The following is a 114,864-nucleotide window of genomic DNA, read 5'->3' on the forward strand; positions in this document are numbered from 1 at the left end:
TTTTATTTTGATCTCTAGCCTTTTATTTTGAATTTTAGAATTTTGTCAACATGAATATAATTCAACTGGATCGTAAGTTTTAATGTTTCATTTAATTCTTTAAATATATATATATATATACTCTACTGTAGGAGTCGAGAGTTTAGTCAATTTTGATCATTAACTTTATTTAATAATTACATAACAGACATATAGGTCAATTTTAAAGACTAACACCTAGTTTTCTATACGCGTGATTTTAATTACACTCATGATCAAGTCAAAACTTATGTACTTAAAAGAAATTTCTATATTAAGCTGAAGAAAATTTGTACACAAGAGTCAATGTCAAACAATAGAGAGCTTATACTTCTAAGCTTTTTTGTAGGGATTTTGCAGATACTTTTTGCGATGAGTTTCTAAAAAAAAAATCAAAAAACAAAAAGGGATTTATAAGAAAGAAGGAAAGCAGGGAGCGATTTGGAAAATACTTACTCAAAGACAAATTTAAAAGATCGTTCTGTAGGACTGTTTCTAAAAAGTTGACTGACCTTTTCTCTCAAAATCATTGCTTTCTTTGTTTTTTTTTTCTTATTATAGTATTTATGTGATATCAAAATTTTAAAAACTTAAAAAGAAATGCTGTTAATCAAATATATATATATATATATATATATATATATATTTTCAGTATTCTAGCACCTCCTCCAAACAAGAAAACAACGAAATGAGAGAGAGAGAGATTGATTCATCATGGAGATACCGGTTTGTGTTTTTTAATTTTGATTCTTCTGTCTTTAGTTTTCAGTTTTTAAAAAATAAAAATCATATATTTTATAGCGGTTTTTGTTTTTTATTTGTAAAAGAAAAAAATAAATATGTTTTATAACATGTTTGGTTTTCTATTTCGAAAAATTTAGAAACTTATAAGATATATACGTTAAAGAGAGAAAAATCATGTCGAGTATATAAAGTATTTTTTTAAAACAAAAAATTGAATCTGTTGACAATATGTTAAAAAAAAAAAGAACAACAAAATAGTTATCAAATGAGCCCGTGTTGTGTTTTATTTTGTAGTTATTGTGTTTACTGTGACAGTATTCTATTTTCTATGTATAATTAAGATTAGACTATATATTCATTTTGAACTTGAAAATTTAGCTAATAGAGATTATAGATTATAATATTAAAAAGGAAAAAAAAAGCATAAAAGAGAGTAAAAACAAGTATAACTCAGCAATAATAGATACATTCAATCTCCCACCACCATGTGTTATACTTAGAAACGAAAAAACAAAAACATAGAGATCAGCTATTAAACGAGCTTTTCTTTTTGGACGAATTAAACAACATATAATTTTTAAGAAATAGGGAACAACTCAAAACATAGTAGCTATCAAATCGGCGTGTACAAACTAAATAGTTCGTTTTATTGTCCTCTATCTCGGTTTTCTTAAGCTATAAACTTCTATAAAAACAACATGAATCAAAATTAATATATTAAACCAAGCCTTCTCTCATGGATATTCTTCCTTATTATAAATAGTATTTTTTTAATGAACAAAAATAACCTAATGAGGTTCGATAACATTTTGATCGAGATGATAATATTTTAATTACGAATTGAGCTAATGCCAAATAGTTCACAGTAAAAGTCTGAAATTACTCTAAAATACATACATTTAATTCCTTGTTTGATCATATAGCTTCAAAATTATTAAAAATAGAGAGAGTAAAATTCGGTCTATTCAGAAAGATAACCAAATTAATTAATTAAATAATTAAGCAACTAATGACGCCAAAATGTCGTCTGGGTTTGATGATTCTGGTGCAGACCAAACAGTGAAGAAGAGTTCAAATTCGACATGTCGTTTATCTCATCCTGGAAGATGTGATCTGAGCTAGCCAATGCTCTCAGCCCCAAAAAATCCCTCGTCTCTCCGTCGCTGCCGCCGCCGCCACCGCCACCACCTTTACCGACGTCTCTATCCACCCCATTCATCAGTATCCCATTGAGAGCTTCTTCAAACGAAGCCTCCTCAAAACTCATCATATGATGCAAAAACGAAGAAGGTGGAAGAGGAAGAGGAGAAGAATTTTCAGCAAGAGACGTCGTCGACGATGACTCCCATGCAGGGCAAGACCCAACAAGTGGACCCAAACCCGAACCCACCAACCCGAACCCGATGGGAGTAGAAGTAGGGTTGGTGGGGTTAGGGTTAGGGTTTTGTTGGAGCAAGAGAGGGTGGTGTTGCCCATTTTCCAATGTAGAAAAATGAAGTGTAGGATTACTATTATCATTATTGGATGAGGGAATTATTTGATCATGAGAGATCAAAAAAGGGTGGCCTTTGCCTTCTTCTGTTTTGATGAGTGGGAATAAATTAGGGCGAAGAAATGAAGGGAATAAAGAATTGTTATTCATGATTGATGATGTAACTGTGCTACTTTCCTGAGCCAAAGCATCACAAAATGCTCTGTGGGTTATGAAACTGTCCCTCCTACAAAACAAAACAAACATAAAAGAACAAAAATTTATTACCACCCTCATAAATTTCTCTGCACAAAAAACAGTACTACGCATGACATTATGTTTATGAAGAATTTGAAGTTCATTTGATTAAGCAAATTTATTAGGTTACCTTGAGAAGAGGGTTCCACAATCGCATCTATACTCTCTAGTGCCACAAATCTTGGAGTGAGCTTTCCAATCTGATTTAACAGCATATCGCTTTGAACACTTCTCACATTTCCACTTCTTCTCGCCGTGCTTCCTGCAGAAGTGCTTCTTGATCCCGGTGAGGTCGCCGAGAGCCCTCGACGGGTGATGGTGCACGCACGTCACTTCCGGGCACACGTACACCTTCTTCCTCACTTCCTTGTTGTTGCCTCTTTGCTTCAACTTCCCTGGCAGGTTATGCCCTCTCTTGTGGAGTTGAAGGTTCTGATCTCTCTGAAATCCCTTGTTGCAGATCTCGCAAATGAATCTGTTCGTCGCCAAAAGCGCTTTTGGAGACAAGGCTATCACTTCCGCTCCCGGGTCTGATTCGTAATCAAATTCCACTAATATAATTCACCGCCAAATGACATTACAGTATAGCTCAAATATAAATATGGAATCAAGCTGATAAGTTAGAGTAAATTTTCGAAACCTGGGTTGCCAGGAAGATTCCGTTTCCTCTTCGGATGTTGATTTGTAGAAGCAGAGGAGTGATGAGAATACAGAGGGTCGGTGGCAGTTTCATTTCTTGTTATTTGATCAGCAGATGCACAAGTAGTCAACACAGACAAATTCTCATCCACCATTAAATTTCCTTCCATCATCATGATCTTCTTCACTTCATTAAATTAACTGCAAACCCCTTCATTAAATGACATCAGTGGAAAGAAAACAACAACCCTTCAGATAGATCTGAATATAAAAACCCCTAATTCAGAAAAATTAAAAAAAAAAAAAAAGAAGAAGAAAACTCAGATATAGATCACTATAAGAAGCTTTGGATTTTCCCAAGTTGTTCTAAGATTTAGATCTTCACAAAAAACGAACAAAGGGCAAAAAGGAAATAGAGAGAAGTTTCGTTTGCATGTGAGAAGAAAGTAAATAAAATGGAAATTCCACAGGTGGGAAATGGAATAATTATGAAAAAAGAAAAAAAGAAAAACCTTGTACCAGTGGCTGCCTTGAATGTTTTCAACAACCTTTCCTGCTGGCTGCTGCTAAAAGCCTAAAACCGAGAAGCTTTCAGTACAAAACCACAAAAAGAAAAGAACCCAATTTCCTTTCTCAAACAATAATTTAAAACAAAAAAACAAAAAAACATTACTTTGTAGAGAGAGGGAGAGAGGTTGCTGTGGAGAGATCTGCAGAAATCCAACAACAGTAGGGCAGGGCAGAGGTTTTGATGTCTTTTTCTATGTTATGTTTCTGTGTCGAAATTTTGATAAAAAGAAAAAGAAAAAGGGAAAAGAAATGAAAAAAAAACTTGTTCTGATCCTCAAATAATTGGAGCAACTTTAAGTAATTTAAAATTGAAGAGAACCCCACAAGAAAATTAAGCCTGTAATCCACGTTTGACACTGGCCAAAGTAGGAATTATTAAAAAACACAAAATAAAGTTGGATTATTAATTATATATATTATGGACTTTTTAATTTAACACGTTCACGGGCAAAAGTAGTGAAAAAAGATATATAAAAAATCTATAAAAGTAGGGAAATTAAGTCGTCTGTTTCTGTCTCTGCTAGCTGCCCCTCCTCTCTGGCATGCATGATTGGTTCAGTGATTGAATCTCACCGCACCATGCTCATTGCTCAGCATTTTATTTACTTTATCAAAATTCTAAACACTAAATTATATAAAATGTTTTGGGTTGGTTTCATTTCAACAGGTTCTCGTTACTCCCATGAATTAACATTTTTATTGGATTGCAGTCTCGCATGGATTAGGAAATAGAGTAATCTATATTTTTTTTCCTAGGAAATCAAAAGTAACGTCATTAAAATTATACTAAATGGTTTTTTATTCTAATTCTAAATTTTCTAATAAACAACGGTAAATAAACTGAGGCCAAGTTAAAACTTTCAAATTTTGTCCATTTTTTAATTTTTAAACAAAAAAAGGACAAATTTTATAAGTTTGTTAGTAACATCAACTTTAGCTTAGCTTTAAATGACATTTTCATATGGTAAAGAGACTATGAGTTTGAATTTTTCTATCTTCACTCGTAGTACTTGAACAAACAAATTTATAAGTTTGTTGCTATTACTTAACATTTTTCAAATTCTAAACTCTCCGCTCGGAAAAATCCCATTTTGGATTTTAGTCAGAAAGCTAACAAAAGGGTTTTTTTTACCCAAACTAAGAAACCAAAAACACTATAAAATGCTTTCATATATGTTTAGATTAGAGTATTTTATAGGTACAAATTAGACGAAAGTGAAACAGCTGTAATAATTTAAGGCCTATATATACTTTGAAGTTGAACCCCATCTCTGATTGATTTTGTATGTTTTGGAAAAACGAGAGGAGGGGATAGAAAAGCGTGGAGAAGTCATTTTCAAGGGGTCTTTTTTGAAATGGAAAAAACCAGAGCAGCAAGATAAAGTGAGAGATGGAAAGTGATGTATTAGAGAGAGCTAGGCCTGGCCGTGGCTGGCGGTACATGGCTAGCCGAGTTCGGTCCCCGGTGCGGCGCTGCTGCCCAACCCATAACCAGTACTCTCTGCGCTCTCCTACCCTCTGAAAAAGATTGATGTTTTGTTGTTTTTGCACACCCCCACTCCCCATCTTAAATTATTTCATCATCCCTAAAAAATGTATATGCTTCATTTCCCATTTGTAGGAGAGCAAATATCCCGCGTTGGAAAGGTACTGTGATTCGTGTGAATCAGGAAGGACCATCTTGTAAAACTAAATAGCTCCTAAGTGAGCGATGATGAAGTGATTCCTTTAGGGAAGGGTGAAAAGAAAAATAGGCTTTGAACCCGTGCATTTAATTATAAACTGAGGTTTTTATCTTTTCGATTTGAAATCCTTAACATGATAGTGCTCATTTTGAACTAAATGTATACACCAGATTCCATCTCAAAATCAATGACTAATAAGAGAATTTCTCATGTATTTATAGATTTTTGTTAAATCTTTTGGTTTTTTGGGTGTGAAATTATCCTTAGGACACTGGAAACTATGTGCAAACTTTTTTTCGTCGTAAATTACTTGGGTTGGGCAATGTTTTAAATCTCGATATTGATGTAAATGTCGAAGTTTCAATTGCATGAAAATATCAATAAAACGTCGATGTAGATTGATATTTTTTTCGTAGAAGTTAGAAAAATTAAGAAATCGTAAAAAATATTTAAATTAACAAATAAATATTTTAAGAAATAAATTAAAAATTACTAATATTAATATATGTATATATTAGTGAAATTTTATCGATATTTTTCATATTTTGTCTATCTTTTGTACTAATGATAAAATTTCAATATCGAATCCATAAATACATAAACATATCAATAGATATTTAATACCATAGCGTGGGTACGTGCATTTTGTAAATAGTGATGGTGAAAACGATGTATATTCTTCTCTCACTTTCATGGAACAAAAACTGATAACCCCCACATGGGATTGGGGGAGCTGTTTTGGGTGTGAGAGAGAGCAAAAATTGGAGTTCTCGAGCTTTTTATTTTGCTTTTATCTGCCCTCCTACGAACTTAGGCTTTAGCTACTCACTTTTTTGCTTACACATTTATGTATTAACCATTAACAAAAAGATGGAGACTTTCTATATTTGTGTTATTGCAATTACATTACACTATTGCTCTTTCCCCTTTTTCTTTTCCTTTCTAATTTTGGTGTAATTTGCTAAATTGCTAAAGACGATATAAAAGTAGGGAAGTTTCAACTCTTTTGAAGATGTGTTTGATTCTCCCGTTGAAATTTGATATAACAAATAATGTCGTTGTGGATTAACGCTTTAAACGTGTCGCTGATACAAAAGTTCTCGTCGCAATTATGAAAATGATGTCATTTTGATTTTCATTGGAGGAGCATTGCAAATTTTGATTTTTTAGACCTGTTGACCAAAATTAAATTTCTCTATTTTTATTAAAACCTTTGTTTTATCCCTCCTCCCATTAATTTATTTCCTTAATATTGCCAATTCAAAACTTGCAACTCCAAATTATTTTTATTATTATTTTCAAGAGTTAAAGGAGAAAAGGACAAGGGAACCAACTCCACCAAAACGGTGCCGTTTTGTCATTGTGTAAAGATGGATATAAAGGTAAATCCCAACCAAGCCCACCAGCATGGCATTGTCCATAATTTCGCAATATTCTTTACATTTTTATTATCATTATTCAGTTGCACGTAACTTTCACTTGTCCATTAAAAAATAAAAAAAATAAAAGACCATACTAATGGAGCTGCACCAATTATTGTTCTTTATCACAAGTCAAGCAAATAATTATATTTATTTTATTTTTTTCTTAAAACAATTCTTGATTTTTGAAAGATATTTTTTGTGTTGCACTTTTTTCACCTTCACCATTTTCGCAATCATGTCAAATTTACCTTACAATTTTAAAAATGGGCAGTTGCGTGTATTAAAAATAAGCTCTCTTTATTGTAAATATATCAACCATATTCTGAATCGGTAAATATAGGTAAAATAAAATAATGCTCGATCTAAAATTCACTCTGAAAAAATACAAAAATTCATTGAAACGTATGTCAATTTATTATTGAGAGACTATATCACTAACATATCATGTCATTCATAAATATTTAAAAGATTGCATTAGTAGTAATAATACGAAAGGATTATATCAATATTGAAAAGCGGACATATCTTGACTTTACACAACAATATAAATCCGGGTTTGATATATACATCAAAAACACATATAATGAGATTAAACATTTAATTAATTATTAATAATACAACCTACAAAAGATAATTGGCCAAAAAATCAGTTTTTAGGCGTCGGGTTGGTGTTACAGAGAAAGCGAGACCGACATTTGTTGTGAAAACCAATCCAAAGAGATTGATAGAATAATTTGTTGGTTTGGTCATTTTCCACGTTCAATTCGAGTGATGGTTTGAATGTCTAATAATTTCCATTTTAATTTTCTTCTCCCTCGTGCTCCATTATTATATCTTTCCAGCTCATCATTTCTCTCTCTGGATGGGGTGATCTGACACAATGAATTTGAGACAAGAGAAGAGATATTTTTTAGATCAATAATATAGTCAATTTTAATATAATTCAATTAGTTAAAATATATTATTATCGATTTAAATCGTGATTTCAAAACTCAACCTTCATCCTGGTGTTGCACTAAAAAAAACTTATAATAATTAACCTAACAATACAAATCTTTTTTACTTACACCATATCGATATTTTTATGAAATTCTATCATAAAGACTGAAATAAATGCATGATTTGAATTGCAACATTATAAAACAAATATTTACTTAATTTTTTTGAGTACATATTTACTTAAAGATAAACAAAAATTGAAAATATAACTTCAATCTAAACTATAAAGTGTACAAAAATCAAAATATAAAAAAGAACATTTAAACTTATTTTCTATACGTATAATTTGAATAAAACTTGGAATTTTTATAAAGACAAAAAGAAAGTTAACAAATAAGTAAAATTTATCACAGAGAGTCAAATCTTTCCACTTATGGTGAACTACCAACTTCTTCTAATTTTCAACTGCGTATTAGAAAAATCTGCAAGTTGAAGAAAGAGCTGCATAAAGATCAACGAGCAGGGGTCAGAGATGAAGTTAACGATTTGTCGGGTCGATCCTCCACGATTTCCGCCTTGCCCTAGCCGGAGAATACAGCAAATCAGCAGATCTTACTTGCCTCCGCCATTAAAACCAGAGAATGAAGAAACCCTTAATTTGGGTTGTTCCACTGTTCTTTTGGCTGGCTTATTATGGAGTTGAAGCAGCCTCTTATCAGCCCTACAGAACCGCCTTTCACTTCCAGCCTCCTAAAAATTGGATGAATGGTAAAAATTCTTATAAAAATTTTCTCATTCATTTGGCGGATTGTTTCTCTATTTGGAATCGACAATCTACCCTACTGATTCAATTTATTGACGTCTTTTGTTGGGCTTTTTTTGGCTGATGATGACCCGATAGATCCCAATGGTACACTTTCCCCTCAAATTTTATTCATGATTTCTCTCTTTTACCTGTAGACATGTTGTAATTAGTCATTAACTGCAGGACCGATGTATTATAAGGGGGTTTACCATCTGTTCTATCAGTATAATCCTTACAGTGCAATTTGGGGCAACATTACTTGGGCCCATTCAGTATCATATGATCTTGTTGATTGGGTTCATTTGGAGCATGCTCTGTATCCAACAGAACCGTATGAAGTCAATGGTTGCTGGTCTGGTTCTGCAACAATTATTCTTGGTGAAAAACCAGCTATCTTGTACACTGGAGCCAACTTCAAAAATCAGCAATTTCAAAATTTAGCTGTTCCTAAGAATCCGTCTGACCCTCTACTGAAGGAGTGGATTAAATCCCCTCATAATCCTCTGATTGTCCCTGTTGATGACATTGATCCTCAGAATTTTAGGGACCCAACGACTGCTTGGCTAGGCTCAGATGGGTTATGGAGGGTCATTGTTGGAGGGGAGATTGGTGGTCGTGGAATGGCGATTCTGTACCGCAGTAAGGATTTCGTTGATTGGACTCGGAGTAAGAGTCCGCTTCATACATCAACCGAAACCGGGATGTGGGAGTGCCCGGATTTTTATCCGGTGAGTATCAATGGTAGTAATGGACTTGACACTTCTGCTGAGGGTAAGTTAGTAAAGCATGTGCTCAAGGCAAGTTTTCATGACAATGACCACTATGTACTGGGAAGTTACGTGCGAGAAACGGACACATTTTCAGTTGAAACTGACTTCTTGAGCAATGGATCTGATATGCGATACGATTACGGGAAATTCTATGCTTCCAAATCATTTTATGATAGTGATAAGGAGAGAAGAATATTGTGGGGATGGATAAAGGAATCAGATAGCGAAGCAGATGATATTGGCAAAGGATGGTCTGGCCTTCAGGTAGTCTTCTGTCTCTGCGCAGTCATCCTTAGTTAATTTGATTGAGCTTGATCATAGTTCTGATCTTCTGATACAGTGTCTTGTTTATTTTAATAGCTCATTTTATGTTGCTATTTCATTTACATTTCACAGTCAATTCCTAGAAGTATTTTGCTTGATGAATCTGGGAAACAATTGGTGCAATGGCCGATTAAAGAAATCGAGAAACTACGGACAAAGCAAGTGAGTTTTGATGATATGGACCTCAAAAGTGGTTCAGTATTTGAAGTCCCGGGTATTACGGCCGCTCAGGTAACTATTCCACGATTCATTCCACAAACTATACTCTCAAAGAAATGCAGAACTATTGGTTGAATAGAAGTAAGATTTTCACATGTGCTTCCTGTATGCAAAGGCCGATATCGAAATTTTGTTCCGCTTATCTGGTCTCAAAGAATCAGAAGAGATGAACGTGAGTTGGATTGATCCACAATTGCTCTGTAAAGAAAATAAAGCATCAGTGAATGGCATGATTGGACCATTCGGATTGTTGGTCTTGGCTTCTAAAGAATTGACAGAACAAACTGCAGTCTACTTTCGAGTATTAAGGAAGCAATACGACAAATATGCTGTGCTCATGTGCAGTGATCAAAGCAGGTTTGTCGATTACTCAATCTTCAAATTTTCTTTTGAATTGCCTTGGTTGTTATATTGAGGCAGTAGTCACAATTTCAACAGGTCTTCTCTGAGGGAAGGGCTTGAGAAAACCACTTATGGAGCATTCGTCGACATAGACCCTCTTCATGAAACGCTCTCCTTAAGAAGCCTGGTATGTCGATTAACACTTGAGATCCATACACGCACAAAAAAAGTGAGAAAACGTTTTTATGTGCTCTTCACTTACTTCTGGATTTGCATTCCAAGGAGGCATTTAATTATGGCAATACGCTACTGCAAAAAGTCAGCATAAATGATCACATATATGGTATAACCGTCTTTTTTTATCCTCTTAATCTAGATTTGGAAGATCAACAAAATAGGAAGAGCATTTCTATCTTGTAAAATGCTCTCTTTTCTTAGGGTACAATGGTCTTTTATGCCTTACCTTTTCTTTAATTATCCTCTTAATCTAGATTTGGGAGATCAACAAAGTAGGAAGAGCATTTCTATCTTGTAGAATGCTCTCTTTTCTTAGGGTACAATGGTCTTTTATGCCTTACCTTTTCTTTAAATTAGTCAATAGAAACTTGCCCTCTAAGGTATTTGTTCAACGAAATTCACATTAGTTTTAAATAACAACTGAGTTCAAATCTTGGAAATATTCTTACCTGTTCAGTTGTTACACTAGTAGACCACGTATAAGTTCACACACGAGGGAGAGTGTCAAGAATATAGCTCTTTTACCTCTATGATATCGAAACCCGAAACACTCGGGTGTTGTATTTTGCAGATAGACCATTCCATAATCGAAAGTTTTGGTGGAAATGGGAAGGCCTGCATCACTGCAAGAGTGTATCCAAATTTGGCCATCAACCAAGATGCCCATCTTTATGCATTCAACAATGGAACTGTGGATGTAAGAATTTCAAAGCTTAGTGGTTGGAGCATGAAGAAAGCCCAGATTGTTCCCATCCAAAAGAGAAGAAAAAAGGCACCCACTTCTTGATATCAAAATTCCAAACCTTAGGTACCACTTTAAACATCAAAGCAATTTCCTTTACTGAAGAATTAGAATCATTATGGCCTTTATTGAACTGAAGTAGTGAACAATTTGGCATATGGTTGTGTTTCCAATTATGCATCCTAGTCAAAAAGTACAGAACACAACAAATTTCCAAAGCAAGTGAAGCATATGACAAGAGGCAGAGTAGAAGACAGAATATTTTATAAATTTAGCTCATTATTCCAACACACGTGACCAAAATTCTCAATGTTGGATGTTTTTTTTTCCACTCTTTCACTGGGCATGAAACAGTGGGCTTTTGACCCAACTTTTCCCCTCCCCTCCCCTCCCACCTATTCCAAATCTCCTACCATCGACACAAAAACAAAACAGTAACTAATTCCTTATTTTCCCCAAATAGAAGAACAGACACCTCTTTAACCAACCTGGTAAATTTTCTTCGAGACGGGACATAAATTGACTCGTAACGTGGTAGTACAGGGAAAAATAAAACAAAAGATTCATGACAGTGACATGATCTAAAGTGGGGAAAGAAAGTTTTATAAAGAGGGGCTTGGAATTTAATTAAAGGAGAAAAAAGTTGGGGAGAACCTAAAATCCTAGCATTAAGGAAGTGAAAGTGGGGGCATGGGATGGCATTATAGGTGGTTGTTGGTTCAACTCTCGCTGTCACGAGAATGAGTTTGATGACTAAGACTAAACACAACCTTCAAATTATTTTTTTATTTTTTTATATTATATGTTTTTTAATTTTACTTGTATATAATATAATTTATGTGAGGGGCTGCTGGTGGTGGGCAATAATATAAAAAAAGAAAAAGAAAAAAAAAACCCCAATAATTGCTTTAGGCTTCCTTCCAGTTCCATTCTCTTATATTCTGGCGGTATCTTCATTAGATTCTTCTTACGTTATGCTCCAAAGATTCCATTTACACCAATCACCATCCACTGCATGTTCGCCACGTGTATCTCACAATCTGACAGACACCCCAAAAATGAAAATGCACTATTTATGTTGTTTACTTGGTGGGTGATGCTGTTGTCTGTCATCACCCATGGGTGTGGTTTCCATTTCCAAGGGAGAGGGAAATAAAAGGAGAGTAGCAGTGCAGCAGATTTTTAATTTAGTTTTAATTATGTGGGGCCCTTTGATTTTGATTTTGATTTTGATTATATTTTTAAAATGTGATTGGATGAGAGATAGTGGAGGATTTGGGGCCCCTTTTGTCTTAATTACCCTTAATTATCATCTCCTAATGCTCCCATCTTTGTTTAGTCTTTTCCTTAATTGGGATACATATCGTCAAAACTCTCTAAAAGTGAATCTCTTCCCTCACCCACTCCTTTTTTATTATTCCACAACTTCTTTCTTTTCTTTTGACAATTTTACCCTTCGTTTCTACTTTTATAACTTTTAAAAATTTTTCTATTTGCCTTTTATATTTATTGCAGTGATTTCCAGACAAGTTGTTCGTTCGTTTTATTGATTATCAAATATTAATTGTAAGGACTACAATGGTTAAAGTTTAGAGAGGAAAAAAAACTGGTCTTAATGATACTATAATACTTATTCGTGGACAAATTTATCTGTCGAAGCAAAGTAGCTTATTTCTTTTACAAATTAAGTGACCTGCAAAGTTAGTACTCTTAATGCTAAAGTTAGTAAGTCGCGTATTTAGAAGGAATTTGAACATATCTGTGCAAAGTTTCCTAGCTCTCTAACGGACGATGTTCGATGTTCGATGCTAGATTGGTTTGGTAAGGAAGGCCAAGAGTACCTCCCTTAATTTCAACGAGGGTTAGTCTAATAGTGGGTACTGGCTCCGCTCAATCAATTTTGTCTTTGGTGTGTGCTAATGGAGATAGCAGCAAGACAATGCCAACTTGGCTCATCATTTTCGATTCGAGTCGACATCACTAGATTGGTGTGCCCCTTCAGATGTTCCCAATTTTCCTCCGCATGCCAATATTCACTCTATCTTTTATTTTTTTTAGTGCTTTTTAAAATATAATAATAACAACAATAACAATAATAATCACTGTTGTAAAAAATACTGGAAAAACGCCAGAAAATAAAACGGTGAAAGGTGAAAGATGGAACAGAAAAATTCATTCGAGATACCATACTTGTCTTCTGACAGGTTGATTTCAGACACCCCATTCAATCGCAACCGTCGATTTTCTGCTTTGTTCTTCTTCTTTTTGGGGTGGCTTCTAAACATAATATTATACATAAATGTGGTAACCCAAAAAAAAAAAAAAAAGAAAGGATGGGTTGTGGCCATGCATGCTTGGATTTGAGATATTTGTTCAATAATTGGAGAAATTGCTGTCAGAATATCTCAAGTACAGTAAGTACTATCTCACTATTACCTCGTCATTGTCAAAAATAAACAATAAATACAATAATTACTCATTACCTTTTAATCTAAACCATCCAAATCCATATTCCTTCACTTTATGACGTCCCACTTGCAAAACCAATATTCCATTTTAGTAAAAAACATATTGGTGTTACGATCGGAACTCCCAAAATAATTCACATACTTTTTTTTTTAATTTACTTTTTTTGAAATGTTCGTGTCCTATAATTCTGGATATTACATTAATTAATAATTACCCTATCAATATCAAGAAGGGTAAAAAGTACAAAGAGGAAATAATAGAGAGAATAGAATAGAGACGTCCCCTAAAATACAAAAGTCTACACATTCAACGGTGCTGATTACTTAATAATTGAGACGGGAGTGGGACCCTCCGTTTCTTCAATCTACTACTGACCACGTGTCATTGCTGTCCCCGCGAGTACCGCTAAAAAAGCGTACTCGCCGCCGCCGGACTTCCCTCCCTCCCTCCGCCGGCATTAATTATTGATCTCAATTTTCACCGACCAAACCCCAAAACGAACCATTAACCAGACACCATAAGATTCACTATTATTTCCTTTCCCCTTCACATCCCCACAATTAAAAATCCCATCTTTCCTGCAGGGGTTTGATTTTTTTCCTTTCGGGTGTCCCTTTTTTTTTCTTTTTTTTTTAAATTACAATTATGATAAACAACAAAATTAAAAGGTAGGTAAGAGAGATGCGTAGTGATGGTTATACCCAAAGAGCACCGACTTCGACGAGCTTGGGTACGAGGTGGCCGCTGAGGTGGAGCGCGACGAGGGATTCGAGGCCGCCGACGAGTGCGCCGCCGATGAAAACCGCCGGAGCAGAATTATTAGACGGCGGAGCGGAGGAGGAGGAGCAGGAGGCGAGCGCGTCGATCTCGTGGTCATCCAATTCGATGACGGTGGGGTGGACCCCTATGGTGGCGAGAAGCTTCTTCATGACGTGGCACATGCAGCACGAATTCCGGCTGAAGATTATCACGGGGTGCTCCGAAATCAGGCGCCGGATTCGCGTCTCGGCGGACTCGGCCACGTCGATGGAGAGGGACGCGGCGGAGGCCGCCGTGGGCGGCGGAGACAGGTCCAGATGGACGACGTCGACGGCGGAGCAGCGTCTCAGCCCTTGCATCGCTGCTACGGTGGTTGTTTCAATTTTTTGTTTATGTCAACGCAGAACGCAGCGGGAGAGTGGTGAAAGCGGGGACTAAGGGGAAGGGATTGGTTTTATAAATCAGACTGGACTGTGGGCTTGCTTACGTCATTCGTAAATCATGGGGGTACTCCACGCGGGGAGGAGGCGCGTGGGAAGAAGGATGGATGGATCACATGGGCAGTAAATGACCATGACGTCACATTGACTTCGACGTGGAACGGTAAGATTGCGCCTTGACGTAACCAAAAGATAAAACCCGCACGCACTGCCACTCTGGTAAAAAAATGTTTAATTTTAATTGAATTTAAAAGCTCGTCTGATGTGGAATTCATGCTGACCAGTGACGCTGGGACCCACTACTATGACATGATCATCGGAGAGAACCTTCGCTTTCCTCGTCACTATGACGATCCCTTCCTTACACGTGGCTTCCCCCATTTACTTTCCTCTCCTCATGGAGACGACGTCGTAAAGCTGAAAAATTAAAACCCCATCCCATGGTCCCACGTCTATGCGCCACGTGGCTTCCCAGCATGGTAAAACTAAAACCCTATCTTACGGATGGAGCGTGGGCCCTACCAATAAAGTCCACGTTATACATCCACCGTCCATGGTGGCAACTATGGTGTCTGCCATATTTGGAGAAGATGATCAAGCCATTACATCACACTCCCCATCCTTGGGCCCTCCCTCGAAAGTTCCTCAATCTTTTTCTTAGTCTAGGTGTTTGATTCTTTTATGCAGGTCTTTTTTTATCTAATAACATTTAAACTTGAATATATTTTGGTTAGATTCGACATTTATCGATTTTGTTGTACAAACATTCAATTCGCACCCTTTTTTTATTCTATCCAGTCCAATCGTGTTCATGCATTTTACTATATCACACTAAACCCCACAAGTTTAAACAATTCATCCATGGTCGTCCATTGTATTATGTGCCCATTAATTATTATGATTTTTATATACTCTTTGTGGGGTGGGGAGTAACTTCGCACAAAATCGAAGGCTCTAGCTTGTTTTTTCCTGTGTGATTTGATTTGTGTGTTGTGTTGTGTCGTCATGCATCCATAAAGGTGTCAAATAAATCCCACACGCATAAATAAATAAATAAAAAGAAAAAACCCATTACATATCCCCTCCTTCTCTTCGTCATCTTCTACATCATCGTATTTATTGCCAAAACTATATTCCCCCCTCCATTGTTCATTAATATGTCACACACAGAATCTCCAACCCCATTCCTCCCCTCTGTTTAGATGGCGCGTGGGCCCCACCTTCCAATAATTAAGTATGGACCATGGTTATGGTCGTGCTGTGCAAATTTAATGCAAGTGGATGATTGAGGAATGAGTTTCAAAATCATAATTTAAAGGAAAAATGTTGAGTAGGGGGAAAGTGACGTACTTTTTTTTTGGGTAGTGGAAAATATGAACGATGGAGATCTTTAATTGCAATTTACAAGTTGTCCCAAAAAAAAAAAAGGAACTAATGCCGACCAAGTACTACGTAGTATTACTTTATAGGATTCCCCTAGCTACCTATCTTTCTTCCATTTCTCAATCGTCTTCTTAATTATTTTCAAAGCTGAAGCGATGTCGTTTTCCACTCGTGGCCTCCATGTATTATTGTATGGTAATAATAATTTACAATTACAATACAATACAACACAACCCCCACGTGGATACACCACATGCCAACACTTACCAGAAGCCCATAAGTCAGGAGGAGGGAGCGGGTCACGGGTGGGATCCGGGTCGGGGGCCCAGCCCATAACATATTTGTGTGGAATACGCGTGGGTTTGGGTTTCGGCGTACGTTAGTGACGTGGGCGTTCACGAGTGGTTGCTTTCAAATTCCTCCTTAAATCTGTCGGCGCCGCTGGGCAGCCCCGATATAGAGCCCCAATTTTATCTTCTATTTTATCTTTCTTTTTTTTTATTTTTTTAATACAGTATTTTAAAATTTAAACTCGTTGACTGTGTTACCGTGACACATGGGTGACGCCAACTGACATGACAGTCACAGGTCACCGCCTGGCGCCGCTGACGCCATGATCTGAATCTGTGTCGGCCTTGCCTTCTCGCTCCCCACGTAGCCGGTAGCCCCCTCCTCCACCGATCTCCACCCTACACGTGTCATCCGAATCATCACCATGATTGACAAATCAAAGAATGACAGTGATAAAAATCAAATAGTGAAAATTTGAAGAAAGAAAAAGAGAAGATCGGGTAACGTGGGAGTGTGGCGAGCAGTGGAGATTTCTATTTTTTTTCCTCTTCTTTTGAATCTAAAGTCGGAACTTTACGCAAACAATTTTAATTTATTGGGATGGAGTTTTGTCGTATTCACACCAGTAATCTGGCATGGAAAACTGTGTACTATTTATTATTTACACCTCAAGAAATTGCTTCCTGTTTCCCCCAACTTCTTCTAATTATTATTATAATTAATACAATACTTAAAATCATATAATTAAATAATTAACGTAAAGGAGGAAAAAAAAAAGGAATAAGTGAGAATTAAAATTGGGTCCGAGGGGAAAACGACAAAGGAAGAAGGAAGAAGGAAGGACTCTTCATATTCGGAAAGGTTATTGAAATGCATGTGATGGGTGTAGGGTATTTTGTCTGTGTGTGTTTTGTAATTATTATTATTATTATTATTATTAATAAAGTAATACTCAGATTATTGCATTTGGATTTTATAACCAAGTGGGACATTGGGTTTCTGTGTCACATTTTCGCACCCACCCCCTTTTTTTTTCTTAACAAATCTAATATTACTTATAATATTTAAATCAGTATCCTTTTTCCCCACACTAACCAACAATTACCCACTATCGGTTTTATTAATCATATAGCGTAAATAATTTGCTTGACCAAATCATATATTTTGTCTTAATTTATTAGCTTCTCTGATTTTTTTTTTTTAAAGGATATTAGCTTCTCTGATTAAAAGCGTTTCAATGTACGACTTCTTTTTTACTTTTCGAAATACAATTTTATTATTATTTTTTTCAATTCCAAAAACGCCCTTGTGAAGCTGACGTTTCGGGAAAGCGGGCTATGGTACTGGTTTGGGCCGAATATTGAGCCCATCATATTTTGGGCGAAGGTCCAGGCCCATTTTCTCGTACTCTCTCCCTCCGAGGATAGGACATCTTCCATCCACAAGTTCTGTAGTCGTTGTTATCACCAGAAAAATGGAATGGGAAATTGGATTGGGCCCTTGGGCTAATAATGGCCACTCTCTGGAATTTTCCGGTCAGCCGCCGATCAGTGTCCGGTGGCTCCCGGAACTTCTGATGTCTCGGAAGTATTGCTTCTGCAAGTTTAAGAAATTGCATCGTCTCAATGTTCGCGCGAAAGAAGAGCAACTGCAATGTACGGCTGGCGATACTTCTTCAGTCGTCTTGTTCGACCAGCGGCTCGCTGACAGTTGAGGAGTAGATAAGGCGGATCCGCCTGCATTTCTCACGAAGATGTTTGAGATGGCGGAAGATCCGGTCACGGTCTCCATTGTTTCGTGGAGCAGAGCGCGCGAACGCGGTTCTGTTTCGGAATTCTTTCACGCTGTCGACGCTCGCTTCCTCGCAACTTGGAGCATAGTAAATTTCTCCAGCTTCATTAGTGAACTGAATGAATACTAACGTGATGTAAATAAATTATTGCAAATTTATCAGTTTGGTACTCTGATATCGTATTTTGAGGAAAATGTGAATTGTTGCATCTCCTTTGAGTCCTTTGCTTACCTGATATCTCAAGTGGATTTTCTTTCGTCTCGATGAATAGTTAAATTGTTGAGACTAAGGTAACGCGAATCTACAGTCTGTGGGTGATAAGAAAATCAAACACGTATAGTTTTTAATTTTTGGAATTGCACTTTTCTTATTGGGACTCAGCGCTCTTATTAGTGTGCTCAAGTTAATGCAGGGTTTCAGAAGAGTTTATCCGGATCGTCGGGAATTCGCGAACGATGGGTTTCTGGAAATGCAGAGACATGTACTGGACACCATTAGAGGAGAAGGCAAGTGTCCATTTTCTGAAATTGTGAATTTCAGACTGCAGCAGCATAATCACTGGCAACAGAGAGGAAGAAACAAAGTATAGATCATACCTTCCTTCAGAAACTGTTTCAGGGAGGCGCGTTCGGAAAAGAGAATTTCCGGACGATAAGATTTCGCTCAAGAGGAGACTACCTACAGGACCAAGTAGGGAGAATTTGCAAGATATAGCTGCATCAGAGGATTCTACTGCTGTACAAGCTCTTTATTTGACAAATCAAGATCAAGAATAATCTAAAGTTGAACAAAATGCTTACCTGACATTCGTCGAATATATATGGTTGGCTTCTCAATATTCTAAAAACTCGTATGTTTTGAATAACAATATTATTTTCAATCCTTATTTGGATTCTCTAACTGTGTGGTTATTTTGCAGGAGAATTCAAGTGAGGAAATCCAAGAGCCGAAGCATATCAAGTTAGTTTCCCTTCCATTAGTGACTCTTCACCGTTTCCACTCTTCTGCTTTAGGAATTTGTGTACGTAGTTTCTAGAGGAGATGAGATTCTTTTTTCGAAAAAGTGAAACACTTCCAACAAAAAGTAAAAAGCACCAAGTTCTTCCTTAGAATAAACACTACTTTTTAATGTTCTTTAGATCTCTAGAATTATATTTTGGTACGTAGCTAAACATAACGAAAATTTGAAAAAAGAAAAATGAATTACTCTGAAGGAAAAGAAAAAGAAAAACAATTTAATTGTCCAGGAATGCTTTTGATTGTGTTAATATTTCCTTTGAAAGTTAGAGAAGTAATATAATTCAAGCTTGGCCATGTATGTCTAAGTCAATCACCAAGAACCCTGTCAAGTGTCATTTTTCTTTTTCCTCAAGCTTTTACAAATCTAAAATAATATTTATATAAAGTATTAGAAAACAAAAAAGAGTCCCAAATCCAATGGCCAATCCCATTCCCAATCCCATCAAGTTATCAGACTACTCAAGTCTGGCTGGTCCAGTGCCACTCTGATTTTATCTGCATGACAAAGTGCGCGTGCGGGTCAAGACTGTGACAATCTGAATGCTTTCTCATTCCATCTTTGAAACTCACATTCCATCATTTCGAGTCAATAACTCTCTTATCCCCATTCCCCATATCTTTTGTTTTACACGCTCCTACCCTACCATTATCCCTACACTTTCTCAAAGTCACAAGCCACGCCCCATCCATCCGTCCATCCATCCGTAAATGCATTCATGCATCATGGAAATATTAAAAAGTATGGACTTTTGTGTAGGGGTATAAAGAAAAAGAACCAAATACTTGAGACAAGGACAAATCCTGCTGCATCGTATAAATATTGTGTCTGTTCCTCTCTCCTACCCATTTACGACAAAACTACCTCAAAGAGAATCTTAATCTTCCACGGTAGATCCAAGCCTATAAGAATATTCGTTATATTTTATGAAAATAACGATGTACACATTATTTTATTCTTTGCTTTCAAGTTTGGAATATTGCCATACGAATTTGCTGTCTCAAGTTCTTTTACATCATAAAGATAAGCTGTACCTTTCCCCATCGTGGGAGTGCATGATACACATTGTATTATATACCACACTCACACCAAATGTTGAGACTTTAGACCGCCTCTGATAAATTTATGTCTCTTCAGTTCTATCCTTCCTTTTTTAGGGGGTGTAGAAGAAAACTACCGGCACTAGATGAGATGGTATTGAGTTTTACTCCACTAAAGCCTTCTTTTTGCTGCTGAATTTGTCGAGTGTAATATTGAGTTGAATTCCTTTTTGGGATTTGTGTTGAAAATTATGGGAAAAAGCGAAATAGACTGCAGAATATGATGAATTCTTCACCATCCAAACATTTCAACGATACAGAATAACAATAGAATAAAAAGGAATTCGCTGGTCGTTTCATTATTTCCACCCATTTAATCATTCGTGTACCGACAAAAGAACCTAGCGTAGTGAAACTCCCACTGCCGCTTCCTTCCCAATTTCATTTCCCTCCCCAATTGCCTTATTTAAACACAAACGCAGCACTCCCAACGAAAACAAACTCAACAGTCAACGCGCTCTCTCTCTCTCTCTCCCCTTTTCCTCTTTTTGGATGTCGGAAAAAATGGACGGTTTTCTTCAAACAGTGATGGCGAGCATACCTTTGGGAGTGGGTGGAATACTATTCACGGCGTTGTGCGTCGTGGCGGGGGGTTTGGTTTATTTCTATGGACCGTACTGGGGAGTGAGAAGGGTGCCTGGTCCACCAGCTATTCCACTGGTCGGGCACCTCCCCTTGCTGGCTAAGTATGGCCCAGACGTTTTCTCAGTCCTCGCCTCTCAATATGGCCCTATCTTCAGGTCAGTTTCCTGTGTCTTGTGTCTTCATTCATCTGCTTCTGACTTCTCTATCTCAAAACTTCTTCCTTCTGAGATGATCACTAAACGACGTCGCTTGCCTTGCCTTACCTTGACTGTGCAATTAGGGGGATAGTCAATAGTGTAGGCATCGTCTGATTCTATTCACTCTGCACGCTCGAAAAAGCTTATCTGTACGTAAAATCATCAAATGTAACGGACCAAGTATTTATTTATTTATATTCCCTTTAATTTTCAAACTCGATTGATGGCTGCATGGTAGAAAAGGGGAATTGATATCTGTTGATGTGAAATGGAAAGATAAGTATACTGTGGCCATATTCAATGATTGTAATAATCTGCTCGTGGGCAATGGTTTGATGGTATGGCAACGCAATGTAATTCGTTTGCCGACATTAAAAGCTACTTGCAAAGACTGTGATGAGTGTCGTGGGAGAGAAAAGTTGCTTCTGTTTGTATTAATGAAATTTCAATGAATTTTAATCGAGCAGGTTTCATATGGGTAGGCAGCCACTAATCATTATTGCAGACCCTGAGCTTTGTAAAGAAGTTGGGATTAAGAAATTCAAGGACATCCCAAATAGAAGTGTCCCTTCTCCAATATCAGCTTCCCCTCTTCATCAGAAGGGTCTTTTCTTCACAAGGTACTTTTATAAATTCTTTTTCTTGAGGAAACAAAGGATGTATCGACGGCTTATTGCCTCTAGTTTCACGTTACAGGGATGCAAGATGGTCGACAATGCGAAACACGATATTATCGGTCTATCAGCCCTCTCATCTAGCGAGCCTAATACCTAATATGCAATCAATCATTGAAACTGCAACTCAAAATCTCCATTCCTCTGAAGAGAAAGACATCCCTTTCTCCAATCTCTCCCTCAAATTGACCACTGATGTGATTGGAACAGCAGCCTTTGGAGTTAACTTTGGGCTCTCGAATCCACAAGCAACCAAAACTGCTACCAGTGGTCAAGACAACAAAAGTGATGAGGTTTCAGACTTCATCAACCAACATATTTACTCCACAACGCAGCTGAAGATGGATTTATCAGGTTCCTTCTCAATCATACTGGGACTACTTGTCCCTATACTCCAAGAACCATTTAGACAAGTCCTAAAGAGAATACCATTCACCATGGACTGGAAAGTTGACCGGACAAATCAGAAGTTGAGTGGTCGGCTTAATGAGATTGTGGACAAGAGAATGAAGTGTAACGATCGAGGTTCAAAAGACTTCTTATCACTCATTTTGAGAGCAAGAGAGTCAGAGACAGTGTCAAGGAATGTCTTCACTCCAGACTACATCAGTGCAGTCACGTACGAACACCTACTTGCTGGATCAGCTACCACGGCGTTCACGTTATCTTCAGTTGTATATTTAGTTGCTGGACATCTAGAAGTTGAGAAGAAGTTGCTTGAAGAGATTGACAACTTTGGTCCGTCAGATAAGATACCAACAGCTAATGATCTTCAGCAGAAGTTTCCATATCTTGATCAGGTCAAGTAATTTGGGTATTGTTATCGTTTCTATCGTTTAAGACCTCTAACATGAAGGACTTTCGTTGTTATCGCGCAGGTGATTAAAGAGGCTATGAGGTTCTACACTGTTTCCCCTCTAGTAGCCAGAGAGACATCGAAAAACGTGGAGATCGGTGGATATCTCCTTCCAAAGGTACTGTTTTGGAACTCAAATGCAATGAAAAACCAACTGATGCATCTTCCTTGTCAAGAAATTTAGTTGATTAATCTAAATAATTGGAAGAAACTACTTTCTGATGATGACAGGGGACGTGGGTTTGGTTAGCACTTGGAGTTCTTGCCAAGGATCCAAAAAACTTTCCAGAACCAGATAAGTTCAAACCAGAGAGGTTTGATCCAAATGGGGAAGAAGAGAAACAAAGGCATCCATATGCTTTAATCCCATTTGGAATTGGTCCTCGAGCATGCATCGGTCAAAAATTTGCCCTCCAGGAGTTGAAGCTCTCGTTGATTCATTTATATAGGAAGTTCGTCTTTCGACATTCCCCCTCCATGGAACAACCTCTTGAACTCGAGTACGGTGTCATTCTCAACTTCAAGAACGGTGTCAATCTCAGAGTGTTAAACCGTATATAGAGGTACTACATGATCTATGGCCAAAACCTAGACCAGGAGTGAAACTTTAGCCCCCAGTTTGTACTCAAGTATGAAAGTAATCCATTATCAAAACTATGTAACAGAAGTTTATCTATGTAACATTACTTCCAAAAAGTACTCCAATTTCATCCATTGCTTCAATCAAATCAGGCCAAGATTAGATCATATTGACATTATTGCATTACACATCTATCCCATGGCCAAAACAAGGATTATCCAAAGAGTTCTAAACAAATTAAGCAGAAGTGGGAAAAACAAGGATGATAACAAAAGACCACCAAGAGCCTATAATACAAAGAACGAGCCATTCTCCATTGGACGCACATGCAGGTTTTTTAGCTTAGTTCCATTCTTATACACAATCTTGATGGCAGAAATTATGAAATAAGGCAGAGATAGAACTCTTAACTCTTGTAGAATGACCAGAAACAGGTTTTCATCTCACAGCTGAATGAAGCCTCAATCTAATTGTTCAATACCTTAGCTTAGTTCCATTCTTATCCAGTCGAGTTGGCAGCATCAATGGCTTAAAGGGATTGACTGAAGAATCAGAGCCTGCACTGCTCTTAGAATCCGCATTTGAGAAAGCTGCTGACTTCTGAAGGAATTGGTACTCATCCATGGACTGCCTTTGAACTCGGTGCGACAAGTGACTACTTGTTCTCTGCTTCGCCTTTGTCGACTCGGTAAGGTTCATGTAACTCGGCCTGCTGTTACTGCTGTTCTCTGTTCTTTCTGCAGCTGAGAAAGCGTGCCCTGAGGCTGGAGTTGTCGACGTGCAGATTGAAGATGAAGCAGAGCTCTCGTCGTACCAGAAGTCGGAACTCGGGCTGGAACAAGAACGAGCTTGTCCACTTGAGGCAGGTCTAGCAGAAATCCTGGTCGATACATTGTTCTTTCTAACTTTCACCAGACTTGGTTCAGAACCTTTGGAATGTTTAGAAACGACAGACTCCGTACAGCTCTTTGAAGGCGGAGTGGCCTCCAAGGAATCGGTGCGAGATTGTTCCATCAACCTCGTCTCCCATGGCTTCGCTGCCATCCACCTCTCCAACCAAGTCCATCCCCAATTGTTCTTGTCGAACTCGTAATTCTTGAGAGCATAAATCGAAGCATTTATTTGCGATGTCGAGCTAGGTGTTGACTTCAATTGCTGGAGAGCGAAAGATAAACAAACAAAAAAGAACCAAACTGAAACGTACTTTCTCGAAAGCAAATCCGATACAATCATCGACAAAGAAGAGTAATCTCGTAAATACCTTTTGAACAAGAGAGTATGCAATTGCTCTCTCCCTCTTAAATGCTCCATCTTGCCTCATTTGTAACTTAGCTTTGATATCTTGCAATGTCCCTTTGCTATCACACCAACCTTCCTGCAAATGAACCAAATTGTTACTTCATTTCTCAGCTCCATCTTTTTACTTACAAATCAGAATGACATCTCATCCTTGTAACAACCTCAGCTTGCTTCAAGAGATCAGCCTTGCTGTGACGCTCGTCGAGCATTTGCTGCACAGCCTGCCCCTCGACCGACATCCTCACACGCCGAGCCCTGACTCGAGCTTGGACTCGAACCAGAGCCTGCATGCACCTCAGCGTCACGGCCGCCTGCTTCCTCACCAAACGACCCCGAACCAGAGCTTGAAGCCTCACCACTCCCTTCAAGGCCCTAAGAGCCCTCCTAGACTGCAACAAAATTCACTACCAAATCAGCCATTTGAAGTGGAAGTGGAACTAACCAAGAACACCATTATTCTAGTTTTCATATCAAACAATTTGATCTTACAATTCGAAGGGAAGAAGAAGAATGAAGTAGTACCAAGAAACCACGAAATGCCGTTTGGATTCGGATTGCAGCCCATTCTTGGCGGACAGCCCTGAAGTTTTTGGGCGGAGCCCGGAGGACGGTGGCGACGGCGGCGGTAAAAGAATCAGCCGCCCGCGGCGAATTAGAGCCTTCAGAAGCTGCCTTATGAAGCCCTTTGTAGCCCTTCCAAGCAGAGCTCAAATCCCCTGATGGGCTCCTCCATAGCCTCCATTTCTTAGCTTTACTACCCAACTTCTCCTGCAAAAAACACAACCCAAAGATCAATAATACTGCGAACTTTGAAGGTGAAAACAGAATCCCAAATGTTGCTCCTCACATTGTCCTCTTTGTCGGACTTCCTGTGCCCCATAAGAGCCTTCATCCATTTCCCAGAACTCCCCATGAAAGCAGAGGAGAAACAGAGCACCAACAATAAATGAAGCTGAAAAAATGGTATCAATCGATAGTGAAAACTTTGGAGGAAACAAAAAATTCCGAGGCTTTTTGGGTAGGGGAAAATGTTAGTCTCAAATACAGAAATCCAAAGAATTGAAAAGAAGTTCGTGGGGTGGTGGAGAGAGAAGTTAGTGAAAGTGTTCAAACGAGAGCTTCGCATTTGAAATTCAAAAAGGGGAATGGAGGAGACTTAGTGGGGCTTCGTCCCGCTCGATTTCGTCGGACTTTGCTTTTTGGCCCTCCGTTTTTTATGATATTACGAAATTAGTCCCCTCGAAGAAATAAATAAATAGATAAAATTTAGTAATTTACTTCCATGAAAAGGCACGCAATCTGAATTCTGCAATCCGACAAATCTTCCTCTAAACTCAGTTGTTTAATGCCACTCCTCTAGTTTCATCAATGCCTGATTCGGCAATCTCCACCGTCCATCTCACCTCCGCTTCCGAATCCAAAGCTCTAATTCCCTTTTCTAACTTTAAATAAGTGTCGTAATATTTACTTTAAATTTAAATAATTATTACAATCTTAATCTTTTAATAAGTTTTTTGGTGTGAAAATTTGTATTATTATGGAATGATTTATAAAACATACTTTAAGTACAAAGTTAGTTTTATTTTAAAGAAAAATGACGTTTTTTTATTTGAATTAGTGAATTTTGATAGAGTTATTCCATGGTTAATTTTATGTATTAATTAAATTTAAATTTGTGCAATATTATATTTTTATTAAAATTAGTAAGTTATTTTTTAGTACAAACTTGAGTGAGTTTCGAAGATTTCTAGGTTATTTTTTTTAGTTATTGGATGAACTAGCAAACATGGAACAATAAATTAAAAATGGTATAACTTATCCAAGTCTTAAGATTCAGTTTAATAAAATTGAAAATTTATAGTAAAAGTATATATATTGCCCATTGTAGGAGTAAAAGTTTATTTTTCCCTTCTTATTTTACATATATTTTTAAAACTTATCTAAGTATTTCCTATATGAGAATTCAAAAAATATATATTCACGAGACTGTGACATTTTATTTTGACTCTGGTTCATTTTGTCACTGTACTTTCAAAGCGTCTATTTTGGTTATTGTACTTTTAAAAAGTTATCATTTTGGTTCAGTCATTCTTATTTTTATCTCATTTTATTTCGATCACGATTTTAGCATAATATTTCACTCACTAAATTTCTTTAGATGTAACTATAAATTTGTATTAAAACGAATAAAAACTAAAAGTAAAGAGACTTAGACGAATGTTTTGAAAATACAATGACTTAAAATAAACCAAAGTCAAAAGTATCAAGACCAAAAAAAAATATTTAAATCTAAAATAAACTTAATTGATAATGCAATTACTGTATATAAACCAAAAATGTAATTTAACAATAATTAGAAATGGTTTTCACTTTGTAGATGTAGAAGCCACGCTCTATAAATAATCTGAGTGTGATTTAACAATAATTTGCAATTGCCGGCCTCTCATAAATAATCTGTAAATATAATTAATTATTTCACAAAAAAATCTGTTCTCTTTCAAAAAATAAAAAGAGTAATCTCATTCCATAAATTTTTTTTTCTGTAATTCTAACTTTTAGAAACATTTTAAAAAGAAATTAGCCATAATTTCATAACCAAATTTTAAATATTTATGTTTTACTCTTTAAATTTAGTCGAGACTATTAAAGTATTTTAAAGAGTAGAATTTTAGAAAACAATACAAAACCAATTGTGAAGAAAAAAATCATATTTTTTTAATACATTAAAAAAAAACATAACTACATTAATTTCTGTCCTTTTACAAAATTCGGATCCACGTCAATCAAAAATCTGATTTAAAAAAAAAATCAAATAATTCAGCTGACTTACAGACTTCGTTTGTTGTCTGAAATGTCCATTTTTGTCGTTATCTATGCCCACCAGTGAAAGTAAAACCTTTTCTATTTCAAAATTCAAATATATTTTATACAACAGACCAAAATAATTAAATACCACTATTATTAAATTCAAATTTTAAAAGAGAGAGGGAGAGGGAAAAAAAAAAAACTAAGGATTAAAATATATATATATATAAGGTACACCCGGGTTGCTCAATTGGACAGTGACCTGGCAACATCCTCGACGACCAATCGTCAAAATAGCGCGAAATCCGACGGCGCCTGTTTTTCTCGTCTCCCAACATAATAATAAAGTTTAAATACTTTTTTCTGTATCATTTCCATGCTTCCTTTTAATTTCTATATTTTTAAAATATTTATTTTCATAATTATATTTATATTTTTTATTTATTTTACTTCATGTACTTTCAAAATATTTGTTTTAATCGTTATATTTTTTAAAAATGAATCATTTTATATAACATTTGATCATATTTTATTTTGATAAAAATTTTAACATAATACTTGATCATTTATTGAAAATTTTTAAATGTAGCTGTATATTTACATTAATGAGTTTCAATTGTACATAAAATTTGTATACAAATTTTACAAATAGGGATCAAAGGGTATTTTTACAAAAATATAGAGACTAAAATGAACAAAATATAATGACTAAAATAAATCAAAATTGAGATCAAAATATTATTTAAACCCTATAATAATAAATATTATCATATTGTATATGGTGAGAATTTGTCTAAACATGGAAGCCATAATAATTCAAACTTACGTTGAGAGAGAGGTTGAGAATGTCGTAATTAACGTGAGATAGGTTCGAAATTGCTATGTAAATTGGTCACTTTTTAACAATATTTCTATCACAATTATATAAAGTGGGAATTCAAAACCTACGATCTCTTAAAATAAATAGTGATTACTTTACCATTAAACTATGCATGAATTAACTATTTTAATTTCTTATTTAATATCTTAAAATCGTCACTTTATGATATAAATCGGAAAATGATCCTCTAGTGATTGGTAGTGCTCACTATTAGATTAAATTATTGAAAGTAAGAGAAATGCAGGGAGAAAAAACGTATCCATAAAATAAATAAATGTCAATTATTATTATTATTATTTTATTTTTTGTGTTGCTACGGTCGATAATGTATTGATTCATGGAATTTAGATTTATTTATAATTTTATAAACTTCTTTCTTTAAGAAATTGTCAATTGTTTTGCGGTGCAATATATAGGGTGAGAGATCAAACTTACCAACTCTCACAAATATATGTCAATAATTGACGATGAAATGTGTGTTAAAAAGTTTTTTTTGTTGTATTAATTTTAATTTATTGTAACTTTTATTTTAATTTATTTTTATTTTTGTCTGATTGGTAGCACTCTAGTTAAGTGGAATGAATGGCCCCTGGGGGAGGCTCGGGGGAACCTGTCCTCCGATCTCTTTCGGAAAACAAGGCGGCTCATCCCGCTCAACCGCTTACCGTTCGAGAGCGCGAGAGTGCTTCTTGCTCGAATTCTCAGGCTAGGGCCCGTCTGCAGCGGTATTACACCAACTACCACTTCTGGTTCCAGGTCCGCAACCAGAAATTTGCACAAACCATATTTGACTTTACAAAGAGCATGCGTCAAAAGATGCAAACGAAATTCTTCAAATCTTCGTTTGCTTTTTCTTTTTTTTTTCTTTTTATATCTATCTTTTTGCGGCACACAATTTTATCTATCAACAATGGATTAATGAATTATTTTTCACGTTTGACTTGAACTATAAAAAGATTGATCTTAATAATATTTTCGTTATAAAAAATTATAAAATATTTATTTATAATTTAAATAAGGAAAATCGTGAGATACGAGACATTCTAATTGAAATGTCCGTAGAACTAATGAAAGACGCCAGTTGTTGCTTCGTTAAGGTTAAAATTATATGACCATTTACTATTCATGTTTGAAGCCACGTTATTCTAATTGGTGAGAGACTAACCTCGAGAACTAAGCTATGTTTGTTTAATATTCATGGACAAAATTGCATAAATAAATATATATATATATATATATATTAATGGACAAAAATATAAAATTTAAAAATTCGAATAAATATGAAATTTTATAAAAAAAAAATAGTTTTAAATTTCAAAGACCTTGGCGTATAGGAGACTAAAATAGGGTTTGAATCTAATATTTGGAAAAAAGAATTGTTAGAAGCGTGGGTTTAAAAAACAAATAGAAGTAATATTAAATAAACATAATATGTTTTAAAATAAATTGTTAAAAGGAAGATGGGTGATTATTAATCAAATTTAAAATCTGATTAAATCCCAAAAATTTGCATTAAATACCAAAAAGTAACACGTTTCAAAAAATGCCCACAAAATTCGACAATTAAAGTCAGTCCTCCCTTGCACCGCACATTACATTTATTAGCAAAAGTCTCAAAACTAATTTGTACCAAAAAAGGGGAAAAAAAAACTATAACAACTTCAATTTTATAAAGTACACATTACATTTAATTTGGGGCATTTTAATGATAATTAGCAAGTCAACAGAAGTATGAGCCCTTATATATATATATATATATAATACTAATTTTAGTTTTGATTTAGTTTCTAAAAATTAAGTTGGCTTGTAATTTATTTTTATCTTATAATTTAATTTTTAAAAATATTTTTTACACCATAACTAAAAATTCTCCACCCGTTTGCCATCTCTATGCCACTTTAACCAGAGACTTATGGCCACATTATATATATATATATATATATATATATATATATATATATTTAAATCTATAACATGTCGTCTCTCGAAGATATAACATGTAGGTCCATGGATGGAGGTTGTCTCTTAAAAAAATGTTTATCTCCCGAGAGAGGGACAGAAAATTTAAATTAGCATTATTATTAAGGGGTTTAAAATATTTTAAAAAGTAATTTTATTTTTTAAACCTCCCTAAATTTATGCTAGGGAGTGAAATTTGCGGAGTTAACTAAATTCAAATTTACACGTGAACTATTTTTATGATTTTGAAGTTAAATATACTACTTATTTATTTTTATATTTTTTTATAAATTAATTTGATTATTGTCAAGTACTTGGATGGGCTTGGCTGTTGGTTGGCCCATCCCTCTCACTTCTTAGATTCAGATTCACCATATGCCCAATTTCAAAAGTCAACCAAACTAATTATAATTAAAATTGAAATATAAAAATAAATTATAATAATTAAAGAATATATTTCTCACTTAAGTGGTATAATAATATTTCATTGATGAGGAAGACAACCACTGTCATGTGACATTAAAAGTCAAATCTGTATAATTTTCCTATACCACACAAAAATACACATCATCTCCACCCATATGCCTTAATTCTTTCTAGTCAAATCATTTTATTTAAATATTGTATAAATATATTGGTTAAAATACTATATTCTTTGATTTTTGTTTGTCTTTGTCACTATATTTTTGAAATGTCTATTTTAGTCGATCTATTTTTTTTTTGTTTCAATACTTTTAAAAAGTTGTTTTGTTCAATTCATTTTATTTTCCATCTCATTTTTTTATCACTATTTCAACACAACACTATTTCAACACAACACTCGACTCAACATATTTTTTGAAATATAATCATGACTTTATATAAAGTGTTTTACTTGTGTATAAAATTTATGTTAAAATTTTGTAAATATAGTTTAAAATAGACCAGTTTTAAAATAACATAGACTAAAATGAATGTTTTGAACGTATAAGCTAGAATGAATCAAAATAAAAGGATAAGAACAAAATGACTATTTTAAAAGTATATAGACCAGAAGGGCGGTTGAAGATCAAAATAGTACTTTAACCTAAATATATCTCTTATGTAGATAACAACTTGAGTGTAGCTTCTAATAAAGATATATATCATTGACCAAAAGGTCGGAAGTTTGAACTTCCACCCATTGAACAAAAAAAAACATATATTTAAACGATACGTGATAAGAATGCATCAACCATTTCAATTAAATTAGAATAACTTTAGCATCCAACTCTCTTTTGAAGTTGTACTAAAATAGGAAAAAAAAAAAGAAACTCTCATCGACCTATAGCAAATTATTGTTCCTTTCGAGAATATAGCTTTATTTAAAGAATGTTTTGTTTACTTTTTGTTAATGTCTTAATTGTTGAACTATACCTAGAAAAATTCATGTTTATCTAAAAAATATATCATCATTTTGTTAATAACTATAAGTTTAGAGATTAAATCTATCATTAAACTTCTAGATTATCCGAGTATAAACTAAATCAAAGTCTTCACCCATTTTAAAATATTTTTTTTAATAAAAAGGGGAATATATATATATAAAAATTTTGCATCAACCAAGTTAGAACACACACAGATATATATATATATAGAGTACACAAATAATTTTGTTAAGAAAGTATAATGAAATGTGAGAGAAAAAAATAGTTTCTTAGAAGATTGATGTTTTTCTTTATTTAAAAAAGTGAATGATGTCACTCTCGACAAAATGACCTCTTCTATAAATTATTGCCCATATGATACAAAAATGATGGATCTTTAATATAAAAGAATAGTCCACAATTCCCTCTGTGAATCCATTACAAACAACGAGATAGAGACAATAATTTGGGTGCTTGGTAATTAATGATCAACAAGAACAAAAAAGAAAGAAAGAAAAGAAGGATGGAGAATCTCAATCTGCAAAAGAAAGCAAAAACCCAAATTAAATGTAAAGCAGAGGAGCCAATTAGAAATCATAGCGTGGCAATTTCAAAATCTTGAAGATGATGGTGTCGAAATTGGGTCCGATCAAATAGCGAAAAAGCAGCCAATTCTACTCGATGCTGAGTCAACTCTAACATCTGTCATCTCCCTTTCCTTTCGTCTGCGTTCAAAACTTTGCTTTTAGAAGGATTTTGGAGTGATTTGACTCGCGAAATTGAAGAGTAGTTTCCTTTTCTCCAAAAAAAAGCCCCCCTCTTGTTCTCTGCTTCGTTTATTTTAATTCTGAGCTTTAATTTCAGCAATGATTATGGAAGGCGACAAAATGGAGACGGGATTAGAAAGGGAATGGAGCCATGTGGGCTGCTCGCGCTTTCTTAAATAAGACCCATTTGATTTTCCAATTCTAATTGCCGTTTCTCTCCAATTTTGTTTCAGGATCATCAAACCCCTCGTTCGCTGTCTTTTTGAGTAATGGTCCTGAAATTCTCTTTTGTTTTGTTGCTCCTTTTTTGGGAAGAGTCTCAAATCGTCGCCATTTAAAGGATATAATCTGGCAGAGGATACTGCTACTGCTTTTACCCCCTTTTTTTTATCTCTCTCTTTCTTAGTTTTTGCCTTTTCCCAATTTTTCTTTTCGACTTATATTAAGAAAAACTGCGATTGTGAATGGAAGAAAGTAATTCAAAAAGCAAATTCAAGAGGGTTTGCGTCTTCTGCGGCAGCAACTCCGGCCATAGAAAAGTCTTCAGTGATGCTGCTCTTGATTTGGGAAATGAACTGGTTAGTTCTCTTTCTACCGTAAACTATCGGCTCTCAGAAATTACGTTTTGCATCCATTACACTGTGCTCGATGAAGTACTTCCGATTGGAGTTTTGTCATTGATTGCTTTAGGGGATGTTCCAATTTTTTCTTCCCCGATTATTCATTGGGTAAGGTTATTACGTTCTTATTTTCGTTCCCATTTACATAGTGGTGTGGATTACAGGTGGAGAGGAAGATTGATTTGGTATACGGTGGGGGAAGTGTTGGGTTAATGGGCTTGGTATCCAAGACTGTATATGATGGAGGCTGCCATGTTCTCGGGTAGGATTGGAGGAAGAAGGATCACAATTTGGGCAGTTTTCTTTTCTGTGCCTTTCATTGATAATGCAAGAATTCAATGTAATTGAAGTGGATTTTAATGAGAATTTTTCATTTCTCTTTACATGCAGGATCATTCCAAAAGCTCTGATGCCTCATGAGGTATATGCTTGTCTGTTTCTTCATTTAAGCTAAACTAGTATTCTTTTTTTAGTGTCTCTAGACTTAGAATATGTCTCTGTTACAAGTTCTGGAAGTATGGAAAAGGAAATGATTACATTTTCTTGGTGAATTGTCTTGGATGATTTTGGTAGATTTCTGGTCAATCTGTTGGGGAGGTAAGAACAGTTTTGGACATGCATGAGCGTAAAGCTGCAATGGCTCGAGAATCAGATGCTTTTATTGCTCTTCCTGGTAATTATTTGGAGAATTCATGCCTACAACTTCCTACTTAGTTCTACATTTTTGTTCAACTCTGTAATTGCAGCATTTTGTTCTGCATATTCATTAGCATGGAGGATTATGGTTTATTTGATGTATGATTACCATTTGCATCAGGAGGGTATGGGACAATGGAGGAGCTGTTGGAAATGATAACGTGGGCCCAACTTGGTATCCACAAGAAACCGGTAATCTACACGAATTCTGTGGTTAAGTTCCTATGCAAACCAACTTTCTGTTAAGCTTTTACTGTGGGCATTTCTCCGTGCAGGTTGGCCTACTGAATGTTGATGGTTACTACAACTCTTTGTTGGCACTATTTGATAATGGTGTTGTAGAAGGTTTCATCAAGCCTGGTGCTCGAGAAATAGTGATATCTGCTCCAACAGCACAGGAACTCATGAAAAAAATGGAGGTATATGACACCCTCCATCCCAGTTTTTTGCTGAAATCATCGTAGGATAACTAAATAAATATAGAATAAAGTGAAAGGAAAGGTTAGATTCTGACTTCTAGAATTAATAAGACTATGAGTTGTGCAAACAATCTTGATATGCTTCGTATATCTTAGAGATTCTATAACGAGTAGATACTTCCACTAGAGCATACTCAATATTTCGTAATGACCTCTAAAATTGAACTAGGAGTTCTGTTCATATGGAATGGCGATGATAGATCTGGTTGCTTGCCACAAAATTTTGTTTTACCAGTAAGAAATACATAAGACTATACTATAAAAGCTGTTCCAATTCTGATTCTATAATTTTCTTTTTTTAGATAAGATGATTCTATAATTTTCTGTCCTTATATCCAGGAACACACTCCTTTCGGTGAACATGTCGCTCCCTGTGAAAGCTGGGAAATAGAGCACCTCGGCGATTATCCGAGCCAAGAAAATAAGCCATGACGGTTAAGTGGTAATAGGCCTTCCCTTGAGATTCCTGATGTCATCCATCATCATTTTTAATCATGAATGGAGGGAACTGTTGTGATGGGGCCACAAGTGGTTCATCATTGTGTACTTGCGTTCTTTGTGATTGGAATTCTAATAAATACCTCTTTCTGTTTACATAGTGCTTGGTTTGTGGTCCAATCAAAACACTAATCATATATATTGGACTGGTCACTACTTCTTAAAAGGAAAAGCAAAACAGAGTAGATAAGCATTATTAGTGCACTTTGAAGGCCTTGTCCCACAAATTTAATGTTCTAAACAATTCAAAGTTGGTTTCATCATAAAATTTTGGAAGACTACTCTTAGAAAAAACATTTTATAATGACATCAACCACCTGAAAACACCCTTATTTTAAATATACAATAGGCGCTCTATACTTCCCTTTGAGTTGATATCAGGTACCATAGTTTTTTTATTTCATTTTTTTAAAAAGGAACTTTAGTCCTTTAATTTGGGCCCAAAATCCTAATACCCGTGCATTGGGGTGCCACTGCCAGGTTGTAGTTGCAGAATTTTGGCCTGGGCTGGTAGGAAGTTTAAACAAGGTACCTAACACTCCATAGAGGTCAATCTTGTAGTACATTGTAATTTACTTCATCCCCATATCAGTACTTTCTTCAGAAACAAGGATGACAACTTGGAAGTTTCACTTACTGAAACAAAACGATTACGGTTTGTGACAAATTAAGTAGATTCATAAACTATATAGTTTGGGAAATAGAGTGGGGAAACTTTTGATTTGTTGAGTTATTGACTGATTATAATAGTACCTTGTAGTTCAACTTGTTTAATGGTTCATAGCCTATATTGAACTTGGGATGACAAATTTGAACGGTTCAGATACTTGAGCTGTCGTTCAGTTTGAAAATGAATGGATATGATTTGATTTCTTGTGCTCTTTTAGGACGAAAGAGAATATATCTTTTCCTTATTGTGATGTACAACTCATGTGTAATAGACACCAATGCCAAAGCCACCTCATCAATCAGGTTCTCAGATAAGACAGGATGAAAGAAAAAGAAATCAAGTCTCCTATTCCTCTGACTTCTTTTTTTCCTCCTATTGCTTCATGAGCAAATCAAGTAAATATTGCAATTCCATTTCATCTGAAACATGAAAAATTCAAATTGCCTGCAAAAAGCCATCCTTAACTTCCCATTATAAGGGATACCCAGATGGCTATACAAAGGCAATGAAAAGTAGCTGGTCCCAAAATTATAGGAAACCCAATGCTCTGTCACCTCTGGAAATCCAGTTCATTATAAGTTAGCTTTATTTGACAAGTTTGGCCTCAAGTCAGTGTGCCAAAGTGTCACATGGGTTCCTCAGGTTATCATCCATTCCCGCTGCAGGTGTAGGGTTCTTATGTTGTGGGCATCTTTCTAGTAGTCCAACGACGAAATTTTGCCATCAATCACATTGGCTGGTTGCGGTTGGAAGAATCATAAACTAGGAATTTAGAGCAGAAAGCTTGGAAAAGAAGTGTTATTATTGAATGCTGCATTTGTTTGCATTCCGCAGTTGTTATTTTCTTCTCTCTTTTATAATTTTTAAGAGTTGTTGCCATTGCCAACGCAAAGTAGTCAGTCGAGGAAACGACATAAGGGGCCTGCATAGAGTGGGTGATTTGGGTGTTAATTCCTCCCTTTGTCAGGGACCCTTTATTTGTGCAATGAGTCCCCACAGCCTATAGAAATGCCTGCTGCTGTGGAAGACATGTTTTTATGCAATAATGGAGATGACAAACAGCTGAGGTCATCAGATTATGGATCCATCTCCCTCAACTTTGTCCTTGTAAAATACACATGTTTCTGTTTTTTTCCTTTTCTTTCTTTCATCTGTGTTCTTATGAAATACATGCTGAATGTTATTACTTCTTGGGTGTCTGAATTAATGTGATCCAAGTGGAAGAGAGAACTGGAAAGTTAATTGGTTGAGACTGTTCTCATTATGAAGTTGAAGAAATTGCAGGAACAGCAGAGGGAGAGGAGGAAATTTCCAAGAGGTTTTTGGTGTATTCCAATTGTCTATATTCTCTTGGTTAAGATTCCTCTCAAGGTGTGAGTTTGAAAAGTAAAAAACTCTAATTTTTCTATTCATTTTATTATTATTATTTTTTTATATTTTGGTGAGTAGTGCATTTTTTTCTTCAACGATGTTGACGCTCTTTTATATGTTGTGTCATTATTGGCTCAAGGATGTCTCCAAGTGCGGCCCCATAATTGCAGATTTATTCGTAGACACTCTTTGTTTATGAAATTTTATTACTTTTAAATTTGTTGGAAGGTCTTTAAATTGTTTTTTGTTTTGACTTTATTAAACTAAACTTGAAATAATAAAAATTAGATAAATTTTGGTCTGAATACTGTGTTTATATTTTCAATTTTGGTTCATTAAAGTTGTTGCATTTTAAAAAATTTTCATTTTGATTTTTGTATTTTTAACTTTTGTTTATTTTAGTTATTTTACATTCAAAAACGTCGGCCTTGGTTCCCATATTTTTAAAACGTGATCATTTTAATTCCTATTTGCAAAATTTTGATACAAATTTTATTCACAAGGAAGAAACTTTAATATAAATTTATAACTACATATCAAGAAATTTAGCGGGTGAAATGTCATATAAAAACTAAAGTTGAAAACCTATGAAAAAGATATTTTGAAGTAAAGAGATTAAAATGAACTAAAATCAAAAGAGTATTTATTTTGTTGTATTATTATTTCATGTAAAAGTTAAGATATTTGAAGGCTTTATTTTATTTTATTTTATTTATCATTATTAAACCGAGAAAACTATAAAAATCTTCCACTGCATACTTGTCGACCTTATTTTAACCAAAAAAAAAAAAGAAAATCGATAACAATAGGATCCTATTTAGATTGAAATTATGCTGTCTTAACCTTCGCAACATATTTCAAGTAATTAAGACTAGAGGGCAATAAAAAATTTTTATGGATCGCATGGTAAATACCTTATTTTAAATTTGGGGTGTTCAATAATTTTCATAAGATTTATTTTTCTAAAAAAAATTCATAAGATTTCATACATTACAATAACTTGTCTCCCCCATTACAATTGAAAACAGGTAACTAAATGATTAACAGACTAAAAATTTTACTCCTTTTTAATAATAAAACTGTGAGAAAATGACCTAAACAACCTGGATGTGTCGATGATTAAAAAATGTTTGCAAGTTAGATTAGGTCTATTATCTAATCATAGACATTTAAATTGGACAAATTTACGATGAAAAAGTCTTTTTAACTCGACACACGAACACCTCTAATTCGCACGATGGCAGAGTACGATGCCCTCATGCAAGAACATGTAGACTGCAAACATCTCAAACGGGTACATCCTCATGAATCAATTCAGATCATCATCATCATCATCAATCTTCCAAACTTATACATTGTTACAGTAATCGGGTATTAAGAAATGGTCTTAAACATTGAAACAATCAAAGGGGATTTCACAACATATGGCGCCCCAAGTAAGAAGGTATATTTCTAAAAAATTTCACACCAAAAATACACCCATGAGAAAGTGGAGTGCATTTCCAAATTCCAACCCAGATTAGAATATGTTCATACCTGGTTCTCATCTCCCACCTCAGTATCTATACATGAACCATCTTCATGCTTCAAGAGTCAGCCTTCTCTTTTGAAGATAGCATCAAATTTTGCAATGTGGTTGTTTGAATGATAGCACTAGGGCTTGAATCTCTAAGGCGGACAGATGATCCAGTTCTATGCCCAAAGCTCCTATCAGCACCACTTCGCTTAAAACGCCGAGACAGCCAAGTAAAACGTCGGATCAATCGTGAGGAACTCACAAGCAGAATCACACCTATGATGATAAGCAGCCTGTATGGAGAAAGTCCTAAATAAATAACATTAACCCACCTGGCAAAAAATCAGTAGTAAAAGCATCCAATCGGTCTTGTTCAAAAAAAAAAAAAAAGCATCCAATCGGTCAACCTTCAACTAGCTCTGCCTTTCCAACTACTTAATGCACCAGACTATAAAATAAGTCTGGTCAGTCATCTTAAACTTGGGAAGTAATTATAATTTTTCTTTATCGATTGAAGTCAAGTGACGTGGAATATATAGAACAGATATGTATTTCTAGTTTACCATCCAAGCAGAAGGAAGAGGCGAGCAGTTGGTGATGAGGGCAATTCTTCACCCAAAGCAAGCATACCAGCAACAACACCAGTGACAATGGATGCCACAGCAGCACATGTAGATACCACAATCGCCCTCCCATGTTTTAGTCCTCGAGTCTACTAAAGAAAAGACAACTTTATTATGAATTCGAAGAACAGAGGAAAAGGCTGTCATAAGAACAATTAACATTAAATGCAGACCAATAGCATAAAGAGATCAAATCACCAAGCATTTCGAACTACCTGATAGTAAAATCCAGTAGCACTGCAACAAATACTTATCAGGATGCATATAGGAACCAGTATCTCGTGGAAGCCCTGCTCCAAGAATAGAAATCCTATCTTTGATATCACAGATGCCATCCTGCAATGGGACATTTACTTGTTGACATTGCGTTGGCATGAATCTAAGTAGCTCATTGGACTGACAAAGGTGTAAAAGACTGACAATTGTATAGGGTGCTTATGCTCAAGTTCACAAACATAATGAACACTTGGACAGTATAAAGACAACCCTAACAATGACAGAACTACTCAAAATTCCTCTCTTCATTGTGGTATCCATCTCGAATACAAAAATAAAAGCTGGCTAAATTCAATATGGGACAAACTAGGATACCACCGCAACCAGGCCTGGAGCCCAAATTCATCACAATGAAGCAAAATTCTAATTCATATTAGTCATCCTCAACCTTAATAATTGCAGGTTATGTAATTCATCAAGTAAAAAAGTGCAACCAAGAGCAGTACCCGAACAAAATGCCAGATTCCAAGCCGTATATTATTTCTTCAACAACTTCAAATTCCATCTGCAACATGTATATACATATATAAGATACTATTATTTTAGGAGGACAAGAAGGCCAGTGAAAAATCAACATAAGAGCAGTGAGTTTACCAACTCTTGTTCTCTCCTTTGACGTTTGTAGAAATGAAGCCATCCATTAAGAAGAACCTGTTAAAATATTATATGCACATGTACCCAATCATTTCTAGATGTTAGCACATTCATCTTTTACAGCTCAATTTAAAAATTACTGGCATATTATATTTATTTCTGCAAGTAAGAACATAAAACGTCTAACATAAAATGTCCTATCTAGTTAACATGGCCAGAGATTTTTATAATACATCAGGTGATGATATTATAAGATACCTACAAACAAGATGGTAATGATGAATGCCAGCCATGGTAAATGGAAGATTGATATTGCAGAGGCCTTTTGCTCCTCGCCTCCAGCACCAACCCCTAAAATGGAAAACAACGATCCAGAAAAAGACTACTATATAAAGCTAAATTAATTACAAAAAGTAGGAAGGAATACGAAGGTTCATAAAAAATTAAGATCCAAGGCCAGAGCAAATGTGAGATGCATAAAATGCACATTTAAAAAAAAAAAGAAAGGAAAAATTAGATTAAAGACACAAAAATGAACTTACATTACCTATGGTGCCAATGCCAGCAAGCGTAATCCCCATCCAATCAACGGCATTCATTATTTCCTTCAGATAAAAATGTGAAAATACAGAGAGTATGGCAAGCCCACAACCAGAAACTGGTTGAATTATAGATACCTGAAAAACAGCAATTACAAAGGAATTGCATATAACGTGGAAGAAAATCAGCACAAGATATATTGACAGAACTGTATACAACTTTCTATGACGTATGGATTCTTGGGGAAAGAGTAATCGGTAAACTGGTTTTATAGCATCAAATTATTAGACGAAACAGTTAGATTGCATGTTATTTTCATAATGATGAGAAGATATTAGAAATATGACTGCAGGAGTCACCACTTAGCCATAAAGACATGAATTGACATTTCAATTATATGGAGGAAGTTAATAGGAGCGTCGAATTCATCTGGATCTCAGAAAAAACAAAACACGCATGCAATAACTTCGAGATCCGATCGTCCATTGCCGATCAAATAACCAAAAAGAAAATGGTGAAGTGGCTGAATAAGTACTTACAGGGGCGAGGGATAGCGCTCTCAGCATTAGAACAGCTCCAAATATATCCATTAGAAAACCTATGATCCAAGTTTTGTTAAAAGCGTAAGCCTTTATCACCTATATCCACGAACAACCAAAGAAAATTCATCAACTCATTCAAGAAATGGGACATTATAGCTTGACTGCCCAAATCCCCGATCAAATTCGAAAGTAAAGACAATTTGAAAATCAGATAACCGCAACATCAACGAAATACAGACCAGCCAGCGCAGTTCAAGAAAACAAAAAAACGAATCGCATGAAATCAAATGATCCAGAAAGAAACGTCGGAGAAATCACGAAATTGGAAAGAAAATAAAGAGCAAAAGCGAGGGAAGGCGGAGAGCATGCATACCTTGAGCTTGAAAGAGAGAGGAGGAAGAATGACGGTGCCCTTCTTCTGCAGTACTTTGCCGATGTTGTTGCCGGCGGCGGCCGCCAAAGTTAAACAAATCGGTTCCCACATCTCTTCCCTGGAAGCTCGAAATCCGAGAGACACAAAAACAAACGAAAGAAACAGGAAAAAGGAAGAAGAAATCAAGAAATCGGAGGGTACGGTTATGGTTTGAGGGTGAACTTTTCGATTTACGTTAGAAATTTTTGCGCCAACGCCAACGACGGAAATTTGTCCTCTTGGATTTCGCTCTCTTGCATTTCCAACTAAACCTGGTCTGGCCACGCCCCAAGAAAGCTCACCGATCTAATCACGTGCCGATCAGATGTTCCGCAGTTCCCTACTGGCTGCGTACGTGTCAGTTCCTTATTGGCTGCTGAAGTCTGTGGTCATTTTTCTTATGTCTATATTTAAGAGTTTAATTTTAAATTACAAATTTAATTTCTATGGTTTTTTTATAACATATGAGGCGTAGATTCAAATTTACTATCTTTGATCAGAGATAAGTGTATTTTAATAATCCTGACAGATATAATGTTTTTTATTTGTCAAAGATGATCAATTAAAATTGTCAAAGATAATCAATAAAAAAAGAAATAATTTTGACAATGACAAAAGCAAACACCTCTCAAATATTATTATTTTAAATGAAAGTGATTTTGTCGATAATAAAAATAACTTTTAATATGCCAAAATCATTCCTAAATATACCTCAACTAAATAGAATTTCTATTGTTCCCTTCTTTCTAATGAGTTTTGAACTTATAGTTAGGTAAATAGAAAATGTGTTATGTATTCAATATTGTAATGTTAATGGATAATTGGTAAGTGTGATTTGTGAATTTTGATCGAATTATATGAATCAAATTGAAATTAAACCAAAATCATAGGGATCAATTTATTAATTAACCTAAAATTTATCTACATTTTAAACCCTAATGAAAGATAACAAAAATAAATATATCAATTTATTAATATGATATCGATTATTCAATTTTTGTGACGATATATGAAATGTAATGATAACTAACATGAGTTTAGTCTAATAATTAAAATAACTAATTTCTTCTTTCCAAGTTAAAGGTTCAATCTCTCATCTCATAATTATTGTACTAAGAAGATGACGTGAAAAGTTTCTTAAAAAAAAAAAAAGAAGAAATTGATTGAAAAGTAAACTGAAATTGTACTTAATCATATTTGAAGGTCAACCATATGTAAAATTTATTATATTAGATATTTTATTTTACATTCCTAAATAATGGTTTATATGTCTTGTGAAGCTTTTACCAAACATAGAAATGGTAATTAATTAAAATAAATTAAGGTAATATTAAAATATAATTTAGATTTTCTCTGGTTATTTGTGGAAATAGAAACACTTATTTTAAAAAATAATTCTTTTGCATTTTGAAATTTCAATTTTAGAGGCTACCAATGGTTGAATTTTCATTTAAATTGCCACATGAAGTATGTTTTGGTAGGGCCCTTTTGTATAAAATTATAATTATGTGTTAGGATTATAATTAGGTACAAAATGGACAGGGAAAAATGAAAATGAAAAAAAAGAAAAAAGTCTTCAACTTTTTTACCCAACTTAAAGGAAAGTGAGGCTGGTTGTTGGCAACCTTGCTTGCTATATTGGAACTGTAATAAAGGGTATTTGAGACATTGACCCAATTCATGATGTTTTAGGAGCAACTACAAATTCAACATAATTTAAGCGAAAAAAAAAACACAGAAAAAAGAGAAAGAAAAATGCAATTACAAAATTACAATAAATCATTGATCTTTTCTTATATATGTTTTTGGTAGCTATATACTTTTCACCACGCTTACGCTTGATTCATGTACTTTCAATTTTTGTTCATTTTACTTTTAAAAATTACTATTTTAGTCCATTCATTTTTATTTGTATCTCATTTATTTTGAACAAAATTTGAATTTAAAAGTATATGAATAAAATAAATGTTCTGAAACTATAGGAACCAAAATGAATATCTTGAAAATACAGGATCAAAATAAATCAAAACAAAAATGAGAGGACAAAAGTAGTGCTTAAACTTTTTTTTCTTTTTTTAATTAAAACTTTGGTGGAGAAATTTAAAAATTCACCAATGGAGTTAACAAGTCATCTCTATTAACCAAAATCACTCCTCTAGCTGCAACGCTGTCTTCTCAAACTAAAAAGGAAAAAAAAAAATCTTCTCTTCTTATTCATAATCTAGAATTAAAAGAAAACAAGATTTTTCGTCCAAAATTTTGATTTGGGTTAAAAATTTCAGCTCCACGGCTATTGAAACCAATACTATTAGATTTAATATGCAAGATATCTATAGGTCTCAATTTACAAAGTTTACTCATATTAATTTAACTCGACCCGTTAAAGCATATATCTTGATTACGATTAAATGACAAAAACTTTTCAAATTTGCAAATTTCCACTTGTCTAATCCATTGGAAGCCAACCGTTTTTTCTTCTTCCAAACAGTAAATCACTCGTAAAGTAGACCATTATTGACAATTTTGAATTATTTTGAAATGCATCCAATAAAATAAATGAAAAAAAAGCAGTAAATTTCCCCAAACTCATTACAATTTACAAACACGCCACCAAGAATCAATCCTAAAAGTCAGCCAAGCACTACGAAACGCAAAGAAGAGGAAAATCCCAACGAAAAAAAACCACAATCTCATTCCTTCACCAATTCCGGGCCCAACAATTTTCCCTCATTCCCCATTCCCCAGTGTTGCCTTCTTCAAATTCCCCCTATGAAACCTCCCCTTTCCCTCTAGCTCGATTCATCAATCCCCCGAACCACATGGAAGATTACAGGTCATATGGAAATGGGTTCAGTGGAGACGCCAATACAGAGGGCAACTATGCCGCAAAGCCTCGGAACTCCTACGATTTGAGGTCGTATTCTGCTTCCTATGCACAAACCCAGATGGAAATCAAGGAATCGCAGTTCAAGAAAGCGAAAACCCCATCTGGGTCTGTCTCTAAATCATGGAGTTTCGCGGACCCTGAATTCCAGAGGAAGAAGAGGGTTGCTAACTATAAAATGTATTCTGTGGAAGGCAAGATGAAGGGTTCTTTCAGGAACAGTTTCAGATGGCTGAAGCGCAAATGCGAACAGGTCGTTTATGGCTGGTGGTGATTGGTTTCGGATTTGGCTAATCTTCTTCAAGTGCTTTCTTGTAAGTATGTGCAAAAAGTTTCTTCAGTTGTATTTACAAGAAACTCTGAAATCAATGGTATCATAGTTCTTGATGATGCTTTCTGTTTGAAGAAAGAGGAGGTTGAACAATTAGAATTTATTGGATTGGATTCTATGTATGGTTTTTTTTCCCCTTTTTTTGGTCAAGAATTGAATCTTCTTGGCGGCTGTAACTGTTGAAGTGTAGTAATGAAATGAATCTTCCATTTATATCTTTATCTACTTTTGCAATGTGTGGCTCTTTTGAAAATTTGAGATGCTGGGATTTCTTGTGGACAGAACAGAAGTGCCTTCATATCTATATCTATTGTAGCAGCCTGTTAACTGAGTTTTATAGCTTGGTGACTGGTTCACTGATTTGCATTTTAGATAAGATGCTTCTGTTTAGGATGTGAAGAGAAGGTTTTAAGAGTTTTGTTAAAAGTAAGGTCAATGTCTCAGTTATTTGGGTAGAATCCAAAACAATATTGTATATGAATATGGAGAGACTCGTTATCCTAATACTACGCATCTTGAATAAGAAATCTAAATCAGTTTCTCTCGTATCATTGTCATTGAAACATGAATGCTCGAGTTTGCTGCATTCTAGCATTCTTGAACCGATGAGCTGCAACACAGCATTATTTGAAGTTGCAGCAGATTGGCAGAGAGATCGGCCTTGCGGTTTATCAGTAACAGGTAGTATATCGTGTTCGCCGATGCAAATGAACCCCGAGCATCGGCATTTACCTAAACATGTAGCATTTTAGCCTTACATTTTGATTCAATTCATCTTTGGCATCTTGAGATTGTATGGTCACCGACTCACTGTGACTGAATCTATTCATTGGTAGTAGAAATCATTTGGGGCAGATTATTCTATTTTGGCTTGTAACTCTCTGGGCCTAGTGGTGCTGTTGTTCATCATACTGTTAACGAAGAGTATCAATATTCATGAATTTCATGTCAAAATTAATTGACAAGCAGAGAAGTAGGTCATGTATATATATATTATAAACCTTTGTAAGTCATTTTCTGTGAGATTTTCAACATGTCCTCTCAAGATCGTAGCTCTTTTGGCTTATCGATCTTGGTCGAATCTCATTTTTTGAATTGGATGCTCGTTTCAGTTTTTGAACTTTGATATATATTAATATTCATGAGGTTATATCTCAGAACAAATTGACAATGAAAAGAGTAGTCTACGTATATTATAAACTTTTGTGTCAAAGTATCATTTGCTGATAAGGAACGAAAATTCGGCCATTTTAGGGATTCAAGTTGGAAGATGATTGTGTTAAAGTTAGTATTGTTATATGTTTTAGAATAAGTATTTACAAACTCGCACTTCTAGAGAGAAGAACAATAATAGAAAATAGTTATTTAAACATGTTTTCGTATATTTTTTATTTTAAAACATAAAATTGTACTAAAACCAATTTCCAAAATAATTTTTTTCCATGGAGTGGTTGAATATTATTTTGGTTGGCATTTGGAGAATTTGTTTCAAAGTTGGTTGCTTGTTATCAAACCTAACCCCAATTCTTTCTTGCCACTAGTTGAGTCAGCCTCTACCGGCAGTTGAGCCTTGAGAGCATTATTTTGGGCTCAAATGGGCTTATTTATGGGCTGTTTTAGGCCCCATGTCCAATATGAAAGTGAAGCCCACTGCCATGTGCTCATCCTTTAGGAACGGAGAAAAAGGGATTATGAGAGAGCTTAGGACATCTTTACTTGAGGAGAGTGAAAACTAGAGATGAAAATTATTTTTCCTCATTTTTATTCTTATTGTTTACCAATTTTATTATAAGAATAAAAATAAGAATAACTCTCAATTTATGGTTGTATACGAAAAATTAATAATTATTATCATTAATTCATTTCTTCAGGAAACATCCATTTATAACCCTCTAAATATGGTACCACAATGACTTTCTCCTTTTTACTCTATGGTGTGTTTGATTAATTTAATATTGACTTTTTACAATATTGACGTTCAAACTTATTAAGACATATATCTCGACCAAGTTGAAAGTTCAAATCTTCATCTCCTATATATATATTGTTGAACTAAAAAAAGACTTTCATTCTCAAATTTACCCAACCCAATTATAAAAAAATTATTCCAATTCTACCAATAAAAAAAGGAAATTTGATTTCTCTCCACCCCATCAAGTATACGGCTTAAATCTTAGCGAGATAATGGTTGTCCACATGCATAGATGAGGTTGTGGAATTTTATATCTGTAAAAAGAAATATGGCCAAAAAGGAAAACTTTGATATATGTATATTAGAATATTACATTATTATCTATATACAATTAGATTCTATAAGCATGTCTCAATCACTAAACTATATTGGTTTAATATATTTTTATTCACCTTGTTTGGGGAAGAGAATACCCTGGACACGTGGAGGACCTCTATTGGTGCTCCAAGATGATTCATGAGTCATGCCCAGCTCGGACGGCCGAGATCATCACCACTAGCGTTGACAGATGCTAAGTATGAGGGCCGAGGTGAACCTGGCCGAGGTCCGACCTACAGGGAAGCTCGGTGGGGGCCAATGTGAGCTACTGTCAGCGGCGTGATTATCGGGTATAACCGTCGATCCCGAGATTACCGGGTGTAACCGACGGTCTCGAGATTACCGGGTGTAACCGTCGCGAGATTAGCAGGACTACCACCCATAAGTAGAGGACTTCACTCCACGATCAGGTACGATGATTTCTGACCTCGAACTAGACTGGGAATCCGACCTATACTGACTTGATCGTCGGAGTGCTCACCTTTTTGTGCAGGTCCGCCCAAGTATTCAGATCGGTCCGGAGGCCGAGTTCGAGCTGCAATCTGAAATACACTGTTGTGCATATCCTTGCATAAACACACCCTAAAAAAATTTCCAATAATACCATAGTATTTAACTCTCTTTATATCTTTCAAAAATAAAATAAATAATTAACTCTCTTTATATTAATGATAAGTTAGTTATTGGTTAAATTATGAATTTATAACATTTGAGCCTATTTTCAATTCTATTAATATGGTTTTAAAATTTTAATTTGACTACTAGGGCTTAGTTTCAATTTACTATACTTATGTTTTAAAAGTTCTAATTAATTTATTTTCCAATGGTTTAGTCAAATTTCACAAATGATTATCTTTGACACGTATTTTTTATTTACAGTGTGAGTCATGAGCTAGTATTTTTTTTATTTAGCTAACTAACATAGTTAGTTACATTAGGGTTCAAGACTAAGTAAAAAATAGGAAAAATGAGTAGGTTTTCGAATGACTAAAGAATAGTTTAATTGATGATTTATGTTGCGAGGATCAACCAAAAGACGAAATTGTATTGTAACTATAAACACTATAAAAACCAAGAGAGGCTCTTTGATAACCATTTCGTTTTTCGTTTGATTATGTTTTTCGCCTCTCTTCAAAACATATTTAAATTCTTAAAAATTTGGCCTATATTTTAAAATTTTTTATGAAAACTATATAACAAAACAAAAAAAACACATAAGTCATCACAACACTCCTAAGTTTAATTTTTAATACAGGAAATGAAAAATAAAATAGTTATTAAACATTAATGAAAATACTTGTAAACTATAGATACCAATTTAAACTTGCAATTTAACTTAATAAATGATCATTGATGATAAGTATAACATAAAAAAGAAATATATATAAAATTTATGAAGCCAGCCCGTTTGATGATACGATCAGCTATGCAGCCAATAAGTGGGCGAGAGAGCATGCAAAGGAATGCATGGTGGGCGCGGCGCGGCAGTGTCAGCGGCAGCGGCTGCCGCACCTGCCACCTCCATGGGCGCCCAGTTGCATGGCGTCAACTGTCAAAACAGGCCAGATTTTGCCTCCGCGCCGTTACTCACATCTTTGGCTTCTTCCCACCCTTTGTATTATATAATATGGAAAATATTTTGATTCGTTGATCACCCACCAATCTTAAAAAGACTAATTCACTGATCAGTGTCAATTTTTCAATGGTGATGAACATAAAAATATAATTATTAACTGTTTAACTTATAAAAGACTCCGGAATACATTCATTTTATATTAATATGTAGTAAAAAATTTATTTGTTCTCAAGAATTTGAAATCAATGTTTAAAAAAAATATAGTGACTAAAAAACACTGATTCAAACCCTTGGTAAATTTCAGCACCTAGATATTGTTCATATTATATTCTCTCTACTAAAAGACCTACACATCTCCAAAATACTCAAACTTCATCTTACTACTATCCCTCCTTAATCACCTACTTAAAAATTCTAAGTTATTCGATCTACTCTCTCTAATAATTAAGAGAGTATAGGTTCAAATCTCGTATAAATTCGTAAGAGGTGTCTATCTATCTCTATACATACCCTATATGATAATTCTTGGGACTTTCATTCAGGTGGTCCCAAAAGTTTTCAATAGGTATTTGAACTTTTGATGGGACTAAGAGCGTATACATATTCAACCAAATGACTAATCTTTTCCGTCCTCTTCTAGACGTGTTGATGTGAAAGATTGTTCGAATCCTAAATACGACGCAACCATGAGGGGATTTCAAAAACACATCTCATCTCATATCGTCTTCTAGAAAATGAAATTCGCATCTCTTTTTCCCTCTTTCTAATAGTCTAGCCTAGCTAGGCTAGAGTGTGAATTAACAAGAGAGAGAAGTTGGTTAAGTGAATTAAAGGAGAGGGAGAAGCACACCCCAACCACAGAATATGAAAAGTTTTGGACCACAAATAGAATGATTCTGCAGAAAGCAAGAGAGAACAACCCAACTCATGGCCTTCGTCATCATCAATATCATTTCATTGGTTAATGTGGTGGGGGTGGAGGCTCCCTCCAACCCAACCCAAAGCACAATCCTACTTTTTTTTTTCAAGGTTTAAATATTATTTTAATTAATTTTTATTCAATTTGGTTCGTATACGTTTAAAATGTCCATTTGGGTCCCTATACTTCCAAAAAAGTGACCATTTTGATATCTATTTGTCCACAATAGAAACCATATAATACAAATTTATGACTAAAATTTAGTGAATGAAGTATCATACTGAAGTTTGTATCAAAATGAATGAGATAAAGAAAAGAAAAAATTGAACCAAAAGTAGAAAGTAGAGGACCAGCGGAGTATTTAAAACCTTAATTTGGACTCTAAAAATGGCCCTTGTTTGGTCGCATCCCCCACGTTGTGCCCTCGCATGGGTTGTAGCCGAAAGTGCATGCGCTCAGTTCTCACAGGCAATATCAAAATCCCAATGCCAATGCAATTAGGGTTCCATAAAAGAAAATTTTTATAATTATAAAATTAAAAAGTCCCACAACCCTTCCACAACACAAGATGCCTTTCCCCTTTTGCCCTTTAATTAATTTGATTAATTACCTAATTAGCTACTCTAATATAATTAATTTGTTGACCCAAAGTGGGTATAATCTTTTTTGGAAGTTGGCTGTTGGGGAAGAATCATCATGTCCAAGCAAACCATATATTTCTCTCATTTCTTCCCACTATACCCCAAAAGGGAAACCCTACCATGAAAATTTGTCACTTTCCTATTTGGAAAAAATCCCTCCCTCTACTCTATATTCCATTAATTCTATTTTCCCTCTAAAACAAAAATCATCAAATTTTAGGAAAATAAACCCCTTCTTTGTTAGGGTATTACATCAAACACCGATGGATAATTCAAATCTACGATCTTTAAGAGGGTTTTGAGTTTGATTATTTGTATACATGGGGAATATAGTTGCATTGGTTAGGTATATTGTAAAGTAAAATAATAATAATGATAATAATGATAATGGTTGGGATCTAGAAAGAAAGCTATCTGATCAGTGATTACTAGAGCGAGACATTTTGGGTGAAACTAAAAGCAAAGTCGTGAGAACTATGTCCAAAGGTGTACTCAAGATACTTGAGTACTTGGGGTATAATCCGTTGTCCTTAACACAAGATGCAGACGGGGATCGGAGTATAATAATTAGGTTTTGTGGGGAGAAGGAATTGAAGATGCCTGTAAATTTATAATATAAAGTTATAAACCAATAATGTGGTGCAAAACATTAGGAAATATGTGTGTGTCATAATTATTATGGAAGTGAATTGATAAGGAAAAAGAGATTAAAAGAAAGAAAAGGGCATCTGAAGGTCGCAGTCGCATGGCATTAATTTGGTGCAAAATTAGTCAACTATTCTTTGCTTTATCAGATGATTGGATTAATAAATTATAAAGCATATATACTTTAAGCTGCTTTTTCCGCCGTTGCGTGGCCTTCTGTTCAAATCTTATTGGTTCATTCATTGCATCTTCCCCCTTTCAACCTTTTCTTTTTCTTAATTAAAGCTAAATCCCTCTCTTTTTCACTTAATTAATCTTCCATTTAATCTCAATTATTTCCGCATCAATCAAATTTTATATCTTCTAAAATAACTTTACCATCATTTTAAACCCATCAACCGCCGTAGTCTTACATTGGTTTGGTATATAAGTGAAGAACAACATCTCTATTATACTACGAAACTTTTTATTTATTATCATTTTTTTTTTTTGAGATCTCAAAGAAAGTCACGAAGATTTATAGTACTTAAAGTAGACAATATCATACGATTGTAGAAATATTGGAGGTTTGGGATGTCTGTAACAATAATTAATTGGTATATTTTGATAGTAATACATATTCACCGTCTTAGTGAATGTTAGTCAAGTACTTCTTCCTAATTAATTTTTGAAGGGTGGTTTTTGAAATCTTGAATTTTGCTTTTTTAATGTAATTAAAGCTTATAAAAGAAGGTTAAAATTAGTATTTTAATTGGCTAAAAGTACTTTTTAGGATATGGAGAAAAATACAGAGATATTATAATATAGTGTTATTGGGATACCCAACTTTTTTTTTTTCTCTTTTGGAGAGGGATACCCAACTTAACTGGCTAGGGTTTATCAGATTTTTGAAAATGTAGAACATCAACTAATTTGTTTGAGTATGCTAAAATTCCATAAGTTCTCTTTCTTACACGTTAAATTTCCTAATATTCTATTTTATTGAATATTGAAATTAAATGAACGAAATAAAAAAGATCAAAGTATATATTAATTAATGAGAGTGTGTCTTGGAAAACTTGTACATAAGTATATTTTGGATTGAAATATATTATTGCTTTCACTAGCTAGCTCAATTTCATCTTTAAAATAAGCTTTTCCAATTAAATCTCTACTAAAATATATAGTTGAATAATTGAATTAAAGAAGCGTGACATGACACACTCGATCAAATGACATTTTGAAAATCGTATAAACTTTCTCTTAATTTTTAAGTAATAGAGAGGTTGCGTAAGTTTCGACTTTCAAGTTGAGTCAATTAAGTTTTTAAGTTGAGCACGATCATTTCATGTAATATAAAATATTAGTTTTTATTTCTAAATCATGTCATGATTTTGGTATTCAATTTGGCAACATTGAGTAGGGACGGAATTGAACATATTTAAAACACTAAGGAATTAAATCTAAAAAAAAAAAGGAAGAAGAAGAAGCAAGCCATTGAGGAATAAATTGCTATAAATATTTTTTTAGTAACATCATTCAATTAAAAATACTACTCCTAAAATCTATCCCCAAACACATTCAAAATTGTTTCCTTTCAAAAACACTTGATATTAAGATAAAAGAGCAGCCAACATGAGCATAATTTAGCGGTAATTGACATGAACTCCTTCTCTCGAGATTGGAGGTTCAATCTCCCATGTCTTCAAATTGTTGTATTAAAAAATAATAATAATAATAAAAGAGCTAATATTAATGAAAATATGAGCTAAATAGGGTGAAGCTTCTTGGGTAATCATATAATAGTTTAATTAGAAAGCCAAATCACTTCATTTTTTTATCATAAGATCCCTTAACTCTATGTAATTAGTTATTTTATGAACGCATCATATATTGTCCCAAATATTACTTGTGCAAATTATACCTATCGTCAATCTGAGCGAGTGGTAAGGCATCTTTTCTTTTTTAAAAAAATATACCAACTATTTCATTAAAAAGTATGTGAGAAACATATACAATAAAGCGAAGGCCAAGTGAGAGTACTAAAAAAATGAAAAAGGAAGGCTCTAAGTGAGAGCACTTCGAAAAAGTGAAATGGAAGAGAGTTAACGAAAATACAAAAAGAAAGGCTAAGTGAAAACATTCCAGTTGAACGAAATGGTAGAGATATCGTAACTACTGCAAAAAATGTGGGACATAAAGGACCAATTTGACGCTATGATTTTAATTTTGATGTCCTCTCAAAGCGGTGTAAGGCACCTATTACCATTCTTTTAGATCTAGTGTGTTCCATCTCCATCCCATACTTATTATAAACTTATAAGACAACAAATATAGCCTTCAGGACTCATTTACAGTGACGAAACTTAGACGAAACTCTTTTCATCGTTGATAACCTTCAATGACGAAATTTGCTTTTGAACGACAAAATATATTTTCATCACGGAAAGCCCTTAATTTTGTAGTATTAAAAAAACATAATTTTCTAATTAAATACCCCGCGCAGAAAACCTAAATTCCTCTTTTCCTAAATACACCCAAGGAAGAGGGTCCCAAATTTTGATGTATAATTTTAGTAATCAATGGGGAAGTATGGTAACAAGGAAGAAATTGTGCTATATTTTCAAAATCTTCCAATCACAAAACTCAAAATACAAACTAAACTATTTTCAGCAACAACACAACAAATAGATTTTGCAGTGAATTCATCTAAATCAGTGCATCTAAAAACAAGAAAAACAAATCCTTGGTATAGGGAGAAAGCATGGGAGAGAGATCATGAGATTCACTGTAAAATGTAAGAGAGAGAATGGGATGGAGATTTAGAGTTACAAGAATAATGCATTGGTAACAGTAACAAAACAAACAAAAATATGGGACAGTACAGCAATAATCCTTGTTTAGATACAGACTCTTGAGATCGTTCAAGCCCAATCCTGGTCACAGTTTTGTGTTCGCAGTGTTGCTCAGCTCAAACAACAAACTTCGACCACATGGCATTGATTTCAAAAAAATCAAAAAATCCTTGTTTGGATACAGAAGAGAAGAGAGAAATCATAAAGAAAGATAAAATTTTGATACAACTCTCCCACTGTTTCTCCATACTTTTGCTGATATATCTCTGAAATTGGCATTATTAAAATAATACAGCCACATCCAATAGAAGATAAACACACATTTATTCCATACCCCATGCTGCAAAACCTCTCTTTTTTTTCCCCTTTTTTTTTGTTGTTGTTTCCCCTTTTTGAATTCTATATAAACCCCACAGTGCTTCTCCCTCTTCACACAACATCCCACATCCTCTCCCCCTCTACTTGTTCCAATTTGGTGGAACAGCTTTCTTTTGCGCTTTGGGGCCATTGGGGGGCTAATTCAATAACCCCTCAAAAAAAAAAGATGGGTTTTTTTCCTTTTTCTTTTTTCTTTTATGGGTTTGTAGAAAAATTAAATTTTTTTTATATGTTTGAAAAATTAGGGTATGGGAGGAGGTGACAGAAGAGAGTGAGCACATAAGGTACTTTCTTGCATGCTTAGGGTTCATGCTTGAAGCTTTCTGTGCTTACTCTCTATCTGTCACCCCATTTTTACCATCTCTCCCTCTATTTTTGTTTCTGCCTAAAGTTCTGATTTTTATTTACATAAGTTGTTAATTTTACTTAATTACTCTTATGGAGTTATTTTTAAAATTACCTTTGAAGAGGTTAGTTTGATATCTAAAAATTGCTCAGCAAGGGTTGCTTAGTCAGGTGGGAAATACGTTGAGGTAAATCAGAAAAGTTTGGGTACGAGGAGTCGTTAGACACCATTTCAGGATCTCGATCATTGTTTGGAAAAAACCCGCAACCCCTTGAGGTTATACTACTTTTTTTCCTTTGTTTGAGAGGTATATTATTTCTCGATTATCATAACCCTCTTCATCATGTTAATAATTTATTTCATATATTATTGTTAATTAGAGTTAGAATTAGAATTTTTTTTGGTTAATTACATGAGATCTAGTAACTTCAACTTTACAGATTTTTGCCCTAGCTAGGCACGTGGAAGAGAAGCTGAGCTGAGCTCTCACAGGTCTGAAAGATCCCATCTTTGTTTTTTTTTTTTTCTTTGTGGAAATTATCAAAATCCATCCGAGGATTTATCAATCACGTGGGTTTGTGTTTTGCAGCTGATTTTTGATGATATTAATGAAAATTTTCTGCATTTGCTTTTCTTTGATTTGTTCCATTATTTTTTTTTTCTATGGTTAATAACTTGGTTCTTATGTAAGCGTATTGGATGTAATAAAAGCACTTTAATTTCCTTCCCCCACCTCTCACAGAGCTAACTTTAAAGGACAAAGTGAACAATTTTTTAATTTGTACTATTGTTAATTAATTATTAATGGCCTAATGTGTTTGGGGTTCAAGCTGAATTATTCTAAACCGAAACGACCCGAATTGAATCGATGGATCGATCTGTGAACCGTAACTGAGAATCTCAATTCTTCGAGTTCAATCTCTGACGATGTCAATGTTTCTAAGCAGAAATATAAATGAAATGTTCCAAAATACCTGAATAAGATGGAATTTATAGTAAATAATGCTCTTAAATCTGTTCAATTAGAGAGTAAAAAAGTTGATATATATTGTTATTACAGCACTTATTCAAGAAATATTATATCCAATGCAGTGGAAACAAAAACCTGAAGTTAAAATTTGTATTGGGTTTTACATACAGCTTAAGTTCATCAACAAAATTAATTTCTTTTTCACATTTTTACTGTCATCTGCAACTTTAATATATAGTTAACAAATATAATGGTTTTTCAAAGGAAGTGATACTTGAAAATTTAGAGTTTTTTCTTTCTTTTTATAATAGATTATCTGGTTTAATTTACATATAAAAGAAGTTGCTTATTTCTCTTCACATGTAAGTATGCATTTAAATCTTATTGTTCTTTTATTATTATTAATTATTATTATGTTATTGACCCTAGAAACTTCTTCTCCAAGAGTTAAAATTTTCGCCATACAAAAATGTTTTTAATATTAAATATTTGAACTTTGTTTCAAAAAGTTGAATAATGAAATGGAAGAGAAAATAAACGAAGCCATTATTTTGAAAGAGATTCATATGTTTGATAGAGAAAGCTTAAGAAAGATACAAAAAAAGAACCCATAAGCTTCCAGAGAAAACTTGATCGGAAAAAGTATGGACTGATGCAAATAATTGATGTTTGATCCAATCTGATTTAGATTTTTGGTTCCATAAAAATATTGTTCTTCTTTGTTCTCTTCCTTTCTATAAATTTAATTTAATTTTCTCCATACAGTTTTTATTTTTTTCCAACAACATCCATGGATTAATTTTCTTTTCAGATACGATTGTCTTCTAAATTCTGAATGAAATGTTGTTTTAAGTTCAAAAATACCGATTTGCAATATGGTCATATCATTGCTCCTTTTTCCCCTTTTAGAAAAAAAAAAAAACCCTACCTTTGGTTTGGGTTATTTCTAATGAACAGTGGTAAAAAATAACTCATTCAAGGTGAACTAATTACGGGTTTCTTAATTGGATTTGTGATAATAATCTAATTCCATCCTAGCTTAATTAATAAGATAAGATGCCTAATATTGGTCAACATGAACTGGTTAAATATATATATCATCGACTCAAAAGGGGAATGTTAAATTTTCATTCTCAAAGATTGAGCTCAAAAAATAAAAATAAAAAAAATCTATAACTAAATATTTTAGAGATTGAACATCGAATCTTACACACAGTTAGAAAAAAAAAAAAAAAGAAGAAGGAAGGAAATGGTGAGATAAGAAACTCTAAGAAATTATGTTCTAATAAGGAAATGGAAATTCTTTTTTTTTTACCCATGTAATTTAGTTTTGGATGGAGTGCATAAAACTTTAAAGATTTTACTCCATTAAATGAAACCCTAATTTCAATAATTGATTAAACAAATGCAGAGTATTTTTCGTCTGATTTTGCAACTGTTTTAGTAAATGTGGATGCTAGCTTTGTCTTGGTCGGATTTGCCACATTTTGACCTAATCTGAGGAAAGTTGATTTCACCGTCATTTAATGTTGATTTTAAGATTAAAATTAACCAACTTTAGTTATGTGCAAAAGCATTCACTGTCCTGGTAAATTTGACAGTTTTCAGTTTTCACCGTACTGGTAAATTTCATTGATCAAATTAACCTGGGATGTAGAATCATCGTCTAGTACAGATACAATATCCACTGTTCGGAAAATAAAATATCGAAATCTTGCATATTTGATTGATGAAAATATGATGATCACTTATCTAGAAGGAAGTACATGATATTCAAAGCAGTACTGGGGATGTCCCAATCTCTATCAGCGAACCAAGAACTCACAATGCTTTGGGATGACTTGGATGAGACTCCTGCGGTCCAAGAATCAGCCAGCCTAAAACCGAATTGATACGCAGATGAAACTATTGTTGGTTCGTCAACCCGACGCAAGACATGGCAAAGAATCAATGCAGACTCTGAATCTGAATCCTTACTAGAGGCGATCAGCTCTTTTGCAGTACTAAACAGTGGCAAGATAGCTTCAGGAACGTACGTGACATCGGTGCCGACGATGACATCAAAACCTCCAGGGCTGATTTTCTTGATAGCTTCAATATGGATGCTATTTCCCCACTCCAGTATCTCTGTGTTTATAACTTTGGCGAGGAAACGTTGGTCGAGATTTGAAGTTACATTTTGAGCTAATAGGTTGAGAGCTTTCGGGTCTCCATCGGTGGCAACTACACGATCAGCAGATCGAACAGCAACCATAGAACAGATGCCCCCACAGCCACACCCCAGCTCTAACACCCTCTTCCCAGCATATATAGCTGGATTTTCTGCCAGGACAGAAGCCATCAAACGAGCAGACTCCCACAGCATCAAACCAGTCGATTTGCACGTATGTTGGAACTCTCTTGAGAGAACTTTGATTTTGAAATTCCATCCTCTAACATCCACCTCAACAATCTGGAAAAAGAAAATCAAATTATTTTATACAGCTCGAATTTAGAATTAGGGGGACCAAACAAAGCGAGAAAAATACTTTGGATTATCAAGCCTTGTTTGGTATTTGTACGGGCATGCATATAACAAAAAAGATAAATAGTTTTTTTTATCAGAGAGATTTGGGGGCAGGGCAATCTTAAAATTTACACCCTTAGAATAATATAAAATTTTTTATATTCTTAGAATCTTAGGAAATTGAAATTTTTGCTCTCACATTATTATGTACTGGTATAAAATCAAAGTGTAGCATTTAACTCTATTAGTATATGAATGCAACCATTTAAAGTACATAAACACACCTCATTATCCTCAGAAGGTGAAATTCCAAACATATCTATTGCAACACCCTCAGAGAAGTCAACTTCAAACTCGTTGACAGGCCCCTCTGAATGGTTCTCCTTGGGCCTTGGCTCGATTTCAACTTGACCGAGAAAGCCTTCCCTAAGTCCAGCTTCGAGAGTTGCAAACTCTGAAAGGCTGAATACAGCTTGGACCCATCGCCTTAAATCACAAACAGCAACAGTTGCAATAAAAAAATAATAAAATATTCCTTGCCCTAAAAACTAAATTTGTAGCATAAAAGGCAAATAATCAAGTAACCGAGTTTTCAGGTCTAATAAATTGAAAATCAAACGTCACATCCAGCATTCCTTTGCGTAGGACATCACATATGCAACCAAATTATAGACAACAAGGGTGGTTATGACAATGGTTTGTCACGGTATTGAGTTTGAATATTCAATATCGCAATTCTAAGAGGTAGGCCAAATGGCCCAAGATCTCAACTGAGATCTAAAAAGTAGTGGATTTGAACCTCCCCAGGGGCTGGACCACCAAACCTGAGCAAACCACATGCAATGGGAGGGGGGATTATGCATCCACATGCTTTAAAGAGATTTCAATTACAAATTTCCAGACGGAGGGAAGAAAGCAAATTGCTTTATTGGATTTACTTCCAATCACAAAAACAAAATAACTGATAAGCTTATAAAGTTTAAGTGTCACGCCACTCTTTAAACTAATTTGAAACTTGAATAACAAGCACATCCCGCAAGAATCTAAGTTTCCAGAAATCACTAGTATTACCAAGCAAAACAGGCCCATCACCTTATGCAGGGTGGGGGCAATGACCTGTTTACAGCACTTTGAACCTGGTAATTCGAATCCACTTAAATGACTATTTGACAATTAAAAACAATTATAATGACCTAAACTGTGCACAATGAGTCATTGTAATTTTAGCCATGTTGTGAATAAGCCCTTATCAATATGAGGAAACCAAGCAATAAATTAATTAATTTGTTCATGAAAAAAGAGAGTATATGTTTACCTATTCATAATCAAATCCCTCGATCGGTTCTCAACTTGTTTGCAGCACACGTCAAGTTCTTTTACATCAAATCCATTTTCTTTAAATGTACTTGTAAGAAACTCATTAGAGAAGTAGAAAGCACGCTGACCAAAGTATAGCCATATAGATTAAAGAGTGACTAAATAGAAGAGATATTATTGTAAGCATGAAAAGATTGTAACTTACAGTCCCATCTCCTCGAACATAAAAGTTCTCACTAATCTTTTGATCTTTGCAATCAAATCTTTCCTGTTAATGGAACACCAAGAGAAAGGGCATTTGCATTATAAGTACTTATGAATCGTAAGGATAAGGAAGATAAGAATTCTATATATAGACCAACAGAAAGAAAGGGAAATGAGAGATTTTTTTTCTAGTTAAAATTTTAAACTAATATTATAAATAAATAAATAAAATGGGTAATGAAAACATAAGAAAGGGTGCTCTGACTTCCAACATGGAAATTGTCGAATTATCTAATAATTAAAACATATTATCATACTATCATTTGATCTTTGAGCAGTTTGATCTAAAAGGAAAAGATCCTTCATATATCACATAATGAGATATGGAAATTGGCATGAAACAATTCAAGCAACTTCAGAAACATGCAGAGGTGCAACTGGAAACAACCATTCAGGATTTGAAAATCATATGAATGAAAGGACAATAGCAAACTCGAGAGATTAAAGAAACATAATGTAGAAACCTGAGCAAGGTCTCCAGTCGCATAGTCACGAAAAAGAACATTTCCAGTTGGCTAAAAAGAGAAAGAGATAATTAGCTTACATTGGATTATCAGCCGTTCTTAACAAAGACACGTGAAAAAATAGAATCTTAATGAGCACCAAATTAGTTCTTACTTTCAAAACTTTTTTTACATTTTGCAACACCTGGGACATCTTCTCTGGGGAAACTGCAGACAAAACAAAAATCTGCTTAATCAGTTAGCTAACTTGAAAAAATCTTAAAAGTGAGACTAAAGCGAAAAATTAAATGACTCACAAAATGATCCAACATTAATAATTTATCAAGATACTTGAGCAAGTTAAATAACAAGAATATGTTAAATATAGAGAGTGCAAGTCTGTAATTTTCAGTAAAATACCATCATTACTACATCAATCGATGATGGAGAAACATGGTTGCTCAAATTGTCAGCAGTAAGATCACAAACAAATGCAGCAATGCGGCTCTCATTGAAGTCTTTATGTGTCTGCATAAGCAAACCAATCCATTCTGGCAACTTAAGCCACACTTATCAATACTAAATTCCAAAAGCTAATGCAACACTTGTAAGAATATGAAGGTGGTAAAACAGGAGCATGATGAAAAGGCTAAAATTATTAAGCAAAAATTTCTATCACAAAATCAGATATAAATGCCACCAAACCTTGACTAAATTCACTGCTCGTGGTGAGAAATCACATGCATGAATGAAAACATTTGGGTATGTAGCAATCAAGGGAAAAACTGTATTTCCTGCTCCACAGCCGATCTGAACAGGAAAAGTAAGTAGTCAGAGAAATTGAAAGAGTGAAGCAGTTGCTGAAACAACATCTAAAAAGGGTGTTTATAGAAACGGGATATACTAATAATCTTTGTGATCCTTATCTAACCCATCACTATATCTCAATTTCCTCGTTTCAATGAAGATAAAACAAAAAATATATATATTATGTGCAATTAATGGTTCTGCCCATCATTGAAAGATCAGCAGGAGGTGATTAGAGGAAATCTATTACAGTAAATGAAAGCCTAACGGATGGAAGAACTTATTGTGAATGACTCAAGCACTAGCTAGCACCTAAAGAAAGAATAATGAGTGTACTTTTCATTATAAAACAAGAAAAAATAGGCAACATCGAACTGAATGAGAAGAATTGACCATTTTACCTCTAAAACAACTTTTCTTTCTTCTCCCTGAGGATCCAAAAATAGCAAAACATTACGCTTGAGATCATGATGCTTCCATTAAACAAGAAACAAATGCTACAACTAAACCTCACGGTATTTTGAACTCACAGAAAAGTATTGACCCCATTCTTTGTCCAGGTAGTGTCGGTCCTTGAAAAACTAAAAAATGAAAATGGAAACAAATACCATGTTATAGCTATGCTTATACATGGCACAAGAACAAAATTGTAGATTATGAATCAATTTCAAAATTTTCTGAAGGTGAGGGAACAACATCAACTTTATACACAATGAAAAACAAAATTAGCCAATAGTTGGGTGATGAACGTTTCAAAACTCAACCCAAACAAGTATTACAGGTACCACAAATCAACGTCTAAATATATACGGTTGCTGCTTTTCCACAGTAGTAGAGGCATTAGAGTTCAAAACTAGTGTTGGTAGTTGAGTAGTTGAGCAACAATTTCCAGAGCAAGTGCAACTTACCCGGTCTTGATGCTTTTTGTAAAAGATATCCCAGTACTTCTTAGCATCTTTTTCATACTTTTCTGCGAAAATGAGAGAGAGTTAAGGTAATATGTGTGAGAATCTCGTTCAAGAGTATGAACTCGAGTATCGCGTGATGTTGGAGTACAGACGCTTGAGAGAAAGAGAAACCTCTCCAGAAAGAAGAAACTCCAGTATTAGAGGTAGAGTATATCTGAATCTTCTGAGTTCCTGATTGTTGCTCCACAGAGTGTTGTACATTTGAAGCCATATTCTCCCACAGAACTACAAGAAGAAAAACTAAAATCAGAAGAGCAACTTTAATAACGTTTTCATCATCATACATAAAGAAAAGAATCTCAAAGCAAATTCCACTCAGAATAACTTCCATGGAGCATTGAGCTACCTCTTCCAATTACAACTAAACGAGCATCAATTTGAATATTCCAAACGGAAAGCAGTGAAGGATATTCCAGAAAGAACCAAACAAACAAAGATGGGAATCAATCAAAGTTGTGAACAATAATGATTCGTCCGATGAAGTACAGCTTCGTATAGAATCAACCATAAGCCGAATATTAATGGGAATGTGTACCTGTTGAACTTCAGATCGAAGAACTGCCCGTTTAAGGAACAACGTCTTTGCCGCCAATACGCTGCACGGAGAGATACGGAGCGAAACCAGGGTTTCTGCAGAGGGTTTTGAACTAAACGCACCGTTTTGGGGGCCATTAGTAACTTGTAACCGACGGTTAACCGTCCCTGGGCAACGCAAAGCAGGAACGATTAGGAAGCATCAAAACGCACCGTACTGCGTGCCGTTGGTTACTGTCGCGCTATATTCATTTAGATCAAAAGATTTACATTTTGTTATTTCCAAAATTTTCATTCAATTTTGAAAATATTTCCTTAAAAATGATAAACGAAAAATATCAATAATTAATCCTTCCCAAACAAACACTTAAAAGGCATAGTTTTAAAAAGATAGAAATAATAAATAAAAAGTGAGTTACCAAACATGGCATAAATGTTGTACAAGTAAAAAAAAAATACCATAGAAAGGGAGAGAGAAAATAGATATTTTTCTTGGCTACACCAGCCAGTAACTAAGCAGGGTTAATGGTCACAAATTAATAATTATGCAAGTAAAGTTATGATGTATAATCATACAGCAATTTTGGGTAGATTTTGACTACCAAATCTCTTTTTGAGAAAATATTACATTAAAAATAAAAGAGAGGAAATTGAAACGTAGACAAAGGCAGATTGTTGAAAATAAAAAAAAGGAATCGGTGATGCCAAAAAAACTAAAAGTACTTACAAGTTACAGCCAAATAAAGCTATTCTAAGCTGATTCATGACATCAAATTATGTAAGATCTTATTATCTGCTTCTCTCCTTTTCGGAACTAAAATATTTTCATTGGTGAACTCTCCCTGCTTCCTCTATCGTACACTGAATGTAACTTCTGCTGAACATTTGATCCGCCTCAATCACTCATTCTAGATAATAATTACAAACAAAGGTTTAAAAGAATAGACCCCCAAAAAAAAGAGAGAAAAAATGGAGGGCTACAAAATCCAGTATAGGTTGTTGAGTTTAATTGCTCTGCGCTTCACCTTCTTCACTATGTTTTTCATTACTGTGCAAAGGGGAACTTTTCTGGTCCTGGTCCTTGTCTTCAGCATCTGGTGTAGCTCCGTTTTCCAGCGCAGGCATATCGCCATTTTCGGTTACGTTTTTCTCTTTGGCATTACTACTGACTGCTTTTGGGAGTTCTCTTGAGGAAGAGACGGTCAGCAGGCGACCAATGCCGTCGTATAAATTCTTTGCGTCTAAGATAAGCATGGCCCCGCCGGGATAACAGCGGCCGAAACAAGTGGCACAATGTGGATAAGCAACCTGCAGAAGGATGGTGCAAAATTAGATTAGGATTGTTTTAGAAGAGAAACTACGTGGATGGAATTGGCAAACAGTGCAACCAAGACAGCACACCTCTATAAATGCCCGGCAAAGCTGGAGGAACAGTCCGGATTCGTTGTCTTTAAGCATGCGAGTTGTGTTGTACCTCAATAAAGAGTCAGAAACAGCCTGCAATCCTTTTATTAATTCCTGAGCTATCACATTTTTCAAACTCAAAGGGGCACAATGGCGAAGTTCGTTCATAGCTGCCGATACACCTAATACCACCAAAAGGATATGTCACTAATAGACCGATCATATTGCAACAAAATCATCTTCTTATACAAGTTTCTTTCTTTGAGCTCAACTATGGCCTAGTAATTTGGGTATCAAACTATGTAGTAAACTATTAGTATCCCAAGGAAAAACAATAAGAAGTATGCAAGCCACATCTAAATTCTTTTATCATCATGCAGCTAAAATACTAACATGGATCAGGTTGCAAAAGCGGTGAAAAGTCGCCCTGTTTCAGATTTTATATTCTTTTATGTTCAATATGACTGCTTCCTGACAAGTTCTCTGGGAGGAAAAAATTGAAAAACCATTTCCTAATATGAAGCAAATATCTGACATACCGTTCACAAAAACAGCAAGAGGTGGATGCTCCATCAAATAAGAAGGTGGAGTCACGTCTTCCTGACTTTCCTCACCAAGAGTACTAGCCGGAAAGCCAACAGCTGGTAGCGGGACCCAACGATGGGAATCTAGAACTAACTGCAAAGGTAATAAACATGGTCAATTAGTCATGACAGTGATATTGGATTGCTGCGCAGCAACATCATCAGCCTTTCTTGGAAAAATTAAATTGGGAGATTTCAGTCTTGCATGGAAAAGCCATGCTTCAGATGTTCTTTTACCTGAAAATTATCAACTGCCGTACCCATATTTTTTGAAAATAAATTGAGAACTGCCCTGTAGAGTCAGTTAAGCCAAATTATTATAAAGAAGTAATTTTATTGACATTGAGTAAGAAAAAACATAAACCAAATATAAAAGAACTGCCTTACTCTTCAAAAAGTGGAGGAAGCAAACCACGAAAATCCATTCCAACCCAGCCAAGCCCCATAGCACAGTACTGCAAATGACACAATGAGAAATTAAAAATAAGCAGCTGGGATTCCAAGTCACTTTTGTTTGAGCCACAATATATCAAAGTTCAACATGTTGAGGACATTTTGACTTCAGTTAAGTTAAACGCTTCACTTTAAGGATCTAAATCTTATGAACTTCAGGATGTTCCCGATTTTTTTATCCTTCATTCCTTGTGGTACACTTACAGTTTTGGACTTTTGGTATGGGTTTTGGTGTTATGTTTTGGTTTCGTTCCATTTTTCTTTTCATCCCCACACAATGCAAGTACTTCCATGCTTCTAAATGAAATTGGCACCCATTGTGTGTACATATTGTTATTTCTATTGGTCTAAATGGCCACGTTAGCAGTTCAATGCATGCATCACACACAAACACAAACAAACAAGTAAAACCTGCATTAAAAGGGCAGTGAAGGGTAAATTTAGAAGTGAGGCTTTTGGCTAAATGAGTTCATATAGAAGGACATTTTTCAAAATTAAAGCAAACATTATAAAATTCATCAAATTTGATTACTTTGAATCTTTAGGACCATTATTTTGTGGTAACTTTGAAATTAGGCTTTGGAGTACATGCACAGAGGAAAACTTTGAATCTCACTCTGTTCAAAGATTCCCAGAACCAGAAGTCGATAAAAAAGTACAACTCCGTAAATCAATCAAATATTGGTCAAAGGGGACTCATCTTACCATGCACTGTTCCAATATATTTGATAGAGATCCACCTTCTGTTATCTTTGGGAGCATTATTTTGAGCGTTTTTAGATGAGAAGTAATCTGATGCATGGACCAACTAAATAGAAGCCCACTGTCATAGTTTTCTTCATTTCCTGACGTATCGTCAGCAAAGATTGCTCGATATTGGTTAACAACATCAAAAAGATGCGTCCTATGGCAATTGATCATTCCTTTCAAATACTCATAAGCATTTCTCTGGTCAAGATCTTCGAGAATTCCGGTAAGCCAAGCTTCTCGGCATCTTAAAAACTGAAAGTAGGTAAATGCAGTCCCATATAATTAATACAGCAAACTTCTTACAAATTTTCAAGACGGGAACACATAAAGCTTGATGCAGATTTGAAACAAATGATAGACTTTTACCTGTAAACGCATTTCATACTCACTAAACACTCCAATTCGACGTAAATATCCAATGATGCGGAGACATTCAGGTAACTGCAGTTTTATTTATAAAAAAATTACTATATTTTATATCAAGATTTTTATTACATGTGTTAGCATAATCATATTTCATGCAGGATACCTGAATATTTGAGCGAAGTTTCTGGAGAAGCTGAGAAAGAAGAGATTGGGTGGTCCGCCTGACTTCTGCCACCAGTGCTTGAATAACTGGTATTCTACGGGAAAAAACAGAGTCTCATCAAGATGCCTGTTACAAAGTTAGCTTCCAAAACAAAATATTACTTCGTGTGAAGGGTAACAGGAGAAAAATTTACTTAGGGTGCATGGTTGAAAGTTTTGCAACAAATGCTTCCAAGTCAAGAGCTTCATCGTAATTTCCATTTCTTACACACCTGCAGAGGGGATGGAATCCCAAAAAACCTCTTTCAGAATCTTCTAAAAATATAGCACTGGAATAATATGAAACTTAATTCACATTCATGCAATCAATGATTCTCAACCCCAGCCCATGCTTCAAATTTATATTACATGCTCTTCATTACAATTTACAATTATTATGGTATTTCATGTATAGAACAACTAACTAAAGAAAATTATAACGGAACTGGAAGCACACTAATCCATGCTAGTGGATGTCTTGACCCAAGCCCCCGTGTAGAGTAAAACTTGCCTGATCAAAATCAGCTCCATAAAGTTTATATAGTGAGTATGTATTAAGCTAAAATAGACTTGTAATGTAAAACAGAATATACCAGCTCCATTACAACTTAGTACAAAGTAAAAGAAAAGCCACATGCCAGCAATAGCTCAAAAAACATATTCTTATGAAGGTATATCGTATAAGTTAGTTGTCGGCAAAGGGAAGTGCTGCAACATATTTTCCGCTTACACTGTAACATAAACAAAAATATATGCTGATTGCAGCTTACACTGTAACATATTTTCTCGACCAAACCAGTTCAATAATCGTATATTCAATAAAACAGAACAAATGCATCAAATTAATCTGATCACATATTTGGTTAACAAAATGTAAAATTTCTAATGCATAGATCAAACGATCAAAAATACATACGTGTCCATAAGCTGAGGAATTTCAAGTAAATCAAGCAGAGTACTGTGATGTGTTAGCAATATCTGGTTCATCTTCCTCGTCTCTAGAATCTGTTCCGCAGATTCAATAAACTCTGTGCAACCCGATGTCAAATTTGGAATCTCAGATATCTATAACAGAGGAAATTAATACCTCAATATCAAATATCGTCAAACCATGTAAATTTAAGAACAGTATGATCCGTTGGTTTCACTACCTCATCTTAATAGTCATCCTCCTACCACTAATGATAATGATAATGAATTAGGGAACAACATAATCATAGTAATGACAAGACAATGATGATAATATCAACAATAATTATTATAAAACAACCATGAGAAAAGGAACATCAGAGAGTTGATCTTTTAACATTTTTAAAAAAATGGACGTGAGGGAATCCGCTTTGTATATTGTCTACCAAATCATTTGATTCTCATACAAATTCCAATGCAAAAATTGATTAATTTCCACACTATCAATAGTCATATGGCAATAACCATCTGAACATTTATCGGCATACAGTTCACTTTTCCCTTCCATTAAGATCTCGTATTACGAACATAAACGAGAGAACGGCAGGAGGACTTCAGAATTACCAGAGATTCAAGATGCTTATCAATGGAAGATACTTCCTCTCGAATTGCAAGCAACGCATCGGCAGCAGCAATGAAAGCTCGGTAGTTTCCCACTGCCACCTCCTGTATTTGCCTCCGAATTCGCTCCGCATCCACCTGAAGAAGCTCTGGTTCCTATACAGAACGACACATGTCACTAATTACAGAGTAGATACTGTTGTACTTCGCTGAAAGTCTAAACACATTCGATCGAATAACTAGAAGAAAATCGAGACATTGTTATCTCTGAGCTATATAGCAGCATTCAACCACACCATTTCCTAGTTCATCACACAACAGGCGAGAGAGATTTACAAATTACCTTGTTTAGACGATCGAGGGTGAAAGAAAGGAGCTCCGACACGTATGGCTGCTGCGCGGCGGAGGCAAGGGGAAGGATAGTCGGAGCCGTCGACGATGCCAGCTCCTCTGCATTATCGGTCTCCATTTTCCGGACCTCCGTATCGACTGGTACGACAGCCCGGATCTAGAAATTGGTGGCCGGAGAATTACGTAGACTCGCAGATCTACCGGAGAGCCGATGAGCTTCGTCCCCGCGAGTTAACGAAGCCGGTTATCGTTTTACCATTTGGATCTGAAATGACTTCAGTTTTTTGCACGACTGAGAGAGGCACACTTTTCCCACAATTTTCTTTCTTATTTGAGGGGTATTGTTGTCTATATGATCGCTTTTTAGGCTAAACTTACAAAATAAGGGCATTTATCAGAAGTCAGAGGACTAATTGTGCAAAAACTGCAGATTTTGATTATTGTTCTCTTTTCTATGGGATAAGCAAAAACGTACAGTATTTATAGTGGATTTGTCCAATGTGTTGTTAGTTTCTTTTGATTTTATTTTGTAAAATAATGTTTTAAAGTCAGTTGTAGTATTTTTATTATATTATTATCCTAGTAAAATGCGATGATTCAAGTTACTGGTATTTCACCTCACTTATGTTCAAGTTAGGATGTCGTGATATATTTATTTAATTATAATTTTTATAATACGATGTGTACGCTACAATTCTTTTTTTTAAATATATTGAAAAATTGTAAATCCCCACATGACCTCTAAATAATTGAATTAAGAGGATGATGATATTAAAATTATGTGTTATCTATAATCAAACGAAAATAAATTCATTTGTGCCACTTAACTTTGGTTGATCGTCTTTCAACTTCTGGTCTATTGATTTTTCAAGTATCACAAGTATAAGGTAGAAGAGAGAGAAAAAAAATGTTGGAGAGAGGACAAAAAACTTAGGAGGGCTTGTGCTTTTACTTAATTTTTTTTTCTTTTTAGTTCAACGAATGAAACAGTTTTGAACATTTTGACCCAAACAAAAATAGCAGATGTATTTATTTTTAAGTTATGCTTTTAATAATTTTAGTCCTACCTTATTACTTAAGTCACGTATCACTTCTTTGAGAATAATACTCACTACATATTATATTAAAGTTCCTCGAGTGAGAAATAACAAACATGGAAAGTAATATATTTGTAACATACTTTTAAACAAGTCATATAAATATAACGATAAATAGCATGTGATTAAACTACTAATCTCGTATACTAAAGATCATAACAATGTTTTCAAATATTACTCGAAATCACCCATGTGATTTTTTAAATATTGTGTCATTAAAATAAAATAACGCCGTTAGCAAAACAGTGTAATTTATCATACATTATTTTGTGCTCAAATAGTGCGTATTTAATTTGTTCACTCTATTTTAACTTTCGTTGACATGCGATCGTGATCGTGAAGAAAAATCTCAAGGCCTCCATCTCCCATATTATAATTTATATTTAATGAATGCTAGAAATAACTTACCCAATTTACACACCATTACTTCATCATATCATTAAAATATAAATAAAAAGCTTAAATTCGAATATAGATAAGTGTACGAGGTATCTAATTACCGAGGATAATTTCATGTACACCCCCAACTATTAAACACCAGGAAAAACAGTAAAAGAAAACACAAACGAGTAGATGTTCAAAGAGCAACATATCAGGCGAAAAAAGTCTGTTTAGACAAATAGTTATTAAAAATGTTTTATTTTCTTCCTACCGTTGTCAGCGTTCAAAATTTTCCCTAAAAATGTCAAAATAGCATATTTATAAAAAAATAATAATTATACCTAACAAAGTAATGTAAATTCCAACATACCTCAAACGATCCAAACAAATAAAAGAGGTGAAGAAATAACATGAACCCTAACAAATTATAAAAGAAAGCATTAATTTTTACAAACCATTCCATCACATTTTTAAAAACTAACCATCAACAAACAGTCAGCTCTAGCTTTTTAGTTTTTCTCAACGAGAGAAAACAAAATGAAACAAACATACAAAGGACAGAACGAACGTGGAAAACGGAGAGAGGGAACGCGATTTTGAACTGTAGAAATAGTAGTAAGGGTAAGAATAATCCCGAGGCCCCGCCGTCTGAGGCATCTGTCCCGAAGGCTGCGCGCCGACGAAGTAATTAGGAACCGGCGGCGGCGGACTACCCCAGTAAAAATAAGACGGAGGACCCAGCGGCGGCGGCCACGTCAGAGTCGGCAATGACCTCGGCAGAGGCGGAGGCGGCGAGTCGAGAATTGGTGGGGGTGGCGCCGTACAGATCACCGGACACGTGGAGCAATCGCTGATGCAGAGCTGGCCGCCAGACGAGGGCACGGCCATTTGAGCCTCGGACGCCGCTAAAAACAGAGCCAATGCCGCAACCCGAAGCCCCAAAAACGCCACCGTTTTGCAGCGACCCATGGAGAGAACTGAACCAAAACCCCCTTGATTTCGATTTGTGCTCTGTTTTGGGATTGTTGTTCAATGATGGGGGCACGTGAAGCGATGCAGAAAAGTGACTTTTTTCGGTGGGTTGAGTGTAAGTTGTTATGTGCCTCTTTCGGTGGTAATTGACGAGTTCAGGGCAGTGGGCCATGTACAGAAAACTGGAACCTAATTCACTTGTAGTCAAAGATTGGGCTCTGTGGAAAATGGAAATAATGGCGAAAGGAGACGGAGGGAATCCGAAGCATAAGGAAAGGTTTTAGAATCACAATGTTCAAAAACTTGGTTCTTTTGCAATACCTTTCTCCAGACACAATCCACCTTTTATGGAGATTGTGGACCAGCCTCCTTGGAATTGGACTTTACGTTAGTATTGTATTTATAAGTAGCATAGAAATTAATTAATTTCTACACAGTAAGGTAGAGGATTATTATAAGATTTTAATTCATTTCCTCTCAATTCACGTTAGTTTAAGATCAATGAGCCATCTATATTGATTTAGAGGTAAAATTTTGCCTAATTTATCAGCTTGATACAAATTTGAACTAAATAAAGATTAAGTCTCAAAATGTATATGACTTAGCATTATACATTGTACAATGTCTGGTTTGTAAGTCGTTAATTTGCTTCGGCTTGCATGCTTTTGTGTAACCTCTCCATAATCATGCATCAACAATTATCCTTTTCTCATGTTATACTTTCAACATCTCTTTTGTAGTCTCAATGGTGCAACCCAAATCACAAGAGCTTGAAGTTTCTTAATCATTGTGGTATAGAAGTCTCGAGTTGGGACCTTTTGATGAATTTAATACGAAAAATTATCGATGTCTTCTAGACGTGGATGTGGACTTGAGGTGAGCACAGATTGTTAAGAGAGCACATTAGAAAAGTGTATAGGTGGTTATATTCTGGTTGTATTAGTTACATTGAAAGTATGGTGGTTGAACTAAATGTAACTTATTCATGTATTCAATAGCTACTATAAATAGCTATCTTTGATCACTAAATGAGAAGGGGGAAAGAATCATTTCGTTTTGTGATCATTAAACTCTTTGTAATGCAAAACTTAATATGGTATCAGAGCAACTAAAAGTCTAACGACTGTTAATTCTCAATGGCCCTCTCTTCGACAGAGCAGGAATCAGGACTGAGCAACGCAACTTTGAATAATCCAACCATCAATCCTGGAAACAAAATTTCTACGGTGAAATTAACTGATGAAAATTACTTACTATGGAGGATGCAAGTACTGACTGCTTTGCAAGGACATGGATTAGAAAGATTCATTGATCCAGAGGTAACAATTCCACCGGAATTTGTTCAAACCACAGAAGAATCGTCGTCTGTCCTAACTCGAAATCCAGAATTTCTAAACTAGAAGCGCCAGGACAAACTAATTACATCATGGATTCTTGGATCCATCACTGAAGATATCCTCTCTCAAATGCTTGAATGCGAAACAACACGAGATGTTTGGGAAACGCTCAATTGTCTCTTCTCATCAAGGAACAATGCGCTTCCAAGTTATTTTAAAAAAGAAAGTCTCTATTGCAAGGAGAAATTAAGCACACCCAATATTTTAAAAGGAGTGTAAAAGGCGAACCCTTACTTCTACAGCCTACAACATTAACAGGGTTAGTAATCGGGTCGGGTAACCCGAACTCGAGAATCTATTTATATATACATATCACGAAATACAAATGGAAAATGCGCTGACCAATTTGTAAATCACAACGACGTCGTTTACTTGAAATCTCAAGGGGAAAAAAACAACCTTCGGACTTTCTCCTTCCTCCGCCGCCTTCCCCGAAGAACAATTCGACGAAGCTGAAGGTGTTGCAGCGGCGGGAGAGTTCTGAAAATTGAGTGCAAATGTCGACTGTTTATGTATTGGAGCCGCCGACGAGAGGGAAGGTCGTGTTGAATACGACGTGTGGGCCGCTCGACATCGAGCTCTGGCCTAAGGAAGCTCCAAAAGCCGTCAGAAATTTCGTCCAGCTCTGTCTCGAAGGCTACTACGATAACACCATCTTTCACCGGATCATCAAGGACTTCATTGTTCAGGCCGGCGATCCTACCGGCAGCGGCACAGGTCCGTTCCCGCTCTCTTACTTCCATCTCATTGAACGGATTGGTTCTAGGGTTTGTACGGCTTTGCATCCAACTCGAAGTGATAGGAAATCACAGTGAATTTATAGTCAACTAGGTAATTTTGTCTCGGTCTCTTTTGTAGTTGAAGAGAAATAGAAAATTTGATGTTGCTCATATGATATCGGGAATGTTTTGTTACTTTCCGGCACGTAGTCACTGATTATGCTCTCCTCAGCCGCTGTAGGAAGGTGTGTCCATGGTGCTCACGAACACTTCTATAGAGTAGTAGAAGGAGAAGTTGTTTAAGCACACTAGACTATATTGCTACGGTGTAGACAGGAAGGTGTCATGCGCAGAATTATTCCATTGTCTGAGGGAGGGTGTGAGGAAAAGAGGGATACACAGGGAACGCAAGCCAAAGAGTAACGCGTTGATGTCCAAATTTCCATTCCGACTCAGAATCTGATCTTGGATGTCGAATATTTATGATTTATTAATGCTCGTCAGTGTAATATTGCTTACTAGAAAGTTTGTTTTGGGTACTTCTAATTGTACCGTATAACTAGAGTTCTACTATGTAGGAGAATTCATGTTTATGTATCATTGTTTTTCTTATTGCCATCATTCTGCATTTGCATTCAGGTGGTGAAAGTATATATGGGGGTGTTTTCCCGGATGAATTTCACTCACGTCTTAGATTCAAGCATAGGGGCCTAGTAGCATGTGCAAATGCTGGGTCACCACATTCAAATGGAAGTCAGTTTTTTATAACCTTAGATCGATGTGATGATCTTGACAAGAAGCACACAATTTTTGGAAAGGTAAGAATGATTCTTATTGTACAACCATTTTGATATTGATTACTATTGTGATGCTGGAGTTCATTTGTTGTTGTAGGTCACTGGGGACTCTATATATAACCTAGCAAGTTTGGGTGACTTTGAAACTGACAAGGATGATCGCCCTGTGGATCCACCCAAGATAAAATCAGTTGAGGTAGGATTAGATGATTTATTTTTGAACTAGGTTGCAGTTTTGCAGTAGTTTTTACTTTTGATGCTACTTTCATGTTTCTCTAATGTTACAAGCTTCTATTATGTCTAATGAATCTTTAAGGACCTAGCTTTCTTCTGAAAATTTATTATTTTAAGGTTTTATGGAACCCATTTGACGATATTGTTCCTAGAGCACCTGCAAGGTCTGTTGTCCCATCTACTGTTGATTCTGACAACAAGGACACAAAGAAGAAAGCTGTGAAGTAAGAGTTTATACATTTTGAAATTCTCTTTTGGAATGCTGGGCTATTGTATACATGTTGTGGTCACCCCTGATTTGTGTGTCGCTGTTATGTTTGCATAATGTAGGAAACTAAATTTACTATCATTTGGAGAAGAAGCTGAAGAAGACGAGAAAGAACTGGCAGCTGTGAAGAAAAAAATTAGGAGTAGTCATGACGTGTTGGATGACCCACGTCTACTAAAGGATGAGATTCCAGGCAGTGAATTGGTAATTAAAACGACATAAAATAACAACTTTCAATTAACTTAGTTGTGAACTCTGATAAAAAAAACTTGGTTGTGAACTCTCATAGAAAAAGACATCTTAGTTGTGAACATTTGTGGCATATATAAAATATATTTCTTGGTTTCTGACAGAATATGATGAACTTTTTGAGTGCAGAACTCGTCCGAGAGTAAACGAATAAGGGATTTGCAACTATCTGTTAGAGAAGCTTTAGCATCAAAGAAACAAGAGTCTCATAGAAATCCAGATGCTGAAATTTCTAATCAATACAGTGATAGCGACGATAATGAAGCTAACTTTGATGCACGCATGAGGCAACAGATATTGAGGAAAAGAACAGAGTTGGGAGATGAACCATCTCACAACAAATCGAAAAATGGTGACCTAATCATTCTTTATACTTTGCTTCACCTTTTTTGAATCTATAGATTCTGTTTCTTATACATTCTTTATACTTTATGGAATTCATTGCTTTCAAAATAGAATAATGATCTTTTAGCCTGTTGCACATTTGTATGATGTTTCTGTTATTATTTTTCGAACAATTTAATTTCATGTGCGTCCAAATTTTAATTTAACATATTGATATGTATGGCAAAAAATTACACTAAGTAGCTTCCAGAGGAGGAAGGGGGAGGCATTTCTCGAAGTTATATTAGCAATCCCGAAATCAAAGATCTAATTTTCATAGGGTGCCTCCTTTCTTAGGTAGCTGATAATTTTTCCCTGCTTGTTGATTACAGTCAGCATTGGATGAGAAATGGAATAACACGGAGGATTTCTAGATCCATATTGTTAATAAACTAGGAGAAAGTGGATAGCCAGGGACTCATATTCACATCACCATAATGAAAATATTTTATGAAACAGTAGGTTTGCAAGATGGTGTTCTTACAGAGCCGTGCAAAGTTATTTTGATTAAAACTTTGTTATCATGTACCTTTCCTTAGCGAATATTTTCTGTAGAATACAAGTTTAGGGCTTTGATACCTCGCTGCTTAGAATAAGAATTATTCAAGTGAAAGTAACTTGAAGCTCTAAATCTGATGTGCAGGACCTTCTGTGTCAAAGAATGATAAAGGATCTACTCAAAGGTAAATATAATTTGAATTCATGTTTACTCCAATAGTTTGTTCTTTACTTTATTTAATTCTGTTGGAGTTGGTCAAGGGGAATTTTCGTATCTCCATGCCTTCACAATTTTTATTCCATGCACGAACACTTGTTTCCTACTTAAGTTGCAATAGAAGGCATGGGTTTTAGTTTGTAGCTGATGTAGTTAATACCATTGAGCTTTGTTGAATAAGGCCTTCGAGTTCTCTCATTCTGTTGGGAGATGGGCCTGGACTGATTAAGCTCTGCTGTGCTTGATCTGGAGACTATTAGTACTACCTCTTAAAAATATTATTTTGTGAAACCAAGTACTATGGGCATTTTTTTCCCACATAGATGCTACAACTGCAATCTTTACTTGTAAACAATTTAAGTATTAGACCTTGATAATTGATGTTATATTATACAGAGTGATCAGAGCTTAATTATGATCTTCATTTCATGAATTTCATTATTTCTTCTGCAAGTTAAAGAAGGTATACTTCTTTAGGGGTCACAGGTCGAAGTATGATTTGAACTAAATTTAATCATCTGGATCCGCAGTTATTGACATTGCCATTGTCTTTTAACAGGTCCAATGCTGAGAGCATTAATCGTGAGCAACCAAAGATTGAGAAGTTATCTTTGAAGAAAAAGGGAATTGGATCTGAAGCAAGAGCTGAACGAATGGCTAATGCTGACTCAGACTTGCAGTTATTGGGTGAAGCTGAAAGAGGAAGACAGCTGAAAAAATTAAAGAACAGGAGACGTCAAGGACATGAAGATGAAGTATGTTGTTCATCTGCCATACTTAGTTGTTTTTATTCCATCGTTTTTTATTTGACAAAGGAAATCACATTTTGTTTGAAATAATGTTGCTATGAGATCATGAACTTTTCACTTGAACACTAAATAATTGTGAATCCTGATAATTTTTAGTCACACTGCACCTAGTTTGCTTTGACGTGTCAGTTGTTTGAACAAAACATTATCCTTTATCTTCTTATCTGAATATGATAATTTACTAAAACTTGTAATGTTAGCTTTTGCTTTTGTTTGCCCCTATTTTTTGCAGGCTCGCTTCTTATTAAATAGTAATAATAATGATTGATTAGAACTTGAATTTTCTCGTTATAACAAATCCAGACAAAACTTCCAATATTATTGTTTTGTTGTTAGGCTTATGGTACAAAGCCACCAGGAAAAGGAAAGGATATTTGAATTTTCATATTATAAATCGTAACTTTATTAGGCTATGGCTGATAAGCTTAGATCTTAAAGCTTTCCATTTCTCCTTTCTCATTGTTGGGTTGTGGTTATGAAGCCTTATTTGGGAATGACTTTAAGATCTATTAGACGGGAAACTTTCGTTTTGCATCTTTTTCATGCATGCATATTCACGCTTTTCTACATCTTCAGTCTTTATAGCAACTAGCAAGTTAAGTATTTTACTCTTTCTTCTTTGTTTTTGTTACTTTTAGGTTCTGGCAAAACTTGCGAATTTTATGAAAGCCAGGTCTGAAAAACCAGTAATCTCCAGTGCTGAATCTTCTGGGGGTGGCAATGATGATGACATGTCAGACTGGAGATCTGTTGGGTTAAAATTCACACCAGAACCTGGCAAGGTAAGTGATCGTGAATTTCAACCCGCTTAGAAGTTTTAAAGGAGCACTTCGAATGGAATGAAAATAATTGCATAATATTGCCCTATGAGAGGAGAATATGAATATGACGTGTTATGTTTATAGTTGTCTACTATAAAGTCATTATGTCCATCCAGTCATAAATCTCGTCTCTGGTTCTGTAGTTTTAATTGTTGTTTGTTTTGTTGCAAATGGGAAAACTTTGGACTGAAATCCTTATCCAATATCCGTTACTTATTGTTGAGGCTTAATCCTTGGATCATGCAGGACCGCATGTCTCGTAATGAGGATCCAAATGACTATGTTGTGCACGACCCTCTCCTGGAGAAGGGAAAAGAGAAATTTAACAAAATGCAAGCCAAACAAAAACGACGCGAACGAGAATGGGCAGGCAAATCCCTTACTTGACTCACCCAATCAGGACTCAGGACATGGGTTCATGACTTGTGGGTTACCCATAAATGCCAGATTGACTTGGCTGGCTCCATTTTTGACTACTGAACCAGACCAAAAGCTTCAAAACTACACTTCTCTGTTCCCACGGAGACGTTGGATATTGATTCAGGTTCATTATTGACAGCCAATTGTCTAAGACACGCAAGTTTCTGAATCTGGAAAGAGAAACAGTATACGACTCTCCCTACTCACCTCACTGTATCCTTCATCTGTCTACTAATCAAATTTGTAACTTTCTTCTAATTCAGTCAAGACTTGATCGAGATAGAGGAGAAGGCTACCCCCACTTATCAAATGTAAATATTTCCAACGGCTTGAGCTTGAGATTTGTATTTGTTTGATACAAATTGCAGGGATATCCTCGAAGCTTCTTTGCAAAAACCTTAAATACTTCTAGAAGTTCAAACATAATTGAGCTGAGAACTACAAATTCTTTGGGCAGAAATAATCCAATTTCCTTTTGTTGGCAGTTTTATTCAGGGGGGAGCTTTTCAAGCATCAATATTCTGCGTGCTGTACCGCACATTCAGACTGGAAAAGTCTTCAACAATGCATTTTCTTCGGAGACCCGGTTCCGCCGTCAGACGCGCAGAGATCATCGGCCGACCATCCTGTCAGGAAATGGAAATTTACTCGTTTTGATGAACTTGGGAAATTTTTGAACGAGTTGTTTTCTTGTTTATTCAAACTTGGTTTCATTTCAATTGGTTCAGCGGGAAAGGAAATGGATTTAGCCTAACTCTATATATTATTACATTCCTTGACTAAGTCATGGACCTGTTCTTTACAGTGCTTAAATTTATCAGTTTATTTGTTACTGTTTGGGTATTGGAAATTTAGGTTTTTGGTGGGTTTTTGGGTCTCTTGTGAAATGGGTTTTTTGAGATACTGCTTGGAAAGGATTTTCTCATTTTTCACAGGTAACTTTGCATTTAGACTTTGAAGAAATGTTTAAAGGTTTCAAATAATGCAAATGAAAGCAAGTTTTCAATGTACAACTGTGGGATTTTGTTCTTGTAAATCTTTTCTTTAGAAAAACAATTTATATAAGTCACTTTTACCATGTGGAACACATTTTTCAATCTTCTGAAGTACCTCTTTAATGTTTAAATATCAACATTTCCACCAGAATCACCGTTTGCTTTACTCTGATTTTGTGTTTTCTAAGTTGGAGAGATTTAAGGAAAAAAAAAAAAAAAAAAAAAAAAGAGAAGAAAAATGCAATGAATTTGCTGGTTGTTTTGTTTCCCTCTTCACTTTATTTTTAAAAGCTTTAATCAGAGGAGCGTGACACACGACCTCCTAATAGTCAAAAGGTAGCGTAGAAGTTTGAATTTGATGGCTCAATCTCCGATGCTCACCATGGCCCACACAGCCGTCATATAGTCTTCCCATTTGCAGAGTTCTAGAGAGAGAAACTAGAGAGATGAGAAAATAATGTCAAATAATTTCCAATTTGACCACATTTTTCAAATTTTACCTTTATTGTATATTTTCAATTAATTCCTTAACAAATATTTATCAAGGAAAATTTCCGTCAACAGAAAATTTGTCTCCTTAAATTATTATTTTTTAAACATATTTAGATGTTTGAATGACAACCCATAATATTTTGATTTTGTTGAGGGTGAGTCGAATTTTGAAGATGTATTGATTGAATTTGATGTGTCAAATAATATCTGACATATTTACGATGAACCCTTTTTAAATAGTATCACGGAAAGAAAAATAAGACTAAAGTAAAAGTTATCTAGAAAATTTGATATTATTGTGTATATTTTGCCAAAAAGAAAAATAATAATGCAAAGGAGTTTACATATAATTGATGATGAGACCACAAAATCTAGAATTTTTCTTTTTTTTTTTCTGATAAAATTATTTCATGTATTAAAATTCATTGAAATAATAGCCACATTAGTTTGCCAACACGCTACGGTACTTAATGACAAATTGACTTTTTTTTTTTCTTTCTTTTCTTTTTCTGATGAGATGACACATCAGAAAAAGAAAAATTGCATTAAATCATTCCGTTGGTGTCATTTTGCGGAAAAGGAAAAAAAAAATAGTCTTTAACTCAAAAGCATAATTCACTGAAAATGTGTGTATTTTGATGATAAATACTTTAACAAATTAAATTATATTTATATTAGAGGACCAACCCATAAAATTTTGCCTAACATTGGAGCAAGAAGGTAATCCTATTTTCTAATTTTTCTCGGTCAATTTGTCTTCACTTTTTTTTTTTGGTCTAAAAACAGAAAAAGAAAAATAAACACACAAAACTAAAGCATGTTCAGCTTTGAGAGAATTACTATACTTTTTAAAAAATGCTTTATATATTTATATTTACGTGTAATTCTAGTAATCTAATTTATGCATATGCAAAGGACGAAAAAAATAGGATTTAGGCCCCTACACCCAAAGTATTTACATGTAATTCTATTACTCTAATATATGCATCTGAACGAAGCCATACAAATATATACCATAGGCAAATGAAAGACCCCACATTTAATAGTGTTTGCTGAATGCAAGTTTGATCGAGAGTTAGAGAAGAGAAGTGGAAAAAAAGACTCGGGATGGATTTTAAGAGTCTTTGTGTGAGTCGTATGTGGTAAGAGTCGCACGTAGAGCAATAAATACGATAAGATTGAGACTTTTTAAACATCTTTTCAATTTTTTTAATTCACAATAACTTGAAATTTCATGTTATAGAAATGAAGAGTTGTTTCGTACCAAAATATCACGAATAACCATATATGAGCTAGAAATATCAATTCATCGGGAATTGAATAGTATAAAAATATCCTTTTGAGAAGAAATGAGTTTAAATTCTACTCAATATCTAATATATTACTAGTTTTTTTGGTAAACCAAATATAGTAGAACCAGAGTCATCGTTCTCATCGGATTAATTGATGGTTATTAATATCTCACGTTTACATCACAAGAAAATTCATTCACATGTGTCAAAGAGCAAAAATCTGTCTGATCTTTTTTTTTTCTTTTTCAAATTAATATCTTGTACATGATGAAGTGTTTTTTGTCGTGCTCCTAATCTTTTTAACTAAACCTAAGAGTTTAACTCTTATCCATACGGTAAGTGATCGACGAGCTTCTTTTCGAAGATTAGAATAGTACTGGCCCATACTAAATAGTTGAATTGAATCTTCTAAAAAAAAATAGACGAGCCTAGAGCTACAATACATAGGCGATGGACTTTATAGTAAACATTCCATAAAAAATGTCAACGCTAATAAATTTAATGATTTGATACAAACAAAAAAGGAAAATAATTTTTTCTCAAAATTCCATAAAAATTCAACTACTATATCGTTCTTCAGCTATCAAACATTAAACAAGTCACGACCCACCAACCTCCTATTCTCTCTAACTATTTTATATTAAAGTATTATTATTATTATTATTATTAACATTAAATAATACAAGATTAATGAGGGAGTGAGATCTACATTAATACAAAGTATTAAAACAGGTTCAAACGAGTCTCGCAATTAAAAAATTAAAGTTGGATAGAAGTTTAGTTCATGTAAGAAGACTTTGACTCATAAATAAATCAATAAATTAAATAAAAAAATACCAAGTTCTTGAAATTAGTCTAAAAAGCATTCAATATTGGAAAAAGAAATAATTAAAATAATTTTTTAAATAAAGGGGAAATTCCAAAACCGCGTGTTCCCAATCCCAAGTCACCGCCTCGCACCAACGACCGCCCTCAATAGAAGCAGTAAACAAACGATATTCTCCCATTTCGCGTTCACACTTTAAAAGTTTTTTTATTATTTTATTTTTCTAATTAATGAATATTTTATTCATTTATTTAGTTTACTTTTTCAAAATTTTATTTTCCTATATTTGGCATGTTTTCGTGAAATTAGTATCTTTCTAGTCTTGGGGCCCACGCTTCGGGGTTCATTTCAAATGCTACTTTTAGACAAAAAAAATAATAAATAAAATTCGATGGAAAAGAAATAAAATAAAGAGAACCCAATTGACTTTCTGAGATGAATATTATCTTTTTTTGGTAAATTGATTTTAAGGATGAGCTGTATTTAAGGGGGGAAAAAAAAGATAATCCGTTTAGAAATTAGGCAATTTATAAAAATACAAGAAAACCAAAGAAAATAGTCCCATTCCCAACGTATTTTACTTGACTTTTGTACATTATAAAATTATTGGTTTAAATATTATTTTAGATTAAAATTTTTATTTTAGTTGTCTCTATAATTTTAAGATTTATTTATCAATTCTTATACTTTTTAAAAATCATTTTAATGAATTTAGTTAGTGGAGTGTCGTATTGAACTTATAGAAATATAAAAATAGGAATAGAGACTCGAATTTATGACTTATTCATTAGAGATAGATGTCAATTATTGCTAAACTAAATTCGAAAAATTTCATGTGAACTTTATCTTTAAACTATACTTTCTCCATTTTGGTATTTAAATTTTATATTTCACTTAAAACTATATTAAGAAATACTTTAAAAATAACAACTAGTTATTTTTTTTATTACTTAAATACCATAACTCATCCAATACCACTAATCTAAAATTCATTATGGAGCAAAATAAAAAGTATATTTTACATCAGGAGAAAAAACCAATGTGCATTTTACTCGATCGTCACAACAAACAACAACAATAATAATATCTATATATTAATAATAATAATAATAATAAAACAATAAAGTTGAATTTTGGATTATAAATTGAGATTGGAATAACCAATGTTGTGTCCGCACCGACCACCACACATCAATCATGTGGTGTCCGCCATACGATAACGATTCACCTTCTTACCCCATTTTTTTTTTATTTTTTCCATACACATATATAAATATATAAAATTTATATATAACAACCTTTTAATACCTATCTACTTTCAAAACATCGCCTCTTTAAAAAATTAATATTTTCGTCTATCTATTTTTATTTTTATATAATTTCTTATAATGACAATTTACCATCGTCATTCACGAAATCTATTAAAATGTAGCCGTAAATTTATATTGAAAACTTTCATTATATATAAAATATATGTTGAATACAATCAAGATTAAAAAAAAAAATAGGGAGAGTAAAATAATATATAAACCCATGAGGCTACAATTATAATTATATATTGTATTGTATTTTATTGTATTTCAATTTTCAAAAGCGTTGTGGTTTTGTGTTGTGTAATCTGTGTGTTCACATTGGAGGTCAAACCTGTAATCATAAACTTGAGAAGGAAGAACGAAGAAGAACCCTCTCCACAATTCTTATTTCTCCGTCCACAATCTTCTTTCCTCCGAATTTCTCTCCTCTCACCCACCCATCGATTCAATTTTCTACTACTTTTTCAGCTGTATAAAGATTTTGTTCGGTTCTGTTCTTCCCAATGAATGATTCCGCCAACGGAAGCGCCGGGAAGAGGAATAGGCAGGAGGAAGCCGATGAAGACGACGATTCAATGGGGGAAAATGGTCCAGGCAAGGTTTTGAAGGGCTTGGTTACTTCTCTGTTGCTGTTGGATGAGCAGGAGAAGTGTGAGCAGGAAGAACATGACAGGGCTTCCATGGAGGACAAGCTTTCTCTGGAGGTGAATCACCGGAAGAAGACCAAGGCCATGGTCGATTTCTACTCCGAAGTTCAGGATTACTATTCGGAAGTCGAGGAATCGGACCGGATGAAGCGGAAGAAATCGCGATTGGCAGCGGACTCTGTCGCGGTTGCTGCCGCCTCCGATGGATTGCAGAAGATCGAGAGCGATAAATCAGCCAAACGCGGCGGCGATGGCGGCGGCGGGAGCGGGAGCGGTGGGCACCACCGGAGACTGTGGGTGAAAGATAGGTCAAAAGCGTGGTGGGACGAATGTAACAGTCCGGATTACCCCGACGAGGAATTCAAGAAGCAATTCAGGATGGGGAGGGCAACTTTCGATATGATTTGCGAGGAGCTTAATTCCGCCATAGCCAAAGAGGACACCACGCTTCGAACCGCGATTCCCGTCCGGCAAAGAGTCGCCGTTTGCCTCTGGAGATTGGCCACCGGCGATCCCCTCCGAGTCGTCTCCAAGAAATTCGGATTAGGTATTTCCACCTGCCATAAACTGGTTCTCGAGGTCTGCACCGCCATAAGAACAGTACTAATGCCGAAGCACCTCCAATGGCCAGAAGAAGAAACCCTAAGAAGAATCAAAGAAGAATACGAATCCATCTCCGGAATCCCCAACGTCGTCGGCTCAATGTACACCACACACATTCCGATCATCGCCCCCAAAATCAGCGTCGCAGCGTATTTCAACAAGCGCCACACAGAGAGAAATCAGAAGACATCGTATTCAATCACAGTCCAAGGCGTCGTCGATCCGAGAGGCGTCTTCACCGATGTCTGTATCGGATGGCCGGGATCAATGCCGGACGATCAAGTTCTGGAGAAATCGGCTCTGTTCCAGAGAGCAAACGGGGGGTTATTGAAGGGGGTGTGGATCGTCGGGGGCTCGAGTTATCCATTGTTGGACTGGGTTCTGGTTCCATACACGCAGCAGCATCTCACTTGGACTCAGCACGCCTTCAACGAGAAGATTGGGGAGATTCAGAAGGTTGCTAAAGATGCCTTTGCGCGGCTGAAAGGGCGGTGGCGCTGCCTGCAGAAGCGGACGGAGGTGAAGCTTCAGGACCTGCCGGTGGTGCTCGGAGCTTGCTGTGTTCTACACAACATTTGTGAACTGAATAACGAAGAAATTGACAGAGAACTATCCACAGAGCTTCAAGATGATGAAATGGCTCCAGAAGTTGCTCTCAGATCGGTGACCTCCATGAAAGCTAGAGATGCCATTGCTCATAATCTGCTGCACCATGGACTTGCAGGCACTGCATTTCTATAGTAAAGCAAGTAAGAAACCCAGATTCTTTTTTTAGGGTATGTGTTTGTTTCACAAGTTTTGGTCTGAAGTGGGTTCCCCTTATTCTCCTTCTTCTCCTTCTTCTTTTCTCTTTTGGGGGGGCCTAAATTATTTTTTCATAAGTTCTTGTTATGAAATTGAACTCACACAGAAAAATTTGTAGTTTAGGATCATATACTGATTATTATCAAACATGACACAAATGATTTTAAATGAAATGTTCAATTCTTTCAAACTTTCTTCTCTTTTTCAATTTTTTTTTCTTTTCTTTTAAATGCGCTTGTACCTGCACCATTTAAGGTTTTTCATCATAGTCAATGGTTTAGATAGAACAGCTTTGATTGATTATAAAGATATGGAGACTTGGCATTAATCGGCATCCCAAGCCCCAACACGTGTATAGAAGCATATAGTTAAGATTTGGTATAATTCAAAATGGAAAAGTTGGAGAATTATTCTTCATTTGAAATTTGTAACATCAAGCCCCGATTCATAATTATTTCATTTTAGTTTTCTAAGCTTATTTTCATGTGTTCGTTTTCCTCCTTTTATTGAAATTAAATGTAACCGTGTAATTGCTTGATCAACAGTTGTACTCTTCCTCTATTTAAACGAGGAACTTATTATTTTAATAAGTTGGCATTTTTATAGACATTTTTTAAATTTTGTTTTTATTTCTAAAATTTACTAAGAATTCAAATATGTTTTCTATGAGATTTGAAAACTTTACTAATGAAATTGTTAAAAATAAGCATAATTTTTATAAACAGAAAATTAAGAAGGAAATAATTATCTGCACCTTAATAATCTAATATTATGAAGATTTATGAACTCGATTATAAAGCTGAACCTATGACCTCAATGTATTCCCAATAGGTTTCAGGCCCATTTAGCACGATACAAGTTGTCTGTTTTTATAAATTGAAATTTTTGTTATTAAAAACTTATTTGACTCTTGTCGGTTTAAATATTGCCTTCAGTTTCATTAGTAATGGTTTCTTTGAAGGAAGTATATATTAATTAAATTGAAATCTATTATGTATTAAAATTAATTTATAAACATAAACAATAAATAAAATGCAGTAACAAAAAAACACTTTAAAACTTTTTTAAAAAATGTGACATTAACAAATGCCAGCCACAACTCTAAAAGTTAAAAACTAATTTGTAATTTAATAAAAATAACAATTTAAAATATTAGCCTACGAAATTATTTTTTTTAAAATGCATTAATAGCAAACAGGAATTTGGAAAAAGCCCATTTTATTTTTCTCCCATAGTAAAGGGAGGGAGAGCTTGTATGCACTCGCTCATCAAAGCCCACGAGAAAAACTGAAAACTACTTGTAATAATAATATGATATCATGGTAATAACAACCATTTTTCCCAAATGCTTCCTTCATACCGCTTTGAATTTCGACTGCGTTCGGGATGAACTTTACCAGTCCATAGGATCTACAAAACACCTAAAAACCAGGAAATCGTGTATCGATCCTGCAAGGTTACTCAATAAGTTGTATCATGAAAGTGCCAGTCAAAAACCTGTCATTCCCTTCAGAATTCCGTAGTTCCAGAAGGAGTTGGATATGCACTCATTCATCGCCCATCTTCATGGTTAGATGGTAAACGGAAAGGAAAATGTGCAAAATGAACCTTCAAGGCTGGGGAATCAGGTTTCTTGTCATCGAACTTATAGCCTGCAGAAGATCATACATCAGAAGAAACTACTACACCTTCAATAATGGAGCATTCTATGTGATGTTAAATAAATTCATTGATTGAGTGTTTTGGTTCATAAATAATGTCAATGGCGTCAATTGAAGTTTCGGTTACACAGTAAGAAGTCCCAAATACTGCTGCAGATATTTTCAGTCTCTTCAAGCATTTATCTTTGAGTCTTGTCTTAGATTATCACCCATAAGACGATGTTTTCATTATATAATACCTTGAAGAGCTGCCATAGCAGCCCACGCACACTTTGCTTCAACGAACTCTACAAAGCATAATACCGCAGCCTTATCTCCACTCTGCAGTTCAGTCACTTGTTTGAGCAAAAGCAATATATTGACATTTGACAATATAACTCAGATAACAGAAGAAAATATGGACACTATAAAATCTGAACATGAGGCCACAACAATAACTATAAATAGACCCTTTACCAGAGAGTGCGTGCAGTTATGGATTGCCATCAAAGGTCTTGTCATGAAAAACATGACTCCATAGTTTAAATTTAAAGAGAATCTAATAACTTACTCGTCTGGGCTCCTTGTGAACAACTCTGATATCTTTATAGCCAATGAAGGGGCGGAAAAGATCTTTAAACGAAGTTAAGATGTGACAAAACAAGGCTACATGACAATGGCTCTGTCCATTGTGATCTATGTCCTATCTTCTTTGACTAGAGTGACCTAAAGAAAACAACAGTACTTGTTTTAACTGAAGCACGAATCATATGAGATACTGCCTGCAGCATAAGCAATTTAAAGCAGTGGAGGTAGATAATGTTGGGAAGACAGGATAAATGATAACAAAAGCAAGGACATCGGGTGCAAGGATACGGCCTACTTCTCTTCTAGTACAATCTGTAGGAAGTCCATCAACAAAAAGAATATTCGATTCCCGAGTTGAGATTGGAACACATTCAGCATTCCTGAGACCGAGAGAACTGGCCCTTTCATGACCCATGTCAGCCATACCCAACAGCCCTGGACTGCTGCCCACTGCAATTTCTTGTCTTTGACTTGCTAATGAATCTTCAAAAGGAGATGTGTATCCCTTTGCAGTCACTCCAGATGTCACACCGCCAATCACTGGTTCTGGATAATTTCTAATGTCCCCTATGTCAGCATACCCATAAGCCCCAGTTCCTGATGAATTTGTCTGCAGTTACAAGTCAAGTAAAGCTCTCATAATACAAATATATTTTATACCAACATAAAATTCTTACATCTTTCTGCAAATAATCAGGAGGGGTGTGCCACTGATCGATAGAGGCCGCATTAGGGTAAGATGTCGACAAAGGAGGTGCTTCAGAGTAGGTTGAATGGCTAGACCTTGCTACACTTCCTGCAACCAACAACTGAATATCAATACAAAGTATGATGTTTGCACAACTGAATGACTAATCGAGTGTCAATCACTTCGCGGCTCATAAAATGAGGTATGTAAACGAACTACATATTGATTTGAAAAGACAATGAGGAAATTAATATTATAGAATGACGAGATCGAAACAAAGGATTTGTAAAGTTTTTCCCAAAGAACGGAATCTCAAAAGAACAGGGGAGGCTGACCCCGCAATTGTTTCCTGTCAATGGTAAGGTATCCATAAAAAGATTTCCAATCAAAATAACACACTATAGTCATCAAGCAGCAATTCACATGATTAAATCCATGGTACCTAATTCAAACATCCTCAAATGCATCAATTACCACAAGGTTGATAGTTTAGCTTCGTAAAATACATTCTCCCTACATTCCATACAACTGGCCACACGCTTCTTCTTCTTCTTCTTCTTCTTCTTCTTCCTCTTAGGTGATTCAATCCATGTGAGTTAATTTTCATTCCATGATCGTAGCCAACACAGTACAGGAGGTGAACACATAAGGCAAATGTGGCACCGTTTGTAACCAATGCAATTTTGTTCCGATATGGAGTGGATTGAAGCAATAGAAGAGATCATTAAACTAGGGTTCCAGCAGAGAAAAGTACCTCTATCTGCCGAGGCGGCGTATCTGCTATAAGCATCGTCTCCCATGGCTCGATCGTCTGCTCTGCTTCTGCCGACTGTGACTGCTGCAACCCTCCCGCCGTCGCGCGGCCTTCTCTTCTTCTCTTCTACCAGCCACACAACGACGTAGTTTGGTCCTGTATAGACGACTTTTTTTCTTCTCTTTTCTTAATATTGTTTTTTCTTACCCTCCTTCTGAACAAACGCGAAACGCTGTCCAACACGATCTACTACGATAATTAACGCTGTATTTCCAATGAATAATCTCACATCCGGTACATTATATTGTTGATTAAAAATTTTATTTCAATAAATCTTAAAATCACTTTAAAATTTAGGAGTGATTTTGTATGGTGTCGTTATCAAAATTACATCACTTTTCATGGATCATATTTGTCAAATTAAAAAAATTATTTTAAGAAGGTTTAGAATCACTTTAAATAAATTTTAAAGTATTATGGTAATTTTGAAAAATCAATTATACTTAAATCTATTTTTTCAAAATAACTGATTCTACCATTCACTCCCAACCGCATCCTAAATCATTCAGGCACAAATTATTAAGACACTTGTGTTTTTAATATTTTTAAAATTGCACTCATTTGTTTTTTTTTGGTTTCTATCTTAAAACTTTGATAGTAATACATACATACAATCACACACAAGAAGGATTGGCTTCGGTACGTCCATTGGTACTGGAATGTCGCGAATTCACCGGATCTTTCCTTAAATGACTGATTTTCGGGATATATATCAATTACCATCGAGTTATGTTCACTTTGACAATATTTTTAGATTTTAAATTTTAAACGTTGAGGTGCATAACTACATTTAAAAATTAGAAAAATGATAAAGAATACATTACTAAATACCTCAAACAACTTTTTGTTAATTGATATTCAATTTTAAAATATGCTAACATATCCAAAAATATTAAATACAAGTATACAACTATATTTTTTTATTAATTTTGTTGCCATCAAATTTATATTTTTAGATTACTAACTAAACAAACCCTTATTAATACATCATCTTTGAAGTGAGGTCGGACTTTGTCCCACTGGACAACATTTTATTAGTACAGTAAAACCTCTCCCATATTGTTGGTGGGTAGCTTTTACTTTGGGCCTAAGCAATACATTGCATATGTTAATGTTGGACTTGATCCACAATAATAAAACCTTTAGGATTCATCGATTATCAAGTTTATTAACTAATAACTATTGTGTTATCGTCACCGAGCATAACTCAACAATAATTGACATAGATCTTCGATCAAGAGGTTGCAAATTCGATTTCTCATCCTCACATATTGTACTAAAAAAATTATTATGTTACAGTCAAAACGAGCATATATCTCTAAAACCAACAGACTGTGAATTCGATCTCTCATTCTATATATTAAACTCAATAAGCCCAAAGGCACAAATGTAATATAACAATTAAAAATTATTCATATATTAAATATAAAATTGAGAATTTAAAACATCAGATATGAAATTGAAAAATGGTACCTAAATTAGGGGTGAATTGTAAATTTAGCTCGACTTATATGTAATTTTTCAAACCACTCAAGAAGATGGCAGTTTTGATAATGATAAATGATTAAAATTAAATAAATGATAACTACGATTAGAAAAATGGTTAATAATGGTCCAATTTCTCAATATAGTAAGATAAAAGATTGATTTAATTCGATCACAATCACGAATGCCAATTTTACTATATAATATTTTCTCAAAAAAAAAAAAAAAACTTTACTATATGATATTCCATGTGTTAAATCAACCATGTCAATCCACGTGATAATTGGTTAGAAGGAGTTTTGTGGTTGATTATACCAATGCTGAATATTGATGGGTTCATCAATTAGTTAATAACATGTTAGTTGAGATTTGATTAATTAATTGATAGTTAATTAATTCTAAATAATTATTATTTAACTTCACATAGAGTTGCTTAATTTTGACTAGTGAATCCACACATAGATTTTTGTTTTTTAGCAGGTAGAGTTGGGGTTCAAATCCATTTTTTGGTCGAAAAATAAAATACATATCTTAATTATTACATATCATGACAATAATTATTAAATATATGACGAACTGTATGTGTCATGTTATATTAATTCTAATATATGTTCCTAGCTCGACAGTAAATGCAACTTATTATATTTAGATTATAAGTATAAATGATTCTCATGTTCATATTTGATATACTAAAAAATCAAATGAATTAATATGCACTAAATTGAACTGAAAATGAAACCAAATTCAACCTATACATGTCAAATTGATAAATTTAAATAAGCATATTAATTAAACGTCAACCAACTTTGAAGATTTACCAGTACTTAAATACTATAAGATTTAATATTTATTTTGATTTAATTAGGTTAAGTTCAAATAACAAATTTGACCCGTATCTAAAATAACTTGAATATTCGTGAGTACTTAACCATAACAAAGGTTAGTATTTAGTTTGATCTAGTCAAATTAAATTCAAATAAAATAATAAACCAAATATAATATCTAAAATAATTCGATGATGGACGACTACTTAAACACTTCCAAACTTAACACCGAGTATCTTATGATATTATCCGCTTTGGACATATCTCACGGCTTTGCTTTTGGTTCCACATAAAAGGTCTAATACATAATTATCCTTCCTTATATACTATGGATCATCCTTTTTCCCTAAACAACGTGGGACTTTGTTTGCAATCCTTACAAGTCCAACATTTTGCATTTGCATATAACATATATCGATAAGGGTTAAAATAATAGCTCTTAATCGTATTAAATAAATGATTATTTGAATATGGATTTTTAGCATAAAGATTTTACTGGCATATAAAACGTGGTATAAGGTGGTATTCTCCTAATCGTTAAAGATGTGGTAATTCATCTAATAAATTATTCTACCAAACATATTATCCTTCAGATGCAAGAATAGCAGCATGGACTACTACAACATTTTAATATTTAATTTGATATAATCAAGCTAAATTCAAATAAAAAATTCAACCAAAAAAAAATACAATTTCTAAAATAGCTTGAAAATATCACCATTTTGATTTAGGAAACTGATGCCGAATTTTCAGCGGCATACTAAAATTTTAAAATACTTAATTTCATAATTTTTTAAAGAGAAAATTATATTACAATTCGAGTCGACCGCCAATGTGCTAGAGCCTTATAAAGACAAAAGTCCCGCGAAAATGTTTTCATTAATTTATTTACTATTTTCATCGACAAAATAAACTATAAATATAATATACAGTATACTTCGATACAACCCTATACTATTAACTTCAAATTTCATAATTATCATTGAATTCTTCGACCTTGTTACTAATTTAATACGCAATATTTCTATACATTATATATTTTCCCATGGTTTATTTATGTCTATTTACGAACAGATCTAAACGAGAAAAAAAAAAAAGCAACTGATCAACAGCTGTTTTTCGTACTTTCCGAATTAAAAAAAAAAGAAAGCAACAAGCTTTCTCTCTCTGTCCCCCGGTGCTTAATGCGAAGAGGAGAGAGAGTGGGTAGTGGTAGAGTGCTTCCGGTTGTAGTTTATTGGACAGGTGATCGGCCAGGTAGGCTTCTGGGTCCCACAGAAGGGACGGGCAGGATCGTCGATGAGAATGATGAAGAGATGGGGTGGTGGAGAGATGTTGGTTATAATGGAGAGGGATGCAGGGGATTATTGGCAATAATAAGGTACAACGCAGACCATCATAAAAATGCAGGTGGTAGCAGATTGGTGTCGGATTACAGCTAGATCTAGCTTGGATTTCACTGTAGAGCTCCTTATTCTATGTTAACAGTCTGGGATGGCTGGCATGCCCCAATTCCATTGCCTTTTCATTATTTTAAAAATTAAATTATTAATAATTTATTGGAAATCTACATAGAGTTAAAAAAAAAATAAAATCGAAAACTAGATGCAAGATTTCCACCATTTCAATATTACTTTATAATCACATTATTAAATTTAGGGTTAAATACTTTGTTGTTACTGATCCATTATGCTTTAGTTTATTTTAATCATCCGATTTCTAAAATGCCTATATTTGTCTTTGCACTCCCAACTTTTGTTTGATTTTGTTTATGTATTTTTTAAAGGTTTGTTTTGGTTATTATAATTTTAAAAAGCCATCTCTTTTTGTCCATTTAATTCTACGTTTATCTTATTTTTTCCATCATAATCTTACTTCTTGAGATGTAACCATAAAATTATATTAAACAGCTTCTATTGTAATATGAAAAACATGTGTTAAAATTTTGTAAACATATACCAAAATTGACACTTTCGAAAAGTACATGGACCAAAATGATTAACTGAAGCTATAAAAGTTTAAATACAAGATCAAAATTGGACATTTTGAAAGTATCGAATTTAACAAAAACTAAAAATACAATGATCGAAATAGTATTTTAAACTTTAAATTTAATCACATTTGTTTTTTTTAGCGAAAATATCAATATATTTTGAAGAATCTCTTAAGATCTTCGTAGCTTCGGATGTTTTAGTTCGGTCAAACTTCACCAGTCATTTTTGTCCTCACAAATTGTTACGAGTTGACAATCTAAATATAGTTTAGTAGACAAGACACTAACTATTTTTGTTGAAGTTCGGTCTTTAATTCTCCACTCCACATTGTTATATTTGTTAACACAATAACACGTGAGGTGAGGATGAGGATTGAAACTTACAATATTTTGGTCCGAGATAGGTATCTTAATTAGTTTAGTTAAACTCAATTAGTTAGCAACACAATACAATTTTATTTATGTGGCAGTGAACTAATGTTTTATATTTGACCTATTATATTAGAGTTTTTTTAATATATTTTATTTAAAAGTTTTATGACGTGGAGTGGAAATTTGAATATCTAATATTTACAATAAATGTATAATGTCTCAACCAATAAAATTATGTTGAGACTATGGATTAGAATTTTACATTAAAATATAGAATGAGTGAAATTTTAATAGCCGATAGACGATTTTGGACAAACAAGCCATAAAAACTAAATAAAGACGTTAAAAATTAAAAGGAATAAATTTAAATGATGCTTAAACTATAAGAATAAAATTAAACATTTTAAAATGATAGAGCCTAAATTAGAACCGAGTTCCAAACTACAGTTTGTATTTATTTATTAATTATTTGTTAGTTGATACGGTATATTACAGTTGCATGTGGTGCGGCGCAGGAGAGACAAACTTGGTGTAACAAATCCAAAGCTCGGACACTAAAAAAAAAAGAATAATAATAATAATAATAATTAAAAAAAAAAAAACTGACAGGGGAGCAAGAGAGTGGACGACACGTTCCAATCATGGGAAACCTTGAGAGGGGAAGCCTTACAGTTTTCACGTACTAAAAATGCGTTAACACGTCATTTCACCATACGACAGCGATGCTTCTCCTTTCTTACGGGTCGGATCTTCCCCCACTCGCACCACCACGCGCGTGAGGGCTGATGGAAAGAGCTCCAATCACCTACACCGGCAGATTAAATCCCTTAAGTTACCCCTCCAATGGCAGGGCGACACGTGGATGGAAAAAGGAAGCTGAATATTTAAAAGCCAAGCGGCGTAGAGAGAGAAGTGGAGTGGGATGAATGTGCATCGCAGCAGATAAGAAAAAGGGGCTGAGCGTTTTGGGTTCACAATGGGTTTTATGCTCTCACTGAGGTTTCTCTTCCGTTTCTTCTACTTCTTGCAATAAATTACGGCTTCCGACTGAACTACTTCGCCGGAGGTGGAGGCGGCGGCGGAGGCGGAGGCGTTGTTTCTGTCTGTTTCTATCGCCGGTTGCACAGAGAGAGAGAGAGAGAGAGAGAGAGAGAGAGAGAGAGAGAGTGTGTGTGTTGAGGTTTTTTTCTGCGGATCTTAAATGGAGGATCGGGAGGAGGAGGAGAAGGCAGAAGAAGAGGTGCAAGGTTCCAGCCTGACGATGGAGAAAGTGGCGGCGGCTAAGAAGTTTATAGAGAACCATTACAGAGCTCAGATGAAGAACATTCAAGAGCGGAAGGAGAGGTAACTTCAATTTTCTTACCATGCGCTTCTTTGATTCTGAGGGAATGCAGGAACCGAGAATTGTTTGCACTGAACCGTTCGATTCATTCCTGAATTACATACAAGTTAATTAAACAAACCCTTTGTTTTACTGTAGCAATGTCGGCATGGGATTGAGATCTCATTGTTTGCCCTTGCACTTCACTTGCTGTGTTTGGTATCTTTGTAATTTTAATATGTTATTTATTGTATCTGACCTTTAACTAAATGATCCTAGCATTCTATTTCGTTTATTGAATTTGCCATTGTAATAGTAATGTAGTGTAGTGTAATGAAGAACCTATGCAGAGTTTAATTGTGCGGATTTCCATGCTTCCATAGCTCATATTTGTTTTCCGTTTTGTTAAGGCATTCCATTAGGACAAAATCTTATAAAATTTGAAAAATCTAAGCAAAGGAGAAAATTCTTTAGGTGCTCTCAATCTCTTTATGGAAAGAATGTAATGAGCGTCGGGAGATATGGCTTTCTCATGACCTTTAATCTTCAACATTTCAATGGTGCTTCTGTTATTTTGTTTTCTCGGTTTTTTTTCTTGCTGTCAGGACTGTTTCAATTTTGATATAATTTTGGACTTCTAGACTCAACTTTTTTAAAATGTATATTTTCATGGAAGACGATGGATGTTGGAACGTAAGTTAGCCTCCTCAGATGTTCCTAAGGATGAACAAATCAATCTTATCAAAGATTTAGAGCGGAAAGAAACCGAGTTTATGCGACTCAAAAGGCACAAGATTTGCGTGGATGATTTTGAGCTTTTAACCATCATTGGCAGGGGGGCTTTTGGTGAGGTTAGTCCATCATTTTTTCTCTTTATATAATTATTTACTTTTTCAATCAAAGAGCTCCATTAATATTTATATGATTCCATGGTTGTTATTTTTGGTTCAATAACAGGTTCGATTATGTCGTGAGAAGAAATCCGGTGATATATACGCGATGAAAAAGTTGAAAAAATCTGAAATGCTGATGAGAGGACAGGTAGAATGTGACTTCAAGCTCTCCTTATCAACTATTTACCTAAATAGAATTCACAATTTTTTTCCCATTCGCATGTCATTTGTCCAACTAATTTCGAGCAATCAGCATGTCACTGATATAGAATGAAAATTGATCCCTTGCATGCATTGCTTATTGGTGGTATTATCTGCTTAGAGATGATTTCATGGTGTAACAGTCTAGGTGTAAATTTCAAGGCAGTGTTGTTCGTTCATGTCACTGGGTGCAGCCATAATAAATGTGTTTATGGAAACTTATGGTGCATAGCCCTTTCACACCAAGTTGATGATCTTATCATGCCTAATCACTATTTCAATTTCTGACTTATGAATATTTATTTGAATCGAATAGCATCAATAATTATTAATGGATCAAGCTTTCTAGGACTGAAGAGCATACAAAAGTAAAGTTCTGCTGGATATTGACTTTGTAATGTCATGAACTATCTGTACCTATATCTTTTTACTGCATTAAACACTGGTACATGTCTGTCTCTATGTACCTTGGATTAGGTATTTGGTCTTTGACCCTAAATGCTTTCCTTTATAAATTATAAGTTCATAACAGTATCTCTTGTTGCTTTTCAGGTGGAACATGTTAGAGCAGAAAGGAACTTATTAGCAGAAGTTGCCAGCCATTGCATCGTGAAGCTTTATTACTCATTCCAGGATGCTGAGTATTTGTACTTGATCATGGAATATCTGCCAGGTGGAGATATGATGACTCTACTTATGAGGGAAGACACATTGACTGAAAACGTGGCAAAATTTTACATTGCACAAAGTGTTCTTGCAATTGAATCTATCCACAGGCACAACTATATTCACAGGTTCTAATTTTACTTTTGATTTCATGCTTTGTTTGACTAAGTACCAAAAGATGCGTGACCATTTGAATCTAATTATTATTTTTTTACTTTCATAGTAGAACTCAAGTTGTCTTAATAGCTTAAAATCACTGTAATCACAGGGATATTAAACCTGACAATCTTCTTCTGGACAAAAATGGTCACATGAAGCTTTCTGATTTTGGTCTCTGTAAGCCACTGGATTCTTTAACCCTATCCGCACTACATGAAAATAAAACCATGGATGATGAAAATTTGGCAGAACCAATGGATATTGACGATAATAGGAGTAGTTGGAAGAGTCCCAGTGAACAGCTACACCATTGGCAAATGAACCGGAGGAAGTTGGTATGCTAATTACCATCATGATTTGTACTGCATGCCACCTAAATTGCATTCAAATAATCTCAATAAGAATAATTACAAATTACAATATATTATAATCTGTATTTTTAGCTAAAGCTAACTAAGATGTGGAAATTGCCGATGTGCTGGTTAGAGTATAAATCATTTCAAAATTGGTCAAATTATTTTAGGCTGAAGATCCTAGTTATAATGTTGCTTAAGTTCTCTGTTAATGTTCCTACCTAGGATATAGTGCTAGACCAATATGCTACATTTGTAACTCAATTCAGCCTAAGGCTGGTGTGCGAAGGATATTCAACCTAGGATCATTTGATTGTGTCCCAAGGATTTTATTACTAAGTTAAACCCTTGGACACTTCACCAGATCAGTGGGATTTTTGATTGTGTCCCAAGGATTTTATTACTAAGTTAAACCCTTGGACACTTCACCAGATCAGTGGGATTTTTGAACCATCCCGCAGACTTTTGGCATCTCACTATTAGTTTCCCTTTTTATTTTTATGCTTGATTTAGTCCTTGTCTTTTGGCAGATAGATCTATTCCTGGGTTCTTCGATGAGAAAATCTTTTTTTTTTTTTTGAGAAAGAGAAAATCTGTTAGTTCAAATGGTAGACATGTATCATTCATTTTTAAAGACTTCTAGAGGGTAATAGGTCTTTTTGCGTTTGACTCATTGATTTTGAAATGACAACTCCATAATGACGTTGCACTTTTAGACTACTGCCATCTAATCTTATTCTCTAATAAGCCTAGGTGCGACTAGAGATGCCACAGACTCAAATGATGCAATGGCTAGTTTATATTTCGTATCAATTAAAATAGTTGTTAAAAAATGGCCTTCTGTAATTGTTCATACCTTTTTCTTCTTTCATTTGGACAGGCATTTTCAACAGTTGGAACACCGGATTATATAGCTCCAGAAGTATTACTTAAAAAAGGATATGGGATGGAGTGCGACTGGTAAGTTTTGTGGCCTATTTTGTTAGAAATTATTAATTTGATCTCATAGAAAATATTATTATTCCATTTCCAAAATTGATGCATACTAAATCTCTATGGTATTTATTTATGTTGCATCAATATAAACAATTTTTTTGATTAACGACTTACACAGCTTTGCTTGATCACTGTTAACTATTTTATGGATTTGTTTTTTATCCTCTCTCAGGCTGCGTATTTTTTTGTTGTTGATCTTTTTTATAAGATAAGTTAAATTTTATTTATATTTAAATTTTTATAAGATGTAATTTTTTGTTGATAAACTAACAAGGTACTTTTTTCTGCTCAATGTGATAGCCAAATGGCAGTGTTTAATAATTCTTTTATCAACAATGAAAATATACTGTATGGAAAGAAAAAAGAGAATGATATCTAGTTGATGGAAACGAAGCATTCTAAACGCGTATTGAAATCATTCACTGTTTGAACCTCATGAAAAATGAAGTTAGAAGAACGGGAAGAGAACTAGAAAAGTATTGAGTATCCTGCCTGATTCTTCACTTTTTGAATGAGATATTCCTGTTGAAATTTACTTATCAATAAGTACAACATACCTGTATTCATGTCCTCGTTATTCTGTTAACTGAATTTCACTCAGGTGGTCCCTCGGTGCTATTATGTATGAGATGCTCGTAGGTTACCCTCCATTTTACTCTGATGATCCAATCACCACATGCAGAAAGGTAAAATGTGCTTTTATATTGTAAAGTTCTACTCCCATCCCATTAGTTCAAAGCTTCAATATCCATTTTTTAATATCTTTTTAGGTAAAATGATTGAACCTATTACCTTTGCAAAAAAAAAAAAAAAATGATTGAACCTCTTTTTCCTGTACATTTACTACATTTCTAGAAATTGATGGAAATTTTGTCCATAAGTGGAACACTAATAGCCAACTAATCGAGCAATTACTGTCAGATTGTTCATTGGAAAAATCATTTGAAGTTTCCAGAAGATGCAAAGTTGACAAATGAAGCAAAGGACCTCATTTGTAGGTTGCTTTGTGATGTTGAGCATAGACTTGGTACTGGAGGAGCATACCAAATTAGAGTAAGTTTCAATTTGTTAGAACAAGTAAGCATGTACAGGTAATATTTTCTCAAGTCCTGCAACTTATAGGAAGAGGAACATGCTGTTTGTTTCAGGCTCATCCCTGGTTCAAAGATGTCGTCTGGGATAGACTTTATGAAGTGGATGCAGCTTTTAAGCCTGAAGTCAATGGAGAGCTTGATACCCAGAACTTTATGAAGTTTGACGAAGTATTTTCTACGTACCTTTATTCTTCACCTACACATAACACACCTGCATGTGTATGTACTTATGATTCTTTTTTTTTTTTTTTTTTTTACATTTTTAATATTCTCTACTCTTATGTAAAGTCTACAACTAACACACTCTTTATTATGATCCTTCCCTTGGCACTCACTGAAGATCTCAAGCCTTTTTGTTCTCTTACAATTATTTTTCTTTGTGTATATTTCCAAAGAAATTTATCCACGTAATACATGCATATCGTTGAACTCTGATTTATGTCAAGCAGTAAGAACACGTCAGTTAACAACTCTAGCATTGCAACATGTGCTGATGCATTTGTGTCAACTAACAACACCTTTATAAGTCGTTCTAATAATTGATTTTTTGGACAATGGTTTTAGCTGGATCCACCGATACCAGGAAAACGTGGCTCAGGACCATCACGGAAGGTTTGTCACATTGCATTTTCTTCTTTTGGTGACAAATGATTATGAATGTGACAGGATCTTTCCTACAGAAAACCCTCGTCAAATTAATACATTATCATACTCGAGCATAGGATTATTCTTATGCAGGTTACTTTTAGTATGTAGGTTTGAACTATGATTTCTTTGTTGTAGATGCTATTGACTCCCAAAGATCTCAGCTTTGTCGGGTATACATACAAGAACTTCGATGCTGTCAAAGGACTTCATGGATTACATGGTAATGCTTTTGCCTTGATCAGTATTGTTCGAAGTTATATTTAAATAAGTGATTTAACCAGGTACAAGAAAACAGCAAAGTCGGCCCCATGCTATAAGGGGCCTAGCAGGCCCATTGAAGTGCATACCAGTTTATTTATTTTAAAGAAATTAGATTTAGATGTATGTAGTCTAACAGCCTATATTTTTTAAAAGTCCCTTAAAAGACCCTCGTTTCTTTCAAGTCTCACCAGCTCATTAATCATAATACTATATATGACACTTATTACTTTAAGGCATGCAAGGACTCGAACTTGGCTATATATGACACTTATTATAAGGTCATATACATGCATCATCCCCTCGTTAATCTAATAAAGGTCCAATCTCACATTCAAGTGGCGTGTCTGGTAATCATTTTAAAAATCAAAGCATCCTTAATCTGCACAATCTTATTTTCAGGATTCATGATCATTATACAAGTCAAGTTTCGAGATTTGCGATCATTTTAACAAATATTTCCACTTATCTCTATTTATTTTCTTTTTCTTGTATAAGGTACCTGATATCGAAATTTAGTGATGATTAAAAAAACTGGTCAGTTTTATGTGTCCGTTCATATGAACTTCGATGTAGGAAGGATGAAAATAGTTGGGTGGTACTTGGTAGCTTCCACCATCCTCTTTCAAGGTTGTACTTAGCAAAAGGCGATGATCTGAGCATATTTTTGTGTACTCACAGTTGCCCCCTTTGTTTATTATTGTTATCCTCTTTGAGGCAGATCTTTGACCAAACTTCTTTCAACTCAAACATTGCAGATTCTCAAAAATTGTCAATGAAACAGCCTTCAATTGACGTATTAAGTAATGGATCTTATCCTTCATATCCTTAACACCTTTCTTCTTTCTCATTTGAAGTTGTATTTTTATTTTATTTTATGGGTTGATGTTCAAGAGCTGATGTCTGCAGATGGCACTGCGGGAGACTACACAGCCGAACTAATAGCGAACGAGGAAGTGCAGATGGTAGCAGTATCAGGAGATCCCATGCTGCCATAATAGATGGTAAAATGAAAGGCGAGCTGATGTGCATATCTTTTCGTTTTCCCGCTAATTTTGGGCATTTATGGTGTATGCTACCATTCAATTACAGTTTACAATACATAAATGGATATATAAGCAAAGGAAACAACAATGCCTGAAGAGTTTCTAATCATGGGAGACCAGCTAAGCAATGAGCACATGGTGAAAGGTGAGTAGGGTTTTGTGCATTATATTATAATGTAACTTAGAGCAGAGTCATGAAACTTTGTCCTAGCTGCCCAGGTTGGCAATGTTGGAACTTTGCCTTCTCTAGTGGCAGTTCTTTTTGGTCAAAGTTTTTTTTTTTTTACATATATATATATATTTTGCTTTTATCAATGGCTTATTATATCAAGGAACTGGATAGCCATTACAAAACTATTATTACGATTATGTGTGATGAGGTTATGTGGAAACAAACATATATTTTAGTTGTGAAATTTTTTATGTTGTATATTATATTTTTGGCGGATAGGTGAAATGGAGGATAGATGATGAGGTCCACTTTTTATATTCTTTTGTTTCCTTTTTCCTTTGACGAGCATGGAATTTTCTTTCTTCCTTTGTTGGTGTTTGGGATTATTGATTTTTTTTTTTTTTTTTCATTTTTGGTCTAAGTGATGCACTGTTGCCTAACCTAATAAAGGTCATGATTTGTAAGGTCATGGATTCAGATCATGGTGGTCACTTACATAGGATTTAATATCCTACGACCAAACATTGTAAGGTTAGGAGTTATCTTGTGAGATTAACCTTGGTACGTGCAAGCTGGCGTGAACCCTCATGGATATAAAAAAAAATTTAATTCCTGTCTAATTTCTTATCTAGCCATCAAGGTCTAATTCCAAAGGAATTTGACTGGAAGCATACAATGTGAGCAAGACAAGAAAATATCTTAGCATAGGATAGGAAGAGAAGATATTTTGCTAAACGTTATACTGTTAATAGGAACTTAAGAAAATGCCTTATGTTTTGTTGGTTTCATAGATTCTTGATGAACAGCGTGAAGCTGTTTAGTGTGTGAACAGAATCCACTATTTTTATTGAAATTTTGGTCAATGGATTATTATTGTTATTATCGTAGAATACGACCAGAGTACAGAGATCTTCAATTAAGTTGCTGAATTATAGACTTTTAACATTCCATAATAAGAAGGTTTGACTTTCATCTAAATAATTGTAGCAAGAAAAGTTGAAGATTCTTGACTATTACCATCGGAATGACAACAAATATTTGAATCCGTGAGTTGCTTTGTTCCTAAATTGTAGAATTGAGCAAAATTTTTGTGCTTCTTGATGCAATACACACTTTTTGAACCCAACACAATGCTCGCAAACTGGTGCAGCCATGAACTTTGCCACACAAAAATAGTTCACTATCCAACGATAAATGATGATTTAAACAACAAATTTAGTCATTGAATCTATATTCAACATTTAATAAAGACTAATTAAAAATATAACCTGAAATAGAAGCGATGCAGCTAAAAGGAAGCATGACTTTATTTAAAACCGTTATAGGTACATCCGAACTCGAGATGAAATACAAGTGATGTCTGGACTTCATTCATCTCACAGAAACAAACGTTTACCATCACAGTAAGCTTATTTTTAAACATGCTTCACACAGTGCCAAAGTGAGAAACAGAATCGACCTAGTATCGCCTATGGGCTAGCTCTCTTATGGCTTCCCGAAGAACTTGCTCATTCCGAACGCTCTGAACCCATCTTGCATTGATGTGAATGCGCTCGATGCTCTGCTTCAGAGTTCTGACCATTGACGGCTTACCACGGGTTGCAAAGAACTCCTCGACTTCCTTAGCTTTGTCATACGAGGCAAACTGAAATGGCAAGGTGAAATAATAAAGGATAGGTTGGGAGAAAGAGAAACTAATGAATGCGCGTGATGGAGAAAGAAGAGAGCTGTACAAACCGGGGAGACTGTGGCACTAACAAAGCGTCCAATCAAAAACCCAGAGTCGTAGGTTTTGGCGATTTCTTCCCACTTACCCTGCATTCACGTTATCTCATTATAATAGTTCTCCAGAAAACATGCTACCGTATAAACTAGTTTATCTATTTTGGTAACGTTTCTAATTTTTGTTTCTTGTTTCTCATTTTCAATTTTTTTAGAAACATTTTCTGTTCCACGTTTCACCTTTTTAAAAAATGTTTCTAAAATTGTGTAAATATTTTCATATGCAACCGTTACTTCTATTTTTTTTATGTTTTAAAGTTCTTGAGAACAAGAAAGAAGAAAGGATTACTAAACATGTTTCTATTTTTTTTTCAATTGAAAAAAAAAGAAACAAGAAACAGTAATGTTACTAAACGAGTTCTAAAATGATAGAGACATGAACTCCTGTAAATAAGACATGATCAAGAATATATTGTGCACATTTCCCCCTCAAAAGGAAACTTCGGGATATGCTACTGAGATGAATAATATTTGCAAGAACAGTAGCAATCAGACCATATTATATCGTGCTCCCTAATGGAAGGTTAGAGTATACCACCTTAAGCCACGTCCAAGCTGTTTCACGTGCTTGCCAACTAACACCAAGTCCAAAAACGGCATCTTGACTACGAACCTAAAAAAATTGGAAACAAAGTCAGAATTTTGAGTATTGCATGCAAAAGATTGACATTGATGGGTTCTGAGTATACGAAGAAAGTAGACTACCTCAGATGACAACAAAAAGTTGAGAACTTCAAGGATGATGTTAGGATCTGGACAAGATGCCAAAGAACCTAAAAAAGAAACAAAAGTATCACATGAATACTGCAAACAAGGACACTCGTTACTTGACCAAAAAATAAAAAAAGACGTGTGATTACTTAAAATGCGTGTTTTCTCCTGGCTCAGATCGGTCTCCCTATAAATTCTTAGGAGGGATTCATAACCAGTTCTGTTTGAAGCATTGACTGTCTGCATTACAGCTACATATGCTGCCTGAAACATTAGCAAAAAAAGAACATAAGCCAACAAAGAACCTAGGATGCTTGCTTGTGCCAAATGATGTACCTTCAGCGTACCTTTCTAATGTCAGGTGGGAGGACTGGCGTACTTCTGTTATCTAAGAATGCATGGAATCGCCTATTTGCTTCTTTTATTGTCGGCTCGTGACCGAACGCAGCAAGAGCAATCAAAAGTTCTCCTCTCAACATTGCATCTAGATGGCTTTCCCCTGGCTTGGGATCCCAGCCAAGTTTTCTACAAATAAAATTGCATGTATAAATAAAATAACAAAAAGATTGCGAGATAATTTACCTTGAACATAACTTTTATATAGTTAGTATTTGTACACATTTGGCACAGAGATGCTTGTTAAGATATTCGATATCTTATGGATATGGTTGCTATAGTTCGAAATCATAACTTCAATAAATCTAAATAGTACACGTTACCATTTTGACTAGAAGGCCAATGGTTTATGATAAATACAATATTTTTTAATATCGCTAAATTACAATGTTTCCAACAAAGTTACAGTGGCCAATAATTTGGGAGATTAGGCAAAGTCGCCTACCCAGTCGTTATGTTTAATGGCTCCCAATTGATAATATCTTCACGTTTTTATTCATTTAAAAAAAAACAAAAAAGTAGAACAAATTCACAATCTCCAAGCTACCTAGTGGGTTTAGCTAGATTTATAAAATGAGACTCCTCATACAAACACAAGGAATTGGCAGAAACAGAGGATCATGCAAAACATTTCACTGTGACAATCTTATTCAACAGTCAATCCTATGCTTGGAGATAAAACCTAAGACAATTTGTATATACTAAGACTCCATGTGACAATCTTATTCAGTAGTGAATCCTATGCTCAGAGATAAAACCTAAGACAATTTGTATATACTAAGACTACCAAGCATAGACCAGGAGACATGCAAGACGTATAAACACAAGGAATTGGCAGAAACAGAGTATCGTGCATACATTTCACTATGGAAATCTTATTGAGTAGTGCCCAAAAATAAAACCTAAGACAATTTTTATATTCTGAGACTCCCACGCATAGACCAGAAGACATGCCTCCCCTCCCAAGTCGCTACACAAAATTTGTTTGCTTACAAGAAACCACATAATTAAATATATATAACTACAAGTACCACACTGCCATATTATAAATGGGCCACTATATTATGTTTGAACACCGAAAAGTAATACACACATCTCCTACGACAAAACAACTGTAAAATAATATTCATCATAATTAATGACAACCATACTTGGGCTCTTCAAACATATCATTTTAATCATGGCCCACAAATCCTACATAGGCAATTATAAAGATTAAAGATTGAAAAGAACGCTAATGTTCACATGAAATATCTTACTCTGCTGCAAATTGGAAAATGTTCGTGAAAAACTGTTTGATGTCGTCCAGTAACTCAGGAACTGCATCAGCCACTATTCTTTCAAGTTTATAGCTTATCTGTAAAAGAGCAGCCAAGAATAAGCTCTCTAGCATGATTGTAAAAACTGCAGGAGGAAAAACGGAGTCTAGGTGAAAACATTACACCCATCAGATTAGATAGCACAGTATAGTCAAGTTCCTCTCTGTAAGCACCCATCAAGGTAAGCAAAGAGGTAAGTGATTGCTCGCAAGCCATAGAAAGAGCAAATGCATCATCCAAAATACCTGTTGAAAAAATAATCTTAGCTACTCCTTTTTTGTTAGCAACAAAACGAGCAAGCTAAAATGTTAGTTACCAAATCTGTCCGTTGCAGTCAATTTATTTTTCTCTGTTGCATTTCTAAGCTTAGCTGCAAGATCCTCGTCATACTTCACCCGGTAAAAACCAGCCTGATCCACATTAAGCTTTATCCAATCACAATATTTATCATTTCCACCACCGCATTTACCCATGGAACAACCAAGGAACTCCTTGATGTCAACAGATTGTGTCTTTGTTTGCAGCAGAAAATTCTTGTGCACATCATAGGAGCCACAGCACAATGTTATAGGAACGATCCACTGCCCCTCTCCAGAGGAACCACTCAACAAAAATCTTGACTGCCAACAACAATATCCATGAGACCATGATTATAACCCTCAAGAGCTAATCTCAAAATGAAATGAAAACTTTCAAATGTTAAAACTTAAACCCAACCATAGCAATTTATAAATTAATTTGATCAAATGACAGAAAGCAACACAATGAGACCTGGTCAAACACCAATTTATCATCTTTCACTTTGACAGTGACAACAGGATATCCTTGTTGCTTAGTCCAGGAACTCATTAGCTTGTTCACAGGTTCACCGGATCCCTCTTCAAGTGCAGCCCACAAGTCTTCAGTCTTTGCATTTGAGCAACTGTGCCTTTTTATGTACGAAGCAAGTGATTTCTGATCACATCAAACAACCCACTTGAACGAGTTGGATTAGAAGGCAGAGAATGATTCAATTTTTTAGACAAGGAATAGAAGCACTAAACAACCTGAAAACACTCGGCACCAAGATAGCTTTGTAACATTCTAATAACAGATGCACCTTTTCTATAGCTAATTGCGTCAAATATTTCATCAACCTCACAGGCATGATTTATCTCAACCTGAAAAAGAGAGATGATTCTTTAACTTGAACAAGAAACAATAAGATTGGCCATTCCTTAAAACAGCCTGAATACAAAAGAAAGGAGATAATGGAGAAGAAATGCCTGCCCATTTACCTCAATAGGATGTGATTCAGCAAGCCCATCCAAGGTGAGACCATGATTTGATTCTTCAAGAAACTGATTCCATACTTTCCACTCTGGAAACAAGCTATCAGTAGCTAAATAACTCACCTAAACAAGGGAGATAAAATGAAGATCAATTATAAGCATTTCCTCCGTCAACTGGTTCCAAATCAAGGCAAGTTGATTGAAAGTGGGATACCCATGTTGCAAATCCCTCATTCAGCCACAAATGTGTCCACCACTCCATAGTTACAAGGTTGCCAAACCATTGGTGTGCAAGTTCATGAGCCACAACAGTTGCCACCTTAACATTGGGAAAATAGAAAATAAAATTCAGGTGACTACAGACTGCAACATTCCAATTCAAATTCAGAATGTAAAATAATAATAATAATAAAAGTGAAAAAAGTTTGGATATGCAGATCACCCTCTGCTTGTTAGCAGCTGCTGAGTGTTGATCATCATAGAGCAAAGCAGTCTCTCGGTAGGTAACTAAACCATAGTTTTCCATGGCCCCAGCAGCAAAGTCCGGAATTGCAACCATGTCAAGTTTTGGCAGAGAGTACGGCACAGCAAAATATCTGCAGAAATTGCACCATTGTTTATGTAGTCTAATAGATAAAGAAAGTGCCTCCATTAGAACAGAATGAAAAAATACTGTGTGAATGAACATACTCCTTGTACAGTTCAAGAGTCTTAACAGCAACATGTAATGCAAATTTTCCTTGATTTGCCTTCCCAACTTGACAGTATACACGAACTTTGACCCCTGCTAGAACATAAATTCATGCTATTATTAACAGTCCTCACAGTATATATAAGAAACTCTCTTATATGATTTTACCATCAGCAGTGTGATCTTCCAAATAATCAAATAAACCAACAACAATGGCCACTAAATATGTGGACATAATTGGCGATTCTTGATATGAAACCGTCTTTAGATGTCCATTCACTTTTTCTTCCATAACTGGCATGTTGGAAAGTGCTATTAGTTCAGATGGTACATCCAACGTGATCTTGAATGTGGCCTGTTTGTTAAGAATGAACGGATGAAAACAATAACTAAGCAGGAGCTTCAATTGAGGAGAAATAAGCCAAAGATTTAAACACCAATCCAGCCTCTCAAGTCTCAATTAGTCTCAATAATTTATTGCATTATACATTTTTCAAATAAGAATTAATAAGAGGAACATAAATTATTTGGTTGACATAATTTTGTTTTTAGTCATTGGTTACTAGTCCTAAAGTTGGTCTCCCTTAACTTTCTCCCACTAACTTGTTGAGAGGCCATTTGTGTTTTTCTTGCTGGCTACTTTAGAAGATAAAAGGAAGGAAGGTTGGTTTATTGGCTCTGAAAAGATTCTGCTTGCTTGGTTAGCTTGGCTCTTATACTACTGAAAACGAAGGATAGCAAGGAAGAGAGCAGGAGATTGTAAAATGAGTCTCTGAAAAAAATCCTTGGATCAGGGGCCTTTAAAATAGGCTGCAAGTACAACTAGAAATGAATAGGCACTAACCTAATAAGAGAAAGTTAAGGGAGACTAACCTTAGAACTAGTAACCACCAACTAACACTAAAGATTAGGAACTTCATTGAAAAAAATCAAACACGTTTGACACTTTTAACCGACTTGATACCCAAAGCAAGAAATCCTTCCAAAATAAGGTTAACAACGTAGACTAAATATAATACTTTATAAAAAATGAGGAACTATATTATAACTATTGAAAACTTATGGACCATAATGGAAACTGGATCAAAATTAAAGTGACTAAAAATCAGTTATACTTCTGTGTGTAGCTTTCAAGTATGGTGATGGAAATAGTCCCTTCGAGGTTTACTTAGTGGATGAACTAATGCACCTTTAGTTTTTTATAGAGAGAGATGGAAAGAGAGATGCTAACACCTTACAAGCAGGTTCATCCCAGCAAGGGAAGCAACGTCTAGCATCAACTGGTTCAAACTGTGTAACAGCCATGTTCTTCTTCTCACCATTATGCTCATAAGTGCTGGGCGACAGAGGAAAATCCATGTCATTCAAGTTGAAAAAGAAGCACAAATAATCACCATTCTGTTGCCAAGAAATTGAGGCAACGGAAGAAATGAAATTACTGATAATTTTTCCATACACATTTGGAGGATTGAAGCACTCTGATGCAACTCCCAGCAAGCTAATGGTCTATTGCAAATTTGCAAAAGTACCACCACATAGGGAATAATTTGAAAATACAATAAAATCCTAAACAGTTCCATATTCTTCAAGTTTAATATATATATATATTTTAAATATAGGACTTAATTTACCTAAAATTTTGATAAAAATTAGGATTTCCAAAACCTTCCTTCATCCTATGAAAAGTTGATCGGACGTTTTAATATAAATACCTTCCCTTCTGTTCTCCTTCTATTTGGGCTAGCTTTATGATCACTATATTCAAAACTCTTGAGGACTTACAGGGATAAGAAATAAACCCACGATTTTGTCAGATTCTTATGAACCATAAATTGTCTCATTTCTTGAACCTTCACATTCGTCAAAATTAATAAGGCTGTGTAGGTCTTGCTTTTATATGATTTCTTATGAGTTTAGAAAGAACAGTTAGAAATAATAATTTATTGAGAAAACCAATAAAGTAATGCCTTCGCCATTAAGACATTTCCCGGCTACCTCAAGTTATCTTTTCTAATCCATACAGTCTCGACATTTTTATCCCAACAAATTTTTCTGTTATGTTTTCCATTCATAAAACTCAAAGCCTCACATGAAAAATAATTACCTTCTATAGAATCCTTTCATTTTATCATTCAAGATTCCTTCGAAGTCAATACTCAATGTTCCTGTCCCAATCGGTAGCGTCTCTGCAAACTCCAAAACCAAAATTTGGTTCTCTTCACACGCTTGAATACTTGAAGGCTGGAACACCTGCCCCAGCAATTGTACGTCAAAGCAGTTTCAGAAACACTTTCCAAAAAATTTCAGATAAAATAGCAAATGCATAAATAAATATATAAAAAGCTTTCCTATTCTCATAGGAAACACACAACTGCTGGAACCTGTCGAGAGAAAAAAAATATAAAACTCCTATTCTCACAGTTTTCAGTCGACAAAGAAAAGCATAAAACTAGTCCTACGAGATCCTAAAAGTCATAATCCAGTCACCGGCTGAGACATCATCACGGATACCAGTCCCGAAATACGCAAACAAAACAATAATCATCATCGGGCATCGTGAAACTTCAAATAAGTAAAACAATCACAGCAGGAGTTCAGACTCGATCATGAATTCCGAAATCAAACATCGTAAAAATCCATTTGATCTCAAGAGCTGAAAATGAACAAGAAAGTTATAGAAACAAATCTAGTGGAATCGAAAACACGTCCCCTCCGCTCTTCCACTCTTTCTTGCAATCTTCCGCATCCAAGAACGCCCCCGATACCGAGTCTCAAATGAAAAACAGAGAGTAACTCAATACCTTGGGGGATTTTCGGTTGGTGAAGGAGACAGAACGATCAACGACGCGGAGGTCGGCGGCATTGAGTACTAGAAAGCGAGTATCAGAGACGATATCGATATCGATCGCAACAGAGCCAGAGAATTTACAGAGGCAGAGGTCTGGTTTAAGCCTGATTTCATATCGTTTCGGAACGGCGAATTTCGGAAGCCGAGGTTGATCTCTGAATTGCTCCATCAGTGAAAGATCTGCAAAATTGGAACTGAAATCCAAGCTCGAGGAAGCTCAAGAGATATGAAGATGTTAATAACTTATAATGTATGAGCTCGCTGGAAATCGCTGCTTCTGGGCGCTGCAGATATGTTCAAAACGCATCGTTTCGATGTGTCCCTTCGCCTGACGTCCATCTGGACTTTTTTCAAGAAAATAATAATTAAAAAGGAATAACATTTCTTACGTCATTATAGTTTTCATCGATGGCTTTAGCATGAAGTTAACTTTACCCTTAAAATTTCAACATTCTCGAATATATTCTTTTCTTTTTCCTTTTTTTTCCTAATATATTCGTGGAATATAGTCACATAAGTCTTTAACTGGTTAATTAAAGGTTTCAAATTATTCTTCAACTTTTAATTATTTGAATTTATTTTGAAGGTCTGTATTACAATTATATTAACAATATATAAATAAAATTTGAATCTTTCTGTCAATCTTTTCAATTGTATATTAACGATGTAATCTATTTTTAAAAGTTATATTTTTCTCTAAACATAGTTATTTTTGTAAAAGAATATAGCAGGACATTTATAGAACAGAGATTGGAACCCCCTCTTTAGGTTATAAGATTAAGATCAAGTCACTACTCAATATAAAAAAAAATAGCCGATTACAATTTTTAAACAAAGGTTAGTTATCAATGTTGGGCCGGTTAGAAAAACAAAAATATCTAAATTGAATTAAAAGACACTAAATTATTTATTTAAATATGTTTATCTCCGACTAAAAGTCGTGAGTTCGATTCTCAATGTAGTAAAAAAAATCAAATAAATATAAGGCCAATAATCCTATATTTAGAAGAGAGGCCTTAAAAGATTAAAAATAATAATAATAATAATAAATCCGAACAGTCACGCGCTAAAACACTCGTCAAATCTAAACGGCATTCCTCCATCCAAATCGCCTGCTCTTGCTCCTACTTCAAACATCTAAAATATAAATGCTAAAAGCTCAAAAATAAATAAAAAAAATTAAACTGACCAATTTCTTAGAAGCACGAAGATACAAGAATAAACTTATCAACTCTTGAATCAAAATTTATAGAAAAATATACCAAAAAGATCAAAAGTTCGAATCTCTGCTCCTACTTATCATTGAACTAAAAAAGAATAAAGCACAACAACTTATACAGATAGACATTTATATTACAATCATATTGTTTGAAATTTAGTGCAAACAAATCATCATCGAATTACCTACAAAGTTTTGGTAAAATGGTCTGTTAAGAAGAGGGCACCTCATGGCGCCAACAATCTGACGCAAACACCTCTACTCTGCACTAATATAAGTACTTTAATCAGCTCTTGCACCAGAATAGCAAAAGCTTTATTATCACTGCATCCATAGGCGAATAATGAAGTCTCTTAGAAAACTATGGATCACATGGCTTCACCATATCAATTTTTATAGGAAGAAATTAAATCCAAGCTTAGAAAAGTCGCACCTTGTTCCTATGCCTTGATGATTGGAGCTTTGTTTGGATCATTTCTTCTTGAATAGGAAATGGGTAACCATCCATTCTTCCCCATTGTTGTACCCAAATAATTCAGCTACTGCAATGAAAAATGTTCTCCAATAAACAGTCCACTTCACAGCTGAATCCTTTCCATAAGTTGTTTCCATGATCGGTTTTATTAAAGCTATATTCTCGTCCATTCTTTTGAGCCACTCTTCACTGCAACAGGATGTGTTCAGTAGTGTATTTTAGTTTTATCACTTCTAAAATATAAAAGCAAATCTGGCATGGAGACTTCAAAGTTTAGTTTAGAAGATAGTTTGTTCTCTAAATGTATGTTCTATATAATTGTTTTTTTTTCTTTTAAGAATGGGGAGTAAGGCTTTGCTCCCCTATTACCCAGTTGCCCCCGCCTCAAGGCCCGAACCCGGAAAACATTAAAGGTTTCTAGTATTAAACTCACTAGAAGATTCAAACTTAAGACATCTAAGTCAGTATGATCAAGAGATCCAAACCCTTGCCAACTGGGTTGTCTCTTAGGGGTTGCATGTTCTATATAATTGTAGAACTGAGAGAATCGTTCACTTTACCTTGTTTGAGAATAGTGCTTACCATTCATGAGCCAATGGTCTACAATTGATACGTCATCCTGCACGGTAGTTATGATGCAATAATACTCAATATTAATAGCAAAAATGAGTATAAGTTCTTAAGTAGATGATCTAAGTACACCCTTTTACACCCTTACCTGATTAAGTTACGAACTTACGTAGTTATGATTTATGGACTTAGTACCGCAGTACAAGTGTGTTCAAATGAGAGACATCTACATTAACTACACTAATCATAAAAGAGATTTCATTTCATTTGGTGCAACTAAACGCACAATCTCTCTAGTCTCGACTTTTACCTGATATTTTTGACCACTTCATATTTGGCACATGGCATACGTGTTTTTCTAACCTTTTCATTTATTTTCTTACCATCCTATTTGTAAAGTTTCAACCTAAGTTATGTGTTTCTGCTACAACTATCCTAAATTAGAAACAGTTTAAAGCAAATGCAAATATATAGGGAAGGGCGAGTCTTATCTCAGTTATCACCTGGAAATAGAGAAGTAAATTTGCAGAAGGCATTGTACCACCTTCGAAGAAATATCTAGTAATCCAATCATCTTCATTTATATTCTGAATAATGAAGCCACAAAATAGTTAGCAATACGTAATATTGACTGTTTATCAAGATGTAACTACATGCAATGTGAGCAGTATTGAACCAAACCAATAATGTAGTAATGGTCCTAGCCATGAAGAAAATCAAAGGATGGAAACCTCATATGTATAAAAATCTGAATCAAGCATACCTCAAAGTGATAGGCAAAAACTTTATGGCAAAAATGATGAACAAAGAGGAGACTATCCTGTTTCATCCATCCTGATATTTTTTTGAGAAGATCCTTGTAGTTCTTCATATGCTGCTCGAGTAAAAATAAGTAAGGTTCTTTACATGTCACAATGTGGATAAGAAAATGGAACTACGTCTGGAAATTAGTGACCTCAAACATTTCAATGGAAAATATTCGATCATATTCTGCTTCCATTTCAAATGTGCTGATGTCTGCAACTATGATGTTGACATTATGCAGTTGAAGATCCCTGAAACCTCAAATCAATAAACAACTTTGGTCATTTCTGCAACATCTAGTATGGAAAAGAAAATCCAAAAGATGCCAACCCCAACTTCGTTTCGAGTAATTAACAAATCTGAAAGCAAATTCAAGGTATGTAAAACAAAGCTAATAATTTACTAAAAAAAACATAGCTAATTACCGGGACTGCTCCTCGATGTAATCTTTCTGCGTGGCTGAATTGCAAATTCCGGTTACCCTGCAATTCTTATAATTTTGGGCAATGTACAATGAGAGCGACCCCCAGCCACATCCAACATCAAGAACAGTGTGACCATCCTTCAGTTGTGACCTTTCACAGTACATTTGTAGCATTGCCTCCTCAGCGTCCTCCAAGGTACTTGACTTGTCATTGAAATAGCAACAACTGCAACAATAGATCATGTAAGGGTCTAGTGAACCGTTCCAACCAAGAGAACTTAAAGCTCATTTGATCATGTAAAAAGTATATGAATCTCTTTTTCTTTCATCGTGACTTCGCTTCTTGCTTGGAATGACCTGCAAATCTCTATAGTATGCTTGAAATTATTTTCAATTGGAAACCCAATCTTTCAATGAGAAAATTCCCTGCTCTACTGTAAAGGCAGCTTACAAAAGAGGAAAAAGAAAACCTGACCTAACAAAACAAAAGAGCGCTCTTTCAATGACATCCATAATGCTGAGAGCCCGAAATCTCTGTTAACTTGTACAGAAAGTTTGACTTCTCAAATCACATCAATACTGTTTTATCCCGCTTATATACATAACTATAAAATCATATGTTGTATCGATCTATGAAAGATCTACTACGATATAACACACAAATAATTAATTCGAATTTTGCGTCTGCCTATTTAGGGCTTCTTAGCACATATGCATACAAAATCAGTGGCATGAGTAGTTAGTTTCTATCGATTGGAAATGATTTCAAATAATTTAAGTACCTGTACTTGAGATGCTTCCCCAAAACCAAATTGAAGAAGGAGGTCGGCAGTTCGTAATGTTGGGCTTTTGGCTGATCAGTCTTGATTGCTATGGGCATTTCCCTCAAAGCTGCAGAAAGAAGAACAAAATTAATTGCTGTGTAGATAAGATCAGGTTCGGTGTTCTCTCAATTTCCATTAGAGGAAGAATCAGAGAAACGGGTCAACGTCGATCTCCTACTTCGATAATTTACAGAGAGAGAGAGAGGAAGATGAGGAGTTACTTACAATGAACAAAGTGGAGCAAATCGGAGAGTTGGAGTTGGGAGGAAGGCTTGTAGCCGGAGCGGAGACGAGCGGCGAGTAACAGTCGAGTGAACCTTCTGACGACGGCGTCCGGCAACAAATTCCGTTCAAGTGAAGCCAAAGCCAGACGCACGGTGACATCGTACGGCAACTGCATTAGCTCCGCCATCTTTGTGCGGCTCAATTCAAATTATCCGCAAAGTCGTAGTTTTTTTTTTCTTTTTTTTCCCCTTTCTTTCTTCTTTTATTTTATTTTCTTTCGGTGCCGCAATTTACAATTTGAACCTGCCTGTGCCATTTGAGGTTAGTCCTCTCTCTCAGTCTCATCTATTTATTACGCTTTTAATTCAATTTTCTCTTTCTTCTATTAATTTCTTAATATTTTCTTTTAGAAAAAAATAATTTCCGCTTGTTATTTAATTTTTCTCATTCAAACATTAAAAATTTTGACAATTCATTAATTTTTAAAAAATAATTTTTTTTTTACATTTCCATTTCTATCTCTCAGTATGTGAGTATAAAATAGGTCCTCGCTGAGATTTAAACATTTTGCTTCAATCATTTTTCTCCTCCATCCATAATTCTTCTAGCAAAAAATACTTCAATACTTCACTCATATTGCGTTGTTGGTCATGCTTAAATTTTTAACAAATTTAAAATATGAATATAAAAAAAAAGTTTTATAATATATATATATACTTTGTGTGTGTCAATTCTTTTAATAGTGATTGAATATAGGTGTTGATCGGTAAAACGCCTAAATATTATTCAAATACAATTTCACTTTTTATCTCCATTATAATTTGTTTTCATTCATTTATTCAGCTTATTTATTAATGAAATAAATCTAAAATGCTGCTGTTGCAAAAATAAAATAAAATAAATAAATCTAAAATGTGAATTAAAAAATTGGTGAAAAATATACATGTTGTATTTCCATTAAAGGGTTAAAAATTAATTTAGGATTATCCTAACAAAATAATAATAATCCTTAAAAAAAACAAAATAATAATTCAGGATTGGTTTGGTTTTTTTTATTTTTTAAAAATTGTGATAAGATGAATTGTAAAAATAATATTATTATACAAATTAATTTCTTTAGTAATATGTAAATTGAAATGCGTAAAATTCTCAAAAGGTAATTAAAAGTGTAAATATTTTTTCATTGGTTTTGAAAGTAGCTGTAAAAAAGTTGTATTTTTCTAAATTAATGTTCAGTTTTATAGCAAAAAGTTTCTCAGGAAAAAAAAAGTTTTATAACAAAAATAAAGTGCAGTAAAAAAAAA

The 114,864-nt window shown here is 34.7% G+C and overlaps 17 protein-coding genes and 2 long non-coding RNA genes across 32 annotated transcripts; 10 read left to right on the plus strand and 9 right to left on the minus strand.

The window, feature by feature from the left end:
• Nucleotides 1–1,578: 1,578 nt before the first annotated feature.
• Nucleotides 1,579–3,947, minus strand: LOC111006036 (protein indeterminate-domain 7). Of its 8 annotated transcripts, none has more exons than XM_022277886.2 (5): nt 3,804–3,947; nt 3,650–3,704; nt 3,132–3,331; nt 2,622–3,021; nt 1,579–2,480 (listed from the first exon to the last, which is right to left on the minus strand). In XM_022277886.2, the coding sequence occupies exons 3-5, from the start codon at nt 3,304–3,306 to the stop codon at nt 1,769–1,771; spliced, it is 1,287 nt and encodes a 428-aa protein (XP_022133578.1). In that variant the 5' UTR covers nt 3,307–3,331; nt 3,650–3,704; nt 3,804–3,947; the 3' UTR covers nt 1,579–1,768. The 8 variants fall into 8 exon arrangements, with proteins under 8 accessions (XP_022133578.1, XP_022133810.1, XP_022133649.1 ...); XM_022278118.2 differs by having other exon boundaries at nt 3,132–3,341; XM_022277957.2 differs by having other exon boundaries at nt 3,643–3,704.
• A 4,193-nt stretch (nt 3,948–8,140) lies between these two features.
• CWINV6 (6-&1-fructan exohydrolase) lies at nt 8,141–11,479 on the plus strand. The gene is made up of 7 exons (XM_022284803.2): nt 8,141–8,516; nt 8,650–8,658; nt 8,737–9,587; nt 9,720–9,878; nt 9,982–10,223; nt 10,305–10,395; nt 11,017–11,479. The coding sequence occupies exons 1-7, from the start codon at nt 8,390–8,392 to the stop codon at nt 11,230–11,232; spliced, it is 1,695 nt and encodes a 564-aa protein (XP_022140495.2). The 5' UTR covers nt 8,141–8,389; the 3' UTR covers nt 11,233–11,479.
• Nucleotides 11,480–13,833: 2,354 nt separating this feature from the next.
• On the minus strand, nt 13,834–14,853 carry LOC148208014 (glutaredoxin-C6-like). Its single transcript, XM_088120212.1, has one exon. It carries the CDS (start codon nt 14,772–14,774, stop codon nt 14,352–14,354), a length of 423 nt encoding a protein of 140 aa, XP_087976338.1. The 5' UTR covers nt 14,775–14,853; the 3' UTR covers nt 13,834–14,351.
• A 3,150-nt stretch (nt 14,854–18,003) lies between these two features.
• On the plus strand, nt 18,004–18,910 carry HSFA2 (heat shock transcription factor A2). Its single transcript, XM_088119665.1, has 3 exons — nt 18,004–18,184; nt 18,248–18,408; nt 18,734–18,910. Exons 1-3 carry the CDS (start codon nt 18,004–18,006, stop codon nt 18,908–18,910), a joined length of 519 nt encoding a protein of 172 aa, XP_087975791.1.
• Nucleotides 18,911–18,943: 33 nt separating this feature from the next.
• CYP711A1 (cytochrome P450, family 711, subfamily A, polypeptide 1) lies at nt 18,944–23,498 on the plus strand. 2 transcript variants are annotated; one of them, XM_022276939.2, is made up of 6 exons: nt 18,944–19,144; nt 19,241–19,281; nt 21,689–21,841; nt 21,918–22,695; nt 22,774–22,869; nt 22,983–23,498. In XM_022276939.2, exons 1-6 carry the CDS (start codon nt 19,142–19,144, stop codon nt 23,310–23,312), a joined length of 1,401 nt encoding a protein of 466 aa, XP_022132631.1. In that variant the 5' UTR covers nt 18,944–19,141; the 3' UTR covers nt 23,313–23,498. The 2 variants fall into 2 exon arrangements, with proteins under 2 accessions (XP_022132631.1, XP_022132623.1); XM_022276931.2 differs by lacking the exons at nt 18,944–19,144; nt 19,241–19,281 and adding an exon at nt 19,733–21,179.
• Nucleotides 23,470–25,611, minus strand: IQD6 (IQ-domain 6). Its single transcript, XM_022276952.2, has 5 exons — nt 25,478–25,611; nt 25,153–25,398; nt 24,792–25,019; nt 24,593–24,706; nt 23,470–24,486 (listed from the first exon to the last, which is right to left on the minus strand). The coding sequence occupies exons 1-5, from the start codon at nt 25,541–25,543 to the stop codon at nt 23,806–23,808; spliced, it is 1,335 nt and encodes a 444-aa protein (XP_022132644.1). The 5' UTR covers nt 25,544–25,611; the 3' UTR covers nt 23,470–23,805.
• A 6,581-nt stretch (nt 25,612–32,192) lies between these two features.
• Nucleotides 32,193–34,815, plus strand: LOG8 (Putative lysine decarboxylase family protein). 4 transcript variants are annotated; one of them, XM_088119799.1, is made up of 8 exons: nt 32,193–33,004; nt 33,196–33,308; nt 33,437–33,467; nt 33,620–33,719; nt 33,864–33,934; nt 34,018–34,161; nt 34,391–34,455; nt 34,561–34,815. In XM_088119799.1, exons 1-8 carry the CDS (start codon nt 32,891–32,893, stop codon nt 34,610–34,612), a joined length of 690 nt encoding a protein of 229 aa, XP_087975925.1. In that variant the 5' UTR covers nt 32,193–32,890; the 3' UTR covers nt 34,613–34,815. The 4 variants fall into 4 exon arrangements, with proteins under 4 accessions (XP_087975925.1, XP_087975926.1, XP_022140757.1 ...); XM_088119800.1 differs by having other exon boundaries at nt 32,202–33,004; nt 33,211–33,308; XM_022285065.2 differs by lacking the exon at nt 34,391–34,455 and having other exon boundaries at nt 32,214–33,004.
• A 3,250-nt stretch (nt 34,816–38,065) lies between these two features.
• Nucleotides 38,066–41,544, minus strand: LOC111012873 (magnesium transporter, putative (DUF803)). The gene is made up of 9 exons (XM_022287174.2): nt 41,225–41,544; nt 40,849–40,947; nt 40,317–40,446; nt 40,032–40,120; nt 39,770–39,826; nt 39,622–39,680; nt 39,115–39,235; nt 38,840–38,988; nt 38,066–38,569 (listed from the first exon to the last, which is right to left on the minus strand). Exons 1-9 carry the CDS (start codon nt 41,333–41,335, stop codon nt 38,347–38,349), a joined length of 1,038 nt encoding a protein of 345 aa, XP_022142866.1. The 5' UTR covers nt 41,336–41,544; the 3' UTR covers nt 38,066–38,346.
• A 2,340-nt stretch (nt 41,545–43,884) lies between these two features.
• Nucleotides 43,885–44,699, plus strand: LOC111008293 (uncharacterized). The gene has a single exon (XM_022280946.2). It carries the CDS (start codon nt 44,083–44,085, stop codon nt 44,419–44,421), a length of 339 nt encoding a protein of 112 aa, XP_022136638.1. The 5' UTR covers nt 43,885–44,082; the 3' UTR covers nt 44,422–44,699.
• A 9,123-nt stretch (nt 44,700–53,822) lies between these two features.
• Nucleotides 53,823–54,834, plus strand: LOC111010090 (uncharacterized). Its single transcript, XR_002601321.2, has 2 exons — nt 53,823–54,414; nt 54,548–54,834. It is a non-coding gene; the product is annotated as an uncharacterized LOC111010090 (long non-coding RNA).
• A 1,836-nt stretch (nt 54,835–56,670) lies between these two features.
• On the minus strand, nt 56,671–62,681 carry LOC111012843 (S-adenosyl-L-methionine-dependent methyltransferases superfamily protein). Its single transcript, XM_088119666.1, has 14 exons — nt 62,651–62,681; nt 61,918–62,084; nt 61,475–61,607; nt 61,323–61,384; nt 60,945–60,995; nt 60,816–60,842; nt 60,313–60,417; nt 60,028–60,135; nt 59,783–59,854; nt 59,629–59,679; nt 59,106–59,168; nt 58,899–59,023; nt 57,868–58,069; nt 56,671–57,529 (listed from the first exon to the last, which is right to left on the minus strand). Exons 1-14 carry the CDS (start codon nt 62,679–62,681, stop codon nt 56,822–56,824), a joined length of 1,905 nt encoding a protein of 634 aa, XP_087975792.1. The 3' UTR covers nt 56,671–56,821.
• LOC111010812 (conserved oligomeric Golgi complex component-related / COG complex component-like protein) lies at nt 62,681–67,861 on the minus strand. Its single transcript, XM_022284379.2, has 12 exons — nt 67,548–67,861; nt 67,208–67,360; nt 66,591–66,739; nt 65,830–65,907; nt 65,637–65,730; nt 65,474–65,548; nt 65,063–65,359; nt 64,292–64,359; nt 64,142–64,196; nt 63,860–63,998; nt 63,318–63,502; nt 62,681–63,224 (listed from the first exon to the last, which is right to left on the minus strand). Exons 1-12 carry the CDS (start codon nt 67,671–67,673, stop codon nt 62,922–62,924), a joined length of 1,722 nt encoding a protein of 573 aa, XP_022140071.1. The 5' UTR covers nt 67,674–67,861; the 3' UTR covers nt 62,681–62,921.
• Nucleotides 67,862–71,730: 3,869 nt separating this feature from the next.
• Nucleotides 71,731–76,920, plus strand: LOC111008976 (Cyclophilin-like peptidyl-prolyl cis-trans isomerase family protein). Its single transcript, XM_022281870.2, has 10 exons — nt 71,731–72,119; nt 72,761–72,939; nt 73,016–73,114; nt 73,270–73,376; nt 73,483–73,624; nt 73,799–74,021; nt 74,697–74,736; nt 75,328–75,523; nt 76,216–76,359; nt 76,645–76,920. Exons 1-10 carry the CDS (start codon nt 71,900–71,902, stop codon nt 76,783–76,785), a joined length of 1,491 nt encoding a protein of 496 aa, XP_022137562.1. The 5' UTR covers nt 71,731–71,899; the 3' UTR covers nt 76,786–76,920.
• A 32-nt stretch (nt 76,921–76,952) lies between these two features.
• LOC148208016 (uncharacterized) lies at nt 76,953–77,601 on the plus strand. The gene is made up of 2 exons (XR_015788999.1): nt 76,953–77,129; nt 77,304–77,601. It is a non-coding gene; the product is annotated as an uncharacterized LOC148208016 (long non-coding RNA).
• A 4,381-nt stretch (nt 77,602–81,982) lies between these two features.
• On the plus strand, nt 81,983–84,395 carry LOC111009948 (nuclease). The gene has a single exon (XM_022283187.2). The coding sequence runs from the start codon at nt 82,240–82,242 to the stop codon at nt 83,725–83,727; it is 1,488 nt and encodes a 495-aa protein (XP_022138879.1). The 5' UTR covers nt 81,983–82,239; the 3' UTR covers nt 83,728–84,395.
• A 678-nt stretch (nt 84,396–85,073) lies between these two features.
• Nucleotides 85,074–87,692, minus strand: LOC111009933 (uncharacterized). The gene is made up of 6 exons (XM_022283182.2): nt 87,461–87,692; nt 86,696–86,814; nt 86,307–86,628; nt 86,002–86,063; nt 85,691–85,772; nt 85,074–85,442 (listed from the first exon to the last, which is right to left on the minus strand). The coding sequence occupies exons 1-6, from the start codon at nt 87,504–87,506 to the stop codon at nt 85,342–85,344; spliced, it is 732 nt and encodes a 243-aa protein (XP_022138874.1). The 5' UTR covers nt 87,507–87,692; the 3' UTR covers nt 85,074–85,341.
• Nucleotides 87,693–93,103: 5,411 nt separating this feature from the next.
• On the plus strand, nt 93,104–100,318 carry LOC111009927 (AGC (cAMP-dependent, cGMP-dependent and protein kinase C) kinase family protein). Its single transcript, XM_088119494.1, has 14 exons — nt 93,104–93,538; nt 94,192–94,366; nt 94,473–94,556; nt 95,162–95,403; nt 95,544–95,769; nt 96,668–96,747; nt 97,385–97,469; nt 97,705–97,836; nt 97,932–98,045; nt 98,442–98,489; nt 98,661–98,745; nt 99,542–99,586; nt 99,693–99,787; nt 99,876–100,318. The coding sequence occupies exons 1-13, from the start codon at nt 93,396–93,398 to the stop codon at nt 99,779–99,781; spliced, it is 1,548 nt and encodes a 515-aa protein (XP_087975620.1). The 5' UTR covers nt 93,104–93,395; the 3' UTR covers nt 99,782–99,787; nt 99,876–100,318.
• A 966-nt stretch (nt 100,319–101,284) lies between these two features.
• Nucleotides 101,285–109,266, minus strand: APM1 (aminopeptidase M1). The gene is made up of 19 exons (XM_022302838.2): nt 108,973–109,266; nt 108,276–108,421; nt 107,405–107,507; nt 106,340–106,526; nt 106,171–106,264; nt 105,923–106,076; nt 105,695–105,799; nt 105,487–105,603; nt 105,256–105,369; nt 104,981–105,163; nt 104,526–104,829; nt 104,333–104,454; nt 104,150–104,247; nt 102,842–103,019; nt 102,644–102,758; nt 102,489–102,556; nt 102,322–102,396; nt 101,739–101,816; nt 101,285–101,646 (listed from the first exon to the last, which is right to left on the minus strand). Exons 1-19 carry the CDS (start codon nt 109,186–109,188, stop codon nt 101,461–101,463), a joined length of 2,643 nt encoding a protein of 880 aa, XP_022158530.1. The 5' UTR covers nt 109,189–109,266; the 3' UTR covers nt 101,285–101,460.
• Nucleotides 109,267–110,291: 1,025 nt separating this feature from the next.
• Nucleotides 110,292–113,862, minus strand: LOC111010387 (S-adenosyl-L-methionine-dependent methyltransferases superfamily protein). Of its 3 annotated transcripts, none has more exons than XM_088119495.1 (9): nt 113,561–113,860; nt 113,294–113,402; nt 112,513–112,737; nt 112,239–112,338; nt 112,047–112,157; nt 111,787–111,870; nt 111,274–111,332; nt 110,672–110,902; nt 110,292–110,501 (listed from the first exon to the last, which is right to left on the minus strand). In XM_088119495.1, the coding sequence occupies exons 1-8, from the start codon at nt 113,745–113,747 to the stop codon at nt 110,710–110,712; spliced, it is 1,068 nt and encodes a 355-aa protein (XP_087975621.1). In that variant the 5' UTR covers nt 113,748–113,860; the 3' UTR covers nt 110,292–110,501; nt 110,672–110,709. The 3 variants fall into 3 exon arrangements, with proteins under 3 accessions (XP_087975621.1, XP_022139467.1, XP_022139475.1); XM_022283775.2 differs by having other exon boundaries at nt 110,292–110,562; nt 113,561–113,859; XM_022283783.2 differs by lacking the exon at nt 110,292–110,501 and having other exon boundaries at nt 110,686–110,902; nt 111,296–111,332; nt 113,561–113,862.
• Between the last annotated feature and the right edge of the window lie 1,002 nt (nt 113,863–114,864).

This window comes from Momordica charantia (assembly GCF_013281855.1).
Source record: "Momordica charantia cultivar OHB3-1 chromosome 11 unlocalized genomic scaffold, Mcharantia_2.0 BLBB01000011.1, whole genome shotgun sequence".
Lineage (NCBI taxonomy): Eukaryota > Viridiplantae > Streptophyta > Magnoliopsida > Cucurbitales > Cucurbitaceae > Momordica > Momordica charantia.

What these genes read in the sequence shown, in the direction of transcription:
- LOC111006036 (XM_022277886.2), bottom strand. Translation starts at nt 3,306, where the DNA reads ATGATGATGGAAGGAAATTTAATGGTGGATGAGAATTTGTCTGTGTTG. An exon ending in GAATCTTCCTGGCAACCCAG is followed by an intron (nt 3,022 to 3,131) that starts GTTTCGAAAATT and finishes ATTACGAATCAG; the next exon opens with ACCCGGGAGCGGAAGTGATA. An exon ending in TGTGGAACCCTCTTCTCAAG is followed by an intron (nt 2,481 to 2,621) that starts GTAACCTAATAA and finishes TTTGTTTTGTAG; the next exon opens with GAGGGACAGTTTCATAACCC.
- CWINV6 (XM_022284803.2), top strand. Translation starts at nt 8,390, where the DNA reads ATGAAGAAACCCTTAATTTGGGTTGTTCCACTGTTCTTTTGGCTGGCT. An exon ending in CGGGTATTACGGCCGCTCAG is followed by an intron (nt 9,879 to 9,981) that starts GTAACTATTCCA and finishes CTGTATGCAAAG; the next exon opens with GCCGATATCGAAATTTTGTT. An exon ending in CGCTCTCCTTAAGAAGCCTG is followed by an intron (nt 10,396 to 11,016) that starts GTATGTCGATTA and finishes TGTATTTTGCAG; the next exon opens with ATAGACCATTCCATAATCGA.
- LOC148208014 (XM_088120212.1), bottom strand. Translation starts at nt 14,774, where the DNA reads ATGCAAGGGCTGAGACGCTGCTCCGCCGTCGACGTCGTCCATCTGGAC.
- HSFA2 (XM_088119665.1), top strand. Translation starts at nt 18,004, where the DNA reads ATGGAATGGGAAATTGGATTGGGCCCTTGGGCTAATAATGGCCACTCT. An exon ending in GAAAGAAGAGCAACTGCAAT is followed by an intron (nt 18,185 to 18,247) that starts GTACGGCTGGCG and finishes ACAGTTGAGGAG; the next exon opens with TAGATAAGGCGGATCCGCCT. An exon ending in TCCTCGCAACTTGGAGCATA is followed by an intron (nt 18,409 to 18,733) that starts GTAAATTTCTCC and finishes AAGTTAATGCAG; the next exon opens with GGTTTCAGAAGAGTTTATCC.
- CYP711A1 (XM_022276931.2), top strand. Translation starts at nt 20,932, where the DNA reads ATGTCGGAAAAAATGGACGGTTTTCTTCAAACAGTGATGGCGAGCATA. An exon ending in AGTTTCCATATCTTGATCAG is followed by an intron (nt 22,696 to 22,773) that starts GTCAAGTAATTT and finishes GTTATCGCGCAG; the next exon opens with GTGATTAAAGAGGCTATGAG. An exon ending in GTGGATATCTCCTTCCAAAG is followed by an intron (nt 22,870 to 22,982) that starts GTACTGTTTTGG and finishes TGATGATGACAG; the next exon opens with GGGACGTGGGTTTGGTTAGC.
- IQD6 (XM_022276952.2), bottom strand. Translation starts at nt 25,543, where the DNA reads ATGGGGAGTTCTGGGAAATGGATGAAGGCTCTTATGGGGCACAGGAAG. An exon ending in ATCTCTTGAAGCAAGCTGAG is followed by an intron (nt 24,707 to 24,791) that starts GTTGTTACAAGG and finishes GTTCATTTGCAG; the next exon opens with GAAGGTTGGTGTGATAGCAA. An exon ending in CATACTCTCTTGTTCAAAAG is followed by an intron (nt 24,487 to 24,592) that starts GTATTTACGAGA and finishes TTCGCTCTCCAG; the next exon opens with CAATTGAAGTCAACACCTAG.
- LOG8 (XM_088119799.1), top strand. Translation starts at nt 32,891, where the DNA reads ATGGAAGAAAGTAATTCAAAAAGCAAATTCAAGAGGGTTTGCGTCTTC. An exon ending in GGAGGCTGCCATGTTCTCGG is followed by an intron (nt 33,309 to 33,436) that starts GTAGGATTGGAG and finishes CTTTACATGCAG; the next exon opens with GATCATTCCAAAAGCTCTGA. An exon ending in AAGCTCTGATGCCTCATGAG is followed by an intron (nt 33,468 to 33,619) that starts GTATATGCTTGT and finishes TGATTTTGGTAG; the next exon opens with ATTTCTGGTCAATCTGTTGG.
- LOC111012873 (XM_022287174.2), bottom strand. Translation starts at nt 41,335, where the DNA reads ATGTGGGAACCGATTTGTTTAACTTTGGCGGCCGCCGCCGGCAACAAC. An exon ending in GAGCGCTATCCCTCGCCCCT is followed by an intron (nt 40,447 to 40,848) that starts GTAAGTACTTAT and finishes GCTGTTTTTCAG; the next exon opens with GTATCTATAATTCAACCAGT. An exon ending in CTCTTCCTTCTGCTTGGATG is followed by an intron (nt 38,570 to 38,839) that starts GTAAACTAGAAA and finishes TTCTCCATACAG; the next exon opens with GCTGCTTATCATCATAGGTG.
- LOC111008293 (XM_022280946.2), top strand. Translation starts at nt 44,083, where the DNA reads ATGGAAGATTACAGGTCATATGGAAATGGGTTCAGTGGAGACGCCAAT.
- LOC111012843 (XM_088119666.1), bottom strand. Translation starts at nt 62,681, where the DNA reads ATGAATCAGCTTAGAATAGCTTTATTTGGCT. An exon ending in CGATTGATGTAGTAATGATG is followed by an intron (nt 59,855 to 60,027) that starts GTATTTTACTGA and finishes CTGATTAAGCAG; the next exon opens with ATTTTTGTTTTGTCTGCAGT. An exon ending in CGACTGGAGACCTTGCTCAG is followed by an intron (nt 59,169 to 59,628) that starts GTTTCTACATTA and finishes TTCCATTAACAG; the next exon opens with GAAAGATTTGATTGCAAAGA.
- LOC111010812 (XM_022284379.2), bottom strand. Translation starts at nt 67,673, where the DNA reads ATGGAGACCGATAATGCAGAGGAGCTGGCATCGTCGACGGCTCCGACT. An exon ending in CGGCAGTTGATAATTTTCAG is followed by an intron (nt 63,999 to 64,141) that starts GTAAAAGAACAT and finishes TTACCTTTGCAG; the next exon opens with TTAGTTCTAGATTCCCATCG. An exon ending in TTTGCCGGGCATTTATAGAG is followed by an intron (nt 63,225 to 63,317) that starts GTGTGCTGTCTT and finishes ATCCTTCTGCAG; the next exon opens with GTTGCTTATCCACATTGTGC.
- LOC111008976 (XM_022281870.2), top strand. Translation starts at nt 71,900, where the DNA reads ATGTCGACTGTTTATGTATTGGAGCCGCCGACGAGAGGGAAGGTCGTG. An exon ending in TCCTACCGGCAGCGGCACAG is followed by an intron (nt 72,120 to 72,760) that starts GTCCGTTCCCGC and finishes ATTTGCATTCAG; the next exon opens with GTGGTGAAAGTATATATGGG. An exon ending in GATAAAGGATCTACTCAAAG is followed by an intron (nt 74,737 to 75,327) that starts GTAAATATAATT and finishes GTCTTTTAACAG; the next exon opens with GTCCAATGCTGAGAGCATTA.
- LOC111009948 (XM_022283187.2), top strand. Translation starts at nt 82,240, where the DNA reads ATGAATGATTCCGCCAACGGAAGCGCCGGGAAGAGGAATAGGCAGGAG.
- LOC111009933 (XM_022283182.2), bottom strand. Translation starts at nt 87,506, where the DNA reads ATGGGAGACGATGCTTATAGCAGATACGCCGCCTCGGCAGATAGAG. An exon ending in CTGATTATTTGCAGAAAGAT is followed by an intron (nt 86,629 to 86,695) that starts GTAAGAATTTTA and finishes TTGTAACTGCAG; the next exon opens with ACAAATTCATCAGGAACTGG. An exon ending in TTCACAAGGAGCCCAGACGA is followed by an intron (nt 85,773 to 86,001) that starts GTAAGTTATTAG and finishes ACTGAACTGCAG; the next exon opens with AGTGGAGATAAGGCTGCGGT.
- LOC111009927 (XM_088119494.1), top strand. Translation starts at nt 93,396, where the DNA reads ATGGAGGATCGGGAGGAGGAGGAGAAGGCAGAAGAAGAGGTGCAAGGT. An exon ending in CAATCACCACATGCAGAAAG is followed by an intron (nt 97,470 to 97,704) that starts GTAAAATGTGCT and finishes AATTACTGTCAG; the next exon opens with ATTGTTCATTGGAAAAATCA. An exon ending in ACTTTATGAAGTTTGACGAA is followed by an intron (nt 98,046 to 98,441) that starts GTATTTTCTACG and finishes CAATGGTTTTAG; the next exon opens with CTGGATCCACCGATACCAGG.
- APM1 (XM_022302838.2), bottom strand. Translation starts at nt 109,188, where the DNA reads ATGGAGCAATTCAGAGATCAACCTCGGCTTCCGAAATTCGCCGTTCCG. An exon ending in CCAACCGAAAATCCCCCAAG is followed by an intron (nt 108,422 to 108,972) that starts GTATTGAGTTAC and finishes TTGCTGGGGCAG; the next exon opens with GTGTTCCAGCCTTCAAGTAT. An exon ending in ATAAATTGGTGTTTGACCAG is followed by an intron (nt 104,830 to 104,980) that starts GTCTCATTGTGT and finishes TGTTGTTGGCAG; the next exon opens with TCAAGATTTTTGTTGAGTGG.
- LOC111010387 (XM_088119495.1), bottom strand. Translation starts at nt 113,747, where the DNA reads ATGGCGGAGCTAATGCAGTTGCCGTACGATGTCACCGTGCGTCTGGCT. An exon ending in GGGAAGCATCTCAAGTACAG is followed by an intron (nt 112,738 to 113,293) that starts GTACTTAAATTA and finishes CTATTGTTGCAG; the next exon opens with TTGTTGCTATTTCAATGACA. An exon ending in ATTTACTTCTCTATTTCCAG is followed by an intron (nt 111,333 to 111,786) that starts GTGATAACTGAG and finishes ACTACCGTGCAG; the next exon opens with GATGACGTATCAATTGTAGA.